The 144,179-nt window shown below is 32.6% G+C and overlaps 8 protein-coding genes, 2 long non-coding RNA genes and 2 other non-coding genes across 15 annotated transcripts; 7 read left to right on the top strand and 5 right to left on the bottom strand.

The window, feature by feature from the left end:
• Window positions 1-6,661: 6,661 nt before the first annotated feature.
• Window positions 6,662-7,433, bottom strand: LOC146926127 (uncharacterized). The gene is made up of 2 exons (XR_015034033.1): window positions 7,293-7,433; window positions 6,662-7,149 (listed from the first exon to the last, which is right to left on the bottom strand). It is a non-coding gene; the product is annotated as an uncharacterized LOC146926127 (long non-coding RNA).
• Window positions 7,434-33,597: 26,164 nt separating this feature from the next.
• LOC146926126 (uncharacterized) lies at window positions 33,598-36,257 on the bottom strand. Of its 2 annotated transcripts, none has more exons than XM_085758519.1 (2): window positions 35,751-36,257; window positions 33,598-34,554 (listed from the first exon to the last, which is right to left on the bottom strand). In XM_085758519.1, the coding sequence occupies exons 1-2, from the start codon at window positions 36,154-36,156 to the stop codon at window positions 33,956-33,958; spliced, it is 1,005 nt and encodes a 334-aa protein (XP_085614645.1). In that variant the 5' UTR covers window positions 36,157-36,257; the 3' UTR covers window positions 33,598-33,955. The 2 variants fall into 2 exon arrangements, with proteins under 2 accessions (XP_085614645.1, XP_085614646.1); XM_085758520.1 differs by having other exon boundaries at window positions 33,598-34,545.
• A 21,281-nt stretch (window positions 36,258-57,538) lies between these two features.
• Window positions 57,539-58,630, top strand: LOC146926125 (transcription repressor OFP14-like). Its single transcript, XM_085758518.1, has one exon. It carries the CDS (start codon window positions 57,613-57,615, stop codon window positions 58,486-58,488), a length of 876 nt encoding a protein of 291 aa, XP_085614644.1. The 5' UTR covers window positions 57,539-57,612; the 3' UTR covers window positions 58,489-58,630.
• Window positions 58,631-64,159: 5,529 nt separating this feature from the next.
• Window positions 64,160-69,627, top strand: LOC146926124 (heat shock 70 kDa protein 15-like). Its single transcript, XM_085758516.1, has 10 exons — window positions 64,160-64,324; window positions 64,560-65,768; window positions 66,055-66,282; window positions 66,365-66,460; window positions 66,579-66,806; window positions 67,343-67,531; window positions 67,626-67,772; window positions 67,967-68,116; window positions 68,200-68,330; window positions 69,009-69,627. The coding sequence occupies exons 2-10, from the start codon at window positions 64,599-64,601 to the stop codon at window positions 69,223-69,225; spliced, it is 2,556 nt and encodes an 851-aa protein (XP_085614642.1). The 5' UTR covers window positions 64,160-64,324; window positions 64,560-64,598; the 3' UTR covers window positions 69,226-69,627.
• Window positions 69,628-72,273: 2,646 nt separating this feature from the next.
• Window positions 72,274-72,347, bottom strand: TRNAR-UCG (transfer RNA arginine (anticodon UCG)). The gene has a single exon. It is a non-coding gene; the product is annotated as a tRNA-Arg (tRNA).
• A 12,280-nt stretch (window positions 72,348-84,627) lies between these two features.
• On the top strand, window positions 84,628-84,822 carry LOC146926122 (U2 spliceosomal RNA). The gene has a single exon (XR_015009032.1). It is a non-coding gene; the product is annotated as a U2 spliceosomal RNA (small nuclear RNA).
• A 2,732-nt stretch (window positions 84,823-87,554) lies between these two features.
• LOC146926121 (uncharacterized) lies at window positions 87,555-89,201 on the top strand. The gene is made up of 3 exons (XR_015034032.1): window positions 87,555-87,962; window positions 88,617-88,694; window positions 88,799-89,201. It is a non-coding gene; the product is annotated as an uncharacterized LOC146926121 (long non-coding RNA).
• Window positions 89,202-91,383: 2,182 nt separating this feature from the next.
• Window positions 91,384-92,089, bottom strand: LOC146926120 (uncharacterized). The gene is made up of 3 exons (XM_085706864.1): window positions 92,057-92,089; window positions 91,632-91,966; window positions 91,384-91,525 (listed from the first exon to the last, which is right to left on the bottom strand). Exons 1-3 carry the CDS (start codon window positions 92,087-92,089, stop codon window positions 91,384-91,386), a joined length of 510 nt encoding a protein of 169 aa, XP_085562990.1.
• Window positions 92,090-95,799: 3,710 nt separating this feature from the next.
• TADA (tRNA arginine adenosine deaminase) lies at window positions 95,800-105,733 on the top strand. 2 transcript variants are annotated; one of them, XM_085758514.1, is made up of 6 exons: window positions 95,800-96,162; window positions 96,413-99,969; window positions 100,049-100,136; window positions 103,595-103,722; window positions 104,609-104,840; window positions 105,153-105,733. In XM_085758514.1, the coding sequence occupies exons 2-6, from the start codon at window positions 96,563-96,565 to the stop codon at window positions 105,189-105,191; spliced, it is 3,894 nt and encodes a 1,297-aa protein (XP_085614640.1). In that variant the 5' UTR covers window positions 95,800-96,162; window positions 96,413-96,562; the 3' UTR covers window positions 105,192-105,733. The 2 variants fall into 2 exon arrangements, with proteins under 2 accessions (XP_085614640.1, XP_085614641.1); XM_085758515.1 differs by having other exon boundaries at window positions 104,609-104,866.
• A 2,471-nt stretch (window positions 105,734-108,204) lies between these two features.
• LOC146926118 (uncharacterized) lies at window positions 108,205-110,428 on the top strand. Its single transcript, XM_085706863.1, has 5 exons — window positions 108,205-108,246; window positions 108,506-109,100; window positions 109,212-109,333; window positions 109,421-109,768; window positions 109,883-110,428. Exons 1-5 carry the CDS (start codon window positions 108,238-108,240, stop codon window positions 110,087-110,089), a joined length of 1,281 nt encoding a protein of 426 aa, XP_085562989.1. The 5' UTR covers window positions 108,205-108,237; the 3' UTR covers window positions 110,090-110,428.
• Window positions 110,429-110,547: 119 nt separating this feature from the next.
• On the top strand, window positions 110,548-114,806 carry LOC146926117 (structural molecules protein). 2 transcript variants are annotated; one of them, XM_085758513.1, is made up of 4 exons: window positions 110,548-110,724; window positions 110,839-111,540; window positions 112,170-112,396; window positions 114,294-114,806. In XM_085758513.1, exons 2-4 carry the CDS (start codon window positions 111,317-111,319, stop codon window positions 114,299-114,301), a joined length of 459 nt encoding a protein of 152 aa, XP_085614639.1. In that variant the 5' UTR covers window positions 110,548-110,724; window positions 110,839-111,316; the 3' UTR covers window positions 114,302-114,806. The 2 variants fall into 2 exon arrangements, with proteins under 2 accessions (XP_085614639.1, XP_085614638.1); XM_085758512.1 differs by having other exon boundaries at window positions 110,807-111,540.
• A 1,024-nt stretch (window positions 114,807-115,830) lies between these two features.
• On the bottom strand, window positions 115,831-121,789 carry LOC146926116 (putative sulfate transporter 3.4). The gene is made up of 13 exons (XM_085758511.1): window positions 121,387-121,789; window positions 120,864-120,912; window positions 120,558-120,765; window positions 119,891-120,062; window positions 118,899-118,964; window positions 118,649-118,762; window positions 118,296-118,412; window positions 117,731-117,857; window positions 117,358-117,644; window positions 116,983-117,173; window positions 116,750-116,835; window positions 116,580-116,656; window positions 115,831-116,188 (listed from the first exon to the last, which is right to left on the bottom strand). Exons 1-13 carry the CDS (start codon window positions 121,711-121,713, stop codon window positions 116,045-116,047), a joined length of 1,965 nt encoding a protein of 654 aa, XP_085614637.1. The 5' UTR covers window positions 121,714-121,789; the 3' UTR covers window positions 115,831-116,044.
• Between the last annotated feature and the right edge of the window lie 22,390 nt (window positions 121,790-144,179).

The following is a 144,179-nucleotide window of genomic DNA, read 5'->3' as shown; positions in this document are numbered from 1 at the left end:
AAAGCATTGAGTTAGTATTTTTAGGTCCAAAATTAGGGTATAACATAATTCAACAATTATATTCAAATACATCGTTATCATCAATTCATCTTAGCAATGTATATCTAACACCTTAACTTCATTGATTAGGATCATTATTCATCATATGACAGTCTTAATCATCATCACATATCATCAATAACATCATCACATACAGTGGCGGATCTTGGAAAAAAACTTCGGGGGTGCCAAAATTTATGAAATATATATTAAACGCTTTCAAAAATTATGCAATATAGAAGGTTGGAGTAGTGGTACAAATACTTGATTGTTGTAAGTAGGATGCCGGTTCAAGTCACCCCAGGACCATTCTTTTTTAAATTAAATACGAAAAATTCGCTAAGTTTATTAAAAAGGGGGTGCCAGGGGGTCGAACTAGGGACATAAAAAATGGTTTGTGAGACCGCATAACCACTGCAACACGGCGCATTACTTGATCTATCATGCCTAATATAATATTTATATTAAAACTGGGGGGTGCAGTGGCACCTGGGGGTCTCAATAGAGATCCGCCCCTGATCACATATCATCATTAATAATCATAACATCATCACAAGGTAATTCGTTAAAACATCACAACTTAACAATTTGACTTGACAATGCATCTAGACTCGACTATGCAACTCTTAACGTCTTAAACCATCTCGAATCATCATGAAATGCAAATGCATGTGGTACCATTCTAGGGCATAAGCCTTCATCGTCGTTGAGCATAAATATACTCCTAGGGCATAAGCCCTCATCGTCGTTGAGCAAAATCTCCTAGGGCATGAGCCCTCGTCGTCGTTGAGCAAAAGCTCCAGGGCATGAGCCCTCATCTTTAAATGAGTATGCATGGACTCAACATCTTACGTCTTAGAAACTTCATGAACATCTTACAACTCTTTGACTTAGACCGACATTTTCATCTTAATAAAGATTAACAGCAACATATGCAACACATATTAATTTATTTCATATCAGCATCACAACATAACAGTATCAAATGGTAATAATAGCATCTTAAACATCACATCAACATAAGCATCATAATAACACATAATGCATATACGATTATATATATCATCAGTAACAACATTAAATCATATGATAACAACTTCAAAGATCATCATTAATATTATATTCAAACATCAACAATTCATCACATAACATCGTATTCAAACATCAACAATTCATCATATATCATCGTATTCAAGTATCAACAATTCATCATGCATCTTTGTAAGAACATAAATAATCATGCACAACATATTTTCATGTCAAACCAAGGCTACTGGAAAGATATCACAATTATCAACAACTTTCATGTTTACAACAAAGATCAATTCAAAACAGAAACATATGAACAAAACGCAAAAACATGAAACAGAGAATGCTGTCACTGTGCAATTTCGCTAAGACCTCCTTGTAGTATTTTCATCATAACTCAAAGACCAAACATCATTTTCACGTCAAACCTAAACCACTGGAAAGCTAACAAAATTATCTAAAACTTTCATGTTTACGCCTAAGACAAATTTTGTACCGATCAATACCAGTTTTTATTTTAAATTCGGAAAAGTTGTGCTGAAAGTCCATAAAAATTCACTGTGACCTACGAGCAGTAATTTGACCATAACTCAAGTTCTATAAATCCTGTTGAAGTCAAACCAACGGCATTAGAAAGCTAACATCCATACCTACAACTTTGTTGTTTACACCTAAAGCCAATTCAAAACTGAAATGTGTGAAAAAGATGAAAAAACATGAAACAGAGAATGTTGTCAGAGATAGCTCTCGGGAAAACTCAACTTTTCATCCCAAAATCCCAATTTTGAATCCCCTAAGCCCAAATTTGGTCACAAAGTTTGTTTAAACGTTTCTAAACATGAAAAGACACCCAAATCCATATAAAACTTGAACTAAAACACCCTTTCAACAAAAATCACTATTTGACCCATTTTTCATGAAAACCTTCAAGAACAACATAAATTCACTTCAAGCTCTATGATTATGATTACCCATGGATTATCTAAGGTCTGTACACAATTTCTACATCAATCTAACAACTTCTCATCATCTAATCATCAATTCTCTCTCAGAACCCTAATTCGTAAATTCTCACAAACTAATCCTAGAACATGTTAATTGCAAATTCAGAATTACAGACTTAATATTACCGAATGATAGTCTCACCCTTACCTTAGAATTATCGATTGGCAGCCCTTCTCTTGGTTCTTCTCTCCTCTTGTTCTCTTCTCTCTATACCTTCTTCTCTCCTCTTGTTCTCTTCTCTCTAAACCTTGTTTTCTCCAAATCCTTGTTTTTTTTTGCATATGTTCGTCTTTCAACCTAATATCTCCTCTATTTATAATACTAACTTCTCTTCTTAAATCTAATTAGGCCCAATAACTCTCTTCTTTCTATTTCAGCCCCCAAATCTAATTATTCTAATAATTATATTTCTCCACTAAATATATTCTTCCACTAAATATATTCTTCCACTAAATATATTCTCCCATTAAATATATACAATAGGGGCTACTAATAAATATATTTCTACACCAGATAACATATATATTTCCACACAAAATAACAAATATATTTCTACACCAAATAACATATATATTTCCACACAAAATAACAAATATATTTCTACACCAAATAACATATATATTTCCACACAAAATAACAAATATATTTATACACCAAATAACAAAATATCACTCATCAAAATAAGTCAACTAAATTATAAAAAGACATCTAATCTCAATAAAATAATAAATAATAAAAGTAGGGCGTTACACAACCTCGAATTTCAAGGTTGGTAAGGAACTGCAATATCAGAGAATATTACTTTTTCTTTTTTTGATAGCGGATGATTGATAGATCTTGTGCGAACATCGATCTATCAATATTTATAATCATGGGTGGATGTGTGTGTGTCTATATATATATATATATATATATATATATATATATATATATATATATAGAGAGAGAGAGAGAGAGAGAGAGAGAGAGAGAGGAGGTATTTATAATTTGCCCATATGTCACATGTCCCTCTCTTTTATTTTAGGGTTAAATAGGTTTTTGATACCTATAAATATAATCAATTTTGTTTTTAGTTCTCATAAAAAAGTGACATGTTTTGGTCCCTAAAAATATTTTCAGCACATACTTATCGTCCTTGAAAAATTAAAATTTGTTTAATTACGATTAAACTTTTAAATTTTTGAATTACTTTTTACATACTCATTTAGAACATTACACAAAGTTTCTCCACAAAAAGTTAGTTCAAAATATGATTTTAGATCTAAATTTTTATTGCTTTAATCTTGAAATGTTTGCGTTTAGAAAAATTCATATTTAATTTATTACATTTATAATGTTTTTAACATGTATGTAAAAAAATCATTCGAAATTAAAATTTATTAGTTTAAACATACTTAAAAAAAATTAATTTAACTAGACTAAAACTGCGTGCTAAAAATTTCTCTTGAGACCAAAATTTAACCCTTTATTTTATTTTATTTTTTAAAATGTAAAATAATTTCATTTGATAATATGAGAAAAGTATAATTATGACTTAATCTGCCACGTTGGAATATGCACAAATGGTACTTGATCCAACAAAAATAACACTAAAAAACTTAGGTAAGAAGGCAAAGAGTAGAGTTCGAGAACCACTTGTAATACGCAAAAGGGCCCCATTTTTCCCCAGTTAAGAGCCACCTCCATAAGGTGACCTTGATATCATCCGCTAAGTCACACACTGATGTAGTCTTTTCGGTGAAAATACACCCATTTTTAACTTCCCAAATTTTCCAAACAGTAGTATGCCATATTAACATTAGACCATTCTGATGCTTTAAGTTCAAAGAAGGAGTAGAAATAGTCAAAGAGAGAGGAAATGTTTCGAAGGAAGGTCACCCAAAATATTCCAATCCATTTGAAAATATGATACCATACCGAGATCGAGAAACTACACCGACAAAAAAATGATGCTCCACTTATAACACTCATGTACACCATACACAACCCTCCGAAACTCCATCAATAAGACATCCCCCTCATTAATAGATTCCTGCGGGTTGGAAGCCTTCCAAGGTAGTTATCAACAAAAAATTCGGATTCTCTACCTTCTTTTTTTACGTTAAATTCCCTACTTTTTATTTGTTGACTTCATCGTATTTTGAAGATAAATGTAACATCCCGCTCGTCATATAATGGGATATCACCAGGCAAAAGTCAAACGTGTCAGAGGACCAAGGTTCATGGGAAGCGGGTATGACGAAGAATATTTATCAAACGACACTAGTCAAGTGTGGGTTTAAGTATCGGTGTTAGGCCAGACGCGTTTAAGCTGCAAAGGTTATATAAGGCTGCAAGGGCCACTTTTCATTCATTTTCATTTTCCTTTCTCTCTCTAGGTTTTGAGAGAAAGAGTTCTCTCCTCCTTCTCTCTAACCCACGCCCTCCCCCTCTTCTCTTACTCATCCAAACTTCCTCCTAATAATGATCAAGCATGCATTATGGTGGCTTAGCAAGCAAGAAACAAATGGAGGAAAGGATTTAATATTAAAGCATGGTTTGGTTGAAAGGTTAGGATCTAGAAATAATCAAAAGCTAGGGTTTGAGCTTGGAGCTTGAAGGAATTACAAGAAACATGTTAAGGTGAGTTCTATAGATAGTTTCCTACCTTTGGGATGTGTAAATTCTTGTGAGAATATCTGGATTTATGTTAATTAGGGGTTTAGAACCCTAGTGTCCCTTTGGCCAATTCTTGTTGATTAGATGTTAAATTGCCATGAAATATGTTTATAAATGTTTATATAAGTTGTTGGATGTGTATGATGCATTACAGGATCATATTGGATGATGTTTGGGTCAAAAATACAAAATTTGCACTACAGACCCAAAGAAGCTCGCCATAAGCCTAAAACTCGCTTATAGCGAGTTTCCCCAGAACAGTAACACGCCATAAGCGAGTTGGTTCTGCCATCTCCCACTTTTCTATGGCTTGTTAGCCTATTAAGGGACCGTAGTGCTTCCCGAAGCCTTTCTTTCAAAGGTATACAACTATATAACCCCAAAACAACATCTAAGCAATGCACATAACATCAAATGATTCTTGAAATGAAAATCATGGTAATCTTAGCATGTACGGCAAGAGTGGCACAAGAGAGTTTAAGCCGAATTACTCGAGTAGCGATGAACTAAGAAAGGGAATGAATGTAGAGCCTCGACATAGCTTGTCAAGAACTAGAATGCTATGCATGATTCCTATGTATGTTAAGATGCGAAGTGATTTAGTGTATTCTCTTCGCATATGAGTTAGAACGACCATGCACGCATGTTAAGCCGTGAATGGATTAATTAATCTCTTCACATATGTAAGATGTATAAGTACGAACAAGTATATAGTTTACCTCTAGTCAGATCGATTAAGGATCCGAGGTAAATAAGAAAGCATGTATAGGTTTAATCTTTCAAGAATGATTAAGCAAGATTAAGTAAGCAAGTATTAAGACAAGATATCATATATGGTCAAGACCATTAAACAAGATGTAGGTGCCATGTCTCTTGTAATCCACATTAGGTTGGATTCAAGGGGTTCTCCAAGGGGAACGGGATAAGCTCCGCAAGGGGCCGCATGTCACTGAGTAGGTGTCGTGTCTTTCCGTTATCCACCCAAGGGGGGATACGAGAGGTTCTCCAAGGGGAACGGGATACGCTCCGCAAGGTAGGCCCGCACGTCACTGAGGGAGTCTGATGTGCCTTAGCTAGGTTTTCATCGGTCAAGTAAGGGATTAACTTCCGGGGTTAGTCCACCCGGGATTAATCCGTAAAATGAACTCAGATAATTATGTTTGTTCAACGCTAACCTAATGAATGAATATGACTTGTACGATATGATATGAATGTATGGTTATGAGATGACGTTAGATACGTACAAGTTTATAAAAGAGCAAGTAAAGAAGATTACGCCGATGACGATGTTAGGTTTCCCTAATCGTCCGGTTTAAGATCGTGTCATGATTATATTATGTTTAGGCCTCGATGCGTTTAACGTATCTTGGCATAGCGGTCTTAGGTTCCCCCTTAACCGCCATGACACGTATGATGTTAGTAAAGACCTATGACAAGTAAGATGAACCTACGACGGATCTAGTATGCACGACCGTCTAGGAAAGCATGACCACACACGTATAATCAACCGCCAGGTTGTATTGTAGACACGTGGTGACCGTAGGTTTCTCCCGAGGTTACCTATTGCCTAGGATTAGGTAGAACTCACTGAGACATTATGTCTCATCCCAATCCTTATTTGTTTCAGATAAGTTGGATTGCAAGCTAGTGACAGGATGGATATTTCAGCAGATGCTCGTTCGTACCCGCTGCAGGATGTTATGGATTTTTCAAGGATGTATTTACTATGTTTTAGACGAGATGTGTTGTATTGTTATAGTACGAACACTTATTGTTGTATAAATTATTCATTCGAAGTTTTATTGTTGTAAATTTTAATGTATCTAGTACTAAAGATAACGAACATGCTAAACTTTCTAGATACGTTTAGTATGTGCGTTACAATAAATTATATAGATGAGAGAGAAAATTGGTTAAAAAAGAGACATAGACAAAACTACGAAAATATAAAATTAAATGATGATCATGAATCCTAATTCTCACTAACACTGTCACTCCTACTAACAAATCCCGCTCCCCCTAACAAATTAACAAATACTAGCATTTATCTATAAAAAAAAAAAAAAAAAGACAAACAATGTGCTACAATTTCAAAAACGTAACTAAATTGGTTACGGATATTAGTAGTTTCTAAAACAAAAATCATATCATTAAGATTTGAATTGCCGACATCTAAAGCAATTTTCTTTTTCTTGGTCGACCTATCTATTCATAGTATGTGCTTTGTTGAGGTGGTAATGAGGAGTGTGAGAAGGAAAGTGGGCTCATGCCATCACTATATAAAGAGCATTTAGTCTTAGTCTAACTGCATCTACTCCAAACACATTGGCATCCTTAAACCATGATTCCTATGTGCTCTACTCCATATACCATGAACCTTGAAAATTGCAACTGTCTAGGCACCAGGAACGACAACATCTGGTCAAGGTATGAGAAAATTGGTCATGAGCCTATTGTATGTGTCAATGAATTTGTCACTAGAACTAAGATGACGAGGTTGAAAACATTGTGGAAAAAGATCAATAGACAAAAGAAGAGGAGAATTTTTAGATCATCTTCACCTGTGTTTCTATATGATCATTGCTCTTATTTACAAAACTTTGATGATGGTTCTATAGAACCTGATAATTTTTCAAGGTCATTCTCCGCTCGATTTGCAGCACCAGCCTCCAAGATTTTTGAAGAAAATATTGAAGTGATGGATGATGAAGATATATTAGAGATAGACGAAGAGAGCTAGCTAGCAACTAACATGATGTAATTTGAGTTCCTTAATTTGGACTCAATTTCTTTTCCTTTTCTTTTGCTTTGTGATTTATAGTTGTACAAAGGTTTTAGTTATCTTGTCTTGTAAATCTGTTTCAGCTATTAAATCTTGTACAAAGGTTTAAGTGATATTATATAAGATGATTTTATTTTTCATCTTTCTAATTATTCATGTTTTTTTCTTTCTAATTATTCATCTTTTTGACGTAGATGTTTTGACAATGGAATTTAATTTTACATTAACATAAAAAAAAAAAAAAAAAAAAAAAAAACATCATGTGATTGATGAAAAAATTCTAACATATCCAAAATTTATGGTATTGGACAACATTTTTGTTGTTCAAACTTAAAATAAATTTTACGTTTGTTTCTAATTGTAAATATGTGAGTTCCTTTGACTAATCAGCTAATCTTTTGATCATACATATCTTTAGCAATGGGCAACTTGCTTGTTGTTCAAGCTTCAAAGAAAACTCGTGTTTGTTTCCAATGGTAAAGATGTGGGGCCTTGTTAATCAACAAAACTTTTGATTCAGGAGTATAAACTTAACATTCACTCACTTAGCAATGCATCAAACCATCAAATAAGTTCATCAATTATTATTTAGGAAATAATAGAGCTATGCCTATAGTTATGGGTGCTACTGGTCTAAAGAGATGAATCAAAGTGATTGCTACTGGAGCTCCTCTAAGTGTTCAAATCGGAGGAGCAACCTTAGGTCAAATTTTCAACGTTTTCAGAGAATCTATTGATAATTTAGGTCATGTAAGTTGTAGATACTCAGCACAACATCTAGTTAGTGTTTTTATTTTTATTTTTTCTTTCTCAATAGGGCAAGGGAATAACTTAGTGATAGTGTGTCATTGCTTTGAGGTGGTGGAACATTGAAGTAATAAATTTGAACTTGATTATCCCTAAACCAAATCTGAATATTTCAATTTTGATGACGAGATCCAATGCAAATTTTTCCATATGAAAAGAAATTTACTAATTGATCCCTCTCCATAAACCTCATTTTTTCAGAAGAAAAAAAAAAGTTTGGTTTAGTGGTTTTTGGTTTTACATTTTAAAATTTTTAAAAGTAAAATCTAACTTCAGTTTTGAGTATTGAATTTTAGGTTTGAAATTTAATTTTATATTTGAGCTAGGTCACTCTATTTAACTCGCCTTACTATGAATTCAACCAATATGAAAATTATTGACATAATCAAAATTAGTGATACAAAAAATAAATAAAAAGTACATATTATAGACCTCATAAAAATTATGGTGTAATACACTATTTTGCCACTTAAGGGAGTGGGATGACATGGCAAATTAATGAGCTTCATGGGATAGGATGTGTTAAAACAAATTTACACAGATTGTGCATCTTCTTAAAACTCCAAAATAAATTTTACATTACTATCTCGATTTCACAACAAAATTAATCAAATAATGAACATAATTAGGTTAAGTTTTCTTTCATTTGAGGAAGTTTAATACTTAACACATAATCTATCTATTTTAGTAATTTTACTAATTTATTAACCAATATATACGAGAATAACCATTTGTGATAGTTGTCTATTAACGGAAGGATAGTTGAATGGTCTGTTTATCCATTAAGCTTAAGATCGAGGGTATGGAATTTGGGAGCTTCTACGGTGCAGTCAGAAAATTGACTATTTTGTAAAAATTATTTTGTTTATCTGATAGTATGACTGCGATGTCATGTCAGCTAGTGTCCTGCTGGTGAACCACTCAAAAACTATATTTTATTACAAATCAGTCCTCATACAAAATATTAAGGAGAATTTCAATTTTAGTGCACAAATGGGAATCTATGTTTAATTTTGATTTAATCAAAGACACAATTGCAATAAGTAAAGATATAATGACACACTTTATGGGCAAATGTCCAATACACTATATAATCTGATGTGACATGGATTAAATAGACAAATACTCAATAATTGATCATTTAACTTCACCAACAAAATCATTTTCACGACTTCACCATAGAATTTTCGGTGGAATTTTTGTTTAACCACCATACTATGGGGGTTGCATCTCCCCCCTAATGATATTTATATATCTCAAAAGTATTGGACAATAATTTTCTTTCTCAAAAGTTACTTTTGAGGAAGTTGTCTATTAATTAGGTTTTCTTTCCAACTGATATTTTTATCCCAAAAAAAATATCCGTAGCTAGGTAGGTGGTGTTTGAAAACATTCATTGTTTGGCTTTCTCAAAAGTTACTTGTCATTCAAACCATGACCCATGTTACAGTCACTAGGAATCTTTAAAAAAAGCATATAGTAACAACTTCATTTTCTGACATGAAAAGGAATTTTTATCGCTGGATCATCCATATTAACTTTTTTCTTTTTCTTTTTCTTGATCTTATCTAGCTCAAAGTATATGCATTGCTGAGGTGGTGCTGAGGAAACTGAAAAAAGGAAAAGAAAAGTGGGTCATGCCATCACTATATAAATAGCCTTCAGTCTTAGTTTTAGAGCATATGCTTTCCAAACAAACTTGATTCCTTAAACCATTTTATGCTTCCTAACTCATCTACTCTATACACCATGGACCTTGAAAATTGTGACTGTCTAGGCTTAAGAAACAAAAGCATTTGGTCAAGTTACGAGAGAATTGGAAACGATCCTATTGAATGTGTCAATGAACTTATGGCAAGAATGAAGATAACAAGCTTAAAAAAATTGTGGAAGAAGATTAAGAAAGAAAAGAAGAGGAGTATATTTAGATCAGCTTCACCAGTTTTTCTATATGATTCTAGTTCTTACTTACAAAACTTTGATGATGGTTATTCCACCGACCCTGATAATTTTTCAAGGTCATTCTCAGCTCGATTTGCAGCACCGTCCTCCAAAATTTGTAAGAAGAATTCTGAAGTGATGGATTATGAAGAAATATTGGAGATAAACGAAGAAAGCTAGCTAGAAGCGCATATATGTAATTGAGTTCCTTAATTTGGACTTATTTTCTTTACGGTTGTGAATTATAATGTAATTAAGTTCCTTAATTTGTACAAAGTTTTAGTAATTCACTTATATATAATGTAAATCAACTTTAAATATTAGATTTTGGAAAGGTGAGATATTCTATGATATGATGATCATATCTCAATTTTTTGTCTTATAGGCTCTCTCTCTCTCTTTTTATGTTTTTGAATTAGGTGTTTTTGGCAATGAAAATTCTTTTATATTAACATAAAAAGTTTTTTTTTTTTAGGGAATATTAACATAAAAAGTTAACAGTACATTTTAAGATTTTACAAAAATACATCACTAATATATCTAAACTATATACTTGCATGTGTCACGTATGTGTTGGACAGCTTTTTGTAGTTAAAATAAAATTTATGTTTTCATTGGTTAAGATGTGGAACCCTCTAGCTAATCAGCAAAACTTTTGACTACTGTAAACTTAACGGTTACTAGGATCAAAAAAAGGAAAACTAAAGTAAGCATAGTTCCAACATGTTATCGTTTTTACTCAAGATTAAACATACATACATTTTCAATCTTTTCAGTTTTAAGTATTGAATTTTAGGTTTGAGATTCAGTTTTATATTTAAGTTAGGTCATTCTATTTAACTCGCCTTACTATAAATTTTGTTGGAACAAAAGAGTTTTTATGATTTTGAGAGAGTATAAAGAGAACACAGAAGAGATTAGAGAGTTTGGGAGAAATAAACTTGTACTATATATTGCAAAATCACACACACACACACACACACACACACACACACACACACATATGAGCTAGACTATTTATAGGCTATGTTACTTGAGATACAAGTTAACTCCTATAGCAACTTTACAGCCAAAGTCTTTAACTAACTAACTTCTAACAAATTTAACGCAATATGAAGATTATTGGCATAATCAAAATTAGTGATACAAATAATAAATAAGAGATACATATTATAGACTTAAAAAAAGTATATCTACAAAATTATAGTTGAAGTTTACTATAACAAATATGGTGTAAGTGCAACAACTCTAGATACAAACGACTAACAACAATGTAACTCTCAAATAGCATAAATCCAAAGATTCACAAAATGAGATTAAACTACTGTTCACACGATATATACTACATTCTAAAATTTTCACGATATTTCCTAATACAAAATAGAGTAATGGTTTATTACATGCACTACTAAAGTATTCTAGAAAATTCTAGACATGTGCATCATTACCTAACAAGTAACACTCATTATATAAATTACTAGTGTATTCTAAAAATATCTAGAAATGTCCATCATATTTCAACTGTTGGAACACTAGTTAATTCTAGTGAAGAAATTGGATAGAAAAACACTATGAAAGAACTAGTGTGTGGGTGTGACTTAAAAATGTCCCACATTGGAGGGTCACCCCAACTAGTAAGTGTTTATATATGGGTCGTGAATTAAAAAAAAAATGATAATTTTTTTTTTTTTTGTCACTTGAAAATGTTAAATTAATTAATTAATTAATTTAATCATTATCCGTAAGCGCTACGCGTAACAAATAAATTTGTTACGATCCGACCCAATCCAAAAGCATATCCAGAAACTTCCGGATATATCCAATTAAGAAACAAAACGCGTTTGCTTAAGGATTAAGCAGACTTAATCCCCAAGTCACTCATTTTTTGTTACAAACTTTCCCTATAAAAGGAGAGCTCGCCCCATTTGATTCTTTACACCAAAATCTCACAGTTGATGCTTCCTGTGCGGTTTTCTCTCTTCTCCCTTTCGATTTTAACAAATCGTTCTTCTGCTTCTACTCCTTTCTGTCCCTTCGGTATTAAGAGTGTTCTTAAGACCATAGTCCCTTGGTCTTAAGTTCATATTCCCTTCGATAATATATGATTCTTCGGAATATAGAGTACTATTAAGATCATATTAAAGAATGATCTTAACAGTATATATATTATTTTTTAAGGAGAAATGGTGGTATCACCATATTTGAGTGGTCGTAGTGCCATATTCATGTTTTTGAGAAGTTAGAATGGTGGTAACACCATATTTGAGTGGTCTCAGCACCATAATAGAATGGTAATAATACCATATTAATTTGAACGGTTTCGAATAGAGCGGTTACGTACCGTATCGAGTGGCTTCGATCAAACGATTGAGCCATATTGTGAGGGTGTAATTCTCGAACGATTTTTCTACTGTGCAGTAGTTAATCGAACAGTTGTAGCTGGGCTTGTTTTATCCTGGAGGCGGCGTGGTTGATAGTCTACCTTGCACAACTTTGGGTAGTGCCACGAAACGTCTTAAAGAGAGCGACCTGGTCGTGACTCAACCTAGTAACAACTTCGGTAGATTAACAGAATTTGGAAATCCAAATTTAACAGTTTGGAAATCCAAAAACAACAATTTTAAGACGTTTCGATATACTATGTCTACCGAAGAAATTACTTATTGAGGTTGTGTTGTCCCTTAATATAAAAGAAAAGGATAAATCAAGCTATAGATTTACATCTTTCGACTGAAACGATGAAGTGATTGTTGTTTCAATCAACAACACTAAAAATTCAAATACGTTGAATTTGTTTGAAATATGGTTTCGAAATCAGAGTCATATAATGAAACAATAATTTGTTACAAAACAAATTATTTGTTACAGAACCAAACAATTTTAGTTTGTTACGTAAAATAAGAAAATGTTTGGAACATTAAAGAAAATCATGTAAGCTGTCACGCACTTTTTTACAAAACAGTAACAAACGAAACTAATTATTTTCTTGTTACTGTTCGATAAAACTTAATGGCAGGTGGCTACGTGTTGTTTATTTTTGAATCAGTAACATGAGATGATCATGATAAGAAGCAATGGTCCAAAGCTATCGGTCTTGTTCTAATCTAAACAAGGTTTCTTTATTGAACAGTTGAATTTATGGCGGAACAGTTGGATTGATATGAACATTGAAAAAATGAACCACACTGTTTTTTTTTTATATGAACTAAATATTATACGAGATATTTGTTCCAAATGTTTTGTATAAAATTAAGAAAGAATCTGAATTTCAGATTTCTATTGAATAAGACTGAGCTAACTCAGACTTAAAGAGAGACTTGTACTCTATGCATTCTTATGAGAAAAGACTGCACTTTGATGGCATGATCAAAATTAAATTCTGCTTCTATTTTATTAGTTGTGTGATTTTAATATTTGAACAAGCTTTTATTTTTAAATTTGAGTAACTTGGATTTAATTCCAATGTTATAATTAGACAATTTTATTTATTGCAGTCAAGATATATGAACCAAAAGTTCATATAAATCAGAATTTAGAGAATATGAATCTCTAAACATAATAGATTATGATATGTGTGAATTTGATGACACATAAACTAGAAATGATAAAATGATATTTTATCATATTTATTGACGACTGCAAATTTTGAAAATAAAATTGATAAGCTTGAATGTTCAATTTTTGAAATTTATAGAGTACCCAAGTCTAAGAACAAAAATTCTAATTAAGAAATTTTTGAAGAAAAGACAATCCAACTTGTCTTATTTTTGAACTTGGGATTGTCTGACATAAGTTCGGATCTTGAGCCCAAGAGAGATAAACTCACTAGTAGAGCCTATGAATGTGTATTCATTGGGTATGTTATAAATAACGAAGCATATAGGTTTTATGACCTAAATGTTAAAGTGACCATAGAATTAAAAGATGTTGATTTCTATGAAGAAAGTACCCTTGTAAATTAAAGAATAGTGGGGGCACTAGTGGGGGCAAAATAAATTCCCCTTTAAAAATTAAGAACTAGTGGGGGCACTATATCTAATCACATTCATGTAATTAGAAATAGTTATGAAAACATCATACGAGATGTTATAGAACCTCAAGGAGGTAAGAAAGCTAAAAACGCTAAAGAGTATGAACTTGGTTTATACATTGGAAGAAGATTCATTAAGCCTTAAAGAAGTTATATCCTCATTGGATGCTGAATTATGGCAAAAATAATAAACGATGAAATGAATTTTCTAGAGTCTAACAAAACATGACACTTGGTTGTCTTGTCTCATAATTGCAAAATCAATCGGTTGTATTTGAATTTTGAAAGAAAAAAAAAAGGAACTAAAACCTGATGGTACGGTTGATGAATACAAGGCTCTCCTTGTAGTCAAAGATTTTAGACAAAGAGAAAAATATAGATTTCTTCGACATTCATTCACCAGTCACGAAAATCATATCCATAAGAGTACTAGTCCCTTTAGCCGCCGTTCATAACTCGATAGTACTCCAAATGGATGTGAAAGTTGCCTCTTTTTATGGTGAACTAGAAGAAGAAATCTATATGAAACAACCTGAAAGTTTTGCGATTCATGGACAAGAAAACAAGGTCTGTAAGTTAGATAATTATTTGTATGGTCTAAAATAAACTCCTGAGGAATGACATGAAAAAATTTGACATTCTAATGCTATCGAATGAGTATAAAGTGAATGAAAGTGACAAATAATATTTGCACGATCATAAGTCTCTATAAAGACGACTTGCTCATATTTGATTTAGAGATTCATGTTATGAATTATGTGAAATCATTGTTTATCAACAACATTGATAAGAAAGACCTAGACAAAATTGAAGTAATTCTTGGTTTCAAGATTACTAGATCAGAAAAAAGAATTTTTTTGATAAATCTCATAAGGTTGAGAAGTTCTTAAGGAAATATTATTATTTCGCCGTAAACTTGCAATCATATATTATGATCCAAGTGTAAGAACACTTGAGATGGAGTTAGAAAAACAGAATATGCGAGCATCATTGGCTATACTTAGGTATGCCACTGAATGTATTAGACCCGACATTGTCGATGTCGTAAAAATCTTGTGCAAGTTTACTAGTAGACAAAAGAAAAGCATTGTCATGCTATTGAAAGAGTCATGAGGTGCCTTAAAAGACTATGACTCTAAGATTACATTATGAGAAGTATCCTATTGTACTTGAATGGTACAAGATACAAATGAGAAGTATCATATTGTACATGAATGGTACAAGATATAAAATAGAACATCCTTCAGATGAATATTTAGCGACTAGTGTTTGTATATTGAGCATCACTAAAGGAGTTGTTTGTTAAAACAAATGATATTGACTCAGTCCACTATGGAATGAATCTGAGATGAGAACACTAGAGAAAACTAGTGAAGAAGCAAGTTGGCTAAGATCCTTGCTAGCTGAGATCCCTCTATGGGAAAAACCGTTACCTGCTGTGTTAATTCATCGTGATAGTACCGCGGCTATTGCAAAGATTAAGAATCGTTATTACAATGGTAAGAGACGACAAATAAGGCGAAAACACAGCACGATTAGAGAGTGTATCTCTAAATGGAGCGGTTAGAGTTGATTTTGTACGTACGAATGAAAACTTAGCTGATCCTTTGACGAAAGGACTTAATAGAGAGAAAGTCCAAGAAACATCCAGTAGGATGGGACTAATGCCTATAGCCCACAAGTGATGGTAACCCGACCTAGATGACTGGAGATCCCAAGAAATAGGTTCAATGGGTAATAACAAGTCATGAAGTGGTAGAACATGCTATGAGATAAAGAATATAGAAAGCATGATCCTGCAGCGAAAGAAGGATGAGGTAATAGTAACTCTTAATGAGATCTATACTCTATGTTGAGTGGGGTACACAGCTACAGGAGTACCCTTGATAGACTCACCTATACGAATGTGGAACTTAGGCCGGTCCTATGGAATTTCAAGGCAGAATTCCTAGAGCATTCGTTAAAACCGGGATACACGTGCAGGGCCTTAAAACGCACGGGCTTTTAGAATACACCTATGAAAAGGTTTGTGTGTGGATTCTATGTCTGAGATAGAGTTCAATGCTGTAAGCAACTCTTGTTAAATCAGAATACCTTCCACTATGCAAAGGTTCAAGTTGTTGGCGACACCTTTGTAAATTAGCAAATCTTATTGAAAAGTTTACGAAACCATTTTGAAGTCAAGTGGGGGATTGTTGGAACACTAGTTAATTCTAGTGAAGAAAATGGATAGAAAAACACTATGAAAGAACTAGTGTGTGGGTGTGACTTAAAAATGTCCCACATTGGAGGGTCACCCCAACTAGTAAGTGTTTATATATGGGTCGTGAATTAAAAAAAAAATGATAATTTTTTTTTTTTTTTGTCACTTGAAAATGTTAAATTAATTAATTAATTAATTTAATCATTATCCGTAAGCGCTACGCGTAACAAATAAATTTGTTACGATCCGACCCAATCCAAAAGCATATCCAGAAACTTCCGGATATATCCAATTAAGAAACAAAACGCGTTTGCTTAAGGATTAAGCAGACTTAATCCCCAAGTCACTCATTTTTTGTTACAAACTTTCCCTATAAAAGGAGAGCTCGCCCCATTTGATTCTTTACACCAAAATCTCACAGTTGATGCTTCCTGTGCGGTTTTCTCTCTTCTCCCTTTCGATTTTAACAAATCGTTCTTCTGCTTCTACTCCTTTCTGTCCCTTCGGTATTAAGAGTGTTCTTAAGACCATAGTCCCTTGGTCTTAAGTTCATATTCCCTTCGATAATATATGATTCTTCGGAATATAGAGTACTATTAAGATCATATTAAAGAATGATCTTAACAGTATATATATTATTTTTTAAGGAGAAATGGTGGTATCACCATATTTGAGTGGTCGTAGTGCCATATTCATGTTTTTGAGAAGTTAGAATGGTGGTAACACCATATTTGAGTGGTCTCAGCACCATAATAGAATGGTAATAATACCATATTAATTTGAACGGTTTCGAATAGAGCGGTTACGTACCGTATCGAGTGGCTTCGATCAAACGATTGAGCCATATTGTGAGGGTGTAATTCTCGAACGATTTTTCTACTGTGCAGTAGTTAATCGAACAGTTGTAGCTGGGCTTGTTTTATCCTGGAGGCGGCGTGGTTGATAGTCTACCTTGCACAACTTTGGGTAGTGCCACGAAACGTCTTAAAGAGAGCGACCTGGTCGTGACTCAACCTAGTAACAACTTCGGTAGATTAACAGAATTTGGAAATCCAAATTTAACAGTTTGGAAATCCAAAAACAACATCAACAAATTAGAGTATCATTTTGAGTGCAAATGTATTTTACATTGAGAGTGCAAATGTATTTTACATTGATAACCAATAAGAACACACTAGTTTATCACTTCATACAAATAATTTCAAAATAAACTAATTAAGGGAGTGGGATGACAAGGCAAATTAATGAACTTCATTGGATTGGATGTGTTAAAACAAATTTACATTGATTGTGCATTTTCTTAAAACTCTAAAATAAATTATACATTACTATCTCGCTCTGACAACAAAATTATTGATCAAAAAATGAATAAAAATTAGGTTAAGTTTTCTTTCATTTGAGGAAGTTGTCTATTGATTAGGTTAAGTTTTCTTCCCAACTGATATTTTTATCCCAAAAAAAAAATATTCGTAGCTAGGTAGGTGGTGTTTGAAAACATTCATTGTTTGGCTTTCTCAAAAGTAACTTGTCATTCAAACCATGACCCATGTCACATGTGACTACGTTGTAATACAGTCACTAGGAATCTTTAAGAAAAGCATATAGTAACAACTTGATTTGCTGACATGAAAAGGAATTTTTATTGCTGGATGGAGATATAGAATGAATGATGAAAAAAATGTTAAGGAATATAGAGAGGAAGAAGCACATTAATGGAGATGGAGAACATGAATTTCCAACCGTTGGAGAAGAAAGACAGTAAAGGTCGTGTTGACATTTATTTATTTAATTAAAAACAATTATTTTTTGTTAAAAAATAAATAAATTTTTAGTTTAAAATGTCACAATGTAACACCCCGTTTTCCCAACATAAAAATTTCATATTAAATCAGAGTATTTAAATCATAAACGGAATGTCACATACTACTTTAAAGTCATAAAATAAATATTAATAAATATCCTTCCAGGTTCAACATCATAAAAGTCTGGAAATACGCAGCGGATATAGTTCGACATGAATAAAGTCTTGGCACGCAGGCCTTATCAGAAAATCTCATAATTTTGTTCAATACTTATTCATAAAAAGTTCATAAAAGACACGTAAGGAATAGATATGAAAGTAAGTCACATCCCGTTACGTATCAGAGCACCTAGACACAAGTGATGAGTCCACTCACGAACAGTTCTAGTCTTTATTACCTGCAAGTTACCCATACGAAGGGCAACATTTTCAAACAGAAGGGGTGAGATTTCTCAAACAATAATATTAAACATATAAATCATATAAAGTACATTCAACAACTTAAACATCATTAACATATCTTATACTCCATTAACTAGCATCATTAATCTCCTACATTAGTTGTACACTTCATCTTATATCATCTTAATTATAGATGTAAACATCATCATATAACATCAATTACTAATTCATAAACATCAGCATACATCATCAAATATTAATTACAAACATCAACACATATATTAATCACAAACATCAACACATATAATGATCATAAGCATCAACATCGAACACCAAATGTAATCATAAGCATCATCATGTATTTCACATAAGTATCATTATCAAAGCATATCATTTATCGAAAACAACTTCATAATTAAGTTCGTAATCAACTTCTTAAACAAACATCATCATTAAATCATCATCAAATATAAGTCATGACGACTCTACAATGCAACAACATCTTCAACAACAACTTAGACAACTTCAACAACAACTTAGACAACTTCAATATGCATGTGGTACCACCAGGGCATTAAGCCCCCTTCGCTAAGGTCATATTTGGACCTGTCGGGCATTAAGCCCCCATCGCTAAGGTCATAAAGAACCTGTCGTGCATTAAGCCCCCATCACTGACTATGCAACGACACAATCTTCCTACAACTTGGACAACAACGTGAACATCTTATACAATTCCATTAAAATGGACAACTTCTTAAATCATGACAACTTAGACCGACTTATACATCTTCACTAAGATTCAGCAGCAACAAACAACAACAATTGCAGCATATAACAATGCTAGAACATCATATCATCAATAAGAAATGAATCATATCAACTTAACATCATAGAACATCATAATATTATGTATCATACAATACTCACATAATGTATTCCAACATATCAACAACAATAACCACATATACATTAATCAATTACATTCATATCAAAGTCCAAAACATTCTTCAAAAGCAAATCAAGTTTAATCAATGAGACATAAGCCAAATACTCATAAAACACCTCAACTAAATCCCTAATACTTAAGTTGAAGTTGGGAAACCAACCATAAGTTTTTGGACTAACTTGGGATTAGTTATGCTAAGTTTTCTTAAAGTTTTTTGAAGACCCACTTGGACTATTTTCATTATAACTCAAAAACTATGAATCATTTTCATGTCAAACTAAAACCATTAGAAAGCTAACTCAAATATCTACAACTTTTATGTTTACACCGAAAACTAATTCAACACGGAAAGGGGTGAAAAAGACACAAGAACGCAACAATCGAAGTTCTGACAGCACGCAACGAAAACACAACAAGCAGTCACCCATGAGGGGCTGCCTTGCTGCGCCCAGGCGTGGGAAGGAAGTAGCCCACCTGCGACGGAGCTCTGTGCAGTCCCATTTTTTTCGGTTTCACTGTTTCGTCCGTAAAAACCTAACCGTTACTCCGAATCCGATTCCGTTTTCGCCTACGCGTTCTATTCGACAAATCCTATCATATTTTACTGAAAAATCATATTTTTAAATCTCCAAAACAGATTATCCTAGAATCACTTATTTCTCAAAAACACTTAAAATCACTTTTTCTCAGAATCTCAACTTTTCATCCATTCTCATGTTTCTAACCATCAAACTACTTCTAATAACATTCCTATAGGATATCTAAGGTTTGTTCATGATTCTCTCATCAATTCTACGGTTCTTCATCATCTAATCATCAAAATCGCTCATAAACCCTAATTCTTAAACTCACCGACTTCTCATCTAATCATATGTTTTAAACCTCAAAACTATTCCAATAATCATTCTACGGATTGTCTAAGGACTGTTCACAGTTTCTACATCAATCTAACAATTTTCATCCATTAATCCTCAATTCTTCACTTAAAACCCTAATCCTCTTAATCTCACAACTCTCCCCAACTTTGTTAGATGTAATATAATGATTTACAACTTAATATTAAAGCAAGATAGTCTCACCCTTACCTTAATTTTGCAGAAATCGCAGCTCTCTCTTCTTCTCTTCTTCTCTTCTTCTCTTGGCTTTTCTCCTATTTTCTCCAAAACTTGAACGTACGTTGTCAACTATTCTCTCAACATAGCTTCCTCTATTTATAACCTTTCTATTCTTTCTAAATCTATTTGGGCCCAACAACTTAATCTCCTTTCTATTCTAACCCCCAATTCTACTTACACTAATAATTCTCATATTCTAATAAATAATAGAAACATGTCACGTAATAAAATACTAACACCTCTTATAAATAATTAAATCACATAAATAAATTATAACTTAATAAAAATAATTAAATAAAAGGGAGGGCGTTACACACAACATCGTTCTTAGTCAAAATGTCAATCGGAGACTAGAAATTGCAAAAAGGGGGACTAAGCTCGAGCAAACAAAATTTGGAGGGCCAAATAGAACAACCGTAACTTGGGGGACTAAAATTAAGGAATTAAAAATTGGGGGCCAAGGTAAAATAATTGTGAAACCTACGTATAAAATTGTATTTAAGAAGAATCATCTACAATATTTTTAATGATCTTACTATTAAAAATTATTATTAATATGTAAGTTTGTGCAATAAATTTTTCTCACTACAAAAATTCAATTTTCTTTTATATAATTGTAAGAAAACAATTGATGAATTTGTTTTCCTTCAAAAAAAATTGATGAATTTGTTTATTTATTTTGTTTTTGACTTGTGAGAGAAATTGGAACAATCTTTTCAGGATTTTTTTTTTAAGAAAAACTAAATTGGTTTGCATTTAGTTTTACATAACTGTTTTCAACTTTCGGGGGATGGGTGTTAGGGCATAGATATCATAGTTATGATTTCGATGTACGTGTTTAGACCACTTGCACTATAAAATTGATTTAAAAAAAACCAGCGGAATCTCAACAAAATCTTCCTATTCTGGACTTTGCAAAAATAGATTTTGCACAACGTTGTTCGTCAAATCGGATGCCACAATTTTAATTTAAGCTACATGAACAATTTCCCTGTTCTTTTCTCTCTGCTTGCGAAATTTAGCAAAACAATGTGATAAAATTATAGAGAGAGATTCTGATGTTAGGTTTATGCTTAGTGTGTCTTTCGTAGAACACATAATTAGGATAACAATGGTTATGTCAATTTGTTGTTGGGTCTCAACACCACATTACAGTCATTTTTTTGTTTTATTTAGGCTTAAACACACTTTTGGCCCCTAACTTTGCAATGGTTGCGATTTTGGTCCTCTGTTAAAAAAATCACATTCCAGCCTTTTAAGTTTCCTTCATTTTGCAACTTTCAATTTTGATCATTCAAAATAAACCATTCAAGATAGTAAAAACAAGTGGGGTGTTTTGTTGAACAATTTTCAAATTTACAGCGCAAATAATATGGCTTGAGACTGATTTCTTGATTTTTTACTGTCTTAAATGATTGATTCAAGATAGTAAAAACAAGTGGGGTGTTTTGTTGAACAATTTTCAAATTTACAGGTCTAATAATATGGCTTGGGACTGGTTTCTTGATCTTTTACCGTCTTAAATGATTGATTTTAGGGTTAATTATGTTTCTAGTCCCTATAAAATAGCGACCTTGTAAGTTTAGTCCTTACTTAATTTTAATAGCATTTTTAGTCCCTATAAAAAAAATTTACTTATAATTTTAGTCCCTGCTAAAACAAAGTTTGATTAATTATCCTTAAACTCTTAAATTTTTGAACGATTTTTTTGATACAAGATTAGAACACAATGAAAGGTTCGTTTACTAAAATTTAGAATTTTCAGACATGAAATGAATTAAATATGAATTTTTTAAAACGGCGAAAGTTAAAGATAAAAAGTAATAAAATCTGGATGTAGAAATCAAATTTTGCGATAATTTTTTGCGGAGGAACTTTTAGTAATGTTCTAAACATGTATGCAAAAAATTGTTCAAAAATTTAAGAGTTTAGGCATAAATTAAACAAATTTGAATTGAGTAGGGACTAATACTCAGGGCAAAAAAACAAAATTAGGGACTAAAAATGCTATTAAAATTAAGTAAGGACTAAACTTACAAGGTCGCTATTTTATAGGGACTAGAAACATAATTAACCCTTGATTTTAAATGACCAAAATTGAAAGTTGAAAAAGGGGGAAACTTAGGAGGGCTGAATGTGGTTTTTTTTAATAGAGGGCCAAGATTGCAACTAATGCATAGTTAGGGGGCCAAAAGTGCGTTTAAACCTTTTATTTATTAAAAACAAATAATAATAATAATAATAATAATAATAATAATAATAATAATAATAATTATTATTATTATTATTATTATTATTATTATTATTATTATTATTATTATTATTATTATTATTATTATTATTATTATTATTATAAAATTGGGTCGGTTCTAAGGCATAACTAACTCATTTTTCCCCAAAAAAAACTCAATTTTTTTGTGGTCGGGGTTTGAACCTGAACTTTGCATATATTATGCATTGTCTCTACCAACTGATATAACCACACGAGGACACTCAATTTTTATTTTGAACACTTTTTTTTAGAAACTAAACTAACTCACCAAAATTGACATCTGGAAGAATCAACCAAGAGACCTTGAGGATGAGGAAGAGCACACTCCAATGACACAAACCAACAACATCAGACCAACTCAAGTGGGTTAACACATACATTTGTTTATAATTTTTTTTAAATTATTCAAGATAATTAATAATTAATTACATGCATAGAAATATATGATAGTGCATGTCAACCAATATGTGTGCGTGAGTCGAATATTCATCATCCATTACATACATGTCATGTTTATTTTAAACAACCCTTAGACAAGTTTATTTTATGTAAAAAAACATTCAAAATATTGGGGTAAATCTAAACCATAAAACAAATTATATTTTTAATAACTATTTATTTACCCGTGCTTGGCACGGGCTCCATACTAGTTTCAACAAATTAGAGTATCATTTTGAGTGCAAATGTATTTTACATTGAGAGTGCAAATGTATTTTACATTGATAACCAATAAGAACACACTAGTTTATCACTTCATACAAATAATTTCAAAATAAACTAATTAAGGGAGTGGGATGACAAGGCAAATTAATGAACTTCATTGGATTGGATGTGTTAAAACAAATTTACATTGATTGTGCATTTTCTTAAAACTCTAAAATAAATTATACATTACTATCTCGCTCTGACAACAAAATTATTGATCAAAAAATGAATAAAAATTAGGTTAAGTTTTCTTTCATTTGAGGAAGTTGTCTATTGATTAGGTTAAGTTTTCTTCCCAACTGATATTTTTATCCCAAAAAAAAAATATTCGTAGCTAGGTAGGTGGTGTTTGAAAACATTCATTGTTTGGCTTTCTCAAAAGTAACTTGTCATTCAAACCATGACCCATGTCACATGTGACTACGTTGTAATACAGTCACTAGGAATCTTTAAGAAAAGCATATAGTAACAATTTGATTTGCTGACATGAAAAGGAATTTTTATTGCTGGATCATCCATATTAACTTTTTTCTTTTTCTTTTTCTTTTTCTTGATCCTATCTAGTTCAAAGCATATGCATTGCTGAGGTGGTGATGAGGAATCTGAAAAAAGGGAAAGAAAGGTGGTTCATGCCATCGCTATATAAATAGCCTTCGGTCTTAGTTTTAGAGCATATGCTCCCCAAACACCTTGATTCCTTAAACCATTTTATGCCTCCTATGTCTTCTACTCCATACACCATGGACCTTGAAAATTGCAACTGTCTAAGCTCAAGAAACAACTGCATTTGGTCAAGTTATGAGAGAATTGGCAACGACCCTATTGTACGTGTCAATGAACTTATGGCTAGAATGAAGATAACAAGCTTAAAAAAATTTTGGAAGAAGATAAAGAAAGAAAAGAAGAGGAGAATCTTTAGAACATCTTCACCTGTGTTTCTATATGATCCTAGCTCTTACTTACAAAATTTTGATGATGGTTGTTATTCCTCTGACCCTGATAATTTTTCAAGGTCATTCTCAGCTCGATTTGCTGCACCGTCCTCCAAGATTTGTAAGAAGAATTTTTGAAGTGATGGATTGTGAAGAAATATTGAAGATAAACGAAGAGAGTTAGCTAGGAACGTATGATGTAATTGAGTTCCTTAATTTGGACTTATTTTCTTTACACTTGTGAATTATGATGTAATTGAGTTCCTTAATTTGTACAAAGTTTTAGTAATTCACTTATATATCTTGTAAATCTATTTTAAATATTAGATTTTGTAAAGGTTGATATTCTACGATATGATGATTTCATGTCTCAAATTTTTTTTGTCATACATGCTCTCTTTCAGGGTCGTTCCTATGAAATGGCTCGGTTCTATTTTTAAAATAGGTCCCAGTAAAATCAAAATGCAATTCTTTTTGTGTAGCTAAGCTTCGTTAAAAAATCAGAATCAGAAGAACTTTTAAACACGAAACAAAACAAAATAAAATGGCTTAAGTGCAATTTTGCCCCCCCTATTTTGACTAAATCGGAATTTTACCCCCCCTATTTCAAAACTCGGAATTTTACCCCCCCAATTTAATGTTTTTCGAAATTTTACCCCCCTATTTTAAAACTCAGAATTTTACCCCCCCAATTTAATGTTTTTCGGAATTTTACCCCCTCTACCACATTATCTTATTATCCACCTAATTAATTATTTAAATTAAATAATTTTTAATTACAAAAAATAAACAACTTTTTAAAAAAATCGAAAACACTTTAAAAAATACCTTAAAATGCAGAAAAAAATTCTAAAAAATAGTAGAAAATAAAGATAAAATGTAGGAATTACAAAAAATAAATAAATTTTTTAAAAAATTGAAAAAACTTTAAAAAATACCTTAAAATGCAGAAAAAATACTAGAAAATAAAGATAAAATGTAGGAAATAAACCAGAATAAACGAAAAAATCCAAAAAAAATACATGGCTAATATTTGGATGATCAATTATTAGGTGTATTATTGCACTCGTATATTTGGCTAATGATCATCGAAATATTTACAGGTGCATTATGTTTTTTTTTTCATGTATTTTTAATGGGATTTTTTTCCGTTTATACTGTTTTTCCATGTATTTTTAATGGAATTTTTTTTGTTTATTCTGGTTTATTTCCTACATTTTATCTTTATTTTCTAGTATTTTTTCTGCATTTTTAGGTATTTTTTTTTAAAAAAAAATTGATTTTTATAAATTTTTTTTTTTTTTGTAATTCCTACATTTTATCTTTATTTTCTAATTTTTTTTTCTGCATTTTAAGGTATTTTTTAAAGTTTTTTTTCCATTTTTTTAAAAAGTTATTTATTTGTTGTAATTAAAAATTATTTAATTTAAATAATTAATTAGGTGGATAATAAGATAATGTGGTGGAGGGGTAAAATTCAGAAAAACATTAAATTGGGGGGGGGTAAAATTCTGAGTTTTAAAATAGGGGGGGTAAAATTCCGAAAAACATTAAATTGGGGGGGTAAAATTCCGAGTTTTAAAATAGGGGGGGGTAAAATTCCGATTTAGTCAAAATAGGGGGGGCAAAATTGCACTTAAGCCAAATAAAATTAAGTGAAAGATAGGTGAAATTTACCTAACGGTATCGTTTGGAATGTCACTCCTACGTCGTAGGGAAGGGGAAAACGAATGGTTTATGCGAAAAAGAAATAATTGTTGTGATTCTTTCAATGGGGGTGGGTATTATAATTTTTTTTCGGCCCATAGTTTTTAGAGGCTCGGTTCGGTAGCGCTTCTTGCACTCCCCAAGGTCCGGCCCTGCTTTTTTTTTTATGTTTTTGACCATGAAACTTCTTTTATATTAACATAAAAAATTAACAATACATTTTAAGATTTTATAAAAATACATCACTTATAAAAATACATCACTAATTTATCTAAACTATATACGTGCATGTGCCACGTATGTGTTGGACAGCTTTTTTGTAGTTAAAATAAAATTTATTTGTGTTCATTGGTTAAAATGTGGAACCCTCCGACTAATCAGTAAAACTTTTGACTCAGAACTATGCCAATTCAAATCTATAAACTTAACGGTTACTAGGATCAGAAAAAGGAAAACTAAAGTAAGCATAGTTCCAACATGTGCTCGTTTTTGCTCAAGATTAAACATTGAACATACATTTTCAACCGTTGTAATTAAAAAGCACAAATATTTTAAGAAAGGAAAACTGAAGAGTGTTGGAAAAAATAGCATAGAGAAGTTACAAAATAACAACAAAACAACCAAATCATTTTCTACTAAATAGCACTGGTTATATGAATCAAATTACGTCACAGTATTCTATAATAACTCATATTTTGGTCCAATTCATTAATCTCTTAGTCATTCCTAATAGTTTTTCCTAGTTCTTCATCTATCTCGAAGGATCTGATTATCCTCCATTTAATCTACCCTCCTACTACATAATCGATAGGTCTTCTCTCTACATGTCTAAACCACCTAAGCCTATTTTTCATCATCTTTTCTACTAAATGTGCTACCACAACTCTCTCATTAATATTTTCATTTCTAATCATATTTCATATATTCTTACAACAAAACAACGCAACATTCTCGTCTCCGCTACGCTAATTTTATTCTCATATTGATTTTTCACCTCCCAACATTATGTTCCATACAACACCGTCGATCTTTCAAGTGTCCGATAAAATTTTCCCTTCAACTTAACTGATACTTTCGTGTCAAACAAACACATGATGCTCTTCTTCATTTCAACCACTCAGCTTGAATCCAATGATTTACGTCTACTTCTATTTCTCCGTTGTTTTATACTATGGACCTAGGGATAATTAAACTATGTAACATATGGTATGATATGATCTCCAACTTTCACCTCTAAGGTAGAAATACTTCGCCTTTTGCTGAAATTACATTTCATAATTTTTTTAATGACAAATGTTAGTATGTTAATTGTTATGTTAGTTTTTTTCTCTTTGCCAGAACTTGAACCCTGGACCTCCAACTCCTTGTTAACCTTGGTTCCAACCAGTTGAGCTACCTAATTCCCCCACATTTCATAATACTTTTTCTTGCTTCTCCTCAGGCGGAAGTCGTATGCTTCTAAGACTTGTATCAACCTCCCATTGAATTACTCCATTTTCTTTCCAAGCAGGACTACTTCATCATCTGCAAAAAGCATACTTCTCGGTGGCTTTTGGATGTGTTCAGTAAGCACATCAAAAACTAAAGTAAAAATATGAGGGTTTGGGGTTGATCCTTGGTGCAATCCTATTGTTATGGAAAAATCGTCGATGGCTACATCATGCGTTCTCACATTAGTTGAAGCCCCCTCCCTCATACATGTCATTGATAGCTCGAATATAGGCAATCTTAAATCCTTTCTTCTAGGGAATTCCACAAAATCTCTCTAGAACCTCTATCATGCGCCTTCTCCAAATCAATGAAACTAAGTACGGGTTTTTTTATCATTAGAACTTGATGTTGCAACCATATACATACTACAAATTGTGCACCGGGGAAATTCCCAATGAAAAAAGGTGATTCATAACGAATTAATAAGTGTCTAGTTTTTCCTAGCTAAAAGTTTTTCGAAACATCATTTCTCACGGTATCACACTTCCCTTTTTATGTGAAAGATCACAAAGTGTTGCAATTATAGAGTATACTAAGAATTTATATCTCTAACAAACTGAATCTCTGATGTCAGTTGCATTGCACGGGAGTTCACGGAAGCACCTTAAACAATAATGGTTCAATGATTCACGACCAGAAGAGACTTTGACATGACATCTCCATTCGATATATTAAGAGATTGGGAATTGAAATACTCACATCTCTTATATATTGATTATTTAACCTATTCATAGTCAATGCAGGACATATAAATAGGCTAAATAATCAATATAATTCTAGACAATGTGGGACATTTACCAAGATGTTTCAATCAAATCCAATAAAAAGCACAACAACGGTGTTGATTTCATTTTCTTTATGTTGCAACTCAATTATTAAACCTACAAATTTTGAAATACAGGCAACAATTAAATTATGTTCTGCGGTAAAAACAAATTTATTTAATGTCTTTTTTTAGGGAAAATTTATTTAATGCTATTGATTCTAAATTACATTTCAATATTTTTTATTTTATTTTTATGGGCAAGTCACGAGGGACGATTTTGAAAATACCATAATTTTTTACTCCCTCTGTCCCGCAATAGATGACCCATTTAAAAACGTGCAATTTTGATCTAACTTACTTTGACCATATTTTTCTACTAATATACAAAGATAAACATGTCGTTAGATTCATCTCGATGAGTATTTTCAAATATCAAATTTTCATAATTTTTTCTAATTTATTATTCAAGATATTTAAGCTCAAAATTATGCATTGACATACGTAATAGGGTCAACTGTGTCATGTATTGTGGGACGGAGGGAGTATTTATTTTTGACTTATATATGAGAATGGGGAAGTACAGTTCGTGAGAAATTGACTTATTAATTAATTTGACTTTAAATATATATTAAATTTAAGGGTTGAATATGTATTTAGTTTCTATAAATATTTTAATTTTTTGTTTTAATCTCACTGAAAATTTTGTTCAACTTTTGATCTATATTTTTAATTTAAATGTGTCATTTAAAATTTTGAATCTTTTTCTTGTAATTATATTTCACCTAAAAATTAAACTCAAATTTTTTTAAACATTTCGTCGTTTGGTGGAGCTAGCTAAATTCTTAGACTAATTGCTTGGTTTTTCACTTGCATGTGTTGCACACAATGAAAGGGACATAAAATAAAAAAAAATTATTTACTTCGTGAAATCGCACGCTAAAGCACCGACCAATGTTTGATCATGGTGGTCTTACAATGAAGCAAAATAACTGTGCATCCAAAATAAAATAAAATGTCCACAAATTGTTGCGTATTTTGTGACTTGAAATTATCTAGCATATGACTAATGCTCAAATTCATCTAAAGTATGTACTGTAATTGCTAAGAGAGGTCAAAACCTATGGTTAATATATTTTACCACTTATTATGTATGTAAATTTGATATCAACTATTGATTTATTTATCATCGGTTGATATTGTTCACTTTACTCTATAAAATTAATATTGTTCATTTTAGAAGAATTTTGTTTTAACCTCACTAAGATGTGCCACAGTGTCAGCATAGTTGTAAGGGTTGATAGTTGAGACATAGTATTATGAAAGAGATCCATGATTCGATCATTACTACTAACAAATCCAATATAACATTTGTTTATAGAATAACAACGCGCTATAATATAATTTCAAAAAGTAAATTGATTATGGTTATAACGAATTTCTAAATTTGTGTTTGGTTTTACGGTGAGGAGAGAAAAAATGATAACTGAAAATTGATTTTAATCAATGTTGATTGTAATTAATTTTGTCTTATAATTGGTTTTAATTTCAAGTGTGAATTTATATCTATTGGTTTTAAAAGTGATTTTAACATTCATTTTTGCACGAACGTATTCAAATATAAACCAATTTAACATTCAACTCACTCTAATGTAAACTCATCTTACAAATTCAATTCATAAATTCAAAATCATAATATAATATAATTTGAATTGCTGACATCAAAAGCAATTTATTTTCCTTTTTTTTTTGGTCCTATGTAGTTCAAAGTATGTGCTTAGCTGAGGTGGTTATGAGGAGTGTGAAAAAAGGAAAGTAGTTCATGCCATCACTATATAAATACCCTTTATCCTTTACCCTTAGTCACAGTCTAAGTAATGCACTCCAAACACATTGGTTTCTTAAACCATTTTATGCTTTCCTATGTTCTCAACTCCATACACTATGAGTCTTGAAAATTACAACTGTCTAAGCACAAGAAACCACAGCATTTTGTCAAGTTATGAGAGACTTGGCTATGACCCTATTGTATGTGTCAATGAATTCATGAGCAGAATGAAGATAGCAAGCTTGAAAACTTTGTGGAGGAAGATCAAGAGAGAAAAAAAGAGGAGAATTTTTAGATCATCTTCACCTGTGTTTATATATGATCCGAACTCTTACTTACAAAATTTCGATGATGGTTATTCCACTGATCCTGATAATGTTTCAAGATCATTTTCCGCTCGATTCGCAGCACCGTCCAAAATTTTTGAGAAAAATATTGAAGTGATGGTTGATGAAGAAATATTTGAGATGAATGGTGAAAGCTAGCTAGCAACATGAACATGATGTCATTTTGTGTTCTTTAATTTGGGGACAATTTCAAATATTGTTCCTTTTATTTTTCAATGTGGATTATGATGTAGTTGTACAAAGGTTTGGTCATCTTGTTAATTATTCTATTATGACTATTAGGTATTACAAAAGTGATGTTCTATCTACATGATCTTTGCATTTCTTCTTTTACTTTTCCTCTTTTTCATCTTTGTCATATGTGCACTTTCCATTGGTGAAATGGGGACCCTTTGACTCATTTGCTAAAACTTTTGAGTCAGGATTATGTTAATCCAAATGTGTATATACACTTCACATTTACCAATAACATCAAATAAAAGCAGTCCAACTTAAGCAAAGCAACACTTGTTCCTAGTTGTTCAAGTTTGTTGAAGATTAGGACATTGATATTTGATATACATTGTCTGAAATCCAAAAGCACATTAAACTTTCAATGTTGTTGATATCATGTCCTTCTTTGTTGTAGCTTATCAGACAACCTTAGAATAAAGTGTCTTATCTCCTCCTATAAGGATTTGTATTAAGATTGAACACCGTTATCTTTATTACTAGAATGCTTTTTAGGTCTTGTTTGTACATATTAATTAAGTGTTTATAACGCTTATCATATAAGTGTTTATGTATAAGTTATTTTTATGACAAAAGATGAAATAAATTTAAAATACTTCTTTCATCCCAAAAAGCAAGTAAAAAAAAGCAAAGCAAGTAAAAATGGGTCAACATAAATTGATGTATCTGGTACAAATTTTAAACCAAATACATTAATTTTTGTTGACTAATTTTTGTTTATATTTTAGGACGGAGGAAGTAAATTATAAGTTGCTCTTGTAAGATATCCTTTGAGGGCTTATGCAAATTAGCTGACAACATCTCATCAACATCATTATGTGTTTACAGAAGTCCTTAAAACAAACTTACAAATCCTTATGCTACAGATAAACTCAAATAAGTCAATGTAAACAGACTTTTAATATTGTAAACTATACAATGTTAAAATATGATATCATAATTTCTCTTGTACAAGATTCTTCTATAGTTGATCAACTTACAAACTCATTAAAGAACATGTAATGTGGTCCAATTATGCCCCTTCATCTTTTGGTCTTTTTGGACCATTATATGAGAAAGGAAGGAAAAGAAAAAATAGAAGTAACTGCAAAAGACCATGTGCTATGTGAATGAAAATGATGTTCTAGTGGCTATAGTGCTATCCAGCCCTCTTCCACTTCACATTTATTTCATCTTCTTTCTTTTTCCACCTATATGAGTCTGCAATTTAATGTGCGAAAGTGATGCATAGAGAAAGATGGCAAAATTTGAAATAGTAAAAAGCGATAGGAGCTATATTTTTTTGCATCCTAAATTCGTTAACCTTATAGTGACTGGTTTAAGATCAGTGCTTCAGTGGGGCTCATCAACTTTAATGCATGTACTTGTGCTATAAAACCTTCCTATATCCTTTGGATGAAGCTGTCTCATTTGGTAGTATTCTCTCCGTCCCTATATCTAAGCACCCTTTTATTAGAGGCAAAGGGTACTTACATATAGGAACAGAGGGAGTATAAAATAGGTATCTATGTACGATTAATCTCTCGAGTCTGATAAGACCACGTAGTAATATTCTTATATTCTTTAAACGAAGTCATCTGTTTTAATATTAATTGGATATATCTTTATACAATTGTAAAGATTAATCTTTCTGACTCACGTAAGACCAAATTGACGGTTAAACTTGCATTCAAGAGTTTTAACGTACTTGTTGTATTTTAAGTACTCAAATTTGTACTTGAGATCGTTAATTAAGCTTGATGAGATTTTGTATCATGTGCTCTTGGTGGAGATTAAGAGACATGAGTTCTCTATAGTAAAATTATCACGCAGTTACATGCGGTAATCAATCTCGATCATTAATTTAAGATTGAACAGTTCAAATTACACCGTTAAGTTAATTAATATTAAATAATCTCAACCATTGATTTGAGATCAGATCGTCGAGATCTGCAACATTACAGCAGGAAATCCAAATTTTTGGATTAAGCTGTTTCTAACTATAACTATAAATATCTGCAGTTCACCTGTCAGTTAGGTAAATAAAGGGGTTTCCAAATTAGAGACAAACATAACTTGTGTCCATCTCCATCATTAATTCAGTACTATGCAATTAAGAATCAAGCCAGGCTTTCAGAGTGACCAAAACTGAGTTGTCTGTCCTATATAGTATCTACTATCCCTCTATGTGGTACAGTGACCCTCATAAATTATTAACTTAAAATGTTGCAAAAAAATAATATAAACAACCGAATATATAGTTACTCAAATAAATGCTGCTCAAAGTAATGGAACAGAAAAGTTATAGCATTGGCTCATATAGATAGGAACATATCTACCAGAAATTACCACATTATTAATGATGGTATGGAAGGGTGAGACTAGGGAAATCTACTCTATGGCCCCCCCATCCTCTGCAAATGCAATTACACACCATGGTGACAATGTCATGCCCTATTGCTACATATGTACAATTTTGGACTGGTGGTACCATGCTATGGTAATAATAGTCCCTCCCTATTAGATATAGACTTAGAATATATATAATTGTTTAAAAAATATATTGATATATAGGAAGATGGTATGAATGTCTAATTCAACTCTTGCTTCAAATAATATTAACCATAGACATAGTCTTCAAAGATACAAAAGCAAATAAGAATTTACAACAAAAATTGGCAGCAAGATACTTGCCAAAAAGGGAAATAAAGACTTTGCAAATACTCAAACAACTAAAGGTACATTCAAAAGTACTTGAATGAGATGGTTCGGGTCTTTTCCGGTTTAACTAGAGGTCATGGATTTGAAGCCAATCCTAAGAATGGAGTAGATTTAAAACTCTTGCGGGAGAGCTTTGCTATCCATTATGGTCTACATGGTTCGATAGATTAGTTTCTGCAGTTGCGTGCGGAGGATACCCAGTTTACGTCAAAGAACTAAAGTTACATTATGGAAATGCAGCATACAACAACAACTAAATAAATACTACAATCAATAAAAACACCTCTAATTGCTTGGTATACAACCAAGCCTCTCTCCAAAAGTTTCACTGCATCATTCCAACTGCGTCCATCTTCAGCAGCTTCAGCCATTTCTCCTTTACTTTCTTCCAAAACTCGAGCCTTTTCGCTGTATATGCGAGCAACGACAATCGTGACATCGGTTATCAAGACAATGTAAAGAGGCCTTGAAGCAAAAATACTCTTTGAGGAGATTAAGTAATAGAAAACAACCAGCAATGCTATTATCAGTGAACTTAGTGCACGTGTGTTTTCGGAAGCTAAAATGCAGAAGTTCAGCTCTCTTGATGAGAAAAACGTATGTCGGCGCCAGTTATGAGGTTTCTTTGCTTGGTTTGTGTTGAGTGATCCTGTTTGTTTAGGTCTTGATGATGATTCTCTTTCTTTGGCCTTAGAATCTTGTATTAGAGGCTCATCTTCACTTTTGGTCTCAAAATTTGAATACTTAAAACCTCCTTGATGTTTAAGCCTTGAAGCAGTAGAGGCATCATGTTTATTGTCTTCAGCATTATCTAAAAACACTACAAAGAACAATTAATGCAAATAAGTAACATGTACTTGGAAACCATCATCATATAATAAGTAATGTTTTTATTTTTCACCATTTATCAATTAAAGCTAGATCATGTTGAGAGTCCCTTACAAATGGGGGTAACCCTCACCCATGAGCTAGCTTTTAGATCGAGTTGAATGATAATTCAAAATTGAACATAATATTAAAATCTAAGATGTGACAAATATCTTTTTTGGTATAAATAAGGTATCACGACCCTCGAAACATTTCAACGTTACGTTTTCAAAACGCAAACTTGAGACATGTAATTAAACTAGAAAACACTTGTGTCATTTCATCCTAATTCTACGAACCTCGTGCTCTCTATGTTTTCTGCCATGGTCCACTAGTGCAATCTGGATCGCTGCATTAAAAAATTTGATGTGCAACCATTTGATTGCAATTTGGGCTGCATCATGCTTGTTTAAATATAATTCCTCATGATTCTTTACAATATTAAGGATTGAGATTTAAAACTTTTTCCTACCTTCACTTATGAAACAGGAACAAAGATAACAGACACGACGCAAACACTCATGACAATTTGAGATGATAAAAGTTATTAAATGTAATCATATATATGGTATCACGAGTCACGACCCCTCGAGCTGACTAAGACCAAATAGACAATAAAGGTCTCCCACGGGAAATTCAATGTTGTTGCATTTTCAGGAGGTATACTTGAGACATCTAATTAAACAGGAAGACGCTTGTGTCATTTCATCCTAATTCTACGAACTTCATACTCTAGATGTTTTCTACCAAGGTCCTCTAGTGCGATCTAGATGTGCAACCATTTGATTGCAATTTGGGCGGCATCATGCCCATTTAAATATAATTCTCCACAATTCTTTACAATACTATGGATTGAGATTTGATACTTTGTTCGACATTCACTAATAAAACATGAGCAAAATACCAGACACGACAAAAACACTCACAATAATTTGATATGATGCAATTTATTAAATATAATCATACGTTATCAAGTGTCACGCGTGTTGGCCACCATACATCTTTTGATCAAAAGTGTCGGTATGTATAACATTGATCCTCACCCATGAATTACCTTTTTTGGTGTTGTTAAATTAGTATAATAAACTCAAAATTTTAATATATCATATCAACCAACAATTTTAATGTTAGAAAAAGCAAAGTACAAACCAGTGTTGTCTTGGACAAAATTAGTTGCAAAAGCAGATGAAGTAAGGGAATGCGGTCGTGTATGGCGAGGAAGATGATCATTTTCTTTGTCATAATGGGAATCAAATGCAGAAACAGACATAGATTGTGTGTGACGAGGATGTATTGGAGATGAATTAGCAGAACGAGGTGTAGGAGGAAGTGCACTGATACGACCAGTGATTAATGCCATTCGATCAGAACCTCTTTCTGTAATCCTTCTTCTTCTCTCTTCTGTATAGTTGTTGTTGCTAGCCATTTTTTCTGCACCTTTCTTGCTAGTTTTTTTTTTTTTTCTCAAATGAAATTGTGTTTCTTTGTTTCTTTGTTTGTTTCTGGTATTTCGGTTACGAGAATGTTTTAGAATTAGACCCGCAAACATCGCCATTTGACATGTTCCTGTCTCAATTTAATTGATTAATGACCACAACTTATTGTTGTATGTGTCATTGTTGGATTTAAGAATTGAATGATAAAAGATTTTTTTTCAAATTTTTGTATTTTTTGTATTGATTCGTTATTTGAAATTTTGAAGGCAAATGGTCTTCCTATCAACAAATAATATGAAAGCTGGGCAAATTCATATATATTTTTTTTTAAGAAGATAAAATGAAATTATATTGAACAACCTTCTTTACTTACCCCGCATAAGAAGGGCTAGAGAAAAGCAATGAAATTATATTGAACAATCTTCTTTACTTACCCCGCATAAGAAGGGCTAGAGAAAAGTAATGTTAATTAGAAACAATTGTGGTACACCAAACAAAAAGAAAAGAGAACTTTTACAGGAAATTAAAAAGAACAAAAAGAAAAGAGAACTTTTACAGGAAATTAAAAAGATTTAGCCACCGTATATGATAGTCAAAAACAAAATTGTTGTATTTTACTTTCAAACAGCCAAAAGATTGCGTATTTATGTTGTAATAATAAAACACAATTTTAACTTGGTAAAAAAATATACAATTTTAAAAGTAAAAAAAAAAAAAAACCACGTATTATTTGAGATTCTTCAAGCTAAGCGTAAAATACACTTTAACAATAATATATAATATATAAATGAAAGAGTCCACAAGTCTTAACTTAATGGCAAAAAAATACTGATACACTTTAACAATAATATATAAATGAAAGAGTCCACAAGTCTTAACTTAATGGCAAAAAAATACTTAAATTGTTAAGATGGACGCCGTAATCAAGGTACAAACCCCAACATTTCCACTTATATGTGTGTGTGTGTGTGTGTGCGAGTTTCCGATGAAGGTTGTCATTTCGCCTATGTACCAGATATTAATTTATTTACATTTATATTATATATATATATATATGGTGAAAGTTATTGACTTGATAATAATACAAGTATTAGTTTTACAATAAAAAAAAGTAACTATGATTGTATTAAAAATTGAAAGCATCGTTTAATTTGAAACAAAATTTTATTAAAAATGAATCACACAATGCACTAAAGAAATCCTACTATATTTTGATTGATTGATCAATTTATCAATAAATGAGATACTAAATATTTGGACTAATTTTACTTTGATAAGATATTATTTATTTTTTTGGAAAATGCTAAGGACACGTGTTAATTAAGATATCCTATTAATATCATCCACAAAATTATACGTGATATTGGGATTCTTGCACAATTGATTATGTGAAATATTTAGGGTACAAAAAACAAGTTAGTTTTTGATAATATCCAACCAAGCATGCATTCGACGGTTGCAACTATTTTTCCAAGCATCATCTTGCTCACCGCCCAGGCTTTTGGTACTAACTCTTTGGATACTTGTACTCATACTCCAAGGATGGTGAGTTGGCAGCATGGGGATGAGGACACCATGATTCTCAATGTTGATGGAAGCGCGTTGACAAATACAGGAAAGGCAAGTTATGGTGGTCTAATTCGTAAGCACGATGGAAGTTTTCAACTTGGTTTCTTTGGTAGTGTAGGGATCTCAAATATCCTACATGCTAAAATCCAAGCTTTATTGACGGGTATAAAGTTGTTTTGGGATGCGGGATATAGAAAGCTCTGAAGGTGAGAAAAACACAAGAAGGGGGGGTTGAATTGTGTTTTGGAAAATTCTTCGTTTCTCCTAAAAACTGAACACACTGGTCAGAAGCTAAGTGAAACAGCTTCTGAAGTGGTTATCAGAATCTAAATGCAGCGGAATAAAACAGAGAGAGAGAAGAAGAACGACACAAAGCAATTATACTGATTCCTTCCACAAACCGGAAGTAGTCCAGTCCCCCTTGCACTTCCAAGGAGATTTCACTAAGAGTAATATCTGATTACAATTGCTCAAGCCCACAAGCAAGAGACTTCCTTTGCTCAAGCACACAAGCAAGAGACTTCCTTTGCTCAAGAACACAATCAAGAGACTTCCCTGCTCAAGCACAACTACAAGAGACTTCTAGCTAAACAAAATTACACAGAAAATTGTTTAAGGTTGAACACTTGATATACAATCAGAGGTGCTCACAATACAAATCAGATACAGACCCAATGACTTAAGAATTTCTAAGATATGAATATGAGACACAGAAATTCTAAGTGAATGCAGAACAATTTCAGCAGAGGTTTGGCACTTGTAGAAATGTTGTGAGTCTTTCGTTTAGCATTAGCGTTCTTGCATTACCAAATCTCTAAGTCTTCACTCCTTTATATAGAGGTGTGAAAGAGACGTTGTGAAATTGTCAGCACATCAAAGAGTCGTTGTTGAAGCTTGATCTTTCACCAATGATCTTTTCCCTGATTTGGTTGTTGTCCTATGAAGAACCAATTTGAAACCCATTCCTTATCCAAAGGAACATCTATGCAGGCGAAGCCGTATTCTGGAGCTGTTTTCTTGTCTTGTAGCGTGGACACAAAACAGAGTAGTGGAGAAGGTGGTTGTACAGTTCGTACAAAGTACAATGTCAACGCTTTCGTCCAAATTGCAAGCACATGTCTTCAAACACCTTTGAAATGACTGTTGCAAAATTCCACTAAACTTTTGTTGTGTTTTTGAATCCAATAGACAGCTTTTGCAGTGATGATTCTTCAATCCTTGAATCTTTTGCAAATCCAGTTGATCTTCAGCTTCTAGTGAAATGACTTCTGATGAGGCAGCTTCTGATGATGCAGCTTCTGATTGTTACAGCTTCTGATAACGCAGCTTCTGATGATGTGGCTTCTGGACCTCTTGTCTTCAGGAGCACTATTCTTCAGAAGCACTTTACTAACTTCAGGAGCGGCTTTACTTCAGGAGCGCTTTTTCTCTTCAGGAGCGAGTTGCCTTCAGAATCACTAAGCTTCAATTTTGTTGCTTCCTTTTGCTCTTTATTTGCTCACTCAGAACCAATAAATTATGTAACTTTTTAATTAAGGTCCTGTACACTTGAACAAATATTAGCTAGTCCAATTTACAATTTTTAATACCTTGTTATCATCAAAACTCTTTAAGGTTCATTGTTAAACACATTTTGTTCCAACAATCTCCCCCTTTTTGATGATGACAAACAATAGTATTTAAAATTGATCAATTGTTGTTAATCTAATTAACAAGTTGACTTTGGGGTTCTGAGGTTTGTAAGCTCAGAATCTGAGGTTTGTTAGCTCAAACTCCCCCTGAGTCTGATAGTCTTTAAGGTGAGGTTTGTAAGCTCCCTCTAAGTTCTATCCAAGTTAATTAAATTCATTTTTTGCGCAATAATAATCTCAGAGCTTAAAATGAAATGAGTTATAGATGAGAAGAGTGGTTCTATTAATTTTATTTGAAATTTTGATACTCCCCCTTTTTGATACACCTCTCTTTAGGTAAGACAAAAAGATATAAGTTTTTCAAAAAATTTCAAATATCATTAATGGGGCTCAGAGCCTTTAAATACTATCACATATACTCCCCCTTTTGTCATTGTCAAAAAAAATAATCAAAACAAAAAGATTTGAGAAAAACTCAAACAAAAGAGAGTATAACAAAGAATTAGAACCTATAATCTAGCTCATCAAAAATATAAGTAACTAAGCAATGAAAATATATAAACAATATAAGGTATTCAGGCATTTAAGAATCAGGACCATTAAGTATTCAGAAGCAGTAAGAAACGCAAAGATAAGAAGTATTCAGAAGCAGGAAATAGAAAAGGATTAAAACAAACAACAAACAAAAATAAACACTAAGGTGTGCAACTAAGGTTTGGTTTGAAGTTGTTTCCTCATCTTCTCCATTTCTTCAGCTTGCTTCTTCAACTGATCTTCAAGAATTTGTTGCTTCTGGAGAACAACCAATTCCCTTGCCTTAGCTTCTTGTTGTTGCTTTGCCATCTTCTGCCTCAGAAGCTTGACCATCCTTGCGTCTCTGGTCAAGTAGTCCATTTCTGAGAAGAATGACTTGTTTGCCAGAAGTAGTCTAGGACTTCTAACTCTGAGTCTTTGCTTCAGATTCTCCATTAATCTTCTGACAGAAGCTTCCTTGATTCTGATCCATTTGGCCTTCACAGCTTCTATTAACTCTGCACCTCTGTTCTGAAGTGATGTCCATGCTTCTTCATATGCATTGGTGAGATCAATTTTCCTTCTTTGATCCACCAGATTCTCCATGCTTCTTCTACTTCTTTTCATGGGAATAGAAGCATCCCCAATTCTCTTCTTCTCCTTTCTATCTGCTATCTCATTAGCAGCATATTCCTTAGCCATTTTGGCCTTGGCAGGAGTTACTTCAACCATAGTGATTTTCATATCAACAGGTGCCTTTTTCTTCTTCAGCTTGGGCTCAACTTCCTCTTTTTCCAGCTCATCCAGAGCTTCATCCAACTTCTCTTTATGATAAACGGTTTCAGCTTTCCCTCGCTTTCTCTTAGCAACCTTCTGTTGCTTGCCCTTATCGGTAGCAGTTCCTGATGCAGTAGCACCCTTAACTTTCTTTCCTTTACCAGGAGCAGCTTCCTCCTGAGGGCTCGCATCTTCCTCCAAGACATACTCAGCTACTGATTTAGCCAAGATTTCAGGATTACTTTCCTCAAAGATTGAAGGAAAGTCCCTGATAATCTCAGTTTCTGCAGTAGTCATCTCTATCCACTTCTCATCTTTAGGGGTTTTCTTGATAAAGTTCATAGACAATAAGCTCCTGCTACTGATAGTCCTTTCAGCAGTAGAAACTTTGAAGCACTTGTCAGAAGCACCCCTTGTCTTTTTCAAGAAATCCAGCACCCTTCCTTGATAAAAGATTTCAGATAGCAATCTTCCATAGGGCACTTGTTTCCTTCCTTTAACAGTGTCTTCATTTATAGCCCAGCAGAGATGATCCATGACATATCTTGGGAAATTTATCTTATCAAAAATAGCCATGAAGTAAATTGCTAGCTTCTGTTGGTTGTTGGGTTGATCAGACCCTCCTGCTCTTTGAAAGAAGCAATCATTACTGAATTTCACCAACATCCTGTTGTGAATCTCCATTTCAGAAGGCTTAGCATCTTTGTTCCCACCCAGAAGCGTGTTATAGTAGCTCTTTAGCATGACATCTTCCTTCTTGACTATTTCTTGGAATCTTCCCTTTGCATCCACTCTACAAGCTCTAGCTATAACATCCTCAGTGATGGTTATAGGAATGTCCATCACTTTAGACCTTATTTCTAAGCTATCAAAAGAGGTAGGATTCAAATCCACGGTCATTTTCCCTTTCTTTGACCCAGCTTGTTTACTTACGACCTTTGCAGGCTTTCCATTGTACACCTCAGCCCTTAACCAAAAGTCCTTGACCAAGTTCACATAGGTTGGCCCATTCAACATCTTGAAGTACTCAGATAGCTTCTGAGTATCTACCAAACCTTCCATGTCCACTTTGTACTTCTTAAGTGAAGCGAAATCCACCGGTGATTCTATTTGAACTATTAAGGATTTCCATGGAATATCCATAGTCTTCTCTTTGTACACGGACCCAGATTCTGATGCGCCTTGCATGCTAGAAGTAGATTCTGAAACTTTTCGTTGTGAGCTTGATGACTCCATTTGATGATTGAAGAAGATTTGAAGAAGATGATGATTTTAGGGTTTTAGGGTTGAGAGAATGCGCTTACTTCGCAATAGGTTTGAGAGCAAATGTGTTTGTTGTGAGTGAGTAGCGTGTGAATTGACAAAGTGTTAAGAGTAAAAACGTTTGCAATTCAAAAGAGATAAACAAACATAACATTAATGACAAAATTGGGGGCGCGTGAAAAGTACTTTCAAAGCTATTAATTCATCATTGCCCTTTTAAGTTATACACCAATACATATATGCCACGTCAGAAGTTCTCAGAGTAACTACCAAGTTAGTGGGCCAGAAGTTACCATAAAAAGTAACTCCAAACGTTTCCACTAACTCCACTATTCAGAAGCATAAAATCCAGCTTCTGGACTTCAGATGCTGACGTCATCATCAGAAGCGAGTTTTCCTCAGAACCTCAATAAAGAGCTTCTGATGGATTACTGCTTCTGAACTAACTTCAGAACCTAAAATCCTATTCAGGAGCAAGCAAACATTTAATCAGACACAAAGTGCATTTTCAAATTTTTCTTTATAAAATCAAATCTTTCAATAGTTAAAGGCTTAGTAAATATATCAGCCCATTGATTTTTAGTATCAATGAATTGTATATCTAAAATTCCTTTTTGAACATAGTCTCTGATAAAATGGTGTTTGATTTCAATGTGCTTAGCTCTCGAATGCAAAATTGGATTTTTAGACAAATAAATAGCAGCAGTATTATCACAATAAATGGGAATACTGTTAGCAGTTATCTGATAGTCTTCCAACTGATGTTTCATCCAAAGTAGTTGTGTACAACAACTTGCAGATGAAATGTATTCTGCTTCTGCTGTAGACATAGCAATAGTTGTTTGTCTTTTGCTAGCCCAAGATATAAGATTATCACCCAGAAATTGACAATTGCCACTGGTTGACTTTCTTTCAATCCTATCACCAGCATAATCAGCATCACAGAATCCAATTAGCTTATAATCTAAGGATTTCCTATAAAGGAGTCCAAGATTAGTTGTTCCTTTCAAATACCTGAAGATTCTCTTGACAGCAGTCATATGAGATTCTCTAGGATCTGATTGGAATCTTGCACACAAGCATACGCTGAATAAAATATCTGGCCTAGATGCAGTGAGGTATAACAAAGAACCAATCATACCTCTATACAGCTTCTGATTAACTTTAGCTCCTTCATCTTCTTTGCTTAAGGTGCACGTAGGGTGCATTGGAGTGTTCATCACTTTACAATCTTCAAGCTTGAACTTCTTCAGAAGCTCCTTTGTATACTTTGATTGATGAACATAGACTCCTTCTTTGCATTGATTAATTTGAATGCCCAGGAAGAACTTCAGCTCTCCCATCATGCTCATTTCAAATTCATCCTGCATTAACTTAGAAAATTCCTTGCAAAGAGATGCATTAGTAGAACCAAATATTATATCATCAACATATATTTGCACAACAAGAATATCTTTCCCAAGGGTCCTTCTGAAGAGTGTTGTATCAACCTGTCCTCTTTTAAAATCATTTTTGATTAAGAAATTACTTAGTCTATCATACCAAGCTCTGGGAGCTTGTTTCAAGCCATATAGTGATTTCTTCAGTTTAAAAACATGGTCAGGATATTTAATATCCTCAAATCCAGGAGGTTGTTTGACATACACTTCTTCTTCTATGACTCCATTAAGAAATGCACTCTTGACATCCATTTGATATAATATTATGCCATGATTAACTGCATAGGAAATAAGTAACCTGATTGCTTCCAATCTTGCAACTGGAGCAAATGTTTCAGTGTAATCAATGCCTTCTTGTTGACTATACCCTTGTGCAACAAGTCTGGCTTTGTTTCTTTTTACTTCTCCTTGCTCATTCAGCTTGTTTTTGAATACCCATTTTGTTCCAATAATGTTCTTGTGCTGAGGTTTGGGTACCAGATCCCACACATCATTTCTTTGAAATTGATTCAACTCTTCTTGCATAGCTAAGATCCATCCATCATCTGAAAGTGCTTCATCAACTGTTGTAGGTTCAATCATTGAGATCAGTCCAATCATTGACTCTTCTTGTCTGAAGTATGATCTTGTTCTTCTTGGACTATCTTTGTTTCCAATGATTATCTCCTCAGGATGTGAAGACTTGTGCTTGAAACTGTTTCTGGGAGGATCTTCTTGATGTGAGCCATCTTGTGCTTCATCAAAAGCAGTTTCATCTTACGCTTCTGATGTAGGTTCAGCTTCTGGACTTTCTTCAGATTCAGCTATCTGATCAGGTTCTGGAGTAGCTTCAGGAACCTGTATCTCTGCAACACTTTCACCTTGCTTTGAAGTTTTATCTTCAAGTTCTTTGTCATCAAATTTAACGTGCATAGATTCTTCAACACAGAGTGTCTTTGAATTATACACTCTGTATGCCTTTGACCTTTCAGAGTAACCTAAGAAGATTCCTCTTTGGGCATTGGCATCAAATTTCTTTAGGTAGAGCTTGTTGTTTAGAATGTAACATGTACATCCAAATTGATGAAAGTAAGAGATATTGGGTTTCCTTCCTTTAAAGAGTTCATATGTTGTTTTCTCCAAAATAGGTCTAATATAAATCCTATTTTGAACATAACATGATGTATTCACTGCTTCTGCCCAAAAATGTTTAGCCAAATTGTTCTCATGGATCATGGTTCTGGCCATTTCTTGTAAAGTTCTATTCTTTCTCTCTACAACCCCATTTTGTTGTGGAGTTCTAGGAGAAGAGAATTCATGGATGATTCCATGTTTTTCACAAAAAGCTTCAAATGGCTCATTTTCAAATTCTCCACCATGATCACTTCTGATTTTCAAAATCTTTGACTCTTTTTCAGTTTGAATTTGTGTGCAGAAGTTACTGAATACATCATATGCATTATCTTTACTTTTCAGGAATTTCACCCAAGTCCATTTGCTGTAATCATCAACAATGACTAATCCATATTTACTTCCATATAAGGATGCAGTACTCACTGGTCCAAATAAATCAATATGGAGTAATTCTAAGGGTCTGGAGGTTGAAACAATGTCTTTGATTTTAAAAGATGATTTCACAATTTTCCCTCTCTGACATGCACCACAGAGTGCATCTGAATGATAGTCAATGTATGGTAGCCCTTTGACAAGTTGTAACCTACTAAGCTTAGAGATTAACCTCCAGTTAGCATGTCCCAACCTTCTGTGCCACATCCATTTCTTATCATTCACTGATAGTAGGCAAATCACCTTCTGATCAGTCAGTTCAGAAAAATTGATTTTATAGACATTATCAACTATCTTTCCCTTGAACACAATGGATTTGTCTTCCTTGTTGATTACTGTACAGTTGGTTTTCTCGAAAAGCACATCATAACCATTATCACAAAATTGACTAATGCTCAAAAGGTTATGTTCAAGACCATCTACCAACCATACATTAATAATTGAGGTAGAGGAATTACCAATAGTTCATGTACCTATGATCTTGCCAGATTGGTTGCCTCCAAATTTCACACTTCCTCCTTCTTTCATTGTTAAGCTGAGGAAGCTGGTCTTCTCTCCTGTCATGTGTCTTGAACAACCGCTGTCTAGGTACCATGATCTTTGCTTTGGTGCTGCTCTCAGACATACCTGCATCATTGACATTTTCAGATTTAGGTACTCATTGTCCTATGGGTCCTGAAAGGTTAGTACTTAAGGCTTTACTCTTCACTCCTTGTACCTTGTGCTGTGAGTTGGGTTGCTTCTGATTAACCATTACCTTTGGTTTTGGTACTTCAGAAACAGTAACTGTCTTCTTCTGAAACTTAGACTTCAGAACCTCAGATTTTGGTTTCACCAGACTCTGAGGTACAGGTTCTGATCTTTTTAGGATCCTGATCTTTGAAGTCTTGGAATCAGATTTGATCATAGCCTTTGGTTTAGAGTTCTTTGGCTTTGAAGTAATCTTAGCCTTAGAGCTAGAAGCTTCAGGTTCTGATTGAACAACAGTTTCCAACTCAGCACCTTCAGGTACAAAAACTGTTTTCAGACCTTCCTTGATGCATTCACAACATGCTTTGAGACTGATTTCATTTGGTTTCCCTCCTGAAAAACCAATCCCTTTGCCATTGTTTCTGTAAATGCTATAAATCATAGAAGCCACTTTGCTTCTGTCAATGCCAGATATGATAAAATCTTCAAGAGCAATTTCATGGTTGCTTAAAGGTTTCTCATTACACTTTTCTTGTAGCTTCTCACATAAGAACCTGAGCTTGTCTTCATATATTTTACAAATCAAGTCAAAGCCCATAAGTCCTTCTTCAAAAGCTTTCAGATCCAATAGAGTTGATTTTTGTTGTTTTATTAAATCAACATATTTTTCTTTTAAATCCTTCAACTCATTGGTTCTTACTTCAAAATGTGTAAGAAGTTCTTTAAGTGACACAACAAGTTCATTTCTGGGAATTTTGGAATATACCTCGTTTTCATCTTCTGAGTCTGGATCTGATCCAGCTTCTGAAGTTGCTGTTGCTACCAACCCAACAGCTATCTTTGCATCTTCATCAGCTTCCTCTTTATCAGATCCAGATTCACTTCCCAAATCATCCCAGGTTGCCATTAAACTCTGCTTGATCTGCTTCTTGAATTTGCTTGGTTTGAATGTAGACCTCTTTGACTTGTCCTTTGTCTTTTCTTTTTGAAGATCAGGGCATTCAGCAATGAAATGTCCAGGCTTCTTACAGTTGAAGCATCCCTTCTGATCTTCTTTCCTTGAGCTTCTGGAGTTGCTTCTCTTGGTTAGAAACTTTCTGTTCTTCTTGGCCAGATACTGAAGTCTGTTTGAGAGCATGGCCATTTCAGCAGCATTTGGTTCAGAATCTGAACTTGATTGTTCTTCCTCTTCAGATTCAACCACTTTGAGAGCTTTTGATGACTTGCCTTTGGATGGAAGAGCTATTGATTTACTCTTCTTAGTAGACTCATGTTCATTAAGACTTAACTCATGAACTTTGAGAGAACTAACAAGATCTTCGACACTTAAAGTGTTTAAATCTTTAGCTTCCTCAATGGCAGTCACCTTTGGTCTCCATCTTGCAGGCAAGCTTCTGAGTATCTTGCTCACATGGTCAGAAGCAACATAGCTCTTCTTTAGAATTTGTAGCCCAGAGACTAAGGTTTGAAACCTTGAGTACATCTCCTCAATAGTTTCATCATCCTTCATCTTGAATAACTCGTACTGATGTACAAGCATGAGAGCTTTAGCTTCTTTGACTTTCTTGCTGCCTTCGTAGTTTGAACTAGGGGTGTTCAAATCCAAACCGATCCAAAATAAAACCGCAAACCGATCCAAAAAAACCGAAAACCGCAAAAAACCGAATATTTTTGGATGTGTTTGGATGTTGTTTTGGAAAAACCGCTATGATCGGATCGGATTTCGGATTGCTTTTTCAAAACCGAACCGAACCAAACCGAACCGCAAAAGTAAATTTTTATACTTATTTATTATTTTATTAGTATTATATAATGCATTAATATATTTATTATTGGTATTTAATCTTATATATTGCATTAATTTAATCTATATTATTACTACTTCTTCTATTTCAAATATAATCAATCATTTTCATTGTGTAATGTTAACTTTTTTTTAATAAATTTATGTCATATTTTGTATCAAACCTATTATTTTACGATGTATGAGTAATATTAATATTAATAAAAAAAATTACATGTTGCACTTTGGATATCCAAAAACCGATCCAAATTAAACCGCTTATATTTGGATCGGATCGGTTCGGATTTTTTTAACATAATCATCCAAACCGAACCGAACCGCACGTGATTTTTATTTTGGATCGGTTGATTTTTTACCTCAAAACCGATCCAGACCGAACCGCGAACACCCCTAGTTTGAACAGAGAGAAGCAAACATAGCTTTAGCAGTGGATTTGTCACTCATCTTCATGTACTCTGCTTTGGGTATGGCAGTGACCAGGGCTCCTCTGATAATATGATGCTTCTTGTAGAGTTTCTTCAGCTCTGGAGTATGTTTCTTTCTATCCACAGCAGCTCCTTCTTCATCAAGGACAAGGTCACCAACACCATCTTCTAGAATATCCCATAGTTCTTCATCTAAGCTCATGATATAACTATAGAAGTTGGTTTTCCACCAAGAAAATTCTTCAGCATCTCCATTGAACTTTGGAACTTTTCCAACACTGGATCTCTTACTATCACTATAATCATGTGAGACATTATTATAGCTAGTTCCATCAAGAGCAGGAGTTGGAATAGGACCAGATATGTTTTTCTCAGATCTTTGACTGTTACACGGTTAAGTGATACACAACAGACCAAGGCTCTAGATACCAATTGAAGGTGAGAAAAACACAAGAAGGGGGGGTTGAATTGTGTTTTGGAAAATTCTTCGTTTCTCCTAAAAACTGAACACACTGGTCAGAAGCTAAGTGAAACAGCTTCTGAAGTGGTTATCAGAATCTAAATGCAGCGGAATAAAACAGAGAGAGAGAAGAAGAACGACACAAAACAATTATACTGGTTCCTTCCACAAACCGGAAGTAGTCCAGTCCCCCTTGCACTTCCAAGGAGATTTCACTAAGAGTAATATCTGATTACAATTGCTAAAGCCCACAAGCAAAAGACTTCCTTTGCTCAAGCACACAAGCAAGAGACTTCCTTTGCTCAAGAACACAATCAAGAGACTTCCCTGCTCAAGCACAACTACAAGAGACTTCTAGCTAAACAAAATTCCACAGAAAATTGTTTAAGGTTGAACACTTGATATACAATCAAAGGTGCTCACAATACAAATCAGATACAGACTCAATGACTTAAGAATTTCTAAGATATGAATATGAGACACAGAAATTCTAAGTGAATGCAGAACAATTTCAGCAGAGGTTTGGCACTTGTAGAAATGTTGTGAGTCTTTCGTTTAGCATTAGCGTTCTTGCATTACCAAATCTCTAAGTCTTCACTCCTTTATATAGAGGTGTGAAAGAGACGTTGTGAAATTGTCAGCACATCAAAGAGTCGTTGTTGAAGCTTGATCTTTCACCAATGATCTTTTGCCTGATTTGGTTGTTGTCCTATGAAGAACCAATTTGAAACCCATTCCTTATCCAAAGGAACATCTATGCAGGCGAAGCCGTATTCTGGAGCTGTTTTCTTGTCTTGTAGCGTGGACACAAAACAGAGTAGTGGAGAAGGTGGTTGTACAGTTCGTACAAAGTACAATGTCAATGCTTTCGTCCAAATTGCAAGCACATGTCTTCAAACACCTTTGAAATGCCGTTGCAAAATTCCACTAAACTTTTGTTGTGTTTTCGAATCCAATAGACAGCTTTTGCAGTGATAATTCTTCAATCCTTGAATCTTTTGCAAATCCAGTTGATCTTCAGCTTCTGGTGAAATGACTTCTGATGAGGCAGCTTCTGATGATGCAGCTTCTGATGATGCAGCTTCTGATTGATACAACTTCTGATAACGCAGCTTCTGATGATGTGGCTTCTGGAACTCTTGTCTTCAGGAGCACTATTCTTCAGAAGCACTTTACTAACTTCAGGAGCGGCTTTACTTCAGGAGCGCTTTTTCTCTTCAGGAGCGAGTTGCCTTCAGAATCACTAAGCTTCAATTTTGTTGCTTCCTTTTGCTCTTTATTTGCTCACTCAGAACCAATAAATTATGTAACTTTTTAATTAAGGTCCTGTACACTTGAACAAATATTAGCTAGTCCAATTTACAATTTTTAATACCTTGTTATCATCAAAACTCTTTAAGGTTCATTGTTAAACACATTTTGTTCCAACAAGCTCATATGCTACTTTGACTCTTTTCGTGTAGTGCACTTGGTAATGAAGGAGACTACAAGGTTCCACCATTATGCAAATCTCTTAGAACTCATTTGGGTGTATCTTGCTAAGGATTGGTCTATTTCGATTCATCATATCCTTCGAGAGGGGAATTCTTGTGTTGATATTCTCGCTAGGATAGGAGCCAACAGTTCATATCATTGTGTTGCTAGGCAATGATTTAAGTGTGTCCTTTTCAAGGACTTAGTTTATTTTCCTTTTAGCTTCCTTTTTTTTTTCCTTTTTCTCATGTAAACAAAAAAAGGCCATCAAGCACTTGTAATGGAATGCGACAAAAAAAAAATTATGTAAGAGACAATGGTTTAATTTACCCTCATCAACGTACATGATCTCCATTAAAGACCAACGTTATAGGTTTTTTTTTACAAAGTAGTTTTTATTTTTTTTATCAACTAGACCCTAACCCGTGCGATGCACGGGTTTGTTTCGATTTTCATATATAAGAATCAGGTTTACTATATTATTAGTTGTCGACATGTTTAAATATATTATGTATAACATTTCAATAAAGACTACAATGAATAAAATGCACCGAAGTTGCAACTCGTCATACAAAATCTAAACAATGAGCAAAATTTAAACAATGAGCTAATTAAATAGTTCAAAATACACATCAAAGGAAAAAAGTTACTGAATAAAGTTAGTATGAGAAACATATCAAGTGATTCAACCATATAAGCCTATAAGGTCACCTACATTTTCATTTTTCAAGACATATGTCGTAGGAAAAATGAGGAAGAAATGGTTGAAAACCTGCAGACTTTTGGGTTTAGATTGCGAAGGAGAAAGGAGAAAAAAGGGTTCGAAACTGTTTGGAAAAAAAGAAAAGGAATTAATTGGTTTTTTGAAAAGGGAGTTTAATATTGGATATCATGTAGTGGAAGCCAAATGCTATCACAAAATCAGCAAGTGGCTTGGTGGTTAAAATGCTTTGAAGTATCCAACATGGCATGGGTTCGAATCTCTGGAGGGAGAGGGATTTTTTTTCTTTATATATAGTATATCTTAATCTTAATCTTAATATATGTAAATGTTAAACAGTGTTGCAAGCAACCCTGATTAACCCTAATCCCGCCCTTTTTTTAGGGTTCTGAAAAATATTTATGATGGCATGGGTTCGAATCTCTGGAGGGAGAGGGATTTTTTTCATAAATATTTTTCAGAACCCTAAAAAAAGGGGCGGGATTAGGGTTAATCAGGGTTGCTTGCAACACTGTTTAACATTTACATATATTAAGATTAAGATTAAGATATACTATATATAAAGAAAGAGCAATGCTATTTATCAAGAAAAAAAACATCAAGAATTCTTCAAGGATAAAGAGTAGCCAATCACAATGCACTATTTGCCACAATTCAAGGAGGTGTGGCTAAAAAATAGGAAGTGGACAAATAAATCATGCAATTAAAACTTGCCACCTGTGTCTTGAAAAATTCTTGATGCTATTTTTCTAGATAAATAGCATTTTCCATAAAGAAAATAGGCTTAAGATTAAGATATACTATATATAAAGAAAATAGGCTTAAAATACATGAGTTTGGGTTGGCTTTTTCATGACCTATTTTATCCTTTATTTAAAATATTTCATTTACTATTTTATCTTTTAAGGGTTAAATATGTTTTTGATCCCTATAAAATAGGAAACTTCTAAGTTTAGTCCTTACTTAATTTTAATAGGTTTTTTAGTCCCTACAAAAAATAATTACTTCTAATTTTAGTCCCTGTTACAACAAAGTTTGTTTAATTATCCTTAAACTCTTAAATTTTTGAACGATTTTTTTTATACAAGTTTAGAACACTATGAAAGGTTCATTTACTAAAATTTAGAATTTTTTAACATGAAACGAATTAAATATGAATTTTTTAAAACGGCAAAAGTTAAAGATAAAATAAACAAAATCTGGACGTAGAAATCAAATTTTGCGATAATTTTTTGCAGAGGAACTTTTAGTAATGTTCTTAACACGTCTGCAAAAAATTGTTCAAAAACTCAAGAGTTTAAGCATAAATTAAACAAATTTGAATTCAGGAGGGACTAATACTGAGTGCGGAAATTTTTTTTAGGGACTAAAAGAACTATTAAAATTAAGTAAGGACTAAACTTAAAAGGTCCCAATTTTATAGGGATCAAAAACATATTTAACCCATCTTTTAATAATATTATTTTAACCTTTAATTAAAAAATGGGTTAATTATGTTTCTAGTCCCTATAAAATAGCGACCTTGTAAGTTTAGTCCCTACTTAATTTTAATAGCATTTTTAGTCCCTATAAAAAAAATTACTTATAATTTTAGTCCCTGCTAAAACAAAGTTTGATTAATTATCCTTAAACTCTTAAATTTTTGAACGATTTTTTTGAGACAAGATTAGAACACTATGAAAGGTTCGTTTACTAAAATTTAGAATTTTCTGACATGAAATGAATTAAATATGAATTTTTTAAAACGACAAAAGTTAAAGATAAAAAGTAATAAAATCTGGATGTAGAAATCAAATTTTGCAATAATTTTTTGCGGACGAACTTTTAGTAATGTTCTAAACATATCTGCAAAAAATTGTTCAAAAATTTAAGAGTTTAAGCATAAATTAAACAAATTTGAATTGAGTAGGGACTAATACTCAGTGCAGAAAAACAAAATTAGGGACTAAAAATGCTATTAAAATTAAGTAGGGACTAAACTTACAAGGTCGCTATTTTATAGGGACTAGAAACATAATTAACCCTTAAAAAATTAAATCTTGTTAAAATATGAAATATTCCACTACAATAGGAACAATATTATATATGAAAGGGAATATAGATTTCAGGCTGAATTTTTTATAATTCCAGTTATGCACTTATACAAATTTTCCTATATCACTATTATATTGTTAGTGGTTTTAAAAAAGATAATGATTTTTTTTGTGGTGGCCGGGGTTTGAACCTCGGACCTTTTACATATATATATATATATATATATATATATATATATATATATATATATATATATATATATATATATATACTATATTGTTGGTGGTATTTAAAAAGATAAAAAAAAATCATTATATTTTTTAAAATACTGTTATTATTGAAAAACTAAACATAGTTTTTTTCGATTTTTTACAATTTTAAATTCATAAATATTTGCACTTATAATTATAATAAAACTCAAAATTTCATTTAAAATTCCATTTATAATTAACACGAGTTAGAAAAATTGGCACTTGAATGCCTGTCTTTTCACCAGTGAATAATAAAAAATACGGGGTTTGCAATTTAAAAATATATATTTTTTAAAACAGCGATTCTCACCCTTGTTTTCCATTCTTGTGTAAACCATTTCGTAATATTTGGCAATATTCAATATTTTTTGGGCCAAGTACATGACTAGCATCCACTAACGCAAAGCTTTGATTATTTACTAGTATGGACACCCGTGCCAAGCACGAGCTAGAATATCGTCATACTTAATGCAATGTCTTTGTCTAGCTTTAATTATTTTAAATTCTTTCATTTTGGTCTTCGGTGGGTTACAGTATAAACAATTGTAGAAGCATTATGTTGAGTCGACAAAATACATACTTATTAGACAATTTGAGTGAACATGCGGTGTCAATATCACCTGTGTGGTTGCTCTTAGTCTAATACAGTGATCCAACCTAATTTAGGCTCCATCTATCATTCTAACATTAAAATGAATTACTTTGTTGGTGTTTGAATGTCATTTATTGATTATTTTATCTAAAAAATTAGTATTTAGATGTCATTCGCTTTCATGCTATTTTTATTCAACCTCTATCATTTCAAACTCATTCACGCCTGGTCTTTTGAATGATTTGAAAATAGAAGAATCTTTATAACGATTGTGATTTGACAAAATACATGTTTACTAAACTCATTTTAAAATGCTAATTTTTTACCCAAAAACCTTCAACTCCTTCAAGAAACCACTTCCAGCCCACGTTTTTGAACATGTTGTGTCTCTGTTTGACATTAATTGACTATGTCACATAATTACATGCACGGATGGTCGCACACTTGATTAAGATATGTTAATATGTCATGTGTGATTGTACATTCTACATTGGATGAAAGAGTAAATTTTCAACAACATATAAGTGAGATGCTCCATGTACCTAATGCCTTATGGTTTTGTGTTAAAATGCGGTATCAATCTCACTTGTATGGTTGATATTGGCCTAATATAAATATTCATATCAGTGTAGGTAGGCTTGCCAGGAATCTCAATATTATCCCAACATTATGATAAACATTTTTGTTAGTTTTTGGATGTCATTTGCTTGATTTTTTTTATCTCAAATTTTATTTATTGGAAGTCATTCGCTTTCAGGTTATATTTTTTATTCCACTTCTATTATTTTAAAATCCTTCACTTTTGGTCTTTGGTGAGATTACAAAGAAAAACTGGATACTGTTCTGCTGAGTTGACAAAATACACGCTTGTTAGAGTTTTTAAAATAATGTAATTTTTTATTTTAATTTTTTGTTAAAAAATTTGTCCAAAAATATACAACTCCTTCAACAAACACGTCCAACAACTACTTTATTCTCTATATTCACTGACAACGCATAAACCCCTTTTTTCTTATTATTTCTTTCATTTCAAATTCCTTTTATGTCTTCTCAATTTTTCAAGTTTATTTTTTCTCTTCTTTTCTCCATTTTCAGGAAAGGAACAAAAATCTTCCTTCATTAAATCACCACCAACCCACTTTTTTTTTTACTATTTTACACCTTCTCTAGTCTTATTTAGCTGTGCTACCAGATCATATGCAGAGAGTCTCAAACTTAAGGGATAATTATTATTTTTTAAATAAGCTAAATTAGCCCAGCCAATTTAGCATTGGGTCCCAAGTCAATACCACCAGACTTACCCAAGTTGGTTAAATGATAGATATTAATATGTCATATCTAAGTTAAAGTTGCACATTAGATTGAAGAGCATAAGGTGATGAACATATAAGTAAGATGACCCCGTATACTTAATACCTTGAGAATTTGGATGTGGTGTCAATCTTACTTTTGTGGTTGCTCTTAGCATAATGTGATTATCCTATCCTGTTTAGGCCCATACATAAGTCTCAACATTATAATGATCTTTTTTTTTTTGTCATTTTCTTGATTCTTTTATTTTAAAATTTAGTTTTTTTTTTATATCATTTGCTTTAATTCTATTTTTTTAATCCAACCTTCATTATTTCCATTTCCTTCACTTATGGTCTTTGATGAGATCTGACAATAGCAAAAAAAAGATGTGTTATGTGAAGTTAACAAAATACATGCTTATTATACATTCTAAGTAAAGGTGTGTTATCAACCTTAATTGTGTGGTTGCTCTTATACTAATTTAATGATTAAATCCAGTATAGACTCCTCCTTGGAGTATCAACATTATGATTAACTATTTTGAAAGTATTTGGATGTCATTTTTTAAAAAAAAAATCTTAAAATTTAGTTTTTTGATTTTATTCGCTTTCATAATATTTTTTAGGCTTAATTGCAGTTTAACCCCCTAACTTTTATAAAATTGCAATTTTGGCCCCCTAATAAAAAAACTACAAAACAGCCCCCTAAGTTTTGCATCTGTAGCAGTTTTTGCCCCCTAAGACAAAAAAAAATAAAAAAAATAACACGGGGCACCTCACTTAGGGTGCCACGTCAGCGTAGACTGAGTCAAAGTTGGCATTGGGGGCTAAATCTGGATGTAGAAATCAAATTTTGCAATAATTTTTTGCGGACGAACTTTTAGTAATGTTCTAAACATATCTGCAAAAAATTGTTCAAAAATTTAAGAGTTTAAGCATAAATTAAACAAATTTGAATTGAGTAGGGACTAATACTCAGTGCAGAAAAACAAAATTAGGGACTAAAAATGCTATTAAAATTAAGTAGGGACTAAACTTACAAGGTCGCTATTTTATAGGGACTAGAAACATAATTAACCCTTAAAAAATTAAATCTTGTTAAAATATGAAATATTCCACTACAATAGGAACAATATTATATATGAAAGGGAATATAGATTTCAGGCTGAATTTTTTATAATTCCAGTTATGCACTTATACAAATTTTCCTATATCACTATTATATTGTTAGTGGTTTTAAAAAAGATAATGATTTTTTTTGTGGTGGCCGGGGTTTGAACCTCGGACCTTTTACATATACATATACATATATATATATATATATATATATATATATATATATATATATATACTATATTGTTGGTGGTATTTAAAAAGATAAAAAAAAATCATTATATTTTTTAAAATACTGTTATTATTGAAAAACTAAACATAGTTTTTTTTCGATTTTTTACAATTTTAAATTCATAAATATTTGCACTTATAATTATAATAAAACTCAAAATTTCATTTAAAATTCCGTTTATAATTAACACGAGTTAGAAAAATTGGCACTTGAATGCCTGTCTTTTCACCAGTGAATAATAAAAAATACGGGGTTTGCAATTTAAAAATATATATTTTTTAAAACAGCGATTCTCACCCTTGTTTTCCATTCTTGTGTAAACCATTTCGTAATATTTGGCAATATTCAATATTTTTTGGGCCAAGTACATGACTAGCATCCACTAACGCAAAGCTTTGATTATTTATTTATTTTTTAGAGAATTTATTTATTTTTTTGTCTTAAACCTTTAAGAATAATTTAATTTTAGTCAATGTGATTTTCAAAAAGGAAATATGATTTCCCTCAAAAAACAAAAAGGAAATATGATTAATTTTTTGTCTTAAACCTTTAAGAATAATTTAATTTAGGTCAATGTGATTTTCAAAAAGGAAATATGATTTCCCTCAAAAAACAAAAAGGAAATATGATTAATTTTAGTCAATGGAGAAAGGAAATATGATTATCTTATAAATAAGATAGAAGATTTTAAATAGTGGTTTTTCTTTTAAGAAATTAAAAAAGTGGTTTTAATTATAGTATTATTTAAATATTCACTTAAAAAAATTTGGTCAAAAGATAGATGAAATGAGATAGTAAATACTTCTAGAAAATAAATAAATAATTTGGTCAAAAGTAACGAAAGTTATTTCCCAATGCATGTAAATAACAATAAAATGTCAAAAAGAAAAATTAATGAAAAGAGATTTTTAATCTTATGTAATAGACGGTGTTCGGATGCATCAAAGTCTCACATTGTTCTACCAAAATTAAGATTCAAGGTTGTACAGTCTATAAACAACACAAACTCCTCAATCTAATAAACATCTTTTGCAAATAACATAATGTGAAGGTACAAAATCCACAATATCTGAAACAGACAAATGATTTAGAACAAAGTTAACATTTGCTCAAAAAAGGAAAAAATGTTTCCCATTCAAAATTCAACGTTATCATTTACCAAGACACAAAATTCATTTCAATAATGTTTTTTTATTCAACGTTACTACTAGTAATAAATTCACAACCGGTCAATGTTGGCCATAAGTTTTTTTCTACAATGAACGTTTCCCATGAGTTTTTTTCTTAACATTACTACCATTCTTTATTTTATTGATAAAAAAATATATATTACCATTTCTTTTTATCGTTTATTTCCTAAGTATTAAACTCGTGGTGATCTTCTTCTTTTTATTGAAAAAAGGGGACAGAATATCTCATTTATCCTTCAGAATCGTTTCAATTAGTAAAAGATCAAGGACTTAATAAAAATAATACCTTAGATTAATTGAATCGAACTCTACCTTTTCTATTTTGATAAAGAATCAAATTCTACCCTTTGAATGAGATTTTTTTGCAAGAAGCATGATTTTCAACCAAGTTCATCTTTTTCCCTAATCCTATCCTATATGCATTTAAGGAATCACACACACCTTGATTTTTACCAAACCTTTTTTTCATTATGCCTATAAACCCACACTCTTCTATCCTCACATGAAATAACTTTCATTCATTCATCAAATTAATCCCCCGTTAGCCCAAAAACATCCAGCATGCCAAAGAACTTTCAAAAATCCCTTCAAAATTACCTCTCCAAAATCAAAACCAATCGCCCAACACAACTTCGTTTATCCTCTAAGAAATGGATTGGTCTCAAAGGTTGCAAACATCCTAGAACTCCTTCTTTCTCTTTTGACAACAAGAAAAACAACGACAACAAGGACGATGAAGCCACACTCGAAGATGTTGACCGTTTTCTCTTCGAGAATTTCAAGTCTTTATACCTCGAAGATGACAAAGAAACCGATTGTAACAACAACACTAAAAGTGTTGTCTCATCAGACGAAGAAGATGATGAAGAAGAAGAGGAAACTCGTGAAGAAAAATATTCAAAACAAGGTCCCACCTTGTTTGATTCATCCAACGAGACACCATTGGATCTTTGTGGATCTAATAGATTCTTTTTGACACGTGGCTTCTCGGGCTCCACCACAACAACAACAAACACATTTGAAGAAACAGGATCATGCTCAAACTCGTCAACACCAAAAACCTTCAATGTTAACTCATTTTCAAAGGAGGATCAAATGAATATTCCTGATAATTGTGTTGTTGTGTTGGCAAGTTCGCCAAGTCCTTATGATGATTTTCGAAGATCCATGCAAGAAACGGTGGAAGCGAGGTTGAGGAACAATGAAAGTGTTGATTGGGATTTCATGGAAGAGCTTTTGTTTTGTTATATGAACTTAAATGAGAAGAAATCTTATAAGTTTATACTAAGTGCTTTTTGTGACTTGATCTCTATCATGAGGAAGAGTTCGGAGACTAAACCGGGGAAGCCGCAGAGCGTTCGGACAGTTAGGATTGGGACTGAGGTAAGGCGGAAGAAGATTAAAGAATTAACTTTAGAGTTTGAAGGTTCAAGATAATGAATAAAAATTTGACAGATTGTCGAGTTATTTATCTTTTGTATGTCTTTTGGATTTTTTTTTTCACCCTAGTCTTGTGGCTTGCTAATAACATGTACCATGATTATGATTTTTTTTTTTTATGATGTATGATTTATTTTCAATGTTGGAGAAAATAAATAAATGTCAACGAATTTCAGTGGTCGTTAATAGACAGATCATATATATTTTCATAAGAATCTCACTTCAAATAGGTTTGTCGACTTTTCTCGGTCATAGTAAAAAAAAAAATATTGGTGTTAACCATCCGGTATCGCATTCTCCCGTCATATTGAGACTTTGAGACATAACTTATTTAAATTTTCACTTAAAAAGTAAATAAATAAACAAATTAAATAAAATGATCATAGTTTAAGTCCAAAATATTAATTTAGACCAAGTTTGAGGTATGTGTTGCGTTGATATTATAAGATATACATCGATGAAAATTCGTAATTAGGCTTTGGTAGTGAGAAACGTGACTCGAGTTAGTTTTGAAGTGGAGTACAATCTTTTCCCACAACAAAAATAGAATTTAGTTATGAGTTTTAAGGTTGCCCCGACTCATGTGAGTTCTGGGATTTCAACTAATCACCTAAATTTCTTTTATCCAAGGGTCCATGATTTCTACCAAAGAAGATCAATGTAGCAATCAATTTGTGAGGACTTCATGATATTTTGCTTCGCTGTTGTTTCTGGTGATATTATACAAGTATATGTTTATATGGTATAATAGCTAATATGTTTGCATATTCATATTTCATACCTATATTGCTTACATGTTCATTCTTAATTAAAATTTTCAATAAGTAAATGTGAAATGAAAATGCTAACAATAGAGAAAAAAGTAAGCACACTTTCTCATCCTTTAAATGTAATAAGTGAATTTACAATAGGTTTCATTCAATTTGAAGTCGATCATTGTAACTAGAAAGAGCTACAAAATTTTAGGGCTTTAGTGTGTTTGGTTCGCAACATACTTGATGCTCCGGGCAGCACGATGGCGATGGCACTTTTCGATTAGGATGATATGAATATCCCTTCTACAATTTCCCTTCCTTGTGTGTTTCCCATCAAAGTACTTAGAATTATAACAAGCATAACTACAAACTTTAACAAGATATTTGAGAAATTTTCCATGATAACTTTGTTTTGATTTGCCATATAAAGAGAAAAATAGAAAATGTATTTGTTGATCTCTTATAATGTGTCATGGTACATGTATATACATGAAGGAGAGGAAAGGAGATTGCATAATTGATGCAGTATCAATCCCAAAATTATTAGGGAATAATTACAAGATGGTACTAATAAAGAGCTAAGATGAAGGGATTGCATGACTCTACAATTGAGGGATGCTAATTAATGCAAAAATTCAAAATCAAACTTGCTAAGTTTTTCTTGTTTATTTTGTTGACGAATGACGATAAACTTGTTGAGTGTTGGGCTGTGTACTTCTACTCTTACAAATCACTAAAAATGTCATGCTATTTTCTTTAGTTTGCTAATTTGTTTTCGTTTTATTTCATTTTTAAATTAATTTTCTTAATTTTTTAGTTTAGTTTCTTTGATGTAATTCCAATTTCCAACCGTGTGACTTGCTAAAAATCGGGCTATTAAGAATATTGGAATGGCACTGCTTAATTGTTGCTATTTGAACTAAAACTTCCATCCCTCACATTAATTAAATTGTTACACCAAGACTTGCTCCTATAATATGAATTCTTGCTCAAATCGGGCTATTAAAATGATGCAGTTATCATATTTCTCATTTGGAAATATTGTTTTGAATATTATACAACATTCATCTTGATTGAGCCAATACAAAGACTTATTCTTTTTAATTAAGTCATATCTTCAATAGGTTAAATAATATTTCGCACCGAAATTAAATCATTCATGGAGTTTTAGATAATCACCACTATCAAGTGAGTCATACAATTACATCGTAATATATATTTGGCTTAAATATGAATTTCGTCCCTGTAATATAGGCGTGTTTTGATTTTCGTCCCTGTAAAAAAAAAGTTTGAATTACGTCCCTGTAAATTTTTTTTTGTTTGAAAATGGTCCCTGGGCCCACTGTAGCGCTGACGTGGCAGTTGCTGACTGTGCAACTTTTGCCACGTGGCACTGACGTGGCGTGCCACATAATATTAAATTTTAAAAAATATTTTAAAAATTCTGAAAATTGTTTTTAAAATTAAAAAATATGAAAATAATTTTAAAAGTCATAAAAAATTACCGAAAAAATTCTGAAAATTATAAAAAATTTCCGAAAAATCTGAAACTAAATTTAAAAATCATAAAAAATTTCCGAAAAAATCTGAAAATTATAAATTTTTTTGAAAATTATAAAAATTTTCCAAAAAATCTGAAAATAAATTTAAAAATCATAAAAAATTTCCGAAAAATCTGAAAATAAATTTTAAAATCATAAAAAGATTTCAAAAATTTTAAAATTTATAATTTTTAATTTCGAAAACTTAAAAATTTTAAAAAAAATTTGAAAATTTATAATTTTTAAAAAAAAATTGAAAATTTTTGGGATTTTTCAGATTTTTAAATTTTTGAAAATTTCGAAAATTAATTTTCGAAGAATGTGAAAAAAATTCCGAAAAATTTAAAAAAATGTGAAAATTTTCGAAGAATGTTGTAGCTAAGAATTAATTTTTTTTCAAAAAAATTTTAAAAATTAAAAATTCCGAAAAAAATAAATTATAAATTTTCGAAATTTTTTTAAATTTTCAAAAAAAATTTTAAAAATTATAATTTTTTTTCCGAAATATTAAAATAAATTTTTTTATAAAATATTAAAATAAATTTTTTCATAATTTTTTATTTTCTGAAATATTAAAATAAATTTTTCCTGAAATTATGAAATATATTTTCTGATTTTTTTCTGTAATTAATATATATATTCTGAAATTTTTCGAAAAAACTGAATATAATATATTAATTTCAGAATATATATTATATTTTTCTGAAATTATGTTTTTCGAAAAAAATTTAATATATAATTTTCAAATTAAAAAATCTATTTTTCGAAATTTTTTTATGATTTTTAAATTTATTTTCAGATTTTTCGGAAATTTTTTATAATTTTCAGATTTTTTTCAATTTTTTTATGATTTTTAAATTTATTTTGGGATTTTTCGGAATTTTTTATTATTATTTTTATGATTTTTAAATTTATTTTCAGATTTTTTTAAATTTAAATAAATTATTTTCAGAATTTTATTTTTATTTTATATTTTTTAATTATGTGGCACGCCACGTGGCAAAAGTTGCACAGTCAGCAACTGCCACGTGGCCAAACCCTTGCCAACTCAGCTGAACAGTGGGCCCAGGGACCATTTTCAAACAAAAATTTTTTTACAGGGACGTAATTCAAACTTTTTTTTTGACAGGGACGAAAATCAAAACGCGCCTATATTACAGGGACGAAAATCATATTTAAGCCTATATATTTCATATAAATTGAGTCTTTCATGAAATACTTAACTTAATCAAGTATGAAAAAGTTCTTGAATTCACTTCAAATAAAAATACCTCTTAAAAATCAATGATATACTTTTGTCAATCTCTTAAATATATGTATTTCGCCGTAACATTATCGATATTTCAGACATTTTACAATTAAAGTGAGAGGTGAGGGAATTAAACCGAAAAGGTGGGAATAACAACAGTTGACTAAAGAAAAACATATACATTAGCCAAGCCCAAAACTAAGAAAAGAAGATTTTTTTCTTTTTTGAAAAGCATAATAAATTTCGACCAAAAAAAAAAAAGAAAAGCATAATAAAAGTTGTCTAAAAAATACATTTTTTTTAAGGATAAAAAAATACATATATGCTTAATATTTAATTTTTTCAAGGTTACAAGAGTATAGTTGAAAGAGAAAATAATAAGTTTTAAGCTATAAGAAACTTAAATTGGCTTCTCAGAAACCCCTATAAGCTAGTAAAAATCTAAGTTATAAACTCGAGAAAAACATTCTTTTTTAGTCATATGAATATATTTGCTCCAAAAAAAAAGTTATATAAATATATAAGTAACAAGATATAAGTAACAAGCTCAAAATTATGTTTTGCCAAATAGACCCATAGTAGTATAAGTTGAGGTCGCGTCTTCAAGTAAACTATTTCAAAATGAACATTTTTTTGAGGGGAAAAGATTTTTTTGATGAAAATAAGCTTATAGATTTTCTTTATTAATCAAAGTAGAGATACAAGATGGCATGTTAAGATAAAGCTGGAAACTAGCATGACATGGTGCGTCCTTTGCTAAACTATGGGCAACACCATTGGCTTGTCTCCGAATGAACTTCACATCCGAGTTTGATAAATCGGTGCCTAAAAGGCGTCTACAATCATTGATTATTGCTATGAAATTTGAGACACCGTCACTACTACCGTAAATGCTATCTGCGACCACTTTAGAATCTGTTTCAAAATCCATTTTCACCAAGTTAAGATCCCGTACCCAAAGCAATGCAGAGAGGAGACCCATGGCTTCACCTATATCCGCATCAAGTAAGGGTGTGATCCATTATGTTTTTGCAGCAACGAATTCACCCTTTTCATCGCGAATACAAATTCCAATGCCTACTCTATTGCGGGAGTTGGAAAAAGACGCGTCCACATTGCATTTGAATCTGCCTGCCAATGTGCTACCTCGTGCTGCATAGTACTTGTGACCCTTGAATTTCGTACCTCTTGTGCATTACCCCAACTGCTCCAAAAAGAATTCGGCTCTTTCACATATCTGCTGGAGCATAGAAATAATAAAGTGTGGAATATTTCAAAATGAACATATAATAACCTTTTAAAAAACATAAGTAAATAACGATGGTTAGAATTATTTTTTTAAGGCCTGATGGTTAGGTTAAATAGCTACAAATTTCATATTTATATATTAATTTGTGTTTGATCATTAATATATTATGATATGATATTAATAAATAGATGCATCAGTCAAATTCATTATCTATAATGAATATTAAATTGAGCAACTCATCTCAGAATTATTCTTAGAATCAACATATCCTTACTATATAAATATTATAAGCATTATATTTTATGAATAATTATTTTGTAGGTCCTTAAACTAGTTTGAAATTTTTTAAACAGGTCTTTGAACTAAAAAAATGTGAGAGAGAGAGAGAGAGCATGTATGCAGGTAGGTTGCAAGAGAGAGTGGACATAGAAATGTTAGAAAGATGTCAGAGATGGTTAAGGTAAAGAAGGAGGAAAATAACAAAACAATTAGGTTCAAGTGCCTAATACTAACAACGAATTGTTCAAAAGAATATGAGTTTGACTCATAGGTAAAACAATTCATGGCTGAAAATCTGAGATTAACACCCAAAAATAAGAGGAAAATATTAGTCTCTAAAATTGTTAGAAGACTTTTACAATCAAAATGAGAGGTGAGGAAATCAAATCAAGAAGGTGGGAATAATAACACTTTTTTTTAGAAAAAAAACATATCAAAACAACGATAGAAAGACTATTCAAAAAAAAAAAAAAAAAACACGACCATAGAAGATGGTTCTAGAACCTAAAACTTCGATGACGTATTCAACTTAACAAAGAGTGTGGGACCACTCTACCAGATTCTCTATATCTTTTTCTCCCATTTACAGAAACAAAAAACAAAAAAAAAACAATATATCATAGAAATTTCTTAAAACCTAAATTCCAAAAACAATTTTTGTCTATTAATTAACGTGTGTGTTATATTGTTCAGATTCTTCTACGAATCACAACATAACCACACAAAACCCTAATTTTCTCTCTTCTCGCATCGGTAACAGGTAAAACCCTAATCCAGATCTGTCTCGTTTTTCTCTTAGATTCAACGTTCTTCATTACCGATTCTAAATCTTAGCATTATTACTGTTTTATTTGATTTAGTTTGATTTAATTGTTCATGCGTAGCATTTAATTAATTATTAGTTATATTAATTATTACTATTATTGTTTTTATTATTGGCTATATTCACTGTGAGATTTATTTAGTGTTGATTTTTATTTTTGTATTTATTTCAGATTTTTATTTTTTCGTGAAGTGAGATTTGATTTAGGAAGATGAGTGTGGTGGGATTTGATTTTGGTAACGAGAGCTGCATTGTTGCTGTTGCAAGACAGAGAGGGATTGATGTTGTGTTAAACGATGAATCTAAGCGCGAAACACCGGCGATTGTGTGTTTCGGTGAAAAGCAGCGGTTTATTGGTACTGCTGGTGCTGCTTCGACTATGATGAATCCTAAGAATTCAATTTCACAGATTAAGAGACTTATTGGGAAATTGTATTCGGATCCGGATTTGCAGCGTGATCTTAAGTCGTTGCCTTTTAGTGTGACTGAGGGGCCGGATGGGTATCCGTTGATTCAGGCGCGTTACTTGGGGGAGGTTAAGCTGTTTACGCCGACACAAGTGTTTGCGATGATGTTGGGGAACATGAAGGAGATAGCTGAGAAGAATCTTAATGCTGCGGTTAATGATTGTTGTATTGGGATTCCGTGTTATTTTACTGATCTGCAGAGAAGGGCTGTGTTGGATGCTGCAACTATTGCTGGTTTGCATCCGCTTCGTTTGCTTCATGAGACTACTGCGACTGCATTGGCGTATGGGATTTATAAGACGGATCTGCCCGAGAATGATCAGCTGAATGTGGCTTTTGTGGATATTGGACATGCTAGTATGCAGGTTTGCATTGCTGGGTTTAAAAAGGGGCAGCTGAAAGTGTTGGCACATTCGTTTGATAGGTCTCTTGGTGGTAGGGATTTTGATGAGGTTTTGTTTCATCATTTTGCTGCAAAGTTTAAGGAGGAGTACAAAATTGATGTGCTTTCTAATGCTAGGGCTTGTTTGAGGCTTAGGGCATCTTGTGAGAAGATGAAGAAGATGCTCAGTGCAAATCCTATAGTGCCCCTGAACATTGAGTGCTTGATGGATGAGAAGGATGTAAAGGGTATCATGAAGCGGGATGAGTTTGAGGAACTGAGTCTCCCGATTTTGGAGCGTGTTAAGGGACCTTTGGAGAGGGCACTTGCTGAAGCAGGACTCTCAGTTGATGATATACATATGGTTGAGGTCGTTGGTTCAGGCTCTCGTGTACCCGCTATAAACAAGATCTTGACAGAGTTTTTCAAGAAGGAGCCTAGGCGAACAATGAATGCCAGTGAATGTGTTGCTAAAGGGGCTGCATTGCAATGTGCTATTCTTAGCCCAACGTTTAAAGTGCGAGAATTTCAGGTAACATTTCAGCATTTGGTTTCATGAGTTTACTTGGTTATTGTTTTCCATTCCTATTTCTTCCACTCATGATAAAACCGTGTGTTCCTTTAGGAATAATGAATTTTGACATTTTCAATGCTATTTCAATTGCTTATCTCTGATATATACCTCTGTTAAGGCCTTAATGAATTTTCACGTGGGTTTCTTTGTGTGTGTTTATTTTATGTCCTTTGCTGTGACTTGTTCATATAATAAGTTTTGCATGATATGGTATAATGTGGCTATTTTATCTCATGATGTGAAGGTCAATGAAAGCTTTCCTTTCTCGATCTCTCTTGCGTGGAAAGGTTCTGGTCCAGATGCACAGGATAGTGGACCTGACAATCAGCAGAGTTCCCTTGTTTTTCCGAAGGGTAATCCCATACCAAGTATCAAGGCACTGACATTCTACAGGTCAGGAACATTTTCCATTGATGCACAATACAGTGATGTGAATGGGCAGCAAACACCTGCTAGGATCAGCACATATACCGTAAGCCATTTGACAAGTCTTTTAATTTCTTTTAGTATTTTTTATCACATAGAAGTCATTTTACCATTTTGATTGTATGCAGATCGGTCCTTTTGAAGCAAAACAAAGCGAAAAGGCAAAAGTTAAAGTGAAAGTTCGTTTGAATGTGCATGGAATTGCATCTGTTGACTTGGCAACTGTAAGTCTTCTAGTGGCTGCTTAATTTTCTTGCCTACCATAACCTATTGTGCATTTATGATTTTAAGTCCGTGAACATTTTTTCCTGTGAATTAACAACTTTTACTTGTTTTGTTCAGGTCTTGGAAGAGGAAGAAGTTGACGCTTCAGTTTCCAAAGAATCAGCTAAAGAACCTACTAAGATGGAGGCTGATGAAGCTCCTGCTGATGCTGCTGCACCTCCCAATGGCAATGATGCCGATGTTAATATGCAAGATGCAAAGGCCAATGCTGATACCCCTGGGGTTGAAAATGGCGTCCCTGAGACTGGAGATAAGCCTGCACAAATGGATGTTGATGATACCAAGGTGATTACCATCGAAAGGAATATTTAAGTGTATTCTCAATATCAAAATTCCTTTTTATATGCAACTGTTGGATTTTTTTAATGTAAGTGTTTAGCCTGTCATGGTGTCATGGTTTTGATGTGCCTTTCTGTCTGCATTGGAGCTTTTGACAATGTAAAACCAGCCTGCTTATTTTATTGGTATTCACATGAAAAAGGGCCTGTTTTCTAATTATTGATGGGACAGTAATTAGTTTTTCAGAAGATGATAGCGCCGCAGTTTATGTTGCTTAAACTAACTAAGAAACAATTTTAAGAATAGTTTCACAAGTATGGCCTTGTTGTTGGGGTTTGTTGTGGTGTTTCCACGTGTTTGCATGATACTGTTATTGATTTAACTTGAAAATGATTTCCTCATTTTGCTCCTTTAGATTAAATGCAAATCTCCTTAGGATGTACTCGATCAGTTTTTGATAAGATGATAGTGGCACAGTTTACCATAATCCAATATCAATTTTTGCAAGAACTCACCAAAATCAAAATATGTTGTTGATTCAGGCTCCAAAGAAAAAGGTTAAAAAAACAAATGTTCCTGTAGCTGAGTTGGTTTATGGAGCAATGGCACCTGTGGATGTCCAGAAAGCTGTAGAGAAGGAGTATGAAATGGCTTTGCAAGATCGAGTGATGGAGGAAACAAAGGACAAGAAAAATGCAGTAGAGGCTTATGTTTATGACATGAGAAACAAGGTTGGTCTTCTCTTACCCGAAGTCTAACATGAAATACAAATGTCTGTCATTCATAATTACTGAAACTAATTTTTCTTTTGTGCTGTCATTTTAGCTTAATGACAAATACCAAGAGTTTGTTATTGCTTCTGAGAGGGAAGGTCTTACCGCCAAACTTCAGGAGGTGGAAGATTGGCTATATGAGGATGGTGAAGACGAAACTAAAGGTGTATATGTTGCCAAACTTGAAGAGCTCAAAAAGGTAAGTTTTGGATACAAGACAGTAACTGCTCCTGTCCTATGTCAAACTGTAAAATTTTAGAAAGAAAAAGGGATCTGAGAATCCCTGTTGGTTTTTTCCCTTTGTACTTGTATGCGCAAATATTGTGGCTGGAGACATTTTCATGTTAGTTAACCACTGACAACCTTAATTGAGCATTGTTTATGCAATTGCAGCAAGGCGACCCGATCGAAGAGCGTTACAAAGAATACGAGGAGAGGGGTACAATAATTGATCAGTTCAACTATTGTATAGGCAGTTACAGAGAAGCTGCAATGTCAACTGATCTCAAATTTGATCACATTGACATCAACGAGAAACAGAAGGTAATAACCTGTCAATTTTTTCCCCTTTTCCATAAAATGGTTGTAATTTATTCTGAAGTGTATTTATTTCAACGTGTCCGTAGGTCTTGAATGAATGTGTTGAAGCTGAAAACTGGCTTCGGGAGAAGAAGCAGCAGCAGGACTCGCTTCCAAAATATGCCAACCCTGTACTCTTGGTAGCTGAAATAAGAAAGAAAGCTGAGGCTATTGATAGGTATTTTTGTTTTAACTCTTTCTGTGTGATATTCATGGGTACCCTTAATATCACCTCAAAAAAGAGGTCTAAGAGTGGACCTATTAAGCTTTACCTGTTATAGCCGGTTAACATACTATTTTGCTTGTAATCTTTTTTATTCTTTTATATAAATATATCGTTTTAAAAGGAAGAAACATGTTAAACTACTATAGCAGGTACATTCAAGACGTTCACCATTAGTCCTCTTTTTTGAGGTGCATATTAGGCTCCTCAATATTCAGACTATTTATGTTTTTTAGGAAGCCCCTTGTTGTGGCCTTGCTTAATGTTTTTATATTAGGGCCACCCAATATTCATACTATTTATGTTTTCTAGGAATCCCCTTGTTGTGACCTTGCTTAATGTATTTATATGAACACCTCAGTTGTGTTGGGAAGGATTAACTGCAACTTTTTGTAGCACTGACACTTTAGGTTGAAGGTGTGTTAGGTGTCCAATACATGTCGGACACCGACACATAATTATCTTCAATTATACAGTTTTCTCGAATGATGGCATGTGTCTGCGTGTCAGTGCTTCATAGATTGTAATTTGTGAATCTTGATAAACCTCCTGTATTCTTATCACTATTAATTATTACTCCATTCTCTTAATTGTTCATCTGTTTATTCTGATCAAAATATATATTTTGAATAGGTTCTGCAAGCCGATTATGACAAAACTAAGGCCAGCCAAGCCAGCTGCTCCACAAACACCACCAAGCCCAGCTTCTTCAGGTTCTGAGCAGCAGCAACCTCAGGCAGATGCGAATGCCAGCGCCAGTGAAAATGCCGGTGATAGTGAAAATCAGGCTTCATCAGCATCCACCGAACCAATGGAAACTGATAAGCCAGAGAATACAAGTTCTGCCTAATTTTTGTTCTTGATTTAGTATCAAGTTTGTGACGAAACTTGGTAGTCTTCTACATTTTGTATCAGCATATATGACTATGAATTGCCAGAATTTGTGCTGGAAACAGAGGCTGGGATGGGTGGACAGTGAGTGGCTGCTGATATGTTTGATGTGGAGCCCTCTATGTTGGTTGGTTTGTTAAGTTTCAATTAATATACTTGGTCTTTGGAATCCGGATTTTTTACAGAAGGGTTTTGAAGAGAAAATGATTGTGTGTTCTGCCTTCCTAAATGTGTGGTGGTAAGAGGCAAAATTACGCTCTTTAGGTTTATAAATTTATATGATATATTTCCAGGATTTGAATTATAATTTTGTTTCCCATTTTGTGTTTCAATTGCATTTCACTTTTTTTCTTGTCAAAAATATTTTTTATCTAGTTTGGTTGCATGTGATTGTCATCTAGGCGTTTCTATGGATTTTGGACTTTGGAAATAATCTAGTGTTATTAATCAGACAAGCCTTTGGGTAGTTGGTATTGTGACGAGATATCTTTCCCTCAAAAAAAATAAAATTGTGACGAGATATCTTATTGTAGTAAACTCTTTAATAAAGCTTAAGTGTATTTAATACTAGAAAATGTTTTGTTGAAAACAATGTTTTAATACAAAATTTTAAGTGTTATATTTGCAAATGTGTATCAGGAAGTTTTATTTGAGTTGAGAGGAATCGGAAAAGGAAAGTTTGGAGGGGAGGAAGGGATAGGAAGAGAATCTCTTCCATTGTTTTCAACGTGGAGTGGAGAATGTATGAGTGTTTTCTTTTTGGGTTTTATTATTAGAGTTTAATTGTTATGCACTGATGGTGTATAACATTTTAACACATTCATTCAACTAAATCACGCCTCATAGATATTTGTTGAGATAAAGTCTGTTGAGATAATTTAGGAATTATCCTATAATTTTTTTTTAAAGTTTTCTTCTAATGCATGTTTTAAACTTCACATGTGGAAGTTTTTGTCTAATAAAGAAAACGTTTTCCTTCTCATTTTGGTGTAAGGTGTGGAAGTTGGGACTATTCTCCTTTTTTCCTTCTCATTTCCTACTTCCTTATCTTCAAAACTTTTTCCTTCCTGTTCAAACCTCCCAAACAAAATAATAGAGGACGGTGAGGAAGTGGAATGGGGAGTTAGGTTTCTTTTAACTTGCACCACTAAAACTTTGGGTCCAACTTGGACCCATTGAATATAAGCCATTGATTTGTTATGTTGGAAACCTTAACAGCAAGTTGATGTCTCTCACATGCCTACATGTTCTTCCATGCAGTGAATTAATTTTTGGCTGTCTTTTTCATTTTTGTTAGGATGCTTATCGTTAATCACTAAAATTTACACAGTGAAGAGAAAAATTCATTACCCATTAACAATGGTTAATCACTCATATTAACATAAATTAAACCTCAAACTATTTTATAACATTATCCTCAAACAAATCAAAAGGTCAGATTGAAAAACTTGAAATTGAAATATACCTTCGAAATAAAAAAAAACCGTGTCATTTCAAGGTTTTCTTTATCTTTTTTGTTACAAGTTATTAAATTGTTATGTCTTTATACACGTTTATTTTAATTTTAATGATAATCAAACCAATCCTTAAAAAAAAATAAACCAATCCAAGTTGAAGAGAGATAGAATATATGGTTGTGTGCTATTAGTATTGAGGAGAAAATCTACAATATGACTGGGGCCTGGGGTATGTAGTCAAGAATCAAATACATCAGATCTGATAAAATTGCTAACAAGAATAAAATGCTTGGACAAAATTGGAAGGAAGAAAGTAAGGAAGAAGGAGTTGTTTTGAGGACCCAAGTTGAAGAGTTAGTTGAGATTTTGAGTTGAGGTTCCTGAAAGGTTGTGGTGATGGTTTATATGAGAGAGTGAAGAAGAAGAAGAAGAAGAAAAGAGGGTGTTTGATGAAACCGGAAAGGGCAAGAACACAGATCTGCTCAAAATCTGCCACTTATGGACAAAAGGTGTGCTGCTAGTCTGCTTTGAACTACCACTGTGCTGGGTATTTTTAACCGGAAGTAAACCTACATTAGGAGGTCATTTCACTAGTCCAAGTTGGACCCAAACTATGACTGGTCCAAACTAAAGGGACCCGAGAGTTATATTATAGACCTAATATGTCGACTAACACTTACTCATAACATGAATTATAGATATTTTTCACGCGAACCCAAAGAATGTTTGGATGGAACGGTAAAAATTATCTTTCAGCTTAACTAGATATTACTGTTTCGAATTCAGTCATAGAAATTCAACAATGTTAAAATGTTAAATCTCTACTTGTTCAGTAAGAAAAAGTTTTTATGTTTGGTTCTCTACTTATTTTATGTTTCCTAAATTGGTGTTTGTCTTATATTTTGACTTACAATATGGACATTTTAGATGATAGCTAAGTAAATTTTTTACAGTTATTTTAAATATTAAATAAATTTTATAACTACTAGTTAAAAACAAGGGTCATGCTAACATGTCTTGTAAGGACACATGTTAGTGATTATATGGATGGCAAGTATTTATTGAGAAGACTTTAATTTTCAATCTTTTGAGAAATAATTATCACAGTTTCTAATAAAAAGTTTGTATTTTTGGTATATTAAATGTGCTCTGAAAATAAAACTAACTCAATTGCTACATAGAATGATAGAAAGTTAGAAACTGGTTCATTCATTCAAAAGGTATATGTTTTCCTCCATACAATTGAGATAATTTCTGTAAAGGTGAAATAGGAATAAATAAGACATATACCACTTGACATAAACTCTTTATAGGGCTGAATTTAAATTATGAATGATTTATACGTATATCCGTAAATTCAAGGACCTTCAAGAACACATTTAAGGGACAACAAAAAAACATAAGACCCTCCAAAACAATTTGCTTGTATCATCATGTATGAAGAAGCAATAACTTGACTTTAGAATAACTCATTGGTGTATTTAATAATGGACAGACACTTCATAAGACGAAAGATTATGATATACATGAAAACAAAAATAAAAAAGAAACGACCACAGTGGGAGTCGAACCCACGACCTTTTGATCCGAAGTCAAACGCGCTAATCCACTGCGCTATGCGGTCAACTGTTGAGATTCTCACGTAAATTTAGTACAAGTATATTATTAATTATTTTAGTTGTTTTACATTTCTTCTTTTGAGGGAATTGTTTTCACTTTTGCTAGTGTTTTGGTTATGTTATGTGTGAAAGTATGAGACAATAATTGAACTTTTTTTTTGAGGGAACAATAATTGAACTTTGAAATTCATATAGGTGACAGTATATATATATATATATAGATGGAATTTTTTTTGGCAAACCCTGCTTTCCAAAAAAAATTATCCAATGTGCCATACTTCTAAAATAAATATCAAATATGCCCTACTTTGCAAAATCCTCTTACATAGCTCCATCTGAGATGACACCGTATCCTTCAGGATGGCTCCATCTCAGATGGCGCCATCCTACCCCCCCCCCTTTTTTTTCGATTTTTTTTTTGGGTTATTAATTAATACCTCCTATAGGATAACTCCATATCAGTTGGCACCATCCTACTAGGTTCTTTTAATTTTTTTTTTGTTTAATTTTTTCCTGAAAATTTATTAAATGAATTTATTAAATAGAAATAATATAAAATAACTTAATAATATAGATTGATACATTAGAAAAAATCAAAACAACATAATTATATAAAATAATAAATATTATGCTGGCTTTCTATCACCATAAAATGATAATTATAGATGAGATACCTCCTAGATTAGTGAACTTTAGTTTATCTTTTTCTCTTCTGCATAGCTTTCTGTCACCATTGAGATTATGCTGGCTTATCTGCTAGGACTTTTTGATTAATGGAGATTCCTTGCAATTTTAAGTTGCCTATACAACTATACTACTATACGATCTTATTATGCTATTTCAGCATCACATGAAATTGACTGAAATGAGTTAGTGAGAAAATTTAGGCTATGCGCTTTTGTGCCCCACTCTTGCAGGAATTATACCATGTACATTATTGATACTTGGTCTATTCTTCATTCCTGAGTCTTCAAGATGGCTAGTAAGCTCGATTTTCATTGAATATGTAATGTGATGCAAAAGTTAATTTGATTTGCGGAATATAGGCAAAAATGTGCATGACAAGAGAATTTGAAAATCCCTTTCAAAAAAAAAAAAAAACAGAGAATTTGAAAATTCTTTGCAAAAATAATTTACCTTCATAATACTTCCCTTTTTTTTTTGGTCCACTTTTAAAGAAATCCAATGAGGATATTTAATGTTAAAATTATACACGTCTCATAGAAATACTAAACAACAAACTTCACAATTATCTTCACATCCAAAGGTCTAATACCCCAATTTTGTCCGACCAATTTAAAAAAATTCAAAAATCAATGATGATAACTTAATTTTATTATGTTTGTCACGATTTGTTGTGTGCAAGTGTGAGTTACATGTTCCACATCGGATAGAAAAGTAAAAGTTGAACACCTTATAAGTAAGAGGACCCATAAATCCATTGCCTTAAGGTTTTGGGTAAGAGTGTGACGTCTCTCTTACTTGTGTGGTTGTTCTAACCTCGATGTGGACGGTCCTCCAGGCTCCCCTCACTGACCCAACATGATTCTTATTTCCTAGTAAAATCTTAAACCCCAAAAAGACAAGCTTCTTATTTCCTAGTAAAATCTTAAACCCCAAAAAGACAAGCAACAATATATATATATATATATATATATATATATATATATATATATATCTACATTTCCCTTTCCATACCAAAGGGATTGTAGCACTATATGCAACTACCATACGGTTCCATATCAAGATTATGGCCCTAGTAAATTATAGGGTTAAATAATTATATTACATGGAAAGAAAACACTTGGCTATATTGAGAGTAATACCAAATTTTCTTTTCTATGGTTAGGGAATTTTTTCCTATTTGGCATCGAGGCCTTCACACACGTAGGAAGGGGTTGAACCCACTCCCCCTTATCTCAGCGTCAATGTTTTTTTTTTTTTTTTTGTCACGTAGCCTAGTGGCTGGAACTCACACAATTTAATTGTGGAGAAGTGAAGTGTCAGAGGTTCGAACCCCGACCCTTTGCATATAATATGTAATATCCCTACCAACTGAGCTAAGCTCATGGGGATTTTTCCTAATAAAAATATAGTCTTCATCGAAAATGTAAGTCATAGAAAAGAAAATTAAGCTTTTTTCTTTCTTCTTCTATGTCTCACTACTCTGCATTTTTTGCAACAAACAAACAAAATCCACAATTAAGTTGTTTTACCATTTGGTTACGATGTATACCTCGACCTTATTTTGTTTTTTTTTTATATTCCTTAAATATATTGTAGATCATTGTATGATATTGTGAAATCCACATTCCAGTGTAAACATTAATTAGGATAAAATATCAAATCTTTGATCAGCCTCCAATAACTGCAAAAGAGTTGACGTAAGTAATATTAGTTAAATGTATATTCACTGATGTTACTCGTCACTTTTAGCAGTGTTTGAAGTGAGATCAAATATAAGATATCTCATCTTAATATCTCTATGGTGTGTAGTTTTAGCTTTAATACTACCACGTAATGATATTTTTGACCTTTGATTGAGAATAAAGAAAGACTAACAATTTAGGAATGTTAGAGCATTAATTATTTACATTTTTTTCTAGGTCAATGCTGTCGACAAAACATCTCAAAGAGATGAGCGATTTTCAAATTAGAGGAGCATGCGTACATGTATCATTCCACTATTATGTTAGCAATTTTAATCGATTGCATCATTATAGAGATTTATGTTGCAAACTTGCAAATCTATCCTTGGCACGAGTTAGTCCCTCTCCGTTTAGGATCTTATCTATTTCTTTTATTTGAAGAGATAAAAACACAATAAAATTTAAAAATAATTAATAATGATGTAACTCATTTAATTATGTAATCCACCGTATATTTTTTGTGTTTATCTCTTTCTTAACGACAATCTACATTTATTTTTATAAATTGAGAGGATCCTTACTCACTTGGCACAATCAGTTTCAGAGGTTGGCCAGAGATATCCAAGTCGAACAACTAGTAACAAAATCTATGACAGACAATGGCTCATTAATGAAGTTGAACACATATCTGCATAATGAGAAATGAATGTTTAGTCCATAAATAAATGGATTCGGAGTGGAAAAAACGGTTAAGAAAAACAATATTACGCACCAATTTGATTAGGACAAATGCTTTGATAGAAATTAAAAACCAAAAATAACTTTCGAATCCCTCACCCAGAGGCTTACATCTTCAACTTTTCATGTTATTTTGATAAGCTTTTCTGGATAGCTTATGTAGACAATTTGACTTTATACATAAGAACTTATATGATAAGTGTTTATGCTATAAACATTTAATTGAATTGTTTACCAAACATAATCTTAATCCATCTAGCTACATGTGTTATTTGTATTTAAAATAAAATTAAAATTAAAAATTAAGGGTATTTTTGGAAAGAAAAGTTAAAAAAAAATATGCTGAAAGTGGTTTTCTTTATATATATAGCATAGAATAGTATAGATATAGTATAGATAAATCTATTATTTTTGTTATGGATAACGATGGCAAGTAGGCTACCCAACGCAATAGGAAAATTTGGCACCAAGCAAGCATGATCATATTATATATTTCCTTTTTTTATCCAAGTGTCGCCATAAGCCATTGTTATTCGAGCCAACTAGTGTAAATAGGAAGGCATCAAGTGTGGAAAAGTCATGAAATCAGCCAAGTTAACCTTATGATTAGACGAGAATACATCTTAAGTAGTAGAAAAAAACAAGTTTACCATTATGGCAAGTGAATCGGCAGAAGTAAGTAGCCTCAGACTAACCGTAACTGAATAAATAGATCAGTAATGATATTGTTCAATGTTCACTATAGCCAGTTCAGTTGTGTTATATCATCCCGCCACTTGAAAACCCATCAATAAAGCAACATAGAGGGAATTTGTTTACACCTAAAAATGATTATCCTGTTGGTCGAAATTAGGAGATAATTGTTTGAAGGCTAACCGAAATTGGAAGTTGGATAGACATTTAAAGTTCGGTTTGATCCCTCTAATTCACAGGGGAAAAAGATTGTAACAATCTAAAACTAAGTTCGGAGGCAAGTAAAGTCTATCAAGTATTGTTAAAACTAGATATAAACTTAGATACTCCTTATTAATAATCTAATTTTAAAATGTTAAAACTAGATATAAACTTAGATACTCCTTATTAATAATCTAATTTTAAAATTAATCAAAAGTTGAGAATTTTACTTTTATTTTAGAAATTTAAATGTTGTGAATATTAATAAAATAATAAAAACATAATTCATATATTATTTTTAAATTAACAAATTTAATATTATATAAATCATACACTCTTGATTCTTCTTCATTCTCCTGTATTATATATGACTATTTGAGTCATTCATGTAAATTACCAAGAGCATCACCAACTACATGCACCACACCTCTAACACATCCTTTTCATTCTACATGTATTATATATGACTCTAAGAGTGCATGTTATATGATAATGACGATTATATATGTTAGAAATCCAAAGTGAGAGTAAATTCTAACACCTATTATATTTTTGTATTACGCATCTATTATCAGTCAAACAACTGAGGTTTTTTTTTTTTTTTTTTTATAATAAAAGCATACAATTTTATAGCACTTCATTCTCTTATGGATAAATTATCAATTTCATTGGTTACCACTTTGAACTTAGACAAGAAGTAGCGTCATCATTTTTTAGTATCTCATTTGTCTTTATCGATTCTTTTGTATTTTCTTCATTTGATTTCTTTCTTATTTTTGCCCACATTCATAAAAATAAAACCACTTGTGCGGGCTACATGCACCTTGCAAGTAGGGTGTTCATATCTAAACATATTCAAATTTAAAACACAAATTGACCTAAAAAAAATCAAAAATCACACAAAATTTAATATTATTGAATATGTTTGGATGGCATTTTGCGAAAATTGTTTTGATTGGATTTCAGATTCTTTTTTTAAAACCAAACCACGTACATAATTTTTTTAATATTTCTAACATATACAAATCACTCTCATTCTGTAATATTAATTTTTGTTTTGTACAATATATGTTATATTTGCATCAAACCAATTAACTTATGATTTCTTTACTATATTAATAAAAAAAATTACAATTCTAATTTTGATATGCAAAAATCAATGAGAAATGCAAATGAAATTGAATATTGTGGGATTTTCTTTTTGGATCAAAATATTTTTTGCTTTAAAATCAATCAATCTTACACCAAAAACACCTCTTGTTACTAGTAGCAATAAAAAATAAATATTTCATCTAACTATTAATACATATTATCAGAAGAAAGAAAAAGAGTGTCTCGGTCTATATTTATAGATATTATACACTTTTTTTAAGAAAAATATATATTTTATTTTGCCTACTTAAATATGGAGCTTTGGGCGGTCACCCTATCTGATCAAACTCAAGACCAACATTGAATTTTAAAGAATATATTTTTATTCAATTTGATTTTATTCATATACCTAAATTGACGTCTATCATATTACTTTTAAATTGGTTACGTGATTAAGTAGTATTAAGTATGTAAAAAACAACATCAGCAATAATACAATGTCTCAAAATATTTAAACAAAAATGGTTTCAATAATTAAACATAGCTCTCTTGAAATTCTCATTCATTACACTTAGGGTTTCATAGTACCACGTGCATCAATACTATGCCCTGCACCTTACATTCCATTAAAATGTTCTTTTTCGGAAGTACAAGAGGGCCTTATCCCAAAAGAAAGAAAATTTAACGCTTAATTGAACGGGGTGTTGCAACACCAACATAATCAGCTAAAAAACATGATTTCATCCGAACAATACATTATCATAAATAATCAAGGAAGAGCCACCGTCACACGCCAAGTTAGCTAGCCCGAGATGCGGCTAAATGAGCATATTGGACAGGTGGAACTGCACTTTTATAGCAAACACAAAATACAACATAAGTAGCATAATTTAAGTTTCTCGTATATCCATGTAAAGAAAAATCACCAACTGAAATGGATTGTACACTAGGCATATTTGCAAAAAATAATAAAAACAACACATAAATTTACATTGCAAAATAATGTGATTAAATGTTAGCTACTAACTTGTTGAAGAAAATAACTGGAAAATAAGTGGTAAAACAAAAGATTTGCACAATCCGTGTGTCACAAATGGTATGTGAAAGTTTGTACATTCCGTTTGCACATTGACGAATGAATGGATCAAGTTTAAATTTCTAATTGCATATAAGAGAAGATAAAATTAAAGGAAAAGATAAAATTAAAGTGATTTGCATATAGGTATGTTTGGTTAAAAGTGACACAATCAAACATATACATACCCTCAATTTGACAAAATCTTATAATGAACTTATGATCTGCCTTTGGGATAAAGGAATATGATCAATTTGGGAGTGTTGGGCATTAATAATTTTCATAATGATCTGCTTGTTCCTCACTCTCCTCCCATTATCATATATTATGATAACAAACCAGCTATACATACAGGCAGGAATACTACATCTATTACCGGTTTCATCAAAAGAGCAAGTACGTAGACATTATGACTAAATCACTTCATCCCAAGTCATTTAACACATCTAACACATTATGTAAATATAGTTATAAGTGAAGATTGATAACTTGCTCATCAAGTTAGTTAGCAACTAATTAACTGTTTGTAACAGTTTTGCAAGTAGAGTTAGTTGTAGTCTCAACTTTAATTAGTTAGAGGCTAATGTGTTGTAGAATCTATAAATACACACATTATAATCTATGGTAATTCAGTTTGTTGTTTCTCAAGCTTCTTTTCTCCATCAATGGAGTTTCTACAATAGTTTAAACATTTCTTTTTATCAAATAAATGATAATAACACTAGTGTTTTTTTTTTCACGCGAAGAATCTAACGCTAATAATTATGGAGTAATAAATATTGAATCTATAAATCTCTTCATCCTAAGACCATCCGCAATAGAGACCCTCACATTTGAGGTCTTAAACGGATCTCACATGGACACATTTTTTTTTATTTTTTAATAATAGTACTCCCTCTGTTTCAAAATATAAGCAAAATTCACTTTTTAGGTTCATTCATTTAATGATGTATGTGGTTCATAATATGGACCACATACATCATTAAATGAATGAAACTAAAAAGTGAATTTTGCTTATATTTTGAAACGGAGGGAGTACTTAATAGGTACTCAATCACTCCAATGAAGATCCTCTATTAAAAGGTCTAAATGAGTCCCACCAATAACTATTTATTAATGAAAAGCAACAAAAACAACTCAAATAATTATTATTTTATTGAAAAGTGGTGTGGGGTCCACTTAAGATTGGAGGTCTTAAGTGAGACCCTGAGTCTTAAGAGACCCCTATTTTTTTTTTCCACATTGGAGGTACCTATTAGATGCTGGGTCTTAAATGGTAAAGACCCTACCAATATGGATGATCTAAGTCATTTAATACGTTACAATGCAAGCAAGAATGATTGATATATATTTTAGCTCGAGGGTGGGGGTAAATATAGTTTATAAGTGAAGATAGATAACTTGCTCATCAAGTTGGTTAGCAACTTAACTGTTTGTAACAATTTTTCAAGTAGAGTTAGTTATAGTCTCAACTTTAATTAGTTAGAGGTTAGTGTGTTGTAGAATCTATAAATACACACATAATAGCCTATATGGTAATTTAATTTTGTAATTCCCTATTAATATACAATCAGTTTCTTGTTTCTCAAGCTTATTTCCTCCCTCAATGGAGTTTGTACAATAATTTTAACATTTCTTTTTATCAAATTAATGATAATAACACTAGTTTTTTTATGCGAAGAAACTAACGCTAATAATTATAGAGTAATTATGCAAAGGCAAAGTCCATAAATATTGGATCATAAAGAATGTGGTAAGACGAGTGATTTAGGATCATCTTCATTTAGCATCTCTTCATTTCTTCTATTTAAAGAGATAAAGACACAAAAGTTTAAAAAATATAAATAATTAATAGTGGTAGGATCCACTTAATGGTAGAATTCATTATTTTTATTTTTATTTTTGTTTATCTCTCATTAAAAGGCATTCAACATGGTAGCACTAATGTTAACGGTTGATGATCCGTTTCCAAGGTTTTCTGATGGGTACGGACGAGCGAATAAATTTATTATAAGGCCATTGGGATATTTCAGCATTCCTCCTTGTTTGACAATGTCAGATTTTGATCTTAAAGATTATGAACTCATATGACAAAAAAAGACTCATTTAGTAATTTTTTTCTCTCATGAATTTATACCTTATTTTTACTAACTTATAACTTATTTTGATAAACTACTTTAATTAACTTATAGTTTAAAACTTATATATTTTTTAATGCCATTTCATATTTATAAGTTAGTTTAATTTTTCCTTAAAAAAAGGTTAGTTCAATGGTGAATTTTATCAAACGCTACAATTCAATCAACTAACTTATCCGTTATAAATTAAAAACTAGCTGAAAAATTATTCGTCATAAGTTCACTCACGATATACTTCTTATCAATGGTCTATTTTTTACCGAAGAGAGCCTTATGTCAAAATTCTATGTCTCACAAAAATACTTTTTAAATGGACTCCAAAGTTCTACTTCAAAAACAAAAAAAAAACTAGACTCCAAAGTTTTCCTCTAATCTATAGGTGTAGTACTCAAATTTTGTCTTACCAATTTTAAAAAATATTCCAAAATTCCATGTTAATAACCTTTATTTCATGTATATTAATATAATCACACAGAACATTACAACATAGAAACCAAAAAGACAAACTCAAAAGAAGAAAAAACATAAATAAATAATTACAAGAATGAAATAAAATAAAATCGTAAAGATATAGTAGTGCATCTCATGTATTGCCTATTTCTGTCCCAAAAACCAATTTACTTTTATCCTTGACTATCTACATTTACTCTTCCTTATTAAAAGGATTGTAACTAAGAGACATGTGGCCTCTGCACCGTGAAACTGCCCTACAGTACCATATTCCAAGATTATATGGCTCAAATAATTTTTTTTTCGTTACCTAATAAAACTATAGTCTTCATCAACAATGCATGTCATAAAAAATTAATATTCTTTCTTTCCTCTTTCATGTCTCACTGCTCCGCATTTTTTCTACAAGAAACAAACAATATCCTCAATTAAATTGGTTTACCCTTTGGTCCCAATGGTATATCTTAACCTAATTTTTAGTATAAATTGAACCACAAATACCACTAAAATTCCCAATCACTAAATTTCACCACAATGGTCATCATTCACCGCCTACCTTGTTTGATCCATTTTTAGCTTTTTACTCAATAAGTTTATTTAGCTTTCTTTTTGAAATAAGAATATAATCTCATTGTTTTTATATAGCATTTACTTTCCGTTTCTAAACCAAAAATGTAACTTAACTTGTTACATATTTTCGTTAATATAGGTTACTCACGATAAATCAAACATTATATTATAATAATCATTAATTCATACGCAAATTTCAAAAACCAATTCATCATAATGAATTTTTCACATTCAATATATTTTCCTTCATCAAGTCCACAATCACATTTTATCAATAATATCTTTTATTAACATTTATCACAACAAAAACATTTTTTTTAAATCAACCTCCACACAAATATTTCTATCCAATAACCATGTAACTTTGAATTCATTATAGCACTTGAAGATACGTAAGAGCAACATAAACTCTTGTCAAACGTAATAATAAAACTCTTGTATGTTCATCTCTCTTTGAACACGTTAATTCACATCTCATAGAAAGTTGACGTGAGTAATACCAGTGATGTATATTTTCAAATTTTGTTTAATGGTCATTTTGTTGACTTTAGTCTTACCTTCAATTTTAGATCACTTATGGGTAAGAAGGGAACGTCAAGTATGCAGTTTAGCCTTTTCATGATGGATATAATTTTGACATTAAATATACTCAGTGGCCTTTGCAAGTTGACACAAAAAAGTGAAGTTTCTTCAGATGGAGGTAAGAAATTTCATAAATTTCACTATCTTTTGGCTTAAATTGTCAAACATGTCTATGACAATAACATATTTATATTTAGGTTTGCAGTTAGTAAAAGGGCAAAAAATATTCGCATAATTGATTACAACAAATTGATACTCGTCAGGAATTCGTGGTCCAGCGTTCCATTGATAAGACACACAATTTATCTAAGGTCAATATCAATGTAAAGCTGGGACACGACTTTTCGAAGAGTATTGATATGTTGTGCACTCAATTGTTTGAGCTTTGATGTCCTTTAACTTGCAGATTCAAATAAAAACATGTTGTCATAAACAAGCTTTGCCAACGCAATAACCAAAAATAATATAATTTCTGAACTTCTGATATATTTTTTTTTCCACTTGCAAAGACTATCATGTACATGTCAAACCCATTTTTCGATGCAGGTTCATTAAAATGTTAATCAATCAGGAAGTTGTTATTCTTAAAAAAAAAATGAGAAAGGGATTTTTTTTTTTTTTTTTTAATAATAATGGCACTAATGAGCAAATTACAATTGTCGTAGGTGGAACTCGCTTTGTCCCTTAAATTATAAAATCAAAACTCTAACCACTAAAATAACACTTCTTGGACAATTCACTCAACAAAATAAGCGGGTTAGGAGCCTCTTTTCGATGGTTGTAGTTGTGCTATGTAAATACAAACGCAAATTATCATTTTATTATACAAACGATGTTTTTGATTGTTTGTTTCCCTGACTTTTTATTATAAACTTTCAGTTTTTTTCAAGTAATGCTTATAGCATTTTGTTTGGGAACGGGAGCTATGCCATGTATTATAATGTCTGAGGTACAATTTATGCTTTAATAAATTAGATTAGATATGCATCACCCAAAAAAAATTAATCTTCAATCTCATTTTGCATTTCTATCCCTGTAAAAAGGGAGTATAGGATAAATTAAAGAGCCCTTCTTATATATTATAATTTGGCAAGATATTAAGATGAAAATGGACGTCTGTCTAAAATTCATTGCTAATAGTGTATATGTTTATTAACATAAAGCATAGATAGAGTGTGTTTGGAGTGTGACAGTTGATGTAATGAATATATTGCATAACATATTCTTCCAATTAACATCAAAGGCCTTGTTCCAAAAGTTTTGCAACACTTGCCAATTAATTCTTAGACTAGAGTTCTTGAGGTTTGTGTGCATTTCACCATATAGACAGTTTTTCAGATGAAGTTGCCTTTCTAGTAGCACTAGTGCTTGCTCCTGCATGGACCTTGATAATTATTCCTCGTTAATTTAATTCATATATTGATTGGTCTCCAAATAATGCAGCATCAACGATACATTTCACCTCCCATTTGAATAGTAGCTGCCATCAATTTCAACTGTCATCAGTGCCCTTAACCAATTCTGTCCGGCTAATCTTCTCGGCTAAATTTTTGCATTATATTATTAAAATAAAAAAAAAATTAATTAACAATTGTTTCATATATAAAATTAATCTTCCAAGAGCTATGTCACCCAAGTGCTACCCCTTTACAAGACATAGAACATAACATAGTAAATGGAGCGGTTGAAACTTGTACGGAACCGACATATATCAGATTAAGAGAAAAAGATAAATCACTCAGCGACTCTCCTCTCCTTTTGAAGTTCGAAGCATTTTAATCTTCAATTCTTCAACTTTAGTTATACCTATGCATCAATGGCCACTGACCATTTTCTAATGTCTGCATATAATGCTGCAAACATCTTGAGTCTTTCTAGAAGTGGTGCAAGTGCATGACTTGTTATGAAATATTGACACGACTGGAAAACCGTCTGTACTGATTGTTAGATCTTGAGTTATTGTTGTTTCTTTTATTCCTTATGTTTCTTTATTTATGCTTAGAACTAGTATAAATTATCCTATATGATTAGTCCATTAGTTTATAAACTAAAAAGTAAATGTAACAACTAAGCTAATTTAATTAAGTTGAACAGCCATTTCTATTTGGACCTTGTAGCAAACTATTGATATCAGAGGGGAGGATCAGCCACCAAAAAAACACAAGAAATAAATGATGGATACTACAATATGGTGTTGATTGTTGAAGCACAAGTATAACAAGTTTGGAAGAAATGATAAAGGAGGGAAGAAGAAGGAGATATAGGAGAAGAAAGTAAAGAGCGAATACTCTAACAAGTAAGTCCCACATCGGTTGTTCAAGAGACCAAGTGAATAGAAGTTGGATATAAAACAAGAAGTGAGTATCACATCCAATTCATACCTTTCTCGGCCTTTTGGCTAAGATCAAGTGTAGTATCTGTTCTTATCAGTTTAATATTTAATATGTGACCCAATGGGTCACACGATATTAAATTACTTTTTTGAGGGGGAGAGGTCATCACAATAGCTTGCTATTGGACTTCTCGAGTGTCGCTTATGCGTTGCACTATTGCATGGGCTGGCGCACCCCACCAATCCTAGTTCAATATTTTTGTTTTCTGGCAATTAAACCTTGCTATTTGCGCCCCTCACTTTTCATTTTTTGAATTTTTATGTTTTTCCTAATTGCAAACAAAGTTTTTTAGTAGTCAGTTGTATAATTAATACGTACATCAAAAATATTTTGAAATCTTCAATGTTATATTTTGAATCCTGGTATAACAATGCATGTGTGTTTTTTTTATGAAAGAATTAATATATCTGTGTTAGAATTCGTTGAATACGCTTCATAAGTTGTATAAAAAAAAAATTATGAAACACAGTTTGTTGAATCAACTATTCCCAAAATAAAATCAAATCAAATTTCTACCTCGATTTGTAATTGATTTAGCCCACCTCTCATTTCATCAGTCGATGTCTAGTATTATGTATTGTGAAAATTACTCATCCCACTTTTATAATTTCTCATTTTCGCAACTATTGTTGGCCGATTTTAACTGTTGATCGCCTATCCGACAGTAGCTAAGAGCCTTGAACACTTTTTAGATTGGATGAATCACTTAAATTCACAAAATCTTTTCTTTTTAATTCACAAAAAAAAAAAAAAAAATTACAGCTCGTATTCTTTAGTCTCAGCTGGTATTCTAATTTCAATTCTAAATTATATCATTATGCTTGTTTTGATAGTGTTTCTTTTTATTTGAGCAGGGACCTTAACAAGAAAAATTTGGTGAAACGGTAAGTTCTTCTGCTTTAAGTGAAACTACTAATAGTCTATCTAGAGAAAAGTCAAAGTTTTAAAACTTAATCACAAGAAAAAATTTCTATAACTTCAGAACAATTTTTTCTAAATAACAAGAAAAAAAAAATGTTTACAAAAACTTCCATTTCAGCACACAAATTTTTTGTTGTTTTTTATTCTTGATTCAAGGTAAGACATGTACAAGAAAAAAAAGATCATCCCATAAATTGTCGTAGTGAGACAAATGTTGATCGTCCCATAAATTTTTCGTTGTTTTTTATTTTTGATTCAAATCACAAATTTCTTCCTTCTTCTTCCATTCTTTCAAACAAACCCTTGTTTAAATTCTAACACACTCTCCTCCTCTTGCTCAAGCACTTCTTCCATAAAGCTCCCTTCTTGTTTATAATGATTCGTGATTGACTTAGTTTGAGCCTATAAATTTTAGCATGAGACTTGAAAATATTAAGTATGATTCGTTGTAAAATCATAGAAGTCTTCATTAATCATCTGTATATCTTGGAGGTGGCATTTATGATGGGAAGGCTTCTTAATTTTCCCATGATGGGAGAAGGTCAAATATACCATTGATATATTAATAAAATATTGAATGGCCTACATATGAGATTGGGTACCTTTTCTACCAATCACCTTGTATTTTCCCTCCATTTTATTCAATTGTAGATGTTAATTTTTTTTTTGTAGTGGTCGGGATTTGAACCCCGGACCTTGCATATTTTATGCATTGTTCCAACCAACTGAGCTAAGACGTAGATGTTAATTATACATATATAGTCTCTTTTTCTTAATTTGCTGCGGCTTATTTAAATAAAAAATATTTATACACATATGACAAAGTGTGATATTTAATTGGTTCGAAATGTCCAAAACTTTTTTCAGAGAACAATTACAATTTTTACAACATAATCTATGATTGAGTTTCGGCAAAATTATAATTTGACATTGAATTTTTACGTTTTTGTAGTTTTTCAATAATAATGTTAAATTACATTTGATGTATTTTTTATTTTTTTTGAAGGAGAGGTCTTTTAAAGTTTAGATTAATAACACATTGATTATTTTTATTTCATATCCTTTATTTAACTCTTTAAATGTTGGCCTTTTTAAAATAAAAAAAAAACTCTTTAAATACATCTGATGTATTTTTTATTTTTTTTTGAAGGAGAGGTCTTTTAAAGTTTAGATTAATAACACATTGATTATTTTTATTTCATATCCTTTATTTAACTCTTTAAATGTTGGCCTTTTTAAAATAAAAATAAAAAACTCTTTAAATGTTGGCAGTGTTACCCTTGAATGGTGTGGTACTGTGGTTGTTAAACAAATGATATGTGATATGGCTATTACAAATAAAAAATGATTTTTTTAATCAATTACTCCCTCCGTTCTTTTTTAAGTGTCATTTTTGGAGAAATTTTTTGTTTCAATTTAACTGTCACTTTCAAAGTTCAATGCAACAATAAATGTTGTTTTACCAACATTATCCTTAGTTATTTATTGTGGAGAGAGAAATATATGAAATACTCCTTCCGGTCCTATTTATAAGAGAAATTTGGGTGAACAAAAGTTAATGTATCTAGTTAAAAAATTGGACTAGATACATCAACTTTTGTTGACCCAAATTTCTCTTATAAATAGGACCGGAGGGAGTAAGATATTAAATGACTAAGACTATTATAGTAAAAGTATAGATTATTGTATAAGAAAAAGTAATATTTATTGAATGTCTTGGTTTGTGTAAAATGTTAAAAAATGACACTTAAAAAGAGAACGGAGGTAGTAATTATTTTTTTTCTTAAAAAAACTACTAAGAAAAAAAGTCAAACCATTCATAAAAGATGAACAGTGGACGTGAAAAAATATAATAAAGACAATAATTAAGTAATACAAACATATTTAGTTTTGTGGGGATAAAAATTGTAAAATAGAAAAGACTGGTACTGCTGGCTATAACCAGTCAACTCAACTTCTCCCATCATGGGAAAATTAAGAAGTGTTCTCGGTGGCGTTTAGCCTGGGAATGGAGAGTTTTTTCCCACCATGGGAAAGCTCTCATTCCCAGGACAGGTGGCGGTGAGGTACCTATTCAAAAATAAAATAAATAAAAATTAAATTAGTTTTTTACTGCTTTTTTGCTTTTTCCAGTGCACCTCCCCCATTTTGCTATGTATAACACAAATTAATTTCAGAACACAATATTGCTTAAATTGATTTCATTCAACCTTAATTCCAACAGCCTAAATCCGTTCCAATGATAACAAATCCGATATCATCTTCTTTGCTTAACCAACGACATGACTTCATCTTCTCCGTCGATAATTTTGTTCCGGCGACAACGTTCTCCCTCGACAATCTTCTTTGCCGGAACCCATCGGATATGTCACCGATTCAGTTTCTTACATAGAACAAGGTATGATTTTACACTTCTCCGAAAATGGTTCTTCGATAGTTCATATACCTGTGTCTTGTGTTCTTCATTTATATCTTATCATATTTCAATTTTGCATTTGAAACATAAATTGTTATGATTGTGATTGTCATTTGAAAGTTGTTGTATTCCAAATCCTGTGTATTCGATTTTGTTAAATTTGTTTATTTTGTGAGTTTTGGCAAGATTTTGTTAAAAAATTTCGAAAGAAGCAATTATGGTTTTACATATTTGGTAATATAAGTAGTTTTCCCCTTTGTGTTTTATTCAAAGTCCTTGAATTTGTCTCGTTTTCCCCTGTTTAAAATAACTAGTGTTCTGCTAAGATCTTGAATTTCATAAATTTTGAGTGTGTTTGAGCTGGTAATAACTCAATAGTAATAACTCAACTTTGGAATGACAATGCGATGCAACTATGAAATTTAAACACAACTGTCCCAATACACTGTGTGTTTAACGATGCATAAACCAAAAACACAAGTATCTGTAAAATCAAGAATTGTGATGGAATTATGAAAAATGACATAGCTTGTTATATAACTTATACTTCCAGTTGATTATTAATTAATTAATTTAGTATGTTACATACATAGGCCTTGAGATTTAATTTGAAGATTATGGTATTACAATGTGCAGAATGGAATGGATATTGATGAAATAATAGAAATTTTACAAGTATATCGACGTACCGAATTCGTTGAGGGCGATCCGGAGGTAAATGGTTATTTTTTTAAAGGATAGATAAAATTGAAATTTATAATTAGCATTTGGTTGTATATTATATTACCTAATTTGTGGTGAAATTTTTTTATTTGTAGAGCTTTGGGCAGTAGTTGTGGCTCTGGTATGGAGGTCGACAACAATTCAACTGACGAAGATGTAGGGGAATCAAACAACGAATGATTTTCGTGCAACTACGGCGCTGCAATAATCGTGGATAGTATGGTTGATATTTAGACTTAAACCAAATGAAAGAATACTCAATGACTAATCAAACTCTAAACTCTCCTCTAAATGGAAATAATCTTAGACCTAAAACAAATGTAAGAATGATCAATGGATGTTCAAACTCTAAACTCTCCTTTAAACGGAAAGAACCATATAACTAAACCAATTTTAAGAATGACCAATGGGTGTTTAAACTCTCTAATTTGATCCGAACAAAATGAATATTCATCCTAAACCACTTGCAACACTATTTAAAATTGTAAATTGTTTAATTTTTTTACTAAGTTTCAAAGTTACTACCTAAATATATTTACATACACCTCCTTTATTATTTTTTAAACTATAAAACAACTAAATATGAGTAAACTATTTCTTTCAAAAAAAACACTAATAATCAATGAGTATGTTTCTAAAAATTCAAAACACATGTTATTCAACGTAAAAAAAAATTTCAAAGCGTTGTTCAAATTTTATGTTATTTCAAACTATTATTCAACATAAACATTTATTTACGCATATTAATTTATTTTAATATTTGATATAATTATAAAAAAAAATACAAGTAATAATAAAGGGCTGCAAATAATAATTTGTTTGGACAAGTTAAAATTAGAAATCAAGCCCATGTTTAATTGCCAAAAGCCCATAAACCATTACAAAAAGCCCAACACTTCAAACAAAATGAAATAGTATTATTTAATCTGCAGGTGGGGCCGTTGCTTTTGGTGTACCATGTGCCAGCAAAAAGTTAAAGCAAGTAGCAGGTGATAGATCTGAACCGCCTGAATAAAAAATCAATATATCAATGGACCATATTAAACTTTCCCATCATGGGAAAGAACTTCCCTTTCCCATACTAAACCCCACCAGTGTTCTCATCATAACCTGCACCATATCTTGGATTCAACCTTAATATATTGAACTATAATATCTTCCGGATAAGATCTCTCATTGGATACTTCATAAGCATAGTTGAAAAATTTTGTCAAAAAAAAAAAAAAAAAACATAGTTGAAAAATTGTGGTTTAATATTCCGTGCTTGCATAGTCAAAAAGCCGACGTTCTATAATGGATGTGAACTTTGTTTATCCTCAAACAAATGTCCTACAAAACAACTATTCTAACATGACTTAATAAATTTCAAACCAAGTGAAAAGTTTCCAAATTCAAAATTTTTCAAATTGCACAATCATAACTTCCAATTAGGGATGGCAAAGCGGGCCGGCCCGCCCCATTTAGGCCCGCCCCGTCTAAGCCCGCTAAAAACGAGACGAGACGAGACGAGTCAAATTTTATGACCGAGTCCAAAATCTCACCCCGCCCCGTTTAGTGGCGGACTTGCGAGTTGGCGGGCTGGCCCGCCAAACAATTTTTTTTTTTTTTACAACTTAATTGTTACAAAAAAAAAACTATGTTGCTTTTATCGTAAAAAAATATAAAAGAATAGGTAGCAAGTAAACTTGTGAAAAACAAGATAATTATCAAATTGTCGAATTCAACATCATAACTAATAGCAAAATAAGGCAAATCCGCAACATAAAACAAATCATAAAATAAATCCAACAACCAAATTATAAAATAAGTCTCAAAATAAATAAACTCAACAACTAAGATAAATCCAAAAGCATAAAATAAGTCTTAAAATAAATCTAACAACCAAATAAATCCAAAAGCATAAAATAAGACTCAAAATAACAAATTGAAACACGAGTTAAGCGGGCCGCCCCGCCCCCGTGCATGTCCCGTTTCCAACGAGTTAAGCGGGCCGCCCCGCCCCGCCCCGTGCCCGCCCCGTATTTTAACGAGACGAGACGAGCCGAGCCAACAATAGAAAGCGAGTTCAAAACTTCGACTCAGCCCGCCAAAAATAGCGAGCCAAACGGGCCAGCCCGACGGGTCAGACCCGTTTTGCCACCCCTACTTCCAATGACTCTTTTTTTGGCTAAAGCAAACTTTACTAATATCATTAACCTACAAGGAGGACAAATCTCAAAAACATGGCGACTAGCCGAAGAACAGGCAGCCCTAGCAATGTATGAGCAGTCATGTTCGCTTGTCACCTTACAAACTTTACCTCAAAGTCGAAATATAAAACTAACATAGACTTAATACTAGAAACTATTGCAATAAACTCCGATGCACCACATCCGGGGGAAGAGATACAATCCACAAGAGTACGCGATCCGTTTAAAAAACCACCTTACTCCACCCTTTATTGATGGCCACCTGAATTGCATCCGGCAGCGCCAATGTTTCACCTTCAAGGACAGTAAACTAAGAAAGTTTCCACACGGACTGGGCGAAACAACATCCTATAGAAGAAATACCTTCAACTCAATGTAACGCTATTTCGGTTGCATTTCAGCCATCTGTAATCCGGTTTTTGCCATCGAATATGCAGATGCAAAAGAGGTGATGCATGATTGTTCGGTTCCTGCACAGTTGGAACTTCTTTCTACTGCTGCCACCCACTCAAAACCAGCCTGCCTATTCTTGTCGTTGACTCTCGATTGTCATTCGACACAAAATCATTTCTGACTGGCCAAAGCTGCCATAGCAGTACCCCAACATGTCCTGCTGTATCAGAATTTTCCTGACTGCATATGTCAAACAACAGTTCCAGCAGGCTATGAAGTTACTAACCCGAGGCAACAGTACAACTAATAGTCCTGCATAAAACCAACTTTCTTAGATATTTCACACCCAACAAATGGGTGCCAATCAGTCTCCTCTTCCTTATCACAACATGGACAGATGTTGGTACACGGAACATGTCGCTGAATCAGCTTTGCTCGCGACGGAATACAGCCACGAAAGATTCTCCACACCACATTACACGCCTTGTGCAGGGTGTGAACCTTCCACAATCTATTCCAGTCACCAGGTACATGATGTTGATACAAGGGCACAACATCCCGAAGAGTAATATGATATCCAGACTTGACAGAATACAAGCCATTCCACTCCTCTTGCCACACAACTTTGTCATCATGAACAGATGGAATCAAGGGGGTCTGAAGAACAGCATGCGCGCGCCCCTTCAAAAGACAACAAATCAACAAATTTATCAACATCTCATTTGTTTCCCTCTTTAATCATCAAATTAGACAAGAATAAATCATACACACCTTGATTTTGGGACGATGGAAGTCAATTACCATGCTCACTTCGAAGCCAAGGGTCTCCTATTACACGGATTTGTGAGCCATCACCTATTCTCCACATACAACCACGTAAAAGAATTTTTCGCGACATCCAAATACTCCTACAGACATAACTAGGATTAAATCCAAGCTTATTATACAAATGATGTTTTTGATTGTTTGTTTCCCTAACTTTTTATTATAAACTTTCAATTTCTTTCAAGATGCTTATTGCATTTTGTTTGAGAACGGGAGCTATGTCGTGTATTATAATGTCTGAAGTACAATTTATGCTTTAATAAATTAGATATGCATCACACACAAAAAAATATTCAATCCCATTTTGAAGTGTAAAAGTTGTTGTTAATATCGGTGTATGACTATTAAACTCATTAAAGTATAGATAGATTGTATTTGGAGTGTGACAGTTGATGTGATGAATATATTGCATTACATATTCTTACAATATTGGAATGGTTGTTGCTAATGAAGATTTGATAAACAAAATCTTAAGATGTTAAGCAAGAATTAGCAAGCAGTCCAAGGTTATCAACAATGATTGTAACAACTTCATTTGGAAAGTTTCACAAGCATGAACAATAGTTAATTAGATTAACCAAAGAGTATAGAAAAGGAAAAATAATAATATTTCCCTCGTTGACTCATCCTTAAATGTTGAAATTAAAGATGTTGAAAGTAGTGCAAATGATAAAGAGGGTTTAAGTGTCGAGGAACTAAGACTGTTAGTCAAAATTCTCAACAAATTTTTGTTAACAAATAAAAATTATTTTGTTAGCCGAAATCGGCATATAGGTGTTTGAAAGCTAGGCAGATTTCCTCCCAATTGATGGAAGGTCAGGTGAAAGCTACAACAGCTGAATTAGCGATAGTCGGTTCTTTCTTGTGTCAACTGACTAATATGTAGATCATGAACACCTCAAACTGAGTCAAAGCTCAATAGAATTGGACAATGAGTCATTAAACCCACGTTCCATGTTTATACCTACACTAACCGCAAGGAGCGATGAGTTATGATGCACGTTTTGAGGGAAGGTTGCACATTATGGATCTTGTCAATTGATCATATCGTGAAGTGGGGATCTTATAGCCGAACGTGGGGCTCTCTAGACCCTTCAACGAGTGAAAACCAACTCCTTACCTGCGGAAATAGTAGAGTAAGGCTAGTGATTGTAGGCTATGTTGTTTCGGCTAGTAAGAATAGTTTTTTTCCTATAAACACCTCTTTTGTGCAATGCATTATACACACAATCAAACAAACACATTATTTTAACTATTTTTGATCCTTTTATCATTAAGTCATTATTTGTATTTTACATGCATTTCTAAGACTATTAGGAAGTTAAGCAACCTATAACCCAGTGGGACAATAAGACCATTATAGATGATAAATTCAGTTCTCTAGGTCAAGACTATGTTTGGAGTATGCATCTTAGTATCGAAACAATCTTGGCGGTGGTATGGATCAATCATCATCATGAAGAATGGCAGGCCAACAAAATTCGAACGAGCCTTCACAAACATTATGAATTATGCCAACACACTTGGCTCCTCATAGTGTTTATGAGGGACTATTCGTTGATTCACATGAGACTCTAGTAGTAACGACAACATCTTTAATTAGATAGCAGGTTGACTTAGGGATACAAGACATAATTTATCATGTCTTTCAATAACTTGCTAACATTGTTAAACCAATGGTTCATAATGAGGTTCAACAAGCCAATTAGCTTGAGACCAGACAAGCCAAATTCGGGTGCAATTCGGTCACCGATACCCCAAAAGTGTTCAAGAGAATCAAGATGCAGCAGACATTGTTACTCAAAGTCAGTCGATCATTACTTCAGTAGGACCTCAGCTGGTCCAGCTGATACATATACAATATGTACCTTTTACTTCTTTGACAAGTGATAGGTTTCAACTAAACAAAGACAAGATTTCAAGAAAATTGATCCATGCTTATAATAGAGGTGAAAGGGTGAAGAGACAAATGGCCATAGACAAGGAACAAGGTAGAGGAATGATCAGGTAATGGTTGATCAACTGTGGTATGTCATAAAAAATAGGGGGATTCTGAATCAGAATTATCGACACCAACATAGTTGTGTTCGTGGTTTTCCGGAATGAAAAAAAGACATTTTCCAAGGTTTCAGAAAGAAAATAGAGAACTTCGGAATGCTTAAATCAAGAAGAAACTTAAGAGAAGATAAAGGAGGATATATAGAAAATGGGAAATGTTAACTTGTGCCCTTAAGACACAAGTTAATGAAACAAATATAGAAATAGCTTATTGGACTGTGTGCATTACATTTAATTTTCAGCTTTTTATTGAGTTGGATGCACAAAATTTTATAAAATATTTCTTCTTTTAGGCTTCTTAACATGTGCCCTAAGGGCACAAGTTAACACTACCCATAGAAAATAGAGAACTTAGGAAGACTTAAATCAAAAAGACATTTTTCTTTATCATTTAAAAAAGTGTAACAAACTAGATGAGTATATATATACTTACTTTTTCATTATCCCAATTATACTATTAAACAATTTTTTCTATAATAAAGAGTGTTGTTGGTGTCGTTAAAAAAATAAGAATTTTGATATATTTTTTTGTCCTCGTGAGCTAAGCTCATTTGGTAGGGACAATGCATAATATATGCAAGGTCTGGGGTTCAAACCTAGTCACCACAAAAAAAAAAACCAAATTTAAAACACAAATTGATCTGAAAAACCCAAAAAATTCGCACATAAATTTGAATTTATTGAATGTGTTTGGATGACCTTTTGTAAAAACTATTTGTATCGGATTTCAGATTTTTTTTTATAATCAAAATACATAATTTTTTATATATTTCAAACATACTCAGATCACTCTAATTTTATAAATTTTAGTATGTCATATTTTTTTTTTTTTAAAGATTTAGTATGTCATATGTTATATTTATATCAAACCAATTACCTTATGATTTCTTTACAACATTAATAGAAATTTTACAATTCTAATATGAATATCCAAAAATCAAACCAAATTAAATCACATTCTTTTAAATGAGTAATGTAATTCAAACCAAATATTATGTGATTTTTTCTTTGGATCAAATATAAAGTTACTTTAAAATTGATCCAAATCACATCACGAACACCTCTCGTTACTAATACTAATACAAAAATCAATGTTCATCTAAATATTAATACAAATTATTAAAAAAAATTGTCTCAATCTATCTTTATCGATATTTTAAACATTACTGAAGGAAAAAATATATATATATATATATATATATATATATATATATATATATATATTGTGTCATCTTAAATATGGGCACTGGGTGTTTGTCGATCCGACTCTGGGTCATAAATGATGGTAAAATGTATCATTTTTGTTCAACTTGATTTTATAACTTACCAAAATTGACGTTTATTATATGGGTCTTACTAACATGTGCCCCTGGAGCACTGGTTAAGATACCAAAAAGTTAATTTATGACCATAAAAGGAAACCTTTTTTGACTTGTTGTATATTAATCACACAATTTCAAAGCATTAAATACTATATAACTTCCTTTTTTAGTATTCTTAACCAGTGCCCCGAGGACACCGGTTAGCATTTCTCATATATATTTTATAAAAAATTAAAAATAACATTAACACAAAACAAAAAATAAAAATAAATAAAAATATACAAGGGGAAATAACAAATAAAAATAGACACCCAGAAACCCACAACACAACACTACATTTGTACTGTGCTTTTTTTTTGCAGATAGACAGAAGCATGATTGATAGGCTTTTATTGTAACCCATCTCCATTGTCATCATCTTCTACCCCCATTTCTGCTTCTTACATCCAACTCAATAATTTTCCAGCCCTTTTGTATTCTTTAATGAGTTTCGTTCAACAACCCCATTCTCTTACTCTAGTCGCAATTGTGAATTTCCAGAAACCAAATCGCAATCCCGGCGACGGTAGCTGATAGGATAACGGAAGAAAGAAGGCACAAGAGCTTTAGGAAGAAAAGGAATTGAAATTGGAATCTGCAGCAACCGGAAGTTTGAGATCGGCGCCGCTGAATGTATGATTCAAGTACAATCTATTAAAATTTTATGATTTAATATTTATGTTTTTATTTTTATACACATGATTATGATTAGTATTTTTATTAAAGTTAAATTGTTTGTGTCCTGTGACTTGGGGTCCTCGACACTGTATGACACGAGAGTGTGACAATCAGGAATTGTTTTCAGTTATTAATTGTTCTCAAGTTTAATTATTTTATGATGCATTGCTGAGTTAATTTAGTTCTGATTTTGCTATTGGGACAGGTGTGACAGGTGAAAGCATAGTGTGCTTCTCAAATTGTGTTTTCGTTAATGTTGTTATTCTGGTGCATCAGATAACACTGTTTGGGATCCTAGCTCAGTTGTAATTGAAGGAACCACATCACTTGGTGGGGTGGGAAAGCATATGCGACTATGTACAACGCGTATTTTTCTTCAACCATATATGGTGTCAGCTGCAAAGAATCATTCCCTTTATCTTTCAATGGCTACTCGAACCTATGGTATGAAAGATTTGACAGAACCTCGTCAAACTGTTTGTCATGCCGTGGTTGTTGTGACTGTTGTGCTCTCTCCACCTATAGAGTACCCGTAAAGCCTTGTCTTCTAAATGGGTTGAGGCAGTCCACTCTTCTTCAATTGTCAGCAACTAGGAGCTTTATTTTCAGAGGTGAAAACCTGTACTGTTCTCGGGTTCCTTATGGTCTTGTTAGAGGTTCTTGTGAGCTTAAGTGCTCTACCAATGAAAAAAATGTTTGCAATACAAGTAGAAGAAGCAGAATAAAGGAAAGATGTGTTTGCTCAGCCTCACAGAAAGGGAGAGAAAGAGAAGATTTCCCTTCATTTGCTTCTGATGAATCTGAATTAGTTCTCAGCTTTTTGAGTGAGGAAGTAGATAAAGATGCTACATGTACCAAATCGAAGAATGTGTCTTCATCCAACAGAACTGAAGCCAAGAAGAAGATAAATAATTTGAGTAGAGAGAGAAATTTCAATTTGAGTGAGAAAACAAAAACAAAGAAAAAGGGAAATTTGAAGCAACATGAAGTATCCTCCATAGACTTGAGAAGAGAATGCGAAATAAATGACACTGAAAAGGAAGCCTTTACAAAAGGTGAAAACTGTAAGAAACAGAGAGATATGTCTAGCTGTTCATCTTATTACACACTCTCGTCCGGAGATTTTGAGAGTGACGTGGAAGTGCAGCATAATATGGGTTTGGAAGAATTTTCACTGGGATATGAGGAGGATGAAGCAAACCGCGTGGAGGGAAACGTAAAGGAAGAATTCAACAGGCAAAGAGTTGACCAAAAGAAGGTGCACGACGTTTCAAATGAAGAAAGAATTGTAGGTGCAGATATTGATTGGAATATAAGAAAGAAGTCCGAAAAAATGCTGACCGAGGGAACCTTTCAGGAAACTGATACCACAAGAGAGAACCAATATATGCATCGAAAAGGATCTACAATGCATGAATCTGGTTATGGAAAAGCTTCTATTTCACAGAAGCAAGTCCACAGTGAGGAAGATAATTCATCTTTCGTAGAACATTTGGATAAGATAACAAACAAGGCATACATTCAAACAGGAAACAGAAGAAAGAATCAATCTTCATATGCACAAGAGTCTGGTCGCGATGAAATTGAGACAACTTTATTATCAGGAAAGAGATTCAGTGGCAGTGAAGAGAACCTTGAAATATCCAACTCATTTAAAAAAACAAGTGATAAACATGAAAAGTTTGTTGGTTCTACTTCTACCACCGGAATGGAAAGTTTGAAATCAAAGAAAACATTTGGTGGCAAGGAAGGGAATCTTGGGATATCAGAAACACATTTGCAGGAAAGAAGTGATAAACATAAAAAATTTATTGCTTCTAATTCTACCGCAACAAAGGATGTAATAGAGAGAAGTTCCCAAAATTATATAGGAAATTTTAAAATTGAAGACACTGAAAGGACCTCTGATACTGGGATGAAGAACATGGGAGAGAAAAAGAATTCGGTTTTGAGTTCTGCTCAGGGAGTGGAGTTGCAACACCGTAAAGGAGAGAAGATCATTGCACATGATAAAGACAGGAGAAAATCCCAACTGTTTTCTGAAGTATCACAAGTTCATGGGAGTCATGTTGAAGATACATCTATCCTGATGTCTAAAACTAGTGTGAAGAACCAGGAAGAAATATCATACTTAAGTTCACATGAAAGGGATACACGACTCCAAACTGATAGGAGGAGAACTCAGAGTGTTCAACATAGCAAAGGATATGAACATGTCAGCACTTCATCGGAAGGCTTTGACAGTGATGAAAAGCAAGTTTCAAGTTCTCAAATAACTTCTGAGAAGATGAGACTTATGCCAAAAAGTAAATCGGCATCAGCTGTTAAAACTAGAGAAAGTTCTTCCCAAACTGAAGAAAGGATTTTTGAATTTGCTAATGACCACCAAAGATCTAGGAACCCTTCTTCCCAAACGGGTAGAGTTTCAGCTCATGTTGAACAACCTGCTGAGTTTGAAAGCCCTGATATCTACCTTGAAGTTTCAGAGAGTGGCTCTTCTGCTTTGTATGGCAATTCGGGAAGAAGTCCTGCTATGTTTTCAGGATCACATTCCCAATATGAAAGTGATAAGTCATATAGTGAACCTTCTACTTTCATGACTCCAGAGGATGTGCTTGGTTCAGCTAATCGTTTAGAGGAATCATCAAAACAGTTTGTTGATGAGTTTGTGGAGAGGGTCAGGCATGAAGTCGCAACTTCAGAAAGACAGCAAGAGATAGAAGTTGCTGGAACGAAGTTGGCCTCTGATGTTGAGGATAATCAGATGGACAGTTCAAGGCAACAAGGCACTCAAAATGACTCTCAGTCAAAGAGTCATGAGTCCAGCCATTCCACTGGGTTTCTGGGCGCCAAAGGAATTTCTGACGAAATGTGGGATGTAAAAGAACCATCTGTTGGGCATGGTCTATCATCTGAAGAACCAGAGATCAACAATGAAACTGCAAAACCAATTGTCAAAAGAACAGGAAGGTCCATGTGGAGTATGCTTTCTGATATTGTTCAATTACGTTGGAGTTCACGTGCTGGTTCCTCCACTTCTTCTGGGAGATCAGGTGACAGAAACTCACCAAACAAATCTGACAGTGAGACATGGCATTCTGGGCAGGAGCGTGAGGAAACTGGTAAAAGTGTGCTACCACAAGCCATGACTGCTGATAAATCAAAACCAGGTACTCATTATACCCAAAGTGAGGGAGATGTGTCGGACACTAAAATACTGAAGGACAAAGGAAAACATATTGAAGTTGGATCATCTTCTCCAAATAAATTGGAAAGTGGATCAACATCAATAGGCACCTCATATGCTGCTGCAGAGGAATTTTCTAGTCGAACTGAAAATGAAAAAGATTTGAAAGTCACTACTTCTGGCTTAAAAAAAATGGAGTCACCAAATCCATTATCTGTTAGAAGGCAACCTATTGCAGCAGAAATTGTAAATATCGGTGGATCTGACATTTCCAGAACTGAATCAGTGATGCCGATAAAAGAATCCGTTGCTCCTGTGAAGACTGAAATGTCTGGCTCAGACAGAAAGGATGGAGAGTTGAAACAACGGAAGTTTCAGCGGAAAAGTCAGGTTTCAAGAGATAGGTTCGATGACTGGGAAGAAGCCTATAATGTTGAACTTGAACAGCGACGAACTGATGAATTGTTCATGAAGGAAGCACTTTTGGAAGCCAGAAAGGCCGGTGATACTTGGGAGGTCCCTGTCGGTGCTGTTCTTGTGCAGCATGGAAAAATTATTGCAAGAGGATGCAACTTGTAAGCGTCAATATTTTTGCATTAGTTCATTCTTTCCAGTTATGTGAATTTTAAATTTATATCAAAATATCTGTTCCAGAGTAGAAGAGTTACGGGACTCCACAGCTCATGCAGAGATGGTCTGTATACGAGAAGCTTCAAAACATCTCAACTCATGGAGACTATCGGTAAGTTTTCCTGGTTTAAATTCAAAGTGTTTTTTTATTTTATAACCAAAGTTTAATATTCATTTGATATGTTTCTCTTATATTATTTTTGAACCCATTTTCTTACTTACTAATTATAGTATTCCACAACTTTTGTGTTATTTGACAACATAGCAGCAGACTCATTATTTTATAAAATACTGAATAATTTCACCTCAAGTTGATGAAAGCAACCAAATGCTTGGTAAATTTGAAGGATAACTAAATAAAAATGCCTATAAGGCCATGTTTGGTTTATAGTTACTAATGATGTACCTTTTCCCCAAAGGAGCTCTAGAGTTACTTTGAGTCCAAAGTTAGATTTGCAGTTTTTCAACTGCAAAACCAAAAACGAACCCAAATGCCTAGTAGAATTGAGTTGGAGCATTTGTAATGTTGGCAATGGCATACACTATAGTTTATAGATGCCACAATAGCAGTGTCACGTTGCATAACAGCCATGCAGTTTTATGAAAAATGCTGTTGTATAGCTGCTACCCTATCATCTGATACATGTGATAAGCGTGAATGGTTTCTTAATTTTTTTGGAGTTTTATATGGTGATAGTTTCAATTGAGCCTTTAGTAGTTCATATTGGAACAGTTTAATAGTTGTTAAAATGTACAAGGTGCATATTTTTTTTTTTTTTTTGGTGCAGTTTGACATCAGTATACTCATAGTTGGGTTAGAAAGTTTGCCTTTCTTTAAGACACATCTCGGAACTACTTTCGGGGATCATTGTTCAGTATGGCTTAACTACAATAAACTATAGCCAAACCCATTAATCCCCCTTCTCTCGTGGCTTAACTACAATAAACTGGACCATTTACCTATTCAACCAAAGTCAAACCCATTTTTCCTAATACATTATTCTTAGGTGAAATTATTGTGGGATATTTTAAATCATGCTCTTCCACTGGTACTGTGGGATTGCTTCTATTTTGTGAGACTTGCATTAATTTTATACAATAATGAAGTGTGTTAAAAAGATTGTCGCTAAAGCTCTCTAGCAGAGTTCTCAAATAGCAGTCAGGGCGGTGCAATGTCGGATTCCTGTGGCTGAATTTTTGACACCCATGGCCACATTGTGAAGGATGGTGGTGGAATATCACAGAAATTGAATGGGTGAAATAATGTTTATTGATTGCAATCAATGAAAGGGGATACTATGAAGAGAATTCCAGAGCAATGCCCCTACCAGAGGAAATATTCTCCTATGTCACTAACAATAAACGTGCATTATCCATACGACACTACCCTCCTCAATATATTCCCCTCTGCTAACAGAATTCCCTAGATTTCAGGAACGTTTCCAGCCATGTCACTAACTTATTCTTCTCTTTCTTCTCCGTGCGGGTATACTCTATCCACACCTCATGATTGGGCCTTTCATTAACATTAGGCCCAATGTTCTAACATATGGCGGCACCATGGCGTCGTATAGTGTAAATGGAGGATTAAAATGATCGACCGTTTGTCTTCCACCATGGTCCACCATCAATAACACTGCAATATAGTTTCAATAATTTTCCAATAACCTGACCTTTTCATGATTTGAAATTCTTAAAGATTATCTTTGGCTTTTATTTTACACATACCGGAGAAAGTGTATATTGTACTCCCTCCGTTTCAAAATGAGTGTCGCTTTAGCTAAAAAAAATTGTTTCAAAATGAGTGTCGCTTTCAGTTTCCAATGCAATAATAACTTTTTCTTTTCAATTGTACCCTCCAATTAATACTCTGCACACTACTTCCAAAGTATTACTTTTAAAACTAACCAATAGTTAATAAGGATAATTTGGTAAAATAACCATTATCTTTCTCTTAATCATTGCATTTCTTAATATGTGTGTAAACACCTAAAACGACACTCATTTTGAAACGGAGGGAGTATAAAATTCCCTATATGCTGTTCACCAGATTTCAATCCTGTATTTTACATGAAAGATCTATTGAAAAATTAAAACTTCATTTGTCAATGGGAAAGTTTGGGACTGCAGTCATTAGTCCCTTAATAAAGACATGTAGTGTCCTTGATCCTTCATTATCACCAATTTAACTAATCATTGTTCACAGTTTACTTAACAATAGCCGGTACTGTACAACTTTCCTGATGTGGTGTCCTAGATTCAAAAACAAACTCCATTTGCATATTTGCAATGTGTTGAAATTTGGGGCCTAACTCATCCTTACAAAACCGGCTTGTAAGGCGAGGAGTGCCTCCTCTTTATAAACTCTTTTCAAGAGTACTATCTATCCGATGTGGGACTAAATCCACCCCCTCAAAGCCAACACAATGAAGGTGTTGGAGGCTGCAATGAAGGCTAACCAAAGGTCGCAATTTAGGCGACTGGAGGCGGACCGCGATTAAGGCGGAATTTCCAACACAATGTTGTCATTAGGATGTTATTACTTTATAGAAGGTTTCTCCCTAATTTTTATCTATTGATTGGTAATGTTAAAAAAATCATTTGCCGGATGTGGTATTTTATTTTTTTAATCAAAGAATTCATTTAGAAAGAAAACAAAATACGGAGATGGATACGATATCCTCCAGAAGGGAACTACACAGCAAAAGTAAATCTGACCCCTAGAAAACAACCCAGTTGCTATGCGAATCTGAAACAGCAGTCTGATAAGAGAGGACGAACCAAACACCAAAGAGAAGGAAAAAAAATTAGAGAATAAACCCTCAATTTACTCCTTGAAGTATCACTCTCTCTTCAACTTAGCTCTAAAATATATTAAAATAAAAGGTAATCCTTAAAGTATATGAAATTTCTCAATTTAATATATAATGTTTATGAAAACCCGTTTATTAGAGACTAAGTTGAGATACTGATACTTCAGGAACTTAATTGAGTCTTTATTCAAAAATTATATTATGTTATAAAGTAGCGCTCTTTATTTTATCAATTTTATTAAGTAATGTTTGAAAACCAAGTTGTAGCAACAATCTCAATAAACAATTCTGTAAAATCAAAGATTGAATTTCACAATAATTTGCACCCTAATATTATTTATTTGCAGAGATATAAAAATTGAGTATTCAGAGTATGTTAGGAAAGGGGGGATGATTCTGTTTGAATTGCTTTATGATTCATTAGGACTCAATTCCAGTTTCCTTTCCCTAAGGCGGAATTAAGTTGAGAGTGATACTTCATAGACTAAATTGTAGGTTTTTATTCTAACAGCAAAAATTGAATTTCACAGTAATTGTAGCAGTTAGTTATGTTTAAACAAAACAAAAATCACATATTTGGTAGTATTTTTTTTATATTTTTGTGATAGAAAAGCAATATTTGGTAGTAGTGAATTGGAGTAAGAGGAAAGTAAATGATACATCTTGATAAATGGTTAATGTATATTAGTTCTGGTATTTGATATACTTCCATAAATTAGTATGATGGCTTATTTGGACACAAATTTACCCTTGTCAGGAAACTACACTTTATGTAACGCTTGAACCCTGTGCAATGTGCGCTGGTGCCATTCTTCAGGCAAGAGTAGATACTGTTGTGTGGGGAGCTCCCAATAAGCTTCTTGGAGCTGATGGCAGCTGGGTTAGGTATGCAGTCATGTCATTATACTTCTTTGTATTGTTCATAATTATATATGCAATGGCACGGAGTATCTAATAAATTGTTCATTCTATGTACCTTTATTTTTCTATGAGTAGTGCAAGCAACACTCACTTGAAGTCTCGAACACACTTTTCAACACTCACCCTCTTGTCGCATTGAATGTACGTGGGTTCCACCATTTTGAAAATGGACCCCACATTAAATGGTGGGGCCTACATTCATTTTACCAAATACTAATCATTTTTCTATCGCCGTCTCTGGTTAACTTGGTCAAGCCTTGAAAACACTTGAATAAGAGGAATTGAACATAGATATGATTTAGTTTATTATTATAATAAGAAAAGGACTTGAGGACACATTTTTAAAAAAAATTGTGGGAGGGGAAATTATTATAAAATTGGAATCTTAGAGATCGAATCCGAGTAAGCTTAAACACACAATTCAATAAAAAAATAGATGTTCATATTCAACTACTGTATTTTGGGATGTGGTACTCTATTGTGCGATGCCTCTGCAACTCAATTCTTTGCTTAAAAGTAATATTCAACTACAGTATGGTCATTTAAAAAATGTTTCTAACCCCATTTTTATTGATCAAAGAGATTTCATTAATACGTACATTTTTGAAAACTCGGTATCCGATCCAATAATCGACTCATTAATATGCACATTAAACATGGTATCGATTATTGAATATGTATAATATGTTGTATGCTATAACCTCATTGTCAAAATTATATAATTACATTTAAACTTCCTGCTAATTCAATTGTTGAGAATCTTGATGAGTTCAACTGGACCTTAGTCTAGTCTTGGAAATAAACAATGATGATGATGATATTTATGATGATGACCAAAATTGCTTTGCAGGCTTTTCCCTGATGGAGGAGAAAGTGTCTCAGAAGCAAGTGATATACCTCCTGCACCAGTTCACCCGTTCCATCCGAAAATAAAAATAAGAAGAGGAGTATTGGCGACAGAGTGCGCAGATGTAATGCAGCAATTTTTTCAACTGAGAAGGCGAAAGAAGAAAGAAGATCCACTTCCTATTACTACCCATCATCCTTCCAAGTTACTCAATAAGATACAAGACATCTTTCATGTAATGTTCTGTTTGTAAGAGAGCAGGTTCACGTCATATTTCCTCATGTTGAGTCATTTTCAAAATTGATGAATAATACAATATTTGTAACCTCTTGAGTAATTTTCAATCACCTATGAGCTGTTGTGGACTGTAGTTTCAACCACCAATTGCAATTTTCATTTCAAGTAATAACTCTGAATGCTATCATAACAAGAACATGATCTTCAATTACATATAGGCCATCATTAAGAAAATACTTGTAAAATCATTTTGCATGAAACCTTTTATTCCTTCTCTCATTCAAGCCAATTTTTTTTTGTTTGGTTACAGAAGAAAAAAGTAAAGAAAAGAAAAACAACTACTCCCTAGGAATGGAGATTCTCAAAGCATATGCAAGCATGGCAGTAGCATACTCCACCTCCATTGGCGGAGATGAAACAATCTTCAGAGTTAAGTTGAGAAGATCCCTTTTGGCGGAAAAATCAGCACACTGATTTCCTTCTTGAAGTGTATGTTGGAACTTCACATGCGAACTCATGAAAAGGTTGGACCATTTCATTTACTAACTTTATAGCAACGAGGGAGTCCGAATAACATGCCAATAATTCTGATGAAGTTTATTGTTGTTGCCGATATGACCAAGAAAACCAGTTATCAATCACCATTACCAAATCTCACCGAGCCACCAAAACGACCAACTCCAAGATTCAAGCCAACTATTTAGCCAAATAACGAGGGAATGTATTCATTCATTCATTCATATATGAAATAAACAAAATTTAAAATGATTGTTGTAATTAATAGTTCTTGAGCACATTTATTTGTAACAAATTACTATTTAAATCTAAAAAGGAAAACATAAAAAGAAACAAAAATCTCAAGAATAAATATAGTACTGTAATTTTCTTTTACATGAGATTGTTATAACAAGGACCAAATTATATTATTGTATTTTAATTCTAAACACCTAATACATTAGAGTGTTAGTTGAAAGAATATTGGATAAGATTAAATATTTGTATAATTAATAATTGATCAAGATGAGATCTGTTAAATCAGTAACATGTTTGAGTTCTATAAAAAAATCAACAATCCGGCTAGAGAATTTGAACGAATGAAGAAATGAGATGTTAACTTATTAGAGATCGACAACTTAGAGTTAACCAAAGACGTAAGAAATGGTATATTATTCTTCTAGTGGTTTGAAAGTAAACTATCACTTCATGTTATATAGATATCAAAGAAGTGTCACTCGATTCCCAAAAAAAAAAGTGTCGCTTGATGTCTACTTTGATTAATACATAATGTCAAAAAAAAACATTGATTAAAACACTAATGTGATTAATCTCTTATTAGTATAAGCTTAATATTGAAACTACACATAACACACGACTGTTCTAATTATTGTTAAATAATTATTTAACGGGTCCTGCTAACCGGTGCCTCCGGGGCACTGGTTAAGCATACCATAAAAGGGAATTATTACCATAAAAGGAAACTGCTTTTGACTTTATTATAAATTAATTACACAATTTCAGTTCATTAACTACTATATAATTTCCTTTTTCATATCTTTAACCAGTGCCCCGGGGGCACCGGTTAGCATTTCCCTTATTTTATTATTTGATAATTAAACTAGAAACTTTAATCAATCAAATAAAATATTTCTAAATGGGATATTATTGTATTTTTACTGGAACTAGAAATAAAATAATATATATAAATTGAGCATATTTGCTTTTCATTATAATATTGAAAGAAGTCTTAACCGTTTGAATGTCTTGAAAATGTGTTATTTTTATGCAAACATTTTCAAAGAGCAACAACATGCAAAAGCAAAACGTGAAGCAATTCTTCTGAAACTTAAAAAAAATGTGGTCATTGGCATGGTCATTAGCAAGTCTAGAAACTTGCTATACTCAATGTCAATGTGTTTTTCAACAATATAATGGACGGTGCACATAGAATAAAAATATACTACTACATGAATTTTGTATTATCTCTTCTCCACTTTCTTCTAAGAAACTCATAGTAAGTTTGCTCGAAGTGTTTTGTTCCACTATTCGAAGGTTGATAGTAACATTAGTCTCTGTGCAAATACACGTAAAGTCTTCATATTATTGGAGAAATATTTTTATATCTAAGTTCAGATTTTATTTCACTATACATGTTGTGACCACATTTTTTTCTCTCTTTCAGGTATACAACATTCCATTGCACTCTCCATTTCCTTTGATACTTCTAATGTTGAATCAGAAATCATGGTGAATGGCTCCTACAACTTTGTGTTTGGATTCATTTGTTGGATCAAAGAACAAACGGTGGGTATCATCTTTGAAACAAGGGGGACAATAAATCTTGCATCAGAGACAGATAAGGAAATCTCAAAGGGTAAGGTTTTGGTAAAAGATGATGAATGAATATTTACAATTATTTCATATTTATACATGTAAAAGATGAAGGAAATCTCAAAGGCTAACGTTTTGAGGGAATTGTGTCCTCTCGTCCAAGTTCTCTTGAGTAAATTAATTTCTATATAAAACAATGACTAAATCATATTACACAGACTAAAAGAATAATAAGCACAAAAAATTATTGTATACGTCAAATATCGATTACTCAAATAATTTTTTTAGATAATTAAAATCCAAAACAAACATTTTTATGAGTACCAAATACATTTTTTTTAGAGGGTGAGGACACATGTTTTTTTTTTTTTTGCTAAAAAACATCTTATTTTATTTTGAGTATTTGCTAATGAGATTACTTTTGATATATTATCAACGTAATTTTTTTTTTTTTGAAAGGCAACATAATTTTTTTTATATTAATAGCAAATCACAACTCATCATACATTTTTTTTAAAAGCAACAAGTTTTTTTAGAGGTTGAAGCAACAACTTATCATACATTTATTCAAAAAAATTTATCATTCGTGTAACTTGGAAACTATAATTTTGGTATGTCTTTAAAAAAAAAATATTTAAGATCGAAGTAAGTGAAATATTGACTAAACCATCAAATTAGTCCCTGAATTTTCACGCGTCGGCCAACTTAGTCCCTCAATTATACGAAATTTCTAATTAGTCCCTGAATTTGTGAAACGTCGATCAAAAAGGTCCCTCCGTCAAAGTGCTCCGTTAGCCATGCTGACATGTCGCCCTGCATGCCGTGTTGTCTTGTACGCGTGGCAAGAAGGAAGCCACGTGTTCAGGGACTAATTTGATTGATTTGGAAAAAGTTCATTTTTCACTTTTCAATTTATTTTTTTCCTGCTTTTCCCATTTTGCCCCTGCATTACATATTCCTCCTTCTTCACATTTCAGTCTGAACCATCAAACACATCCTTGAACCTACTCCTTCCCGCTAAAAATCTTGGAAATTATGAGCGTAATGGATGGAACTTCATCTCAGACATGCAAAAGGTATGAATAACCATCTTAGTCTTTTTCTCATTCAAGTTATATCCCTTTTTTGCATGCATACTGATGTATAGTAATAGCTGAAAATGTTATAGTTTTAGAACTGATGTTATAGTAAGTAAAATAATGCAGGGACTATTTTTATAGTAAGTAAAATAATTCAGGGACTATTTTGATAGTAAGTAAAATAATTCAGGGACTATTTTGATGGATATTGATATAATTCAGGGAAAATTGTTTCTGTGATTGTTAAAATTGGCAGGGTTTGATTCCAGCCATGCAGGAAGTGATGCCAGGGGTGCCACATAGATATTGTGTGATGCATCTATGGAGGAACTTCACAAAACAATGGAAGGAAAAGGAATTGAGAGGAGTGGTATGGGAGTGTGCAAGGGCAACAACTCCCACTCAATTCAACCGCATTATGGAGAGGGTGAAGAGGATTAATGAGAAGGCATGGGAGTATCTTAATAAATGGCCAAAGGAAGCATGGACTAAAGCTTATTTTAGTGAAAATTGCAAGGCAGATAACATAGTGAACAATGCTTGTGAGGTTTTCAATTCAAAGATCTTGAACTATAGAGGGAAACCAATACTCACTTTGGCTGAGGATGTTAGATGCTATGTTATGAGAAAAATAAGTCATAACAAGATGAAACTTGATGGGAGAGCTGGACCACTGTGTCCTTGGCAGCAAAGTAGGCTAGAGAAAGAGAAGCTTGCCAGTCACAATTGGACACCAGTGTGGAGTGGTGATAATCCAAGGCAAAGGTATCAGATAGAAAACAACTACAGAATCAAGGTGGATGTTGATATATTTAAGCAAACTTGCACCTGCAGATTTTGGCAATTAACTGGTAAGTGTTTTATTTTTATACTTTTGTGTTGGTTTGGATTTCAATAGTTGAACATGTTTTATTCTGGTGTTTTGGATTTGAACTGGAACATGTTGGATTTGAATGCAACAGGAATGCCATGTATGCATGCATGTTCAACCCTTACATTGAGAGGTTTAAAGCCAGAAGACCATTGTCATGCTTGGTTGACCCTTGGATCTTATAGGGCAACATACAACTACTTCATTCAGCCAGTTAATTCCCAAATATATTGGGAATCAACTCCTTATGACAAACCTGTGCCACCAAAGGTTAAACGGGCTCCATAAAGACCAAAGAAGGCCAGAAGAAAGGATGGTAATGAGGAACCTGGTTGTGGTAGTCAGATAAAGAAGATCTACAATGACACTCAATGTGGGAGGTGTGGATTGGTTGGTCATAATGCAAGAAGTTGTATGGAGCAAGGTGTTAGTAGAAGACCAAAGGACTGGATTGATGCTGGCAATGTAGATGTTGTGGATGAAAATGCTCGGAATGCTCCTAATGAAGTGCCAGAAAATGTTGTGCCAGAAAATGCTCCTAACTTTGTGCCAGAAAATGTTGTGCCTGGAAATGCTTCATACTCTGTGCCACAAAATGTTGTGCCTGGAAATGCAGAAACTATAGGAAATGTTGCAAATGCTGGACAGGTATGACTCTTAATTTTTAAGGATCTTTTTGGCAATTAGTATATTAACTGAAGGACTGATATGATTGATTATGTATGATTTTAGGGACTAATTTAATTGATTTTGCAATTTTAGAGTGTTGCACCAAGGAGGTATGGCCTTAGAGGACCGGTTCCTTCAGCTGATAGGCCTAAGCAAACACCAATGAGGGGTTCTGCACCAGCTTATCAACCTCCTGCTGGCATGATTAGGGTTCCATATCCTACCTATGGCCCACCTGGTTCGACTCAACCTACTAAATTCATGGAGTTTATACCAACTCCCGGATTTCCAAAGAAGTGATGCTTCCTGGAGTTCATGTAAATTCATGGAATTCATGTAGATTGCATATTGTTTAATTAGGGTTCCAATTTTATACAATTGGGGAAGACAGATACGTTGGGGAAGAAAAGAGCTGTTTGGGAAGAAGCCAAAAAAATTTCTGCAAATCAATCAATTTAGTCCTTAAAAATGTTTGTTATTTTCGGCCAAATTAGTCCCTGCCTACGTGGCGTATGACATGTGAGAGGTTAACGGCCACGTCAGCCCGTTAACCCTCCGTTCGGACAGAAGGACGAAATTGATTGACAATTTACAAATTCAGGGACTAATTAGAAATTTCGTATAATTGAGGGACTAAGTTGGCCGACGCGTTAAAATTTAGGGACTAAGTTGAGTATTTACTCGTGAAATATTCTTAATGATTTGAGGATTATTATTAATCAACAAATATATGAATTAAATCCTGTAAACAACAAAGCATAAGCAAAACGACAAAGCAGGGACCAAAACGACAATTCACGTCTGAACTTTACGCATAGTGCAATTTTCCTGCAATTCTCTTCCCAAATCTTCCATTTCTCTCCAATTTCTATCGCTGGAAGAGAAAACCCCAATTTTCTCTCCAACAATTCGTTTTTTTCCCTTCTCAATTTTCGGTAAGTTCCATCAATCTCTCTATATTTTTCCCTTTCCATAAACAATTGCCATAAAATTGAAAAAATCTTCAATTTTTCTCAGGATTCTTCATTCACGGTGATTTTTTTTTACAGTGGCTGTTATCCTTCAACAGTTACCGCTCCAGAATCCAGATCTGAAAGAGCGTGAACAATTGTTTGCGTTTTGGAGTTAAACGCAACAACCTTGATTTGGGATATATTTTTTTTTTAAACTGTTTTAAGCAATTGGGGTCTCTTAATTTGATGAATTTTATGTAATGAAGAGTTTTGTGGATTCAATTCATGAGATTTATGTAACTGGATTGATTTGAGTGGCTTCTGTAGAGGAAAAAGTTTAATTTTTAAGAATTGCGCTATTGATTTAAGGAATTTTGGTCTTTAAATTTGATCAATTTTATCTAATGAAGGGTTTTGTGGATTCAATTGTTGAGATTTATGTAACCGGGTTGGTGTGATTGGGTGTTATAGAGGAAAAAGTTTAAGTTTTTAGAATTGGGTTTTTGATTTCGATTTGGGAATTTGAAGATTTGGTTTAGTTTGTGAGAGTTTTTGTTTGTTTTGGGTAGGAGTCATGTTCTATGGTGCAGTGGTATGGGACCCTTGGCTTATTGTTGCTCAAATTGTTTGCCTACAATGTATGTACTATATGACCCTTGGATTATTCTTAACCGTTCTTGTTGGCACTCGCGTTTCTCGGCTGAGCCTTGTGTATTTCTTTGACTATGTTACCGTTACTACCTCTACCGTTACTGGTTGGTGCGTTTGTGCTTCATTTCTGCTCAGCTCAGCTGCAGGGTAATTTGTTCTATTCCACCTTTCTCCTATTGCTTGAATTCGTAATTGGTAGTTGTTATTCATCAAATCACGATAGTTGTGTTATGACTTTCTGTGTGTTTGGAAGAGTTTATTTATTTACAGTTCGTTTGAGCTTATCATATGACATAAAATATTTAAGTGTTTGACTTTGAGAGAAATTTATGAAAATAACCCCAAGCTTGTATGTGGGTGTACACTTTTACATCCATTTGTTCTCATTCTGTTGTACTGGTTGCACTTTTTTATAGTATGGGGAATGAAACAAACAAGTTAGGATTTGAACCTTTTTGATAGAGATACCTTCATTTAGGGAAGTTAATGTGTCTGTGCTTGGAATGTAAAAATATGGGATTTGATTTGATTTGGAAATCAATTCTTGTGTTTGTGGTATGTTAGAAAAGGAAATTACCTATTTTTGAAATCCATATAATTTTAATGGTTGAGATTTATTAATCCTGTCAAATATGGTGTTTGTTATTATGTAATTACTTTGTGTAGAGGAAGGGTTCTCTGGGGGCATTCTTACCTGTTATTCTCATATATGGTTTGTTAAGTGAGATTATGTAGTAGCTCTATGTTATACTAACACCACCGATGTTGTTATGCAGGGCTGTGTATATGCTTTATTTGATTGAAAGATCGAAGAAGTGCTTGGATTTTGCAGCCACTATCTATATCATTCATCTTTGCATATGCATAGTGTATGGGGGTTGGCCCTCTTCTATAGCATGGTGGATTGTGAATGGTACTGGAATTGCCTTGATGGCTTTGTTAGGTGAATATCTGTGTATCAGACGCGAACTCCGGGAGATACCAATACCACGACATCGTTTAAGTAAGAACTTACTCCTTTTTGGACGTTTGGCTGAAAAGTTTGACATCTGCTATTTGAAGAATTGTTTATCATATATATATATATATATATATATATATATATATATATATATATATTTTTTTTTTTTTTTCTTTTTTATCATGACTTTTCTTATTTCAGAAACCTGCATATATGTTTAAGCTGTCAAACTCAATTTACATTAGGAATCGTAGGAAGTCATTCATATTCTATATGTCGTGCTTGCTGTTCTTTTTTTTCCTTATCCCCATGGATTTTTTTAGTAGACAAGAAGATTGATTGAGTTGGGAAGGCCTTGTATTCAGTGTCAATTCTAATATCAAAGTAGGTTCTTAAGATTGGTGCCCCGATCCATCATCAAGAAGTGAGATCCAAGCAGACATTTTCATACCTTATGTATAAGTTGGCCCTCATGTTTCTTTGACTGTTCTCCTAACCTTCACCTTGAGGACAAGGCTACACTGATAGTGGCGGTTATTGATGGGCCTCTAACTCATGGGACTTTAAGCTTGCTTGTTTACTGGAGAAGGAAGAGATGAATGAAGGGGGCAAGAACAAAACTGTGCTAGGAGAAGTTGGTTCTGAGTTCTGACGGAGGGGGATGGATAGCCAGAACAGGTGGCAGTAGGAGAGTCGAGATAGAGGTGGTGTAATCTGTCAAGAGTCACACATTGGTTGAGATGTAACCTGAAATTGAGCCTATAAGTGGTAGTCATCCCTCACCTTACAAATCAGTTTTGCTGGATTAAATTAGGCACAAGTCAGATTCTAAGAAACCGTTTAATCCCACATTGCCTAGAGAATAGATATATGACCTTAGTCATGCTTATATAGCTTGGCTTGTACTCACCTTTCTAGCCGATTTTATAGGGTTGCGTTAGGCTCACCCATTATCGGGCAAAGACCATTAGATCACCCGTTATCGAGCCACTGGGGTCATGCTCCAGATGTCTAGTCTTGAGCATGAGGGTGTGTGTATTAATAGTCTAACATTGGATGAGATATGACTCGAATATAAATTTATAATTGGTAGGCGTCCCTCACTTTACAAGTCGGTTTTGTAGGATTAAATTAGGCCCGGCCTAAATTCCAAGCGGTTTAGTTCCACACTGTCTAAAGATACGGCCTAATAAATGTTTATATATCTTGGGCTGTCTTTACCTAACAATTTGGTTTTGTAGAGTTGAGTTATGCCCAACCAAAATTTAAGATGTGGGAACTTGAGTGACATGATTATAAGGTTAGTGGGAATTGGAGAGGAAGGCAATCAATCATTTGGGTGATTGTGCGGTCGCTACTCCCACTGGCAAATAAGTTTTCCTTCTACAAATTATTTCCTTTTTGTTTCTACTTTTTTCTGCAGTCTACAGTAATCAGGGCTTGTTCTATATATTTTTTTTTTGTAATAAGGGAAATGAAGAGTGCCCGTAGGGTATTGGTTAATGGAATAAAAATAGAAATATTGTGTTGAAAAGTGGTGAATTCAACTTCTGAAAAATTTTAAAATTGTTATTTCCAATGCAAAACAACTACTTTTGGTTTCCTTTACATGTGCCCTTGTTAGCATGACCCTATTTCTAAAGTCAATTCCAGTCCCTATCATATATATGCTCCGATTAGGATTACGAATATTAATGCTCGGAGGGATAGGACATTAATTATGCATTATGTTTTATATTATTAAATTAACTTGCTTATCTTATTGCAAACTATGCCGTCATGTATTCCTGCTTAAAAACACCGCCGTCATGTGTTCCTGCTTAAAACCACCATTCAGCAACGAAGAATTTTCATTTTGTGGACATAATGATATCCTGTTTATTATGTGCTAAACATTGGCTGGTTATTCCTGTGATTTAATACATCAAATTTCTTTCAGATGTTTGATTGGCAGAAAGAAGTAACTTGAATCTTGAATTCAAGAAAGGAGTTGTATTGCGGGATGATAATCAACTTTTGATTCTATATATTGGATTATCTCGAAGATAAAGCCCATGTAGCGCATAGTTCTACTATGCCATTGAAATACCTGCATTCGCTTTTCTATTCTTTAGTCGCAATAGAGTTTAAACATAGATAAACAGACAGAGACTAGGTACATAAATTTCCAGGAAGTTCTGAAAGTGTTATGTAGGTTATTCTCATTCTATTTCGTTTTTTCCCCCTTCTTTTTAGAGATGTCGGTTAAGGTGATGTGTTTAGTTGATTGAGCTTCTATTCTTTTTACCCTTTTTAAGAGTTATTGGATCTATTTGATTTCTTGGAAATATGTATTAGTTCTGAGCCATTACTGGTTTACTTTTAAAGGGGTTGTATAATTGTATTACAGATTGGAGAATGATGAATCACTCAATAAGATTCTTTTTTTAACGTGTTTCTTGTGATTGATGAATTTGCACCTCAATTTTTTGGTTGATCTTTCTATGCACAGTTTAATTTCTAGTGTTAGTTCTTCTCTGCAAATCTTAACAAATAATAAAATTTGTTTAAGTCCCGTTTACTGTGAAAAGAATGTGATCATTCACGTGTTATGATATGAATTACATATATATCCATCATTCACATGTTAATCCTGTTCTGAAGTACAAATCACCACAATTGTGTACGTTGATGACAATATTTTTTCATTTTTATGTTAAAAGGAATGAGATTTAATCTAGAATCTCTTCATCCCGAGCCATGGTAGTAAAGCTTGTATAAGTACAAATTACAAGTTAATTTACTTTTAGTCATTGGAGACTTTGTTTCTGTCAACAATCTGTCTCATTTATTATGTGCTAGGTTTATTTTTAAAATTGGCATTAAGAGTTTGAATTGAAAAAAGAGGAGAGAATAGAGTCACATCCAAAATAGTGAGCAATATTCCTATGTAAAGTTGTGTAAAAGGATGAATAAAATGGATTTTGGTTCTCTATGGTGATGGAACTATGCATTCAACATGGCCATGCAACTTGCACCATAATTTAAATGGTTTACATTCTGACTTTAGTAAATGTGAGCAACTTAACATGCTCCATATTTTTTTTAAAAAGTCTACACATAATTTTGTAAGTATGCTTTCAGATGGGAAAAATCTGTGTTTTTGTTCAGAAAAATACATTCGGACAAACACACATTCGGATAGCCAAAAACTGTTTTTCTTTTCTGTGTACATCCGAAGTGACATCAAATTAGGTTTGCAATAACTGCGTAGTCAATATATGAGTTGTCTGATATCTAGATCGACGACTACTACCATTATGCAAGGAATCTAAATTTTAGTTGAATACTTCATTTTTTTTTGTAGAAAGTGGAACACCTCCATTTGTTCATTAAAATTTCTATTGATATTCATCACTCAATGTCCACGGAATAAAGTCATCACAGCAGTTTTTGCTTGGATGCTCTTTCCCCTCCAACTAAAGCAAAAAATGGACTTAGAGTAACATAATACATACATATAATAAAAGTAGCATCCTAGAATAAGAAACACTATGAATCAATACCAATGCCTTGATTTTCAAGGCTTTAATTTAAACAAAGTTGATTATCTCATTAGGCAAAAAACTTCCATAGTTAGTTTTTTTTCTAACTGCTGAAAGTTAGAAGCCATCATCTTTTTCCTTTTCCCTTTATTTTAAAAGAAATCCATCAAGGCTGAGCTTTCCACGATGATGAAATGTCAGCCACAGCTTCTCCTACTGACAGATACAATCCTTTCATTCCAAAGGAATCCAAAATATTTGACTCATGCAACTTTTCCATTACATTTCCAACAGGATTTGCCAACACAAGCTGCACCAATCAATCATAAATGTAAACATTAGAAACAAAGCTTAGTGAAGTATTAAATTTAAGACATGTTCAAATTTATTTATTTAAGTTTATTTACCGACATAAACACTTGTTAACTGTTTGGAAGAGTTTACGGAAACGGTTTATAGCTTGTCTATTAGTTGTTTTTAGCTTATTTTCATAAGTTCTCCAAAATAGTCAATGAAAACTATGTGACTTTGGTTTATCTTATGTTATAGAAATAGCTTATACATAAGCATTTATATGATAAACACTTATGTTGTAAGTGTTTAATTAAGCTATTTATCCAAATTGTGTCTTCTTATACGTGTTACAATTAGTATATACTAGTGTTGCATCTTGTGCGATGCAAAATGAGGTATATATTTACCTGAAGTGATTTTTGTTCCAGTCTCCTTCTAAGTTCGCATAATGTATCGATTCCGCTTGTGTCTATGCCTGTCACAGCTGCAAAAAAAAAACAAGGAAAAATACAACTTTTAAATCAAAATGATCTCAAAACTTTGATAACAAACTTCACAAGCGAAACGAAATACTTGCCTGTCATGTCTAAAATTATGCATTTCAATGCACTTCCGTTGAGTGCTACTACGCGTTCTTCCTCTTCTCGAACCCATCTTAGTATCCTAAAGAAAGAGAAACACTTAAAAAATCCCTCGGACTAATCTTTGAAATGTACAATACTTGGAAAGCATACATATTGCCCTATAAATGTGGACCAAATACATATACTTTTTTGTATATACTTAAGTCGAGAGGGAGTATTATCTAACCTTTCTTGCAGGTAAGTTGCATTAGCAAAGTAGATGGGAGACTCAACAGCCAAAATGATAAAGGCAGGAATCCTTATAGCTTCTTTATATTGGATTAGGTTATGGAATATTGGTGTCCCAGGAATGTTTCCCAAAACCGATGTGTTTGGCCTAGAGACGTGAAGCAGGATTTTGAAGACTGATATTGCCACCTAAAAAGATTTGGAAAATTCAGTTGAAGGGTAATGAACATGCTTTTATAGTAGTTATGATTGAATTCAAATATTTTTAATCATCTTACGGTTATGATTGATTGACAGTGAAATAATTTTTACATTGACTGTGTATATGAATTAAATCCTTTGTAAAAACAGAATTGTGAATTTTGAAGCTTACCGCGACTCCAAGGCCTAATGGAACTGAAATAAAGAGAACACCAAAGAAGGAGCACACACAAGCTAAGAAATCAAGCTTGTCAACCTTCCACAATTTGTACGCGGCGCGGTAATCAATTAGACCGATAACAGCAGTGATGATAATGGCTGCTAAGACAACGTTCGGTGTGTAATAGAACAGCGGCATGAGAAACAGAAGTGTCACAAGAACTGCTGATGCCATGATTATATTTGATACTGCTGTCTGTGCTCCAGCATTGTAGTTAACGGCTGATCGAGAAAAGGATCCTGAAAGTTTGATTTTAAAAATTAGAATTGATATTTTTCTTGAAAAACTTTGATTTCTTTAACAACTACTTGTGATGAATCATTGCCTGTTGTGACATAACATGAAGAACAAGAGCCAGCTATGTTCATAAGACCAATAGCCATCATTTCTTTGTTTCCATCCACTTGGTAGTTCTGAAGTGAAGCAAATGTTCTTCCAACTGCAATTCCTTCCTGAAACATAAGTAAGTTGAAGTTGAGTTATTTGATGTTTTTCATTTTTTTGTTTGGATAAACAGCATAGTTAAGCTCTTAAAGCATAAGTACTTAAGTCAAACTATTTTTATATAAACTATAATTGTTTTCATAAGTTATCCTAGAGAGCTTAATAAGCTGTTTTCATAAGTTCTCTAATAAGTTGGTCCAAACAATGACATGTCCGTAAGCTGTTTTTAGCTTATTTCTACAAGCCCTTCACGATAGCTGATGGAAACAGCTTACAACTTATATGAAAACAGTTTGACTTTATTTTATCTTTTGCTATAGAAGTAACAGATATATAAACACTTATTTATAAGCCCTTACGCTCTAAGCGCTTATTTTAAAACACGCAGTAGCTTTAGTGAAAATATTCTATGACTGGTTATGTTTTCTAAGTTTGAGAAAGCTTACAGTGAGAGACAAGATTCCAGTGACAAGTCCAGTTTTGATAGCAAGAGCCAAATGTGGACCACTGAAGTATAACATGTTTGATGATGGTGGATTAAGTCCCTTTGGCAATTCACCAATCTTCCAAAGAAAACAAAGCAAAAAAGAGAGTTATTAATAAGATCATTTCTATTTAACATCTCTTGTATGTTTGGATTAGCCCTAAGTTTGGCAAAATCACAGTGTGCCACCGTTATTTTGTCAAAAACTACGCTTTGAAGCTTCAACAGAATCACAATGTGACCGTGATCTCATCAAAGTCAAACATTATTCCAAACATACACTAAATGTAACAAAGGTAAAGTGTCTTTTCTTACAATAGCTATTTTATTGATCTTATGTCTCATTGAAAAGACTAAAATGGTTGACAGAATAACTGAAGTCAATGGTGCAGCTGCTGAAATCCAGAATAATTTTGGCCTCTTCAAGCTCTGTCACAATTTAAAACCATATAAGAATTTTTCATATATTAAGAAACAAATGAAATTAAAATAATTATCACTTATCAAAGCAAAAAACAATAGTCCATATATTTTATTATGCAAATTGCAAGATGAAGAATCTTACAATGTGTCTTGTTATCAACAAGAAGGCTAGGAAACTGAATCCTAGTAAAATGGTTTGCCATGACCACTGCAAAAAGAAAATGTTAAAAAATTAATGGACATATATGTATGTAATTATAATTAATTAAATTACACTTACATTTGCATCAATGGGACAAATATGTATTTTCATTTAAAAGTGACCCTTAATTGACTAACTATTCAATATGTCCATTCATGATAGAATCATAAAAAAAATTGATAAATAGTTGGAATATGATTCCTAATTTTTTTTAATGAACATATAGGTAATACATTGCACTTACATTTGCATCAATAGGACAACTATGTATTTTCAATTAAAAGTGACCCTTAATTGGCTAGGTAACTCAATATGTCCATTCAAGGCAGAATCAGAAAAAAGGAATATATTTTTTTGTTGATAATAATTGGAATATGATCCCTTGTGATATAGAAAGTCAAAGTAAAAAAATATCTACAAAAGTAGCTGGGATTCCAGTAAGCAAACTCAATCATAATGTTAATTCTTATTTCTTAAAACAGAATCAGTCCTATAAGAATGTTTTGAAGAGTTTTGTGGCTGTGATTAATTTATTTTTTATTTTATTTTTTCAATTGTAGCTTTACTCTACCAACTAGTATTACTTTTTTTTTTACAGTACCAACTAGTATTACTATTAATACTTTAATAACTCTTTCAAAAAATTAATATTTTAAAAACTTGCAAAACATAATTTATTAGATTTCTTTTCTAGTAGTCTAACGGCTAGATTTACACACATTATGTGTAAAAAAGTGAGAAATCTTAGGTTCAAACTCTGGCTCCTATAATAATGCCCCTGGTAGCTACCAACTGAACTATACTTACGGGACGTTAAATTATAAATTATGTAAGAAAATATAGTGGCCGTCCCTTTTAAAAAATATTCTCAACTTAGATTCTTTAATGTATAATTTTTTAACATTAAAAAAAACATCAAAATCAAAATATACCTCGTTTCTTTCCTTGAATACAGAGACCAAAACAGGTACTATTTGCATCTTGCTTGTGAAATGAACTATTCCTAGCAACCCTTTGAGTTGTTGTAGTGACACAATTATTGCTGCACCAGCCATGAAACCTACCAATGTTGCCTTTGATAGAAAATCAATCACAAAGCCTAACCTGTATACACCTTCAAAGGTTATTTTTTATTTATTTTTAAAATATAATTTACCTCTATTGTACCATATATATCCATATAAAATTTTACCAATGAAAATAGCCTTCATGTTAGCTTCCAATTAAATTTCCAAAGTTTCATTTTTAATTTTCAGAAATAAACCCACTTGTTGGGGAAAAATTATTGTAATTTTCTTCCTTTTTTTTTCTCTTTCCTTTTTGGAACATTTAGAAGAATTCATCAAAAATAATTGAGTTTATCTCATTGTAATTATTTTTTTAGAGGCTCTAATAAAAATTATACTAAAATATATGAAATGACTTTTAGTTTATTTCAATAAGATTTCAGAATAATTTTGAATAAGCACTTATTAGGATTTAAAGAAGAAAAAAAATCCAAATATAATTTATGTTCTATGTTAAGTGATGATATTATGCTAACTTCTCTTTTTCTTTTTTTGAAAACATTTCAATTTGTGCATGATTGATTATTAGTACCTTAATACACCAAGAGAAGATTGGAATAAACCAGCAAAGAAAGTGGCAGTGAAAGCCAATTTAAGATAGAGAATTGGATCTTGACTATAAGAAACACTTTCACTTAACATTGATCCCATAACTAATGATGCAATTGAAACTGGACCAACACCAAGATGTCTAGAACTTCCAAGTACTGAATATATCAAAGCAGGTACAAAACTTGAATCTGCATGTAGTAATGATGATATATATAAATTTAATTAAATATCAACCAATATAAAAATAAAAATCCACAACAAAACAAAACAGAGAATGAATACTAACATAATCCAATAATTGGTGGCAAGTTTGCAAGCTTGGCATAACTGATTCCCTGCAAAAATACAAAAAGAGAAAGAAAAAAAAAATAAAAAAATTTCTTTTGGCAAGTTTCATTTAAATTAAATATTAACTTATATCCTCGAAAAGAAAAAAAAAAACTATAATGGTATAGTATACATTAACAAAACCAAACTCATGCATGCAAGATGAAACTATGGCTATGACTAATAGTATTATGCAAGGTCTTAAATATTGTGCTCAACCACAGTTAAAAGTTTGGTTTTGTAACTTCAATTAACGTTTGTAAAATAGTTATTAGTAACATTTTATTTGATAAAAGTTTTCCATTTTACGAATTTTTAATAAAACAAACCACATCAAGCTTGCAAGAACTTATTATGCAATGTGTAAAAAATCGTTGTATGCAACTACAATTGTGCTCACATCGGTAAGTAACACATATATGTACTTTTTTAATAAATGTTATTGCGACTTCAATTTAAAACCTCGATATTGTGTGACATACCTGAGGAATGGCGAGACTAGCAATGGTGAGACCGGATATAATATCAGAGCGGAAAAGATAAAGACTATACTGAGGACCCCATTGAAAAATAGGGAACATGTATTGAAGAGCCAAAAGAAACTTTGTGAACGAAGTTTGGTTTTTGAATCCATGAAAAGGGTCATCAGGAAAAAAGATTTCAGAGAGTCTATGTCTAAGTTTTTGAAGAGTGGTTCTTTGTGGTGGCAAACGAACCTTGTGAATTTCCAATGGTGTTTGATACATTGGTATCTCTGATTGGATTTTCATGGTTTCAAAAGGATCAACTCTATTGGAATTCACACCCATTTTTTTGTTAATGCTATGTGCTATGCTATGTTGTGTGCACAGCACAAGCCACTACGTTGGTATTAATTTTGTGTCTGAAGAGAGAAGAGAGAGTGTGGCTATGAATTTATAGAGAGAGTAATGAATTGAATTTGAGCCATTGAAATGGAATCAAGCCATGAAAAAGGTGGCAAGTGTTTGTCATTGTCGCGTGGAGGTTTATTGTTCTAAAGTTGTAGTTATTCGAATCTTCAAGGGGCTGTTCAGTCATATCCCTTCTTTCCAAATAAAAATTATTGTCTCCGTCTCATAAAAAATGGTGTACAGCGAGGTTTTTAAGGAAATGTTTAATTATATTGATTTTAAAGATGAAATCATCGTTATTATTATCATTATTTACTTTTTTTTAAGATTTTTTTTTGACTAAACTTTTTTTAAGATATTATTATTATTATTATTTACTAAAATAGTCTTATTAATTATAATATTTGTGTATTATTGTCACCATAGTACATTTTAACCACCAAGTTTGGGATGGATTGATGTGTATGGCACGAGAATATCGAACCATGAACGAAGTAAAGACATGAAATAAAAGCGTATTAACTAGTCAATGTAAGGTCTTGATTTTTGATCGGAGAGGACACGAAAGGCCTCGATCCTTCCATACTTAGCTATTCAAGGGACGGGGACAATGGTTTTGGATTTTTCACGTTGTCAAAGAGTTGAACAATCAAGATAGATGGTGAATGCCTTATCAAATTGAATGAAATTCAATAAATAAAAGTATATTAGTGAAAAAATATAATAATAATTGCATTAGTATTCTAAAGTAATAATTATTTAAAGATAGAGAAAAAAATACAACTGCGAAACTTTTATAAGACTGGAGAGTATTTAAGCTGATAAGTTAGTTGATAACGTATAAACATATAAGATGTTGTTCTATACTATTAACATGTATGCTGTGAGTTTGTTCGCATATTCATCATTTTTGTTTTTAGCGACTTTAAATTTGTATTATACCAACTTACTATATCAATTTGAATGAATGAATATCGTTTATTTTTGTAAAATAAAATAAAATCAAAACACACACTAACAGTTAGAGAAAACTATGGTATTAGTTTGATGGTTGGTGTGATATGCTATGCTAACCAAAACACTCTTTGGTCTTCCTCAGGAGCTTCCTAAAATGTAATGACGGTTAATTATCCCCTCATTGCCTCGTATGATTATATCAACAATTACAAATTTTGACACGACGATTTCCCAATTTGCATTTTTTTTAATTAAAATAAATAGTATTAGGAGAATGTTTTTTTTATTGAATCAAGAGTGAGGAAAACATCAAAGAGCCGTTGGACATTCCGATTAAGTCGACACCTCCAAGGAACTCAAATCCTCTGCCGGTCACCCAAATGATATACTTTGAGGGAATTATAATTGAAGATGTGTCCCATGAGTTTAAGCAACATTGCATAATATATGGAGGATCCAGGGTTCGAACCTCAAATATCTCACTTATTCAGCTTCTGGTGCTCAAGACTTTTTAGCCAATATTTTAAAAGTGAGTTTCTAATCACTAAAATACTTGCTTTTTGGGAATAATGAGGAACCATACATTTATGATTAAAGTTCTAAAACTACGTCCCCGTGAGTTTAACTCAGTTGATAAGGACAATGTATAATATATTCAAGGTTTGGGGTTCGAACCCCAGACACAAAAAAAAAAAAATTCTAAAACTACATGCTCTAAAACAACAACAACAATAGCAAATAATGAGGAATCATACATCGGTTATTATATTGGTGTCACTCATTATTGTTGATTACTAATATGATTGTGGATAATGACCAGTTCAATCAGTTAGACCGGAACTACACACTACATAATCAACTACTCATTTTTTATTTTTTTTGACAAATCAACTACTCATTTTTTATAATTCATTTTGCTTAATTTAGTTTAATTTATATTCAATAATAATATAAAATGATTTTACAAAAACATTCAATCAAATATTGTCATTTTTTAGGCGAATCAAGTAGTATTTTTATTTAAATATATAGTACTAATATTTATTAAAACATTTACGCAAATATCTAAATAGTGAGATCTGATTTTGACTTGATGTTTGTGCAGAATTATTTTATACTCTGTGTATAAAAATAAAATTTTACTTTTACTTGACAAAATTAAATTCTTTTCTTTTTTGAAAATTCTTATTTATTTATCTACACCATTAAAATACAAACAAATCAAATCAAAGCTTGCACTACCACTAGAACAAGCAACGAAACTCTTCTACAAACAAATAAATTGTAGTTCTTTTACAAGACAATCAAATCAATGTTAATTACATATAGTAAATGCAATAATATTTTCATTTTCTTAAGATGCCCAATCTCGGACTGAGGACCGCAGGTTGAGGAGATCCCGCAACCAGGTAATCTAAGGAAATTGACATCATGGTATTTTCTTTAAATAGATTAAGAGTATGCAAAAACATCATTATGAATATCCGATATTTCAACTATGTTGGCATTTTAGATACTCAATGATCATTTACAACGAGAGGAAATTCTTTCAAATCTTGATCTCTCGTGTTTTCTCAATTTGAGATATCTCTACCCTTATATCCATTTTGTCCGCTTTTTAAATTTCAAATTCTCTCATTTCTTTTTTATCTCTCCTATACCAAGTTAGTGGTTTAGATTGCACATGACTCTCATGCGACATCATACAATTTTCTCCCATATAGACCACACTCCTAAATATTATTAAAAATAAAGAAAAAGAAAATAAGCAGTTGAATGACCAAATCAAAATACAACAAAATCAAGAAAAATGATACTACTAGTGTGGAATATCAAATCTATCTGAAAAGTCTTTTTCCTTTGGGCTCCCTAATAAGGTAAATGCATGAGAAGTGGCGCTTGTAATGGCAGCAACACTGAAGCAGGATCCAACTCAGTGCACTAAGAACAAATTCTCCAAATTCTACGGATGCTAATTATAATAAACATTGAAGCAGGATCCAATCCAGTCCCTCATTAAGTGTGAATAATTTGTAATTTACCTTATTAGGGAGTATTCAGTGCACTAAGAGCATAGACCTTTTGGATATTTAATCATAGTATTTATTAGACATCTGCGAGAGGGTATTTAGTAGATCTTCCGATCATTATTATAAGCAAAGTTCAATATTTTATATATGATAAAGACTATATACATATAAGCAAAGTTCAATATTTTATATATGATAAAGACTATATACATCATTAATTGAATGAATCTAAAATATAGTTTTGAAACACGTAATTTTAAATCACAAATTTGGCGAAGAGTATAGTAAAAGAGATATTACAAAGTCACCGTTAAGCAAAACTTTTGTATTATGCACTTTTTTTCTCTTGACAATGATTTTATCTCATTGAATTTTCTGGTTTGGTTTTTAAAGAGAAAGATTTTTACACAAAACGATATTGTACTTTTTTTTTCCTTCATTAGAATGTGTTTCCACTGAATTTTCTTACAGTAAGGTTTTGACGAGGTATATCTTCAATGGACGTTCAAGGAGGAGTGATAATATTAAGACAAAATTACATGTTTAGTTCCTGAACTTAATTTCAGGTAACAATTTGGTCATTTATCTTTTTTTCATTTGAATTTTGTCTTTTTGGTCCATTTTCATATGGATTCTGAAGCTTCAAATCTAATATCCTTGTGCAAACATAGATTTGAAGATTGAAAGACCATGCGAAAATAAAACCATGAATTTGAAGCTTGAAAATTCATATGCAAATTGACCGAAAATACAAAATTGAAATAAAATAAAATAAAAAAAGATAAATGACCAAATTGTTATCTAAAATTAAGTTAAATGACGAAACGTGTAATTTTGCCTAATATTACTGAATGCCCATGTTCCTTTCAAAAAAAAAATTACTGAATGCCCATGTAGTTATTGTTCCATTAGTCATTTGACCCATTATTCATTGACACATGAATCACACAATTGAAGAGAATAATACAATTTTCTCTTCTTTTTTTTTTTATCCATATTCTTGTTCTTATTTGAGGAGTTTCATATCACTCTACTATTTTTGCTCATAGAAAAGTTAAGATACAACATTTTAGTGTTAGCAATTCACTTTAGAGAAATAAATGAGTAATATTAACTTATAATAAATATTTTCATGATTAATATGATATGTACATACATACATGCTTAACAAAATACTGATAATTAAAACATCGATATTTAATTTTGTCACTTTACTTGTTATGAAAAGAAAAGAAAAAAAAATGTGACCTTGCTAAATATTCACTCACTGTCAAAATTTCCCAAATCTCAAAAGTTGGGGTCTAAATGGCACCAACTGCATCCCTTGTCAGTGTAAACTCTCATTGAAATCTTGCCAGCCCTATCTTTTGACTTCATTGGCATCAAGCAAATTTACACCTACCGTTAGCCAAGATATGATACTCTCGATCGATCTCTACATATATTATCAAGAGGTGTATTATTTGAACAACCATTTGGTGGACAATTTATGGAACAACCATAATTTACAAAGAAAAAGTAGGTATTTGCACGAAAATCAAAGCAATAGAGAGATAAAGTAAAAAATAATGTGAGTTTGAGAGAGAAAGTTGTCACAAAAGTTGTGAAAAAATGGATGTTCAAATATCACTTCTCTATTATCAAACCATCAACAGAAACAACATACTTAGATGATTCATTTGCTATATATTAAAATAATAAGTGATTTTAATATAAATAATTAATTTAAAGGTTTTTTAACAGAATTAATTTAAAGGTTGTTTGCTACAGTTTTTGGAGAAACATTTTCAACTTTTTAAATAAAAGAATTATTATTAAAAGTTTTTTATGTTGTTTTACGGATTTAAAAAAAATAAGAAGCTAAAAAAATTGAAAATTGCTTCAAATGAAGAGTTGTTTTTAATAGAATTTATAGAAAATCATTTTTTATAACTATTTTTTTAAAGAAAAAAGAGTTTTATTATAGTAAGCAAACACAAAATCAAAGAGCATTTGAATGAGATAATAAGATATCTCTTTCACCTTAATTAAAAGTCCTATTGCGTGGTTCACAAAAACAAATAGAAAAAAAATTAGTGTTTTTGAAGAAAAAATATATATATCTAAAAATTAATTTCTAAATTTTTTAGCATCAAAATTATTTATTTATAATTCATAGGAAACATGTCCTTTTTTTCTAAGTTAAATTAGCTCACCTAAATTAACACCGAGAATGATCAAACTTAAAACCTTAAAGAGTAGCACACTACAAGGTTCAAGGTCCCAAAGTCTTGTAGGAAACAAGTCCTTAGAGATTACTCTATAGAGATTTTTTAGAAAAAATTAAAGTATGGTTAAAAAAAGTGTTCAAGTTGAAAACTATGCATGTTAAAATAATTATTCATGCATGTGTGGACTTGACTGGGGTCTCACCACTCGTGGGTTTAAGGGTTAGAGCTTTTACGGTAGGACATGCAGCCCTAAAAGCTGCGTCAAGCAAATAGCCAAACATAAGAAAGCGTGTTCTGACAATCAACATGCTTTTATACCATTTGCTTTTGACACTTTCGGCTTCCTAGCATCAGAGGTTGTTAACCTTCTACGTAAAGTCCAAAGGGTTATGCATTACAATGTTATGTCTTATAGGTCCATGAATGTGTGTTTACGAGGATTTGTTTTACCATCCAAAAAGGTCTAATGACGCACCTTATTGCCCGCTTGCTTCCTATTCATGTGTAAGTAATATTGATAGTAAATAATAAAAGAAGGATAGTTAGTACTACCTCCGTTCCTTTTTAAGTGTCACTTTTTAACATTTTACACAAACCAAGACACTCAATAAATGTTACTTTTTCTTATACAATAATATATACTTTTACTATAATAGCCTTAGTCATTTAATATCTTATTTCATATATTTCTCTCTCCACAATAAATAACTAAGGGTAATGTTGGTAAAACAACATTTATTGTTGCATTGAACTTTGAAAGTGACGGTTAAATAGGAACAAAAAAATTCTCCAAAAGTGACATTTAAAAAGGAACGGAGGGAGTATTATTCATTAATACATTTGAACAAATACATATTTTTGGGAGGGTTGAACAAAAACATTGACACCACAAGATGTGTTTTTCTCTCTCTTCTGTTAAAAATGATTTTCTTCAATTGTTAATCAAAATAACTACATCATTTTCAACATAAAAATTAACATAATGATTTTTGGGCATCTTTAGGTGTTCTGGAACTCGGTTTCAGGTTGTTCTTTCGGGGCAGCTGGTTTCTAGGTTCCTCGGGTATACTGAATTTTTGGGTGGTTTTTTGTGGGTGTTCCACGTATATACGACACCTTTATAACCTTTCCTCTTTCACCCTTGATTTTTGTGTGTAAAAAACCAAGGGTGATAAGCTTGTTCCACATATATACACAAGTCGGGTTTAAGAAATTTTACTGTTTAAAAAAAAACAAAGATTTTTGAAAAAAATTTACACACAAACACAACTAAAACTTTAAAATTAATATTTTAAATATCTTAAATAAAAAAAACTCTTAATTAGACCATAAGTGATTCATTTGTATCCCTCAAAAAAAAAAGTGATTCATTTGTAAAAAAAAATAATCTAAAATGACTAGCCTATTTCAATTTTCAATACAACTAATTATTATTTTTTCAATTGTATATTTTAATCAATACCACTTAGATTACTCTTAATTCAATGTGTGTATATCTCCTTTTGCATTTTTGATAAATTGAACACGTCAATACATGATAAGAAACTTCAATAAATTTATTCTTCTTTTGTCAAAAAAAATGAATTATTCTTCTATATCTCATTTATACTTCTTTCTGTATGAATTAGTCAACTAGTATATGATTTGATATAGAGAGTTACGTATTGAATTATTGATATTCATTATTGTGAGAAGCAATATTTCGAAATTCACCATTGGAACCTTACACCTGGATTGCAACAACTAAAGTCAACAACAGAAATTATTATAGTGATCCCACCCATAATTTGGTTACAGGTTTTAATAAGGGTCACTTTAATTTGGATTATTCATAAAATTGCTTCTTTTTTTTTTTTTGGAATAAAGATTGGTTCCATATGATCCCACTACACTGCGGTGTTTACCTGTTTAGATTATATTATTTTTGTGAGAAAATTTCTATAATATATGATTGGAATACTGTTTTTTCTTTTTGAGGGGATGATTGGAAATTTGGAATATTGTTGCTTAACGTTAATGGTTAAATATATATAACGTTTTAAATATGTCACAATGTATTTGAATGGTGTCCCATGCACGAGACCAAAATGCAGAACAATGCACAAGACCAAAGAACAACAAAAATACGAACAAGCATAGCAACATGAAATTTTAAACTAGGTGGCTTTAGCGGTGTGGCCGATTGTGCCTATATTTGCATGTGGGAAAATCGTTGTGGCAGTTGGAGGCAGAGCGGTGCTCCACCACCGCTCTGGTGGCAGTCACTCTATCTGCGAGTGAGTGTGGAGATGGTGGATACCTAACTGATTGAACATAGTCTTCACTATGAGGTGGAAAGGACTCGAGAAGGCTAGAGGGCTTTAACATCTCTCGGCATATATTTTTCTATATGTGTTGGTTAGATATTGAATCATTTATCAAATGATTAATGAATTCAAATATTTATCACTTGTGTCACATTATATTCATTTAATAGGGTTGAAAGTTTGCTATACCAAATTTACTTTCCATGACAAAATGTGAAGATTGATACTAAAAACAAAAAATTAAGTTTTGTCTCTAGAGCTAATTCTAACTTTTCCTTTGAAGTTGAGCTAATTTTAACTCGAATCTTTAGAATTTTGAGCTTTTGCTTTTACATTTGAATTTTAATTTCAAAACTATAGTTTAATTTATTTTTACGTGAATACACTTAAATATAAATCACTTAAAATTCGACTTGTTTTTTAACTAAAATTAATTTTGTAAAATCAATTCATTTATAAATAATTTTCACCATCAAAGAACCAAACAAATATCAATCATATTGAAGAAAGTTGGGTAGTACTTGTCTTAACTAGTTCCATAGTGCAAAGTCACATAGTCAAAAGGTTTCTCCAAGCTCAAAATCCCAACCTCACATTTCTATATCATATCAAGAACCACTGACATTTGTAAGGCAAGATAGACATGCATTGACTTCAATGGAACCCTAGATAAAATGATTATGCGGCGAGAGGGAGATGTGTTTTATTAATACCCGGAAATGGATTGCACAAAAAAGGAAAAATTGTTATGCAAGATTTTATAATAAGGTATCCACAATTGATGGATTAGATAAGTTGTCAAGGCAAAAGGAACAAAATGGTGGACCATATGCAATATTACTTATCTTGGTAGACCCATTTTGAGAGGTTCTCCTCTTATTGTGAGAAAAAAAGTAAAGGTTTGATGGGAACATATGGCTTGCCACCAATGATAGCTTAACTTGGAGATAGTCATACGTTATTGTAGTTCATTGTTGAGGTCTTAATTCTTACACATAGACTCTCTCACTTAGATTTTATTCAATTGAAAGGAATTTGGTTCTTCCTTACCAAATGATCAAGCATCATTTCTCCAAAGTCATACTTTCTTGTGGACTAAGAGTATCTCCAACAAGAGTTTTTGGAGAGTCCTTAAGTTTTAAAAAGTGTGCTTTTAAGTAGTTTTACTACTATTAGATTAGAGGAAAATGACGTGGCAAAAATATGTATTGTCATTAAGGGTGAGGAAAATGCCAACACTTCTCCATGGTATGTTTTAGGTCGTCTCACTCACCCTTAACCAACCCCATATAGAAGCAACAAAACTCTTATCTAAAATGTATTTTGAATATAATATATGGAGTGACAAATGAAAACTCATTTTGGTCCTTCTAATTTTTGTGTGGATCAACTTAGTCTACTTATATATATAAGAAAGGAAATGTCCATTGAATTTACCAATTTGCCCCTATGAGGGGCATTTTGGTAATTCAATTATTGGAGGGTTTTTTTTTTCAAGGTTTGACCTATGAATTTTCATTTTTGCCCCTAACCAATTTTTTTAATTATTTTCTTATTTTTATATTTTTAATAACATTTAATTATTTTCCAATTTTTATATTTTTAACTATTTTTTCAATTTTTCCTCCCAAATTCAATTGCTTCTACATTGCCGTTGTGGGAGATTAAGGTATCGTTTGACCCGACTTTTTTTCAAACTTCTCTACATTTTTAAGGAGAAGTTAGGCCGAATACAATATCAATTAAGTACTTACTAAAAAAAGTACTTTTTTTGAACGCATAAAATTGAATGGAATGAGCTTTGACCAAAAGCTGTTGAATGTTACTTTAAAAAACTACTTCTCGACAATTTATTTCACAAGCACCTCTTTTCAACTCACGCCGGAAACTTTTTCTTTATTTTTTAATATTATATTTCAATATGTTTTTTTCTTCCATTTAACTTCATTTTTTTTTAACCGTTCCATTAATTTTTTAAGGAGATTCCATTTAATTTTATTACCTTTTTTCAAAGGAATTTTATTATCTTTTTATCACTTATATATTTAATTTCAATATCGTTTAATCATCACAATGTCACAAATATTTTTATTCACGCTGTCATTTAATGATCCCAAATATTTTTATCTCCTTTCTTCAACCTCGCGAATATATACACACATTAACGTTTAGAGTAATATTTTATGTCCGTCTGTCTGTTTTTTTGTTACGCTAATGCATATAATTTTTTTAGTGTTGCTTGGTTGAGTGCTACCTCACCAATTTTTTAAAATATTTTCCAATTTTTATATTTTTAAAAACTTTTAACTATTTTACAATTTTTTTATTTTTAACTATTTAAAACTAAGTTGATGGTTCATGGTTTTTAAGGTTTATATTTTGACATATTACAATGATTCACAATTATCCGTCATTTTACCATCTATCCTTTCAATGTAATCTTCCAAACTGAATATTACTAAGCATATGTGAAGAGACTGAATATTGCTCTGTTGATATTACTTTTTTGACGTCAAAGAGATTTTTTATTTTTTAACGGTCAAAATATTAATAACAAGTTCCTACACAAGACGCTAAAGAGTTTAATGTGTTTCTTTCGTTCATTTTGTGTCATATAAATATTGGTGTTAATCCCTTTTTGGTAACTCTATGACAGTAGCGCTCACTTTTATAATTTTAACTATTATGTAATTTATGGTGTTTTCCTGCTCTTGATAAAGCTTTCATAAATATTTTGATAAAGTTTCTTAATTTTTGTGCAATATTCATTAATTTGTTCATTTTTCCTTCGGAACAATTTTTTTACAAAATACGTTACTGAACCCCATGCCTTAAACCATGCATCACAAATATTTGGATTATGCGAACTTCATTCTCAAATTTACTAAGAATGGTAATATTCTGTAATTTGAACATCTCTCCTTTAAAACAAGTTTTTAAAAGTGCGTATAATTCACATGAAAGGACTCGATACTAAATTGCAGTTAATATCTGCCTTTGCTGTAGATCATGTGAAATGATTTATATACGTTGAAACTGAAAGGCAAAATGATATAAATCAAGTAGAGAGGCATTCAACTATCTGTCTGATTCAGAAGTTTGTTCACCTGAAAGGAATGGATACTAAATTACAGTTACTATCTACCTTTGTTGTAGATCATGTGAAAGGATTTATATACGTGGTACTAAATTGCATTTAATATCTGCCTTTGCTAGGGGTGGCAAAAATACCCATGCCCACGGGTACCCGTGGGTAAAATCCGTCACGGGTATGGAGCGGGTAGCTAAACTGGCATCCACGGGTATAATAAACGGGTATTTGACTACCCATTATTATCTGGACACAGACACGGATTGGATTGTATCCATACCTATGGGTACCCATACCCGATAATAAATTAAGTAAATTACTAATATATCTTTATATATCATATCTTATTACTTAAAGTTGGTACCTTATTGAAGAAAATTTTACCCCCCACCTAAAAATCCTCAATAATAACCTATTTTTATTTTAAATTTTTTTAATTCATCTTATTAAGTTCACCGTTTCCACTTCATTCACATCATAAAACATATAGATTATATAAGAATCATGAATTTTCTATGAATTATGTATGATTTATGAAATTTTGAGTGGATTATGTATGGATGTTTAAAAGTTGAAGTTTTTTGGTAATTAAAAAAAGTTATTATTTGTACCAAAAAATAAATAAATTCAAAACTCCATGGGTACCCATGGATACCTCAATACCCACGGGTACCCGTATAGTGAGTACCCACGAGGATACGGGGCGGGCACGGGTATCATACTTATCCAACGGGGCGGGGACGGGTATCATATTATTCGTACCCATGGATATCCATTGACATCTTTAGCCTTTGCTGTAGATAATGTGAAAAGATTTATATACGTTGAAGCTAAAAACACAAAATGATATAAATTAGGTAGAGAGGCTTTCAGCTATCTATCTGATGCAGAAGTTTGTTCGCCTGAAAGAACTAGATACTAAATTGCAGTTAATATCTGTCTTTGTTGTAGATCATGTGAAATGATTTATATATGTTGAAGCTGAAAGTCAAAATGATATAAATCAGACAGCTTTGGTAATAGGGTTTTCATTGGTTTATAGATAGATATCAATTATTAATGGAAAAGTGTTTCTACAGCTGACAAAATATGTTTTCATTTGTTACTTGTGATCAAACCATTTTAAAGATTTAATTTTGTAATCCGTAATGTAAGAGTACTCTAAATATTGTATTATGGTTTATAATTATCTGTCATTTCACAATCTATCCTTCCAATATAATATTTTGTCAAATACGTTACTGAACCCCCGTGCGAAGCACGGGTTTGTAACTAGTTTCTAATAAAAATAAAATCTAAGTAATTTGTATATTTTTATACCGGAAAAACAAACTCAATATAATAGAAGAATTAATCTGTCTTCAATGTAAAAATATCATGGACTACTTTAGATTTTACTTTTTTTCAAAGACTAGATTGGTCCATGCTATAATTGTAAATGATTAAAATAAATTTTCACTCTAATATATAAGATAAGATGGATGTTAGGGTACCAGAGTAAGACAAAATATTATCACGCAACTAAAATAAGAGACGAGAAAAGAGGAATTGAACACACAATATTTTACGTGGAAACCCCTCAACAAATAAAGGGAAAAAAACCACGGGGCAAGAGTAGAGAACTTTCACTAAGTGGAAGAAATTACAGGACCTCTCTCTAAATACAAGGAGAGTACAATTACCACTCTCTCTTATAAATAGGAGAATACTAACTAACACAACCTAGGAGAAACCTCACAGGAGAAACTATTTTTTTTCTCTATATTTTTTCTCTCACTACTCTAAACAAGCTTTGCTTGCTGCTTGTGTTGTTATGATTTGGGATGCATGAAATGGTTTACGGCCATGGCTATTTATAGAAGCAAAAGCTTATTGCTTCAACAAGTTGCACCGTGTGATTAACATGCCAACCAACCCTTTTTGACAATTGCACCAAAAGTTGAATGATTCAAATTGCAAGGCAATTTGAAATTGTCTTCTAACAATTTGTTACTCTATTTTTTTGGCATGATAGGCACCATATTTGAAATTTCAAAGACAAACCAAATTTTCACTTTGCTTACATGCCTAAAGTCAACAAAAGTGGCTTTAGCTTTACCACTTGACAAATTGTCATGACATTCAATAGTCAACAATGTTGGCTTTACCATGTTCACAATCTCCCACTTAATGTCACTTTTGTAAGCTCTCAAAATCTCTCTACCTTGCCGACTTCAGTTGCTACGTTTCCAATAGGCCATATGAGGATCGACACCATACAAACTTGTCAGTGTTGATCGACTTTGTCATTACATCTGCTAGGTTATCATTGGTGTGAATCTTTTTCATATCCACACTCCCTTCCTCCACTACTTCTCGAACAAAATGATATTGAACGCCTATGTGTTTTGTCCTTGAATGAAAAGCTGGATTCCTTGCAATGTGCAAGGCACTCTGACTGTCACAATACACAGTAATTTGTTCCTGCTTGTGCCCGAGTTCCTCCATTAACCTTTGCATCCAAATAGCTTCTTTACACGCTTGGGTAGCTGTCATGTACTCAGCTTCTGTAGTTGACAGAGCTACAACAGTTTGTAACTTGGACAACCAACTTACTGCTCCTCCAGCAAGCGTGAACACATAACCAGTAGTAGATTTTCTTTTATCAAGATCACATGCAAAATCTGAATCAACATAACCCCTGACAGTTAACTCTGATCCTCCGAAACATATTGCAACACCTGAGGTTCCTTTAATGTACCTCATGATTCTCTTAACAGCATTCCAATGCTCTTTACCCGGATCCGCCATAAACCGACTAACCACTCCCACTGCTTGTGCAATGTCTGGTCTTGTACATATCATGGCATACATAAGGCTTCCCACCGCCGATGCATACGGTACTCGAGACATTTCCATCCTCTCCGCTTCATTGTTAGGACTCATACCTGAGGATAATTTAAAATTCACAGGAAGTGGGGTAGAAATTGGCTTACAGTCTTGCATGTTGAAGCGCCGCAAGACTTTCCTTAGATAATTCTTTTGAGAAAGCCAAATCTTCCTGTCTTTTCTGTCTCGGTGAATTTGCATCCCTAAAATCTTGTTTGCTGGTCCCAAGTCTTTCATATCGAACTCCCTAGCCAACTGTGCCTTCAATTCCTGGACTCGATCTTTGTTGGGGCCTACCACCAACATGTCATCCACATACAACAGCAAAATGATATAATCATTATCATCAAACCTTTTGTAGTATGTACAATGGTCTGAACTCAGCCTATTGTAATTGAGGCTAATTATGAAAGAATCAAATCTCTTGTACCAACATCTGGGCGCCTGCTTTAGACCGTACAGAGATTTGGTCAACCTGCAAACCAAGTTTTCTTTTCCTTGTTCCTTAAATCCTTCCGGTTAGAGCATATAAATTTCTTCTTCAAGTTCTCCATGAAGAAAAGCAGTCTTTACATCTAGCTGTTCAAGATATAAATCCAATGCAGCACACATCGCCAACACTATTCTGATAGTAGTAAGTCTGACAACCGGAGAAAATATCTCATTGAAGTCAATACCTTCTTTCTGATCATATCCTTTTACCACCAGTCTTGCACGATACCGTTCCACTTGATCATTGCCATCGCGTTTGATCTTGTATACCCATTTGATTCCAATGGCTTTCCGACCCTTTGGAAGTTCAACAAGTTCCCATGTCTTGTTCCTATGTCAGGCCTCCATTTCTTCATGCATTGCTGTCATCCATTGAGAAGCATCTGAACCCTTCAACGCCTCTTGAAAAGTTGAAGGTTCACCTTCTTCAGTTAGAAGACAATATGCATCGTGGCTCGTCATAATATAGTCTGATTGCCAAACTGGTTTCTGCGTCTGACGCGTTGATCGACGAACACCATCATTGACCTCATCTGGTTCTTGTTCTTCGTGCACCGGTTCAGCTTCAGAAGAATCACTTTCTTTGGATTTTTCTTCCAACTGCACTATAGTAGTTTCTTTAGAAGTGCTGTCATTTTTCTGCTCACTTTGCAGTTCATTTTCTGCAAAGATTACATCCCTGCTAACAACAACCTTGCGGGCAGTGGGATCCCACAGGCGGTACCCCTTAACATTGTCAGCATAACCCAAGAAGATACATTTCCTGGACTTTGGGTCCAACTTTGTTCTTTCTTGGGAGTTGTACATTACGTACACAGTACAACCAAACACATGTAGAGAAGAATAATCCACTGGCTTTCCTTTCCACATCTCCATCGGTGTCTTCAAATCAATCGTCGTTGATGGTGATCGATTTATTACATAACAGGCGGTTTTCACTGCTTCTGCCCAGAACGACTTGGCCATTCCCGCTGTTTTCAGCATAGCTCTTGTTCTTTCTAGGAGAGTTCTATTCATCCGCTCTGCCACACCATTCTGCTGAGGTGTATGTGCAACGGTGAATTGCCTTACAATACCCTCTTGTTTACAAAATGTTAGAAACTCGCCATCTATATACTCTCCTCCATTATCTGTCCTCAAGCACTTAATCTTCTTCCCAGTTTCAAGCTCTATTTGTGCTTTGAACGCCTTAAATACTGGAAACACATCTGACTTCTTCTTGATCGGGTACACCCATAATCTTCTAGAATAGTCATCAATGAATGACACGAAGTATCTTGCTCCTCCTAGAGATAATTCTGGTGACTCCCACACATCAGAATGTATCAAGTCTAGTATGTGTTTGCTTCTAGTAGTTACTCTAGCAAACTTCAACCTATGCTGCTTGCTTATCACACATTGCTCACAGAATGGTAAATTTACCGTCTTGAGCCCGTGAAGGAGATTGCGTTCCGCAAGGACTTTCAAGCCACGTTCTGACATATGGCCTAGTCTTTGATGCCACATCATCGTTGTTTCTTCTTGGCTTGCTGCTGCAACTGATGCATCCGCCTCTTGCAATGTATCTCCCAGAAGCATGTAAAGATTACTTGTGATCTTTTCTGCTTTCATCACCACAAGATTGCCTTTCACTACTTTCAAGATTCTACTTTCAGTGTGGATCTTACACCCGAGATCATCCAATTGTCCAACAGACAATAAATTCTTCTTCAACCCCTTTACATGACGCACTCCTTGTATTTTTCGAACAGTACCATCATGCATCTTTAATCTGATAGTACCGATTCCAGCAATTTCTAAGGCATGGTCATTTCCCATGTACACTGACCCTTCCGAGATAGGCTCATAAGAGTAAAACCAATCTCGGTGTGGAGTCATGTGCCATGTTGCACCTGAATCCATTATCCAGACATCGTTGAGTCGTCTTCCGCCTTTAGAACTGCTTGCTGCTTCGCTATACAGAATTTCCCCGTCATCTGAGGTACTTGCAACACATCCTTGAGATGTTGAAGCTTCAGAATTCTTCCCTCCATTCTTCTTGATATTCCAACACTCCTTCTTTACGTACCCTTTCATGCCACAACCGTAGCATTTGATATTCTTCTTTCTTCGAGATTTTGACCTACCATGATTTTGACTCCCACTGGGGCCACGTTCCGTTGATCTGCCTCTCGTCATCGTCAAAGCCTCTGCTTGCTTTGAACTCTCTGACCTTTCTTCCTTATTCTTGCGCCTGGATTCTTCTTCAAGGATTGCACCGGCGACATCATCAAAGTGAAGAGTGTCAGCTATGTTATTATTTGTAATGTTGATGATGAGTTGATCATACGAATCTGGTAAACTCTGAAGTAGAAGTTCAGCACGCTCATTTTCTGCTATTCTGAAATCAGAAGTCGTGAGTTGAGAAAATAGCGTATTCAGGGTGTTGATGTGATCCGTTACAGATGTGGATTCACCCATTCGAAGAGTGTAGAGCCTTCTCTTTAAGAATATTCTGTTGTGGAGTGATTTGACCTCGTACAATTTTATTAGAGTATCCCAAATCTCCTTTGCTGTCTTCTTTTCAGCAATACTTGACAATACCGAGTCTGCCATTGCTAGGTGCAAACTGGCAACGGCATTATCATCCATCTCTTTCCACTTTTCGTCAGTGATATCTGCAGGTCTGCCATCTATTGCGTCTAGGCAATTATCTTTTCTTAAAATTGCCCTTATCTTCAATTTCCACAAGGAAAAATTTCTCCCGTTGAACTTCTCTATCTCAAATTTTGTTGGCATGGTTTTTACACCAAACATTTTTTCTTCAAACTAGACCGAAATAATAAGAATTCTTTTCTGGTGTGGAAGATCAGTTTAAACTGCAACCACAGAGCATACTAAGATTTTTCTTACCACACCACTAGTTTATCACAGCGGAATAACAACTACGAACCAGCTGCTCTGATACCACTGTTAGGGTACCAGAGTAAGACAAAATATTATCACGCAACTAAAATAAGAGACGAGAAAAGAGGAATTGAACACACAATATTTTACGTGGAAACCCCTCAACAAATAAAGGGAAAAAAACCACGGGGCAAGAGTAGAAAACTTTCACTAAGTGGAAGAAATTACAGGACCTCTCTCTAAATACAAGGAGAGTACAATTACCACTCTCTCTTATAAATAGGAGAATACTAACTAACACAACCTAGGAGAAACCTCACAGGAGAAACTATTTTTTTTCTCTCTATATTTTTTCTCTCAGTACTCTAAACAAGCTTTGCTTTGCTGCTTGTGTTGTTATGATTTGGGATGCATGAAATGGTTTACGGGCATGGCTATTTATAGAAGCAAAAGCTTATTGCTTCAACAAGTTGCACCGTGTGATTAACATGTCAACCAACCCTTTTTGACAATTGCACCAAAAGTTGAATGATTCAAATTGCAAGGCAATTTGAAATTGTCTTCTAACAATTTGTTACTCTATTTTTTTGGCATGATAGGCACCATATTTAAAATTTCAAAGACAAACCAAATTTTCACTTTGCTTACATGCCTAAAGTCAACAAAAGTGGCTTTAGCTTTACCACTTGACAAATTGCCATGACATTCAATAGTCAACAATGTTGGCTTTACCATGTTCACAATGGACTCCCTCCGGTTTTAGTTATAAACACCGTTTAAAAAAAAATCAGCATAAGTCATTTTTTTATAAGATGTAAGGACGGATGGAGTATTTAGTTTTTTTTTTTTTTGTCAAAAACAAGTCTAACTTCTTTATAAAAATGTTTAACTAATATTACTAATTTATCTTAGAAGATGAAAAATCAATATTAAATACTTGATTTGTCCTTTATTACAAAATCCCTTACAAACTTTACGATGTTAAAAAAGTGATTGTATCCTTAAATTTATAAAAATGTGTTATTTTTAACATGTGTTTTTATGCTTTTTTTTTTGTCAAAAACAAGTCTAACTTCTTTATAAAAATGTTAACTAATATTACTAATTTATCTTAGAAGATGAAAAATCAATATTAAATACTTGATTTGTCCTTTATTATAAAATCCCTTACAAACTTTACGATGTTAAAAAAGTGATTGTATCCTTAAATTTATAAAAATGTGTTATTTTTAACATGTGTTTTTATGCCATATGTTAGCATTTTTCTTTCTTTTTTTTGGCAGTGGTCGGAGTTTGAACTCCGGACCTTTGCATATTTTATGCATTGTCCCAACCAACTGAGCTAAGCTCACGAGGATAGCATTTTTCTTTCTTCTATAAAGGTTGATGCTTTGGAAGTTATTATTAGACAAAATATATTCCGTGGTTTTTTAAGTTAGATGTTTGTAATTATTTAGTCTTTTATTTTTTTTTTTATCAGATTTGTCATTTAAGTCATAAAATATTTACATTGTTACTCATTTTTATCAAACTTTGTTAAAAAGTACTTAGCGACCATTTTAGGTTGAAGTGGCAGGTCCAAATGGTGTTTACGACACCAAACAATGTTATTTACACACATTTTCTTCTTCTTGTTACGAATACAATCCTAATTTTACAGATAAATATTCCATAAACAAGACTTTGAATTAAATAATTGATCGGTTTTGTTTCAAATCAAGACTCAATCATACACATATGAACTCTAATTTAAAAGTGGTGAATTTGTACCCACCAACTGAACAATAATCACTCACATAAGCATTTTTTTAACTTAGTTAAATGAAAAGAGAGTAATGGTGCAAATATTTATGACTTAGAAGAGCAAATTGTTACAACAAAAAATGAAAGAACTAATTTATTAAACCATCGTGAAAATTATTTGGCCTTATTGTTAATAGTGGAGAGCTAATGACCATTTTACATCTGTATTATATCAAATTGAAAAGGTATACCTTAAAATTATATAATGTCAAATTCTTTTACAACTGAACCGACAATCTTTTTTTTTTGTGGTGTCTGGGATTTGAATCTCAGACATTTATGCATTGTCTTTACCAACTGAGGTAAGCTTAGGAATACTAAACCGACAATCTTTGAACATTTCGTAACAGTTGTGCATAAAATAAAATGTGCATGTTAATTACACCGTCATCTTTTATTATTATATGAAGAAGAATAGAAAAAGAAAAAAAAGAAAAAAAGGAAAAATGACTTATAACGGACGAAGGGAGTATAATTTAACACGATGCATCAAAAGACAAAAACAACAGCATTACAAATTGATTCCCATGTAATTATAAAATATGCTCGTATTATTATGATACTTTTAGCCAACAATGACAACATTTTCTTATAAAAAAAAATGGTCACTTCATAGAACAACATAGCCACAATATTCAGTGACATATACTAGTGGACTCAATTTGTTTAACATTTCCACAAAGTTAGAGAAGTTCTCTTTCTATTCAATTGAAATTGAATATTGCATTAGTCCTTTAGTGGAGCTGTAGTGTGATTAGTGAATTGATTAATCATTAAAAAATGTTTTAATTTGGTTGATAAGTATCTTGGTGCATCAATTCAAAACTTCATTGCTACAAAATTTTCCTTTTCCTTTTAGACCTACATTTTTTTAATAAGATGTTAGACCTGCACCTTGATTGGTGTAAGGAAGGCCAATAGGTTATTTAAGGGTTCAAGTAATGCTATGAAGTCTATTCAATTCTCCTGTCACATGCTGTGTGGACAACTGGAACTTACTAGAAGTATTACCTGGGAAAATTGTTATTGGTATGAATGAATGAATGAACATGAGGTGACACAGAGGAATCTTTCAGAAAATTGCAAAGTTGAGAGTTTATTCTTGGAATATTCCATCCCTAACAGTTATTATTATACACTGCTTCTTTTCATTTCATGAAAAATATTTTATCAACCTATAGAAGCGATGTCTCGTGAACTTAACTTTTTTTTTTTTGTCGAAATGAACTTAACTTAATTGATAGAAACATTGTATAATATATGTAGAAACCGGAGTTTGAGCACCATTTTAAGTTGGGTCATGTTAACTTATGCCCTAAGGGCATAGGTTAAGGAACCCAAAAAAAGCAACTTTGCATTGAAAAACATGATATTTTAACTTTTTAAAAGTTGACTACACGACTTTTGAGGCGTATATTTCTATAAAGAGCTCCTTAACATGTGCCCTAGAGAGCACAAGTTAACATTTGCCTTTTAAGTTTACCATAAGAAAAGTGTGTTTAACACTTGGACAAAAATATCCTTATGATAAAATTTTAGTATTTATTTACTTTTTGAATGTAAGACTTTTTTACAAAACAATTTTTATTTCAGGTGACCTTTTCTTATGCCTTTTCAGGTGGCCCCTTAGTTTCTTATTTGAAAAACTAAAGAGAATACGTATTTTAAAAACAGTTTTTCAAATCCATTTTTTAGAAGGATTTTTAAACATTTTCAAACAAGCCCTAGGTGTTTTGATTGGTTTCTTCTTCTTCTTAATGATATAGCAAATGCTAACATTTGTCTTAAAAACCTAATGTATGCCCCGTCAGTGTAGCTCATTTGGTAGCTATCAGAGATATTATGTGTAGGGGTTGGGGTTCAAACCCCAGATTCTTCACTTTTTCACACATAATGTGTGTGAATCTAGCCACTAGACTACTTGACAAAAAAAAACCCTATGTATAAATATTTGTTTTAAAAGCTGTGTATTTAACTTATGAAAACCTCTCAAAAAAACTTTTGAAATGTAAAGATGTTTTTTCCTGTATTATCCTCATTTATCAAAATATTTATAGTGCCAGCAATGAATAAATGAGAGTATTTGCAACCGTAACGTAAGTGAATTATATGAGAGTAAAAATCAAACGGTGACACTCATATACATTAAGTGCTGAGAAATGAAAAATTGTTCGTTTGAATTCAGATTCAAACATAGTAATATTTCTACAACGTTTATCATTTAAGTTATGTCTACGAAACAAATTAATATAATTATCTTATGATTGTGCATTATGTTTGACTTTAGACATTGGCTAATATAAATACGAGATGTGGAGATAATGCGTAAAATATGTAGAGATTGATGTTCGAATTTTGAACACCCTATTTATTTATCTTAAAAAGTAAATTTCTAGTTATTCAACAAAAGGAAAAAAAAAATACAAGAATGAGGGAATACTTGACAATTTTCTTTAAAAAAATAGATATATTACCTTGTGTAGGGTAATTAAAGCCAAAAGACTAAAGAGCAAGTGAACTGAACCACAAGATGTGGCTTAATTGGCAACTGAACTCTGTGTGGGGTTGACCTAAAAAAAAAAAACTCTATCTCGGCGTACTTCATCAGTTGTGCAAAGGTTCAAAACCAACTGAAATGTCAATTAGAATTAGTGCTATGCTTTAAAAAGGTGTGGTGATCTACCCAAACAAAATACATAGAAGTTAAAAGTCAATAACGAAATTATAAACAAATTCCAGGGAGGATTTCGTCCTACTTGAATTGATGTTTTGGACAGCTTCCCTCTGCTGAGTATGGTGGACACTAGGTAGCCATTTCATCTTAAACATGAGAGAAATTAATTTGTTGGTAAGTGGTCACAACCCAAAAAAAAACATTTATATAAAATTACATATCATTTAATTTTTTTTTTTTAACAAGCAGAAATGAATTATATTACTACGAACATCGTAACTGTTGCAGCACAAGGTATGCCATAACAATCACGGAAAGATCGAAATCCTGTCAATATGACAACAAAGTCAGTCGATGCCCATACATAAAAGCGGGTTCGACCACCAATTATGAGTACCAAAATTAAAGACCACATTACTAGCTTTCAACCACCACAAGTAATATGATTTTACTTTATCTAACAAATGTGGTATAAAGCTTTGACTATTCCGAAATAGCATGTCATTCCGTTCATTCCATAAAACCCAAACACACTGAAGCCAAATCAAATGGTAAAAAAGATCGACGCGATTTTAAGCCACTTGCGTATTGAATAAATTGCAAAAAAAATGTCTGAAATAGCATGAGAATCTTAATTATTGTAAAAATATATATAATTTAATTCTTTTTCTTCTATCTCTTATTTTTTTTAAGTGTGTCTAAAAGTTGTGTCCAAATCTTATGACACCATACAACACTTTCTCAAACAATTATGAAATTTTTGGTGTTACATATGATAATTAAAAATATGTTTCAGAATTTTATGTGAAATATTTAATGTTAAATGAATATACTAATAAAGTTAGGGTTTGTCTAACATGTATAATATTTCACATGTTAAATAATAAAGTTAGGGTTTGTCTAACATGTACAATATTTCACATGTTAAAGTAACTGAGAATAAGGGAAAAAATACACTGAAAAAACTAGGGGTGTACCGGTTCGGTTTGGATTGGTTTTCAGTCAAAAAAATGTCCGAACCGATGACACCTTCATCAGTTTGAATTGGTTCGGTTTTCACTGTTTTTCAAAAAAGAAACCGAACCA

Source organism: Medicago sativa, chromosome 4 (assembly GCF_051527215.1).
Source record: "Medicago sativa cultivar Bolivia chromosome 4, Bolivia_mono, whole genome shotgun sequence".
In the NCBI taxonomy this organism is placed as follows: Eukaryota; Viridiplantae; Streptophyta; class Magnoliopsida; order Fabales; family Fabaceae; genus Medicago; species Medicago sativa.
The sequence above is the reverse complement of the archived record's forward strand: the minus strand, read 5'-3'. Positions and strand labels throughout refer to the sequence as shown.

Coding starts and splice junctions, on each gene's coding strand:
- LOC146926126 (XM_085758519.1), bottom strand. CDS start 36,156: ATGGCGATGTTTGCGGGTCTAATTCTAAAACATTCTCGTAACCGAAAT. Junction 34,555..35,750: donor TTTTGTCCAAGACAACACTG/GTTTGTACTTTG, acceptor TGTTCTTTGTAG/TGTTTTTAGATAATGCTGAA.
- LOC146926125 (XM_085758518.1), top strand. CDS start 57,613: ATGCCAAAGAACTTTCAAAAATCCCTTCAAAATTACCTCTCCAAAATC.
- LOC146926124 (XM_085758516.1), top strand. CDS start 64,599: ATGAGTGTGGTGGGATTTGATTTTGGTAACGAGAGCTGCATTGTTGCT. Junction 66,461..66,578: donor CATCTGTTGACTTGGCAACT/GTAAGTCTTCTA, acceptor TGTTTTGTTCAG/GTCTTGGAAGAGGAAGAAGT. Junction 67,773..67,966: donor AACTTGAAGAGCTCAAAAAG/GTAAGTTTTGGA, acceptor ATGCAATTGCAG/CAAGGCGACCCGATCGAAGA.
- LOC146926120 (XM_085706864.1), bottom strand. CDS start 92,089: ATGGTAATTGACTTCCATCGTCCCAAAATCAAG. Junction 91,967..92,056: donor TCCATCGTCCCAAAATCAAG/GTGTGTATGATT, acceptor TGTCTTTTGAAG/GGGCGCGCGCATGCTGTTCT. Junction 91,526..91,631: donor GATTGGCACCCATTTGTTGG/GTGTGAAATATC, acceptor TGACATATGCAG/TCAGGAAAATTCTGATACAG.
- TADA (XM_085758514.1), top strand. CDS start 96,563: ATGTACAACGCGTATTTTTCTTCAACCATATATGGTGTCAGCTGCAAA. Junction 103,723..104,608: donor GCTGATGGCAGCTGGGTTAG/GTATGCAGTCAT, acceptor ATTGCTTTGCAG/GCTTTTCCCTGATGGAGGAG. Junction 104,841..105,152: donor AGATACAAGACATCTTTCAT/GTAATGTTCTGT, acceptor GTTTGGTTACAG/AAGAAAAAAGTAAAGAAAAG.
- LOC146926118 (XM_085706863.1), top strand. Junction 109,101..109,211: donor CAGATTTTGGCAATTAACTG/GTAAGTGTTTTA, acceptor TGAATGCAACAG/GAATGCCATGTATGCATGCA. Junction 109,334..109,420: donor ACAACTACTTCATTCAGCCA/GTTAATTCCCAA, acceptor AGACCAAAGAAG/GCCAGAAGAAAGGATGGTAA.
- LOC146926117 (XM_085758513.1), top strand. CDS start 111,317: ATGTTCTATGGTGCAGTGGTATGGGACCCTTGGCTTATTGTTGCTCAA. Junction 111,541..112,169: donor CTGCTCAGCTCAGCTGCAGG/GTAATTTGTTCT, acceptor GTTGTTATGCAG/GGCTGTGTATATGCTTTATT.
- LOC146926116 (XM_085758511.1), bottom strand. CDS start 121,713: ATGGGTGTGAATTCCAATAGAGTTGATCCTTTTGAAACCATGAAAATC. Junction 116,657..116,749: donor CATAATTTTAGACATGACAG/GCAAGTATTTCG, acceptor TTTTTTTTGCAG/CTGTGACAGGCATAGACACA. Junction 116,189..116,579: donor TGGAACAAAAATCACTTCAG/GTAAATATATAC, acceptor TGATTGGTGCAG/CTTGTGTTGGCAAATCCTGT.